Source organism: Sitophilus oryzae, unplaced genomic scaffold (genome assembly GCF_002938485.1).
Source record: "Sitophilus oryzae breed Bouriz unplaced genomic scaffold, Soryzae_2.0 scaffold_2017_pilon_pilon, whole genome shotgun sequence".
NCBI lineage: Eukaryota > Metazoa > Arthropoda > Insecta > Coleoptera > Curculionidae > Sitophilus > Sitophilus oryzae.
The window spans coordinates 1-136,636 of NW_022146744.1; the positions used below are offsets into that span (position 1 = coordinate 1).

The 136,636-nt window shown below is 33.0% G+C and overlaps 9 protein-coding genes and 1 long non-coding RNA gene across 16 annotated transcripts in view; 6 read left to right on the forward strand and 4 right to left on the reverse strand.

Annotated features, from left to right (window-relative positions):
* Positions 1–1,358: 1,358 nt before the first annotated feature.
* LOC115884131 (cytochrome P450 4g15-like) lies at positions 1,359–7,228 on the forward strand. Its single transcript, XM_030902631.1, is given in 6 exon segments — positions 1,359–1,635; positions 2,222–2,452; positions 2,901–3,398; positions 6,087–6,278; positions 7,049–7,098; positions 7,100–7,228. Coding segments are annotated over 6 exon segments (1,362 nt in total). The 5' UTR covers positions 1,359–1,373.
* Positions 7,229–12,433: 5,205 nt separating this feature from the next.
* On the reverse strand, positions 12,434–66,201 carry LOC115884137. Of its 2 annotated transcripts, XM_030902642.1 has the most exons (9): positions 65,977–66,201; positions 61,047–61,270; positions 55,968–56,156; positions 53,056–53,289; positions 48,478–48,655; positions 45,658–45,893; positions 39,143–39,248; positions 36,142–36,298; positions 12,434–12,565 (listed from the first exon to the last, which is right to left on the reverse strand). In XM_030902642.1, exons 1-9 carry the CDS (start codon positions 66,111–66,113, stop codon positions 12,467–12,469), a joined length of 1,560 nt encoding a protein of 519 aa, XP_030758502.1. In that variant the 5' UTR covers positions 66,114–66,201; the 3' UTR covers positions 12,434–12,466. The 2 variants fall into 2 exon arrangements, with proteins under 2 accessions (XP_030758502.1, XP_030758504.1); XM_030902644.1 differs by lacking the exon at positions 55,968–56,156.
* Positions 64,780–65,323, reverse strand: LOC115884138. The gene is made up of 3 exons (XR_004050502.1): positions 65,240–65,323; positions 64,944–65,131; positions 64,780–64,885 (listed from the first exon to the last, which is right to left on the reverse strand). It is a non-coding gene; the product is annotated as an uncharacterized LOC115884138 (long non-coding RNA).
* A 2,830-nt stretch (positions 66,202–69,031) lies between the features above and the next one.
* LOC115884132 (TIP41-like protein) lies at positions 69,032–70,236 on the forward strand. Its single transcript, XM_030902632.1, has 4 exons — positions 69,032–69,325; positions 69,381–69,560; positions 69,613–69,832; positions 69,889–70,236. The coding sequence occupies exons 1-4, from the start codon at positions 69,150–69,152 to the stop codon at positions 70,141–70,143; spliced, it is 831 nt and encodes a 276-aa protein (XP_030758492.1). The 5' UTR covers positions 69,032–69,149; the 3' UTR covers positions 70,144–70,236.
* Positions 70,237–71,263: 1,027 nt separating this feature from the next.
* Positions 71,264–72,336, reverse strand: LOC115884144 (60S ribosomal protein L21). Its single transcript, XM_030902652.1, has 3 exons — positions 72,185–72,336; positions 71,732–71,970; positions 71,264–71,547 (listed from the first exon to the last, which is right to left on the reverse strand). Exons 2-3 carry the CDS (start codon positions 71,965–71,967, stop codon positions 71,304–71,306), a joined length of 480 nt encoding a protein of 159 aa, XP_030758512.1. The 5' UTR covers positions 71,968–71,970; positions 72,185–72,336; the 3' UTR covers positions 71,264–71,303.
* A 521-nt stretch (positions 72,337–72,857) lies between these two features.
* On the forward strand, positions 72,858–74,447 carry LOC115884145 (RNA-binding protein 42). Of its 2 annotated transcripts, XM_030902654.1 has the most exons (6): positions 72,858–73,095; positions 73,153–73,346; positions 73,407–73,559; positions 73,739–73,880; positions 73,935–74,119; positions 74,189–74,447. In XM_030902654.1, exons 1-6 carry the CDS (start codon positions 73,058–73,060, stop codon positions 74,320–74,322), a joined length of 846 nt encoding a protein of 281 aa, XP_030758514.1. In that variant the 5' UTR covers positions 72,858–73,057; the 3' UTR covers positions 74,323–74,447. The 2 variants fall into 2 exon arrangements, with proteins under 2 accessions (XP_030758514.1, XP_030758513.1); XM_030902653.1 differs by having other exon boundaries at positions 73,153–73,559.
* Positions 74,448–74,839: 392 nt separating this feature from the next.
* LOC115884133 (protein PFC0760c-like) lies at positions 74,840–88,394 on the forward strand. Of its 3 annotated transcripts, XM_030902634.1 has the most exons (6): positions 74,840–75,102; positions 75,166–75,456; positions 75,562–75,978; positions 82,636–84,280; positions 84,341–84,417; positions 87,260–88,394. In XM_030902634.1, the coding sequence occupies exons 1-6, from the start codon at positions 74,977–74,979 to the stop codon at positions 87,338–87,340; spliced, it is 2,637 nt and encodes an 878-aa protein (XP_030758494.1). In that variant the 5' UTR covers positions 74,840–74,976; the 3' UTR covers positions 87,341–88,394. The 3 variants fall into 3 exon arrangements, with proteins under 3 accessions (XP_030758494.1, XP_030758493.1, XP_030758495.1); XM_030902633.1 differs by having other exon boundaries at positions 82,636–84,417; XM_030902635.1 differs by having other exon boundaries at positions 82,636–84,470; positions 87,260–87,295.
* Positions 88,395–106,178: 17,784 nt separating this feature from the next.
* On the reverse strand, positions 106,179–115,554 carry LOC115884139 (ubiquitin carboxyl-terminal hydrolase 46). 2 transcript variants are annotated; one of them, XM_030902646.1, is made up of 10 exons: positions 115,425–115,554; positions 114,920–115,000; positions 114,641–114,857; positions 114,484–114,564; positions 114,163–114,284; positions 113,727–113,915; positions 112,191–112,337; positions 111,857–112,000; positions 106,922–107,048; positions 106,179–106,862 (listed from the first exon to the last, which is right to left on the reverse strand). In XM_030902646.1, exons 1-9 carry the CDS (start codon positions 115,425–115,427, stop codon positions 106,941–106,943), a joined length of 1,092 nt encoding a protein of 363 aa, XP_030758506.1. In that variant the 5' UTR covers positions 115,428–115,554; the 3' UTR covers positions 106,179–106,862; positions 106,922–106,940. The 2 variants fall into 2 exon arrangements, with proteins under 2 accessions (XP_030758506.1, XP_030758505.1); XM_030902645.1 differs by having other exon boundaries at positions 106,179–107,048.
* Positions 115,555–116,170: 616 nt separating this feature from the next.
* On the forward strand, positions 116,171–116,852 carry LOC115884135 (dnaJ homolog subfamily C member 24-like). The gene has a single exon (XM_030902640.1). The coding sequence runs from the start codon at positions 116,337–116,339 to the stop codon at positions 116,733–116,735; it is 399 nt and encodes a 132-aa protein (XP_030758500.1). The 5' UTR covers positions 116,171–116,336; the 3' UTR covers positions 116,736–116,852.
* Positions 116,853–124,963: 8,111 nt separating this feature from the next.
* Positions 124,964–136,636, forward strand: part of LOC115884141 (spidroin-2-like) — a 19,350-nt gene continuing 7,677 nt past the window's right edge. The window contains exons 1-3 of one of the 2 annotated variants that reach the window (XM_030902648.1): positions 124,964–125,060; positions 126,535–126,673; positions 128,335–128,505. In XM_030902648.1, the coding sequence (XP_030758508.1) occupies positions 125,049–125,060; positions 126,535–126,673; positions 128,335–128,505 (322 nt within the window). In that variant the 5' untranslated portion in view covers positions 124,964–125,048. The remainder of the gene's footprint in view (positions 125,061–126,534; positions 126,674–128,334; positions 128,506–136,636) is intronic. The other variant, XM_030902647.1, reaches the window with a different exon arrangement.

Genomic DNA, 136,636 nt, shown 5'->3' on the forward strand with positions numbered 1-136,636 from the left:
TATTTTTTTATAGTTTTCTCTGTTATTTCCAGCATACTTTGTTCCATCAAACGTCGTAATTGTAATGTCGGTTTTAAGTGTCCAGGTTTCGCACATAAGTCATGACTAGTAGTACACATTGATCGAATGTTTTCTAGATATAAATATCAAGAACAAAGTCCTATTAAAATATATTTTAGGAGGTGGTTTTTGGTCTCTTCTACTGCGACATTTTTAGATCCATTAGGTCTCAAAAGCACTTACGACTAGGTCGCAGCGACCAGCATTGATTCAATGTTATTACTGATCGCAGCTGCGTTTCCTAATATCATTGAATCAAATGCTGGTCGCTGCGACCTGGTCGTCAGTGCGTTTGAGCCCTTATGATCCTCTGTTTGTAGATTATATTCAAGAAACTCAATTTTTCAATTTTTTAACGACTTATCGTCTAGTACAAGAGAAAGCACATTTGTCAGGCAATCAATTTCACTGATATAGAATATATACCGTTTTATCAATAACAGACAGAATCTGTTTGTTGATTTGTCTGTTATCAGGCCTATTAAACTTACAATACCCTGTTGATAGACCCACTACAATTTTGGCAATTTTCCTGTCTTTATTTATCAGTCCGTTAGTGAGTGTTGTCCTATCCTTTGGTAAGTGTTATTATATAAAATATTTTGCCTGCTTCTCTCCTTGTGAATGTTTCTATTATTCTAGAGATTTTTTGACCCTGCCTATTTGTGACTATTTTTGTTCGTGTTTATGCTGCACCGCAGAAGACTTCTGGAACTGTGAATGGCATTGTCAAGCGCTGTTTGGCCTTTACATTGTCTTTCCGTTTTCTTTATTACCAACTTACTTGCTCGGTGTCCAAGTTATTCTGCTATTTCCAAGCTATTTCTGAATATGCAACAAAACAGAATTACTTCTCCTCTCCTGTATGATAATTCAAAATATATTTAATGACTAATAACCATTGTTATGGCGAATTGCAAAGCATGTGAGTAATAACAACGCAATTTTAAAAATATTTTTCATATATTTTCAAGGTAATTCAAATATTACAGTTGAGGGTTGGAACCTTTGGTGCCAACAGCAAAATAAAACACTAATTCTCCGCAACCGAGAAAAATCAAAGGTTTTCCTTGATTTAAGTAAAAACAATCTTCGGATCCGTGCAATGATGACTATGTCATTTGCGTACCTTATGCAGTGTATTCCCGCTAGAGTTAATTCTTCCAGTAGTTCATCCACTACCAAGCTCCACAGTAGGGGGGAGGTCACTCCACCTTGTGGAGTTCCTTGCGTTGTTTTAACTACAGTTTTGGTACCTATCTCAGCCTTGTACTCAGTACATTACCCAAATCATAATGTAAGAAGGAATAAATATGTCTTTATTCTATTCCAGATCGCCAGAATACAGATACTTCAAACCATGGTTGGGAGATGGTCTCCTTATTTCCACCGGCCAGAAATGGAGGGCTCACAGGAAACTCATTGCCCCCACTTTCCACTTGAACGTGTTGAAGTCCTTCATCGATCTCTTCAACAAGAACAGCAGAGAAACCGTTAAGAAACTAGAAGGAACTCTTGGAAAGGAATTCGACTGTCATGATTACATGTCAGAAGCGACAGTAGAAATCCTGTTAGGTAAATAACTGTATAATTAATAAATAATATTTTCTTGCCTTTAGCTGTGTATTTTTTTCTAATTTCGAAAAATCGAAACTAGAGAAAAAATAAAAAAATAAAAAGTAACAAGAAAATTGTTTTGCTTGTCGTAGAGAGGGGAACCAAGCTCCACTCCCACAACCGGTTTCTGTGCCTACCCTTCATCAGGTGGGCTGTCCAGGGGCTGGTTTTCACAGATACGGCAAGCAAAACTCCTTCTATATCAACAGACGATGTCGTAAAGTTTCGGTGAGATATTAGTGCATCTCCCGTTAAAAGGTGGTAAAGAGCGCTTTTCGGCCCGCTCAAATATATATATATGAAATGAGATGTACTAATACAGATGGTACTAATAGGAGATGGCACTAATATCTCACCGACACTTTACGACATCGTCTGTTGATATAGAAGGAGTTTTGCTTGCCTACATCAAAATGGTTTACTGGAATTATATTTTACATAATTTTTACCAATTTGATATAAACCCAAGTTGCTCTAAATTGGAGTCTTGATAATACTATTAACGTAATGTATTATTTAATTGTCTTTATTTGGAACTCTTTAGAAACTGCAATGGGTGTGAGCAAGAAGACTCAAGGCCAGAGTGGATACGACTACGCCATGGCCGTGATGAAGCTGTGCGAGATCCTCCATCTCAGGCATGCCAAACTCTGGTTCAGACCAGACCTCATTTTCAACCTGACCAATACCGCCAAGTATCAGGAAAAATTGATCGGCGTTATCCACAGTCTGACTCGCAGAGTTATTCAGAAAAAGAAGGCTGACTTCGAACAAGGTAATAATATATCCTACAAAAATAGATATTCTGGTCTTAAACATTTGAATTAACGAAATTAAAGCTTCATTCAGAACCTCGCATTTAGTGGAATAAATTAGTGGTTTCTATTAGCGTAGAAGTTTGTTCCTTTAATTTCAATGTAAGCATTCAGAACGTCAAAATTAGTGATAGACATTTTCAATTAGTAGAAAAAGTTATGAAACTTTTAACTTTTCCACAAATTATACATCAAAATTTGCGAGAAATGTCATTTTGGTCTTTAATAATTATCTTCCGTCAAGAGAAATTGTGGTTAGAATTTATTATCTTTCTCTATGGTTAGAAATCATAAGTTTTTTTTTGCCGGTGAGTGTAGGTACCTATATTAGTTTTGTTCAAATATGATGCTCCCCATAGTGCGTCTTAATAAATTATTAACATTATTGGTATCGCTTGGTTTTTGCAGGCATCCGAGGTTCCACAGCTGAACTCCCCGACGAATACAAAACCAGCAAACTCGAAAAGAACGTACCACTAAAAACAACCACCCTCGAGGGCACTTCCTACGGCCAGTCTGTAGGTCTCAAGGACGATCTTGACGTAGACGATGACGTAGGCGAAAAGAAGAGAATGGCCTTCTTGGACTTGATGATCGAAGCCTCCCAAAACGGTGTCGTCATCAACGACGAAGAAATCAAAGAGCAAGTGGACACCATCATGTTCGAAGGTCACGACACCACAGCCGCTGGTTCCAGTTTCTTCCTGTGCCAGATGGCTGCCCATCCAGAGATACAAGAGAAGGTTGTGCAGGAGTTGGATGAGATCTTCCAGGGATCGGACAGGATGGCTACTTTCGCCGATACGTTGGAAATGAAGTATTTGGAGAGGTGTCTTTTGGAAACTCTGAGGTTGTTCCCTCCAGTACCTATTATTGCGCGTCAGCTTCAGCAGGATGTTAAATTGGGTAGGTGTCTTGGTTAGTGATGAGTCAATGCAAGACCAATAAGACCAAAACTCTCTTGGTCTTGAAGTCGCTGCAAGAATCTTTTAAGTCTTGCACTTTATTAATAAATTTTTATGAAAGCCTAGTGATAAGCGAAAGTGCATTTCAAGCATAAAATTTTCTTTTAAGCATAAAAGCATGACTCAAGAGCACTCATATTAAGTAAAATAGAGCCCAGTCTCACCATCTTGGTCTTCCAATAAAAATATTTTAGTTTTTATGTCTGGAGTTTCTATACAGTAATCGCAAAACAATTTCCGATGCTCGTGATCAACTTTCAGTGACAAGTGATGGCGACAGCGCTGCCAGATTGTGATAGATTTATGGGATGAATATTAATTTAAAATTGACAAACAATATATTTATTATATCATTTTTTAAATATTTTTATTTTTAATTTAATAATTAATATTTTAGTAAGTAATTGATTTATTTGTTTTATAGCTTATTTTACGTACTTATTACATATTGGTAAAAAACTAGTCCATTAAAAGGTCCTAAGCGTTATTATGGGTTATTTATTTATTGATGTATGACTTACAATACCACAAGTGGTAATAACAAGTAAGAGAATGCCATTAATGCACAAACTAAATAATGACAGAATTTACTAAAAACTAACGTAGAAATAACTTTGAAAGTGGTATAATGTGCTTACTAATCACTTACTTCTCTGAGTGCACCATGTAATAAAGCTTCCTTTATTGTCACGTTCTCGTTCAAATGGTTCAGGAAAACTACAATCTTTTTTGCTTCGACTATTTAAATGTTTCTGGCATATTTTCAACAAACAATTTCAAGAAATGCAATATAAAAAAAACTCAAGAATTTAGTTCTTGGAAGAACTGTTTGTACTAATTAAGTACAATACAGTAAGTACAAATTTAAAAAAAAAGACTATGAAAATAGGCAAAAAACCAGAATTAATCACAAAGATTCATCAACAACACGATATACAGAAAAGTCCACAGACTTCGAGACATACGAAAATCAAGCCCATTTAGCGTGTGTCCAAATTTTGACAAGTTTTCAAAAATTACAGTTTTGTTTAGACTGACGTTTAATTTCACCTGACCTCTCAGTGAATGATTTCTTTTTATGGGGGTACATAAAATCTAAAATTTACGGTCATGAAGAAATTCAAAACTTGGAGCAGTTAAGCCAGAAAATATTTAATGCCTTTGACACTGTCACCTCTGATATGTTATCCAATGTGAGGAGAGAGGGGATTTTATGATCTTTTGGGTTATTAATGCCAGAGGGAGGCATTTTTGAATAATTTTTGTAATTTTTTAAATTTTATTATCCTGTTTTTTTACCGTTTACCTATTACCTACCTTGACGAACATGTGAAAGCAAAGGTCCTTTTCAGGACCACAAATATTTTGATTGAGAGATTTGTTTCTTTTATTTTTTTTGATTAAAAAAAACAAAAGTTTTGGATTAAAAAAACAATGAATTGTTTTTAATGATACTAACAATTTTAGTTCCATTTTTAATAAAATTTATTTAATATTAATAGAAATTCAAGAGATTTGAAACCTCTTTAGCGATTTATAACATTCTCAAATGAATTATAGGTGCCCTTATTTTCTATATGAAAACCACACAGCTCTTTTCATAAGTCGCTGCAGTTACTATAGCTATAAAAAAACCAATTTTTAAGGTGTGAAAATTGCGACACACGCTAAATGGACTTGATTTTTCCTGTCTCGAAGTCTAGACCTTTCTGTATATAAATTTTGTAGCTTTAATGTAAATAAAATATATGTTACAATCATTTGCTCTATAAAGTAAAATGAAGAGCTGCTCGGTATCTTAAATTATAAAACAAATTTTAAAAAATTTTGCCAAAATTTTATTTAGTCAGGTTTATATTATCTGACAAACGAATCTAAAACAGCGGAAGGAATTCGGGCAAAAAAAGTCGATGTTGTCACGTTTAATTATAGAAAAGCAAAGTTGCTCGATATTACCTATAAATTGAATATATTTTAGTTCATTTCAGCATACATAATTATATATATGCTAATATGTTGACGTAGTATTTCCTTAAGATAAAGGCCGCTTAGGGTAAGCTGGCAACGCTGACAAAATTCATCATGGCATCCCGGATTCAACCAGTCTGATTGGTTGAGATTCTCGCACGTCTTGCCGCCATTACCCCCAAATTTATGCCCCTCTCTAGGAATAGTAGAAACAATCACTATTATTGAAAAATCCAGTGGCGGTATTATTGTATTGTGTTTTATATCTTTAACTTGATTTGTGGTTATTGTAATTAGTACACGCGTTTTAACAAATATTACTATATTTGGTTAATGACTAAACAAAATGTAGGTACATTTAAAGTAAAATAATATTATAAACTTTACTGGAAAATATTATAAAAATTCCTGATATATTTTTATGAAACACCGCACGCTCGTGGATATTTTATGAATGAAATCGGTCATGATTTTAGAAAATGGCGATCCCTTTTCCGTTGCCCCGTTGTTTCAGATCCGTTTGTCAGACTGTAGGCTTAGTGTCAATTTCGATATGATTGATGACGTCCATCGGAAAATGTTTTGCGATTACGGTAGCTTCAAATTAATACTGAATTTATACAACGTAACCTTCTAAAATTTATTATCATTATTTCTTCAGCTTCTAATCCAAATTTGACTCTTCCTTCTGGAGCCACCATTGTCATTGCTCAGTTCAAAGTCCACCGTCTGGAAGAAATTTACGGCCCCAATCCAGACAAGTTCGACCCAGATAACTTCTTGCCAGAAAGAGCAGCCAACAGGCACTACTACGCGTTCATTCCTTTCAGTGCTGGACCTAGGAGTTGTGTCGGTAAGTTCATACCAATGACTAAAGAATATAAGGACATGTAACACCCACATACAGGCTGCAGCAGAATTTGTGACATTAGACCCCATTTTTTTTGATGGCAACGAATGAGTCATGACAATTGTGTGTAGTGAATTTTGTATAAACTTTATTACAATGGCGATCGTTGTTCAGCTTTCAAATGTAAAAGCAGCAGTGACAAGAAAGAGCCAAGAGTTACGTTTCATAGGTAAATAAACAGTCCGCTCCACATTTTTAGCGTTTTCTTAAGTTTTCTTATTGAATTCGATAATTATTTTTCTGATATGTACTATGTACTTGATGTGTGCTATACGTCGATACTAGTTTTATACCTTTTGTTAACATTTTAATACGTTTTTTTCGTAATTAATTAGTATGATGCCACCGCCTACACCATAGGCGTAGTCAAAACATTTATCAAAAATATAAATATCCCTTCAACTAGCTAAGTTAAGAAAAAAATATGGCCACGCCACGGCACTGTTTGGTGCCATGGTAACAATTTGCTCTTGGGTGTTATTTGTCCTTGAATTCTTTAGTCATTGGTTTTAATACTGTATCATTGTCTACCACATTGAAACTATTCAAAGTAATGTTCACAGTAGTTGACTACATTATTTAACATTAATCGCTCTAAAATTGGTTAATAATATAATTTCAATATCATTATCACTATCATATAGAGCATTACTCTACCAATAATTAACTTTATTTATATTAAGAGCTACTCTAATCAATAATATTGTTCTCAGGTCGCAAATACGCCATGTTGAAACTGAAAATCCTTCTATCCACCATCCTACCTAAACTACAAGATCAAATCCAACTACAAGGAGGAAGACTACAAACTACAGGGTGATATTATTCTTAAGAGAGCGGACGGATTCAAGATTTCCTTGGAGCGCAGAAAGCCCTTAAGTGCCACTGCCTAAACCTTTGTTTCTTTCTTTCTCTTATGTTTAGCGCTTCTAGGCCAGATATTTAAATGTTTGAAGCTTAAAACAATGAAGAGAAATGTTAAATATTACTGTGACTTACGTCTTAATAGTGTACAAAAACTTGTAAAATACTAATAAGGGTTTATTTATTTATAAGAAATTAGATTTGTAAGAAAAATGCTTACCTATTTTATACGAGGGCACATCTCAATGAACAAATAAAGTTCCGTAAATGAAAGTAAGGTTTTTGTGTTAAGACCCTATGCGTTATAATGTGGCCTTCACATGTCCAACTCATGTCCAACTCGGTTGCGACCATAGAGAAAGTTAATAGTTTAGAGAGTGGTGAATCGCGTGGTAAAATGTTGGGAGATTGCGCTTTTGGCGCCCTCTAGTTGGCTACAGGCACGAACTATGAAAGAGCGGGAGATTTAAATTATTATTATACTTATTATTTTTTAAGGCAATTAAACGAGTGTATTGCTTATCCTAAATAGTGAAATAAATGGAGATGAGTTCTGCTGAAATTTTATATTATCATGATATTAAAGGATATAAATACAGCATTTATAATCCTTTACACCTTTTTTATTCAAAAGTCTTACACGCTAATATAAAATTTAACTATCTCCATTTATTTCACTATTTTGGTTAAGGGCACTTTTAATTTTAATTTCCTTTTTATGGGAAAACGATTAAATGGGAAGAATTGAATGGGAATGGAAAGAATGACCAATTATTGTATTTTTGTATTAATTTATAATACCCCTATTCTACTAAATATCTAGCTATATTGTGTACTTACAGTTAAATAGCTACATTGTACTAGTTGTATACATATTTACAGTTTTATGATGGCTATTATTTCTTTTCATCCATGCTTTATCAATTGGATCTCGTCCGACTTGAGTACTATACCTCGAGATGGCTCCAGGAATTATTTATCTTCTACAGGCCTAGAATATGAAGATTCACAGTAGAATTTTGAGGTTTTACTGCCTATTAGAAACAAACCTACCCCCTACATCAAGGGACATACAATTATGCCTTGTTCTCGGCCATGATATTCCTTCCATTCTATATCCAACATCCTTTAACTTAGCAGACCTTCTGGTTCGGCCAACAGGGCCTATAGACTGGCCGGATGATATTTTAACAGAATAGCCTCCTGATATCTCTTTCTACACTTTCATTTAATAATTAAATAGGAGGGCTGGATGGTATAATTTCTAGAAAGAATAGCCTGTGAAATAAAAACTTCTGCATGGACATTACCTTTCTTACCTTTGTCCGGTATTTTTAATAAAAACAACTGTTTAGTTTGCACAAAAATAAAATTAACAATCAAAAAATTTCTTAAAAATTATCAAACCGCTTGTACTACGCCGTGTGCCGGTTTTTTTTGAACAAACAACAAAACAAAAGAATGAGGTTAGCGGCGTTGCCAATGTCAATTTTCTAAACTACCCAAAAATCTAAATTAAATTCGCCAATTTGGGGAGAAAATGTCCTGATTCACCAAAATTCCCCCCATAGGATTATTTTAACGAAAAAAATAATTTGAATAAAAATACAATATTTATTATATATGTTAGAGGGATTAAACTGTAAATTACCTCCCTAGTTTTTTAATCCTTTCCTAGTAGTCATTAAATAATTTGAGGTCACTAAATTTTCTTTTCAACTGAAGCATTTGCAAAGGGAAGCACAAGTAAAAGCAGATTATAATTTTTAAGTTGGGAAAGATATATCGTCCCGCTCTGTTTTTAAAGTTAAAAATTTTACGTCATTTTCAATCAGCAATAAAATGTTGAAACTCCTTATTTTCGTGCCGCCTATTGCTAATCCCACGTGTACCTCTTACCGGCTCCGGATTCCCAAAATTTGGGGAATTCCTCAAATTGACAACGCTGGAGATTAGCGTGTTCTTTCTGAATATGCTAAGACTAACGGACTAGTGTCGAAACACAGATAGCTAGATGGACGTATTTCGGCACTTGCGTCGATACGCTACAGGAACATTTGCCTGCGCTGTCCTATGTCTTCTGGCAGATCTTTTTAATTTTCTGTTTGTCTATGGTTGCGACCCAACGCACAGTGGTTCCCCTTAATTAGCTGCGCGGTCATAACTGTTAGATATCTAGATATAGCTTGACTGCACCTTTTTTAATAGAAATTGATAACAAATGCTAAATAAATGTATATAAAAAACTTAATGTAATATGTATTAAAAAAATTAGGCCCAGTTCGTGTGATTTCCATTTTAAGTTCTAACTATTCGGAAAGGTATACAGATTATGTTTGCACATACATATGTACATGTTTCATATTGAAGAGGTCAAATTTATTTTAAATATTGAAAAAATAAAGAGACATTTGTTTCATTTTATAAATACAATTTTATTGTCAATTGATATAGTGTGTCCACAAAATAAGTTGACACGAAGAAGAAAAAATAAGTTACTTTTATTTTAAGACAAAAACTCAATCTTTAACCACCCGGTATAAGATCCGGCCGCTATCCGCGGCAGCCAGTGGCAATTAATTTATATGCAATATACTTTAAGCAACAAGTATTATAATGCCGTTTAATAGGATTTGAAAGCGAAAATAGATAAAAGTTTTAAAGAGTGACAAGCAAAAATATTACTATACTATACTATATACTATACTATTTTTGTTGCCTTCAAATAAATTACCGTAAACTAATATTACTTAGGTTTAATTAAGTGCAAAAAAGAAAAAACAGTTCTTTTTACCTTCTTTTTGAACGTCCATTACAGAAAAGGCAACAACTTTTATCAATTTTAATAAAATACGTAATTAATTAGTTATCTGAAAACTGTTTATGTCAGATTGATACCAGTAGCAAAAATGTGACATTTCTATTAAAAAGAAGCGCTACACTAGGCTTACTTGATTTTGTTATTTATTATGTATCGTTTACAGGGGAATATAAGAAAAGTATTAACAGTTTCATGCAAGCATTTTGAAATTAATATTTTTAAGTAATGACCTATCTGGGAACCACTGTGCAACGGTCAGGAACGAAATTGAATATTACCAGGTTGTTATTTAGCTATCTTTTATTTTATAACAGTTATTTAGAAATAACATAACGCAACCGTTGCTACTTCTAAAAAATAACAGATAGATAAATAGATAAAATAGATATCTAAAAAATAACAGAAAGAATAACGACACGTAGAGATCGACCGCTCGTGATACAAAGTCGGCGCTCTGCATCGCCGCAACTGCAACTCCAAACACTCCATCACAACGAACTTGCAACTCCAAAAAATAACTACCAAAAATAACTTCCGTATTATGTTAGTATGAAAAACAATGACTAAAGAATACAAATATACGGGCTGCAGCAGAATTTGTGGCATTAGACGCCATTTTTTTGATGGCAACGAATGAGTTGGTCATCAGCGACAATTTTAGCGATTTTTAATAGTTTGTGTGTAGTGAACTTTGTAAAAACTTTATTACAATGGTGATTAGTTGCTCAACTTTCAATTGTAAAAGCCGCAGCGATAAGAAAGAGCCAAGAGTTACGTTCCATAGGTAAATAAGTCTACTCCACCTTTTTGGCGCTTTCTTAGTTTTCTTATTGAATTCTATAATTATTTTTTTGATATTATATGTACTTGATATGATACGTTGATACGAGTTTTGTACCTTTTATTAACATTTTAATACGTTTTTTTCGTAATTAATATGTATGATACCACCGTATACACCATAGGCGTAATCAAAACATTTACCAAAAAATATAAATATCTCTTCAAACGGCTAAGTTAAGAAAAATATGTGCCACGGCACTGTTTGGTGACATCCCAACTAGCATTTATAGTGGCAGATACGTAACTGCTACTATCAAAGCCACTATAAAGGGAGTGGGCGGTGACCATCTAGTAACACTTCAGTGACGTTGTCACAGGATTTTCCATTGCAGTATGCAAATCATTGAACATTTTATCCTGCTTTCTGCATCCGCAGGCTTTACCATAGTTGTTGGTTTTGCATTTACAGGATAAAAATGCCAACAGGGATTTTGGAGCTGGATCTTTCAACGTTGTGACTGGAGTAATGCCTGTTTTTGTTTTCTTCCAACCCCATTCTTCGGCATCTTTGGTACAACCAGACCAATGCTGAACCTGGTGTTTCAATGCTGAACCATGGTAGTTCTCCTCTCAGATTCAGTTTCAGATGAACTAACACTACACTCTTCTACAGAAACAGCTTCAAAAATGTCTCAGTCACTACCTGATTTATGATGTAGGAATTTATGATGTATAATCCTACTAATAAGTAAGATTATAGAAAGATGTATTTTTTGTTTCTGATGTTGATGCATCGGCTCGCAGTGATTCCTTTTGTTTAATTCTTCGGTTGAAAGTACTAGAATATCTAAATTTCTTTTTATTCGCCTTAGGAATTTTACAAAATTTTAATAAAGCTTAAAAGCAAGTAAAAGAAAACACTAAAACAGAGCAGCACACGATGCAATCTGAGGCAATTACATTTATTAGAGTATATTAAGTTACGGTCACTATAAAGTAGCCGTTTTTGACCCCCGTGACTTTTTAGTGGCAATGGATGAGCGACGGCTACTTTATAGTAACCTAGGAAGGTAGAAGTAACCATTTTGCTACTTTCAATGCTACTATAAATTAGAAGTAACTAGGTGTCGTGGCCGCAACTACCCCATAACTTAAATTGTTACTATAAAGTAACAAAAACTTAATGGAGGCATTATGGTAGCACTTGTTGGTAACCCCTACTTTGCAAAGTTACTACAAAGTTTTTGGTCTTTTATGGTGTTATATTCGAAGATTCGGGTAGTTCCAGCCACTTCTTTAAATTACATGTTTGCGACTTGCAATCGGAGTGTTTATTTTCCACTTTTATGGTAGGTAGGCACTAACCGGTCACTCTCGAAATATACTTCAAAGTGACTATTCCTTATAGAGTAACATTTTAAGTGGCGGAGGGGTCCTAGGAACTATACTTTAGGGGCAGTGATATTTTAAAAAAGGGGAGGGAAACTATATTCGCTTGTTGAGATGGTAACAATTTTCTCTCGGAATTGTTATTTGTCCTTTTTGTCCATTTCATCAATATTTAGAAAAATAGGTCTTGCCCTGGTATTATCGTTAGCTACATATATAACGAAAAAAAATAACAAAGATTTTAGGTTAAAAATTTATTGTGTATAATATAAAATTACATATTATAATTTGTGTTGCCTGTTTCTAATTCTGCTGGATCAGGACATAGCATAGTCGATTGTCTAACATCTGCTTCCTCATTTGCTTTGGGTCTCTGCAAAAATATCAGGATAAGAATACAATATGTAAATATATTTGATATTATTAATTCATTGTTGCCAATCATTGCAACATATTTGTCGCCGGGCTGACTAGTAGGAGACAGCTACCACTCTGCTGTAAAAAATGTCAAGTTGCCACATTTATTTATTTCCCGACATTGTCATACGTTTTGACGCTTTAGTTTTGTATTACGAGTTTTTGATTTAAAAGGATTGTGTTGAGATATTTTAAGCTCAATTATTTTTTACTAGCAGACCTTGCAGTCGAACATTATTCCTTTTAGAACCACTTTTAGTGAGAAGTGTACAAGATAGCTTAACAGCCGTAAAACACTCATCACAACTTTATTAGAATATTTTCAACGGAAAAGCGGTAGTAATTATGTCCGTTAAGTGCTCTGAAAGAGATGAGTTGTGTTGATATAAATAATAACTGTTTATATATTTGTAATTAATTTATTTTTATTTCCTAAAATATACACAACCAAACTTATATGGAATCACTCTTTATTTCTGAATAAATTTCTTGCAAGGATAAAAATTGGTATACAACTTTAAGATAAGGCTTTTTGTTGTAAATAAACATGATAATAAAGAATAAACGACGGCTGCGATTTATTTTCTTTTCAATTTTGTGATCAGTAGTAAAAATCACGATTGTCCGGTAATTTTCATTCAATCCAAAAAAATTAAAAAATGCCTTGCGTTGGATTAACAGATGTACAGGGTGGTCGAAATTGGTCTGTTTTAACAGGGAAAACCTATTTCCTGACTAGATAGAGCAAAACCGAAGTAGATGTCATGGGCTCGATTTCTGAGACACGTTTAAAGGCATAAACCGCCTGTTGATATTTTCACTGCCAACTGAGATACGGGGTCTTTTTGATTTTTTTAATAAAATTCTGTAAAGGCGTTCTTAAGGCACTTTTTTAAGCACAATCCAGTGGCGTAGTCAGTCTTTTTCTATACTTGCTCTTTTTCTCAGAAATAATAAAAAATATAATTATTTAAATGAAAATCATAGTTGGCTATGAACTTAAAAAAATGCTGATGTTTAACAACTCTTTGCAACGATATAAAGTTATGGGTATTTATTTCTAACAATGAGAGAAATATTAGAGTTTTTTATCTTTGTATCGAAGCGGGCCTTGATTTTTTGTTGACCTAGTTGCCTAATTATTTTTTATCGCAATTTTATATTCTGTATTATTATTTATCTGCAAAATTAAAGACTTTAGAAAAGATAAATCAATATTCTATATTAGTTTTACCAATTACAATTAAAACGCCATTAAATGAAGAATTTAGAGAGAATCGGATTGGAACAAGGGACCCCATATGTTGGCCTGCTAGGTCCTGTGATTTAACTTCTTTCTAATTTTTTATAGAAAAAAATAAAAGACCTTTTAGCAAAATAAAAACACTAAATCACCACAATACACCAAAACACTTTTACTTTTACACTGGACGCGCGTTTCGCTTCGTATTGTGGTGATTTAGTGTTTTTATTTTGCTGTTTAACACCAAAGGTTCCAACCCTCAACTGTAAAAGACCTTATATATAAGGGAAGAACCATTGGGACGAGAGAAGAATTGCAGAAGACTACTAGGCAAGCTTTTGGACTTACACCAGTTCGCCTAATAAATCGCTGTAACTCTGTGTGCAAAAGATGTTTATTATGTATTCAACAAGGAGGTGCTCAGTTTGAACATCTTAGATGATTTTTTTTTAAAAACTATATTCGTCACTCAAAAAATACTTTTTTAGCTTTGTTCTTTGTTTATTGTATCGATTTCAATTGTAATTACTAAAACTAATATAGAATGTTATTTACCTTTTTAAAAGTCTCTAATTATGCAGATAAATAATAATATAGAATATTAAATTGCAATAAAAAATAATTAGACAACTAGGTCAACACAAAATCAAGGCACACATACAAAGATAAAAAACCTAATATTTCTCTCATTCTTAGAAATAGGTACCCATAACTTTATATCGTTCAAAATGGTTAAACGTCAGCATTTTTTTAAGTTCATAGCCAACTATGATTTCCATCTAAAAATTATATTTTTTATTATTTCTGACAAAAAGAGGAAGCATAGAAAAAAACTCACTACGCCATTGGATTGTGCTTAAAAAAGTGCCTTAAGAACGTCTTTACAGAATTTTATTATTCCACGAATTAAAAAAGTTATGGGCAATTTTCAAAATGGTAAAAAAAGGTGTCTCAGAAATCGAGCCCATGACATCTATGTCGGTTTTGCTCTATCTAGTCAGGAAATAGGGTTTCCCTGTTAAAACAGCCCAATTTCGACCACCCTGTATAGAGGGGAAGAATTAATGCTCTCACCGAACAAGGAATGCTCCAGAGAGACGTAGCAGAGATAGTAGGCGTTACCCAGGGTGTTGTATCGAAAACATATGCAAGATACTTGGAATTAGGAACACACAAGGATAGGCCCATACAAATTCACCAAAGAGTCACAACTGAACAACAAGACCGCCTTGTGTGCTAAATTGCTAGAATAAATCCCAATGTTTCTCATCTAGAGCTACAAAGACAACTTCTGGCAGCTACAAGTGTGATTTCAGTTGAAACCATAAGAAAAAGTCTTCGTGCAGGAGGGTTTTACAGTAGGAGAGAGTTACGGATCCTACAGTTATCTCGGCAAAATAAAACTGACTGGCTAAATTGATGCCTTCAACATCAAAACTGGACAACTGAGAATTGGCGAAATGTTCTTTTTTCGGATGAGAGCAGAATTGGCTTAAGATCAGATAACCATCGAATTCGGGTTGTTAGAGCTCCAGGAAGACGAGCGAGACTTCAGGCTGCCAAATCTGTACCAATATATAAAGGAGGAACTATAATGTTCTGGGGAGATATTATACTAGGAGCAAAAACTCCATTGTTACCACTTCAACAAATTTTAACGGGTCGGAGATATGTTGACTTGGTGCTAGAACCAATTAGTCTATGGAGAGCTGCAATTGGGGATAATTTTAACTACATGCGCGATAGTGCACCTCCCTATACCAGCAGAGTGACTAGAGAACGTTTTGAAACGGAAGGTGTCATAGTTTTGGACTGGCCTGCCTATTTACCAGATCTAAACCCTAACGAACACTTGTGGGACTAGCTCAAAAGAAGGGTTAGAGCTCGTCGTAACAATCCAGGAAATCTCGCACAGCTTATTGATGCAGCATTGGCATAATGAGAAAACATACCCCAAGACAACGTGGATAATTTAACAAGGAGCATGCCAGCGCGGATAGAAGCTTGCATAAGGGCTAGAGGTGGCAACAAAGAATATTAAAATTATCAAGTTTCTTTTTGTTTAAGCTTTTTGTCCATTAAAAATTTAAATCTTAATTTCGTTTCAGAAACCATAAAAAATACCATTTTGTTTATTTTGGGAACTGATTATTTTTTGGATTATTTTTCATGAAAAGTCATTGGTAAGGACAGAGTTTTATTCATAAACAGAAAATTTTCATACATCTCAAAAATTATGGAAAATAATAGGTGATTCCATATAAGTTTGGTTGTGTGTATTTTGATTAAAAGAAAATATGTAAGAGTGGGCAACGCTGTGCCTGTCACTTACAACTTAATCACGTGACTAAAAATTTATTTGATATGAACTATAAAAGCTAAATCAAATCAATGACCATCATTTTATGTAATTTACAACAGGTAACAACAAATTAATGAATGTGTTGCAAACTTTATAAAAAATAACTGAAACGCGCATGCGTCGGACCGTTGTAGACTATTTCGGACTGCTCTGCGAACGAAGCTATTATTGAAAAGAAATTCAATGAAAAATAGTGAGAAAATGGCATATTTAAGAGTCTAATACGCTGTACTTTCAGGTCGCTTTCAGGGGTCGGGTAAAGCGGGTGTGCGGCCGAAGGAAATATATATTATATTTCAGAAATTTGCCTAATAGTAGAGTGCTTTAAGCCCTTATGAGATACAAACCTCGGAATTCATTTACTGTGAACGAATTGTTACAAAACTTTTTGCATTATATTGTTAATAAGATATATTACAAAGTTTACCTATTTAAATTCGTTGCTTTCACTTTAGTATTTAAATAAACATACACATATACAAATGCCTACATACAAGATGGCTCCGTTTGCCGGAAAAGCTCTGTATCAGGATTCCTATTTGAGATTTGCACTCCAAACCTTTTACAAAATATATTTTTAATGGTAGTTCACATTTCATAAATATATTAATTTTTATAGATATACAGGGTGAGTCAAATATATAATTTATTTATTCGAGTTTAGTGAATTTGCTATAAAATTCTAGTTCCAAAAATACCTTAATACCATAGAGTATATTAAATGGTCTTTGAATTATGACCAAGTCCATGAGGACGTCAATATAGACGTCCAGGAACCTTCGTATGAAAACTTCTAATCGAGACGATCGACTTATTGTAAGTTTACCGCTAAGAAACTGCCGTTTGCAAGCTTTTCAAATTGATAATGAATTGCACTTAAGAACCGTACATATTAACTAACGGACTACAAGAAGAAGATTAAATGAAGCAAATCTTATGTCAAGAAGGCCTGCTTCGGGACCAGAACTTACTAGATGTGTTGACTAGGCCCAAAAGCAAAGGCATGGTCTTAATGTAAAAATTACGAAAAATGTTAGTGCCTTCTTTAAAACCGAATATTTCCAACAAAAATAAAGCTAATGAGATGAACCAAAAAACAAACCATCCAGAAAGAATGTATCTAGATGATAAAATAATTTTTAAATTTTTTGCTGTTTTCACATATTGCTGTTTCACAAACATATTTCACAGGGTGTTGCAAACTTTAATAAAAATATCAATATTTTGTTTTCCCTCGTATAATTAACAGATGGGGAGTTTCATTTTTAATTTAGAAAAAGATACTAAGAAGTCAAATAATTTGGCAACACACTGCTTAAAAAATCATCAAAATCGGTCCATTAAAATAAAATATATTAACCTTTAAAATACATCAAAGTTTTAAGGTACCCATTTTTCGTGCCGGTGAATGTATTTCAAAAACTATACATTTTAGTCATATACTTTACTAGAATCCAAAAGTCAATTAATATATAGGCTGTTCCATTACTAAAAACATAAATTTGATGTGTAACTTTTTTTGGGGACACCCTGTAGAACTCTACATAATTTTAGAAAATACCTTAAATTGACTTACATAAGCTCAGAAAATTTCACTCCAATATAAACTTTGTTCTCTGCAAAAACCAAGGTCGTATATGCGCCACCCTGTATAATTCAATTTCAATCAAAATTTCAATGATTAGAATATAAGCAGAATAGGTATAGCTTATTCAGTAGATTTATTTATTTCAATAAATTTACTTAGAAAAAGAATTAAAAAAATTAAAATATTAACAAGGAAATAATTAAGAATTTACTAACATTACTAAAATAAAAAATTAAAAGCAACGAAAAAAAATGGGTAAACATTTTAGTATTTTATCTATAAAACACAATACAGAATGTTTCACATTAATACATTGACAGTAATTGAATTCCGAGGTAAAAGTCTCTGGGCACTCCACTATAAGGCTTAGCCCGATCCTGTCGTGTTAAGCCACACCCAAAATTCCAAACACAGGTGCTTTGATTAAGGCTTGATTAAGGTTTGCAGAGCTTCAGCATTTGCCATAAAATAGCGAGCAATTTTTTACAAAACCATATAAATTATATATCACTGTAATCACAAAACTTCAATCTATTTCCGTATTAACAGAATTTCAAATTATGTCTTTATTGTCGAGAAAATTCAGTCCAAACATAAAGAATGTTTTGTTGATGTTTGACCATCAAAATCTTAAAAATAAAGAAGTTGTCTAAAAATGTGCTACAATACGGATATAGTATAAATCTTTATCTTTAATTTTCTTCTTTATTTGTACTAAAATACCTAGCCAGTTTTACATAAAACGTTAAATGCCGAACGCTTATTTCGCTACTTTTTCGGACTAGTGAAAATATTTAAAGAATACTTGAATCGGAATGTAAAATCTGTTGGTCTCAATCTTTCCAGTCAACCAGTCCATTGGACAGAAAATCGTAATTATGGTGTAAGTCAAGTTTAAGTGATGATTCCATGCTATCATTATTACAATATTAATTTACCTCCATTACAAGTAAAACAACAGATATAGTAAACGCCACGAATGTTTGGGAGTGATTCATCGCTTGATGAAGTTAGAATCGACACGCGCGCTATCATTAGGGAGTTTTCGTTGCTTACAAATTGCAATTCCGGTTAACGCTAATTGACAACTTTGACATTTCAATTTCGATTATCGTATATCGTAACCGCTAGCTGCCGATATTTTACGGACGTTAGCCAAAGCCGTTAACATAGCGGTACGCATGCGCACTAGCGCAGTAGAAACACAACATTGAAAGATACAGATCTAACCTAACATCATTCTATTTTGTTTATGTTTTGATTATTTATTTTATCTGTGTTAAACTCGTTGGGAATTCTTAGTGCTTCAACTAATCGAGGAATGTCTTTTTTTTCAAAGCAGAAGTTAGCTTTGCACTCTTGGTCAGATAATATTTTTAGGTTGAACTCCCCATAAAGTTCTGCTCGATATTCGATGTTGTTTTCAAACCCTTCCAACAGCACAGCATCCTCCAAATCCGATTCATCACTAGAGTCCAATAAAATTAAATTGTCCATCCTATATAGCGATACCCAATAAAGTCATATAAAGAACTTTCAAATCAAACAACAATACAAAAACCAAAAATCAAAATACTACGCTACGGGCTGTGCTTAGCTGTCAGTTTTCGGTTATCGTATCGTATGTCGGCTCCGAACCGATGAACCGAAAGTCCGAAAACTGTTTTTTTATCTGTCAAAATAGCGGTTATGGTTACGTATCCGTTAACCGTACCGTTGAATTTTTTTAAAGCAACGAAAACTCCCTATTTTTACATTAAAAACGTAAATTTTTACCGCAGACGTAGGTTTTTAAAGGTCCGGTCTAATCATCTGCCTGCGCTTCTCCTACTTATTCTAAAATGTTAGCGTGATTGACAAAGACGATACTATATCGCGTTTCTTTGATTGATTCGTTTTTGTGCGTCAGTCTATTGGTGTGCTTGCAGTGTGACCAATGGGGCCATTCCATTTTATATTTATCTTATATTTATAACCAAATATATGTTTTGACAAGACTTTGACAGTTAAAACAACAAATTACAACAGATTATATATTGATTATTATATGACTTTAAACACCACGGCACTGGAATTAAGTTTCATGTGACCTTGAACAGATTAGTTCACATGGTAGCGACCGATGAATCACTCCCAAACATTCGTGGCGTTTACATTAATAAATTAGCTATCAATGATCCATTTACTAAATCAACTAAACATAAAACGTTCTTTAAAACTTTCTAAATATTTATTTAACTGATGATACATAAAAAGCAACTTAGAATTCAAGTCCCTAATAGAAAACTTCTAGGAGTAAAGAAAAATGAACATACCGAAGTTGTTAGACCCAGTTTCATTAGCTTCACAAATTGTATTTTTAAAAAAATATCAGTTGGATGCGCAGGGAAAACTTCAAGCAAGACCTAAAAATGTGTGGTATTTTACCCGAATTTTATACGATCTGGTTTTTTGTGCTACCTGTATATATTTTCTGTTAAAAACGTATCTGTCCGATTCTCAGATACATCATAACAGATTTATAAAAATGATTCACTTTGCATATAATTTCTACAAAATTCCGTTAATAGTAAGTAAAACTGTATTATTAGTTGGTGGAAAGATTTGAGATTGTTGAATAAAACATATAATTTATACAAAGTTTCTAAAAACATTGACACATTTTTTCCCAAGGTAATTTTTTTATGCGTACTGTCGAATGCTCATATACAGAGTGATTGACGGCCACGTAGTACGTTAGACGTTTATGGAGAATCGGTCATAGGTTTTTTTTTGAAAATTTGGATTTATATTCTGTTGATCAATCTATTCAGCGTTACAGCGTTGCCGCTTCATATTAAAAATATTAGCATCTTTGTTATTTTAAATTGAACATTGGTATATTATTACATTTTTCGAAACTACTTTCATATCTCATAAATTGATTGTAGTTTTTAAATTAAGGAAAGTTGAAATATTCGATCTGTCAAAATTTTAACCGATTGTAATAAAATCGCTCAAATCATTGTTATTCTAAATTCAAATATACTGGGTGCGTTTCAAAAGTGGCTCACTCCGATTACTTTTTTATTTTTTCAGATCACGAGATTTGGTATGTTAGTATATGACATAAATTAGGAATGATTAAAGCATTCAATTGTTTTCAGTCACTTCCTGTTTCACCGGAAATGACTACAACTTTTGATTTTTAAATGGCACCCTCGATATTTTTTACTTCATTTAATAGAAAATGACACGCTAAATAGAATGACATATCATATGTCAACTTTTGACATTTTCGCATATGGTTTATTTGAAATTGTAACATGCGGTTTATGGTTCATAACGACAATTTGACTCAAAATACCAAGTGTGTGTAATGAAACGTAATATATAAAAATAAATCAAGTATCAAATTATTCCTAAAAAATGCTTTTTCCAAATATGCTAATGAGCCACCCTCGTTCCATTTGAAAAAATTGAGATGATTAAAAATACGATTTGGGCAACTTATCTCCATGATTAAAAATTAGTGTTTTTGACGTAGCCATGGCACTCTACATTGAAATTTAAAATACGATTTTGTTTAAGTGAGAATGTAGAAAGTTGACGTATGATATGTCATTTTATTCAGAATGTCATTTTCTATCGAACAAAGTAAAAAAAACCGAGGGTGCCATTTAAAAATAAAAAGTAGTATTCATTCCCGGGAAACAGGAAGTGACCGAAAAAAAATTGAATACGTCAATCAATCCTAATTTATGTCATATACTAACATACCCAATCTCTTTTTTTTATCTAAAAAAATAAAAAAGTTATAGAGGTGAGCCATTTTTGAGACGCATCCGGTATATGTTTATTATTTAATATATAAAAGATAAGAATATGAAGTTATATTTCGTTAGTGGTAATTAACGAAAACCCCTCTTAATGTACTTAACGTAAAGAATGCGCTGTATCTGTATCTAAAAATCATAAGGTCCTGTACATAGACTTAAAATAAAATATAGACTGAGCATCTCATTCATAAATAGCTGGAACATGCGGTCAGACAATGTCTTGTTATTGTTGTGTTACTGGTTATAACGAGTGCGAGACGAGCGATAGATAGGTTGTCTCTGTCGTAACGGTCGTTCCCTGACGACTCTGCCGAGAAACACAACACTGTCTTTCGTTTCTCGTAATTTTTTTTCTGGTTAAGTGATGTCTTATTATGTAAATTAGAGAAAACATAAATCTGTTCCATTAAAGCAAGGAAGGTGATAGGAAGTGGATAAAATGAAAACTACATTTATTTAACTCGGTACTGTCTCCCAAAAGTGGCTCATCCCCATAATTTTTTTATATTTTCAAAAACAAAAAAACAAGATTTAATATGTTAGTATATGACATAAATTAGGATTGATTGACGCGTTCAATTGTTTTTGGTCACTTCCTGTTTCACCGGAAATGACTATAACTTTTAATTTTTAAACGGCACCCTCGGTATACTTCTACTTTATTCGATAGAAAATGACACTCTGAATAGAATGACATATCATATGTCAACTTTTGACATTTTCGCATATGGTTTAATTGTAATTGTAACACGCGGTTCATAACGACAATTTGACTCGAAATACCAAGTGTGTGGTATCAATATATTCATAAAAAATGCTTTTTCCAAATATGCTAATGAGTCACCCTTGTTCCATTTGAAATAATTGACATATGTATGATTAAAAATACGATTTGTACATCTTTTAACCGGCCTAGACAAGAGACGAAACCCATTAGACGATCAAAACTATTTTTCCAAGGCTCCTTGATTAAAACTTAGTGTTTTTAACAACACCATGGCACCCTGGATTGAAATTTAAAATACGATTTGTTTTTAATCAATGTCAAAAGTTGACATATGATATGTCATTCTATTCAGTGTCATATTTTATCGAATAAAGTAGCAATATACCGAGGGTGCCTTTAAAAATCAAAAGATGTAATCATTTCGGTGAAACAGGAAGAGACCAAAAACAATTGAATACGTCAATAAATCCTAATTTATGTCATATACCTACTAACATACAAATCTGTTTTTTTTTTATCTGAAAAAATAAAAAAGTTATAGGGGTGAGCCACTTTTGAGACGACCCGGTATATTAAAAAATATTGTTTCATAACGTAATATCATTTTAAAATTCTTGTATGTTATTTTAGATTCTGAAGATAATTTTAGAATAAACCAGAATATATTTTTAATAAAAACATTATTAATTATTAACAGGGTTATAATTATGATTTTGTTACAATGTAAGTAAGTAAATAATGTAAAGTAAGAGGAAAAATTCAGATTTTACATTTTACTAAAATATTATCTAAATAAGCGCTTTTCTACAACAACGCCACTGACTCACTCCCAATGGGTAAACTGAGAGTTGCCTACCGGTCAAAAGTCGTTTCAAGACTTAAATGGATTATTTAAGTCAAATTTCTTACAAATTTGGCACTGGCGAACCATATTTTATAGTTCTTGAACAGAAAAAGTCAATAAAATAAACACTTAAGGACTACAAGCTAAGAAAATGCGTCAATACAGCCGGGGACATAGCGGCAACAAAGCTTTACCGCACACGTGCGACGCGTACTACAAGGTAATAAATGAATGAATAGGCTCCCTCGCCTCTAATCGGTGTTGTCATATTGTAAAGAACTTATCCTGTTTAAACAGTATCCGACTTATAATTTAGTAGTATAAGGACTATTTAATACATCTATGGAATATTAAAACCTACTTTATTAAAATGTAGTATTAATATATCAATATATGTGTATAACAAGAAAAAAAATATTGATAATATTAAAGACGTGACAACATAGGCTGGATGACGAAGGCTCGGTCGACTGTACCTAGAAGTAAACATGTGTACAAAAAAGATTGTTTGACCGCGTTGAGATGTAAATAGTGTAGTCTATATTTTATTTTAAGTCTATGGTCCTGTATCAATAGTACATACAGGAATATTTATTTACATCTATATTTTTCAGGTATTGCTGGTTTTTATAAACTATCTACTAAACAGATTCTTCGCTCATTATCTCAATCGGTGGATAGATTTAGACAGAATGTTTTCAAAGTATGGTTATGTAGCAGACTATAAAAAATATTCAAAAATTGTATATTGGTTATTACTAATATTAATTATAGAACTCATTGTAATAACAATAGCATACACTGTTGATCACAGTAAGTGTTAGCTAATATTTTTTTTCATAATCCTTAACATAAGTCATTATCCACCTTAAATTCTAAGCCAGAGAACAGAGAACTAGATTTTAGGTATGTGCTGCCACCATCGGAGAATATCGTAAACAATCGATATACCGTGCTGGCAACTATTACTTTTGGGTCGGAATTTACATGTGTGGAAGTAAATCGCTTAGGGATCTTATTAAGTCGAAGTGAGAGAAATGCGACCGACCGACTCGACGCGCGACGGTGTGCTGTTGCGGCGTTGCCGATACGCCTTTCCCTAGTAAAGTAAAATCATGATCGCAAACCGCTTATTTTTAAAAGACTTTTTTTTCAAGAGATAACTAGACAAAATCATTAGACATGTTTCTGAGTATCTGAAATGGAATTATAGGGATATCGCTAGGGTGTCATTTTTTTATAACGAGAAAACGTCAGTAATCGCGATAATTTAAAAACTCAACTTTTTAACACATAACAGGCCATAACTCAAGAACCACTTTAGATATTGAAACTTTTTTTTATTTTCAAGATCGGATATTTTACAATATGTTTACATAAGAAAAATTCGATAAGGTTGTTTTTCCATTCAAATATTGTAAACAATCCATCCATTTACTTTTAGAGCATAGCAATTTTCAGCAATCGTGTAGTTTTTTTATTGATAAAGATTTTCATATACTGTCTACAAAGAAAATACAGCAGAAATATTAACAAAGTTCTTGAAAAAACTACAATCTATTATTTCGAATTATCGATTTCGAATTATCGATTTTTGAATTCAGAGTTCTAATAGCGCGACCACTATCGAACACTCACTCAATTCCACTTATTTTTACCAAAAATGCAAGTGTTTCTAGCCTGCACGTAAAAAAATTCAAACTATATGGAAAATTACAACGACTCGTTAATTAATAAACAAATTAAGTATCACGAGCCGTAATTAAATCGTGAAGCTGAACGCATGACGTACACCTTTCCCTAGAGCTTTAAGTACTGACAGAGGTATTGATTGGGTCGACCGGTCAACTGCGACTAATCTGCTATATCCCCTTCCACGTCTCTACTTGGGTCTAGCCCTAGCAGGCAACTATTAAGCCCGACCAATCACGTTAGAGTTTTTGACAAACACAAACGAATTAACACCCTCCAAATAACAACGCTGACAAACCTGATTGGTCAAGCTTAATAGTTGACTGCTAGGGCTAGACACTTCTCACGTCTCTTAGCGATGTGCACAGTTTCTCGGTTTATTTCATACGTTTGGCAACGTGTTTACTGTCCTCTCTTTGTTCAGTACATTATAAACGCATTGTGCTCTTCTTACATACGGAAATCTCGACCCAAGACTAACCTTTGCCAGCCCTTAGTATACAAATACACAGGTAAATAGCGAGTATACGAAAAAATATTATTTAATTATTCTAAAAGTGTTAGGAAGTATAATTTGTGAAAATTCTAAAAATAAAAATAAAAAAGTAAATGTTTTGATACCTGCAGAAGGTCTAACTTTTATTATAATTTATTATTCCAGTTAAAGACACTTTTGAGATGAGTTCAAATACGGTAACGAGCATAGTTTTAATCACCGGTGTTGCTAGTGGGGCATAATTGGGGCTATTTTGGCTAAAACCAAACTTTTTAAAGGTACATAATTATAATTTTAGAAGATGTTCATAAAACATTTAATCTAGTTGATTAAAGAAAGTATACCATTAATAATGCAAATTATATTTTAAACTCTCATAGTATATATGCCTATTTAATTTTTTGATTATGTAACGAGCACTTTGTTTACTCACTTATTTCGTCGAACTGCTTGAATCTTGAATTTATTTTTGCTTTTGATCAAATCGGTGTGAGAAACTATGAACCTATAAAATGTTGTTTCGGAAGTGTTGAATATCCGGAAAAGTTGAGTTATTGAATGTTATTGCACTTAACAACGCCCTAATTACACTCACCTTTACGCGTTAGCATTTTTTCGGCAATTTTATTAACATTTGAAATTGTCACAACACAACACGACGCCTAGTTCGAGTTCTTTTTCACTTATTTTTTACTACCCGAAACAGCGTTACATTGTGGTTACATCACACAAACCTCATACCTGAGTGGTTTATAGTCTCAATAACTGCACTATCAAAAATCTCTTCTAGTTTCTCCTCTAGTTTCAGAGATTTTGTGATACCCTGTACGTCATGCTTAGTATTTAATTAATTTGATACCTTATTTAATCACACACAAACAACTGGGCGATTGCCCCCAGTAATTTTATATCTACTAATGATGACGTCAGGAATTAGAATTTTGGGCTTTATTTTTTAAGTTGGAATTGACTTAGTAGGTACGTTTTTTAAAGGTATTGTTTTTAAAATGTACTGATATTTTAGATTTAAATTGTGAAAAGATCGCCTGCTACGGAGGAATAATCTTGCAGATAGTTCCTAATTTCCTGATAAACATAACAATAGTCCATTGGTCCGCTTGCCAATGTATTCTAACGAAAAACTTCAGTCTATTAAACCGATATTTTTCGGAGAATGTCTTACATAAATGCCACACTGAACTATTTTTCATCCCATCATCTAAGCTAATAAGAATACAAAAAAATAATGTAGTTCCTGTGGAAGCACTCAAAAACACTTTCAGCATTTACAACAAGCTATGCTTTCAATCCAAACAAGTAAATTACTGTTTTTGCTGGCAAATACTGGTCATCCTACCGTATATATTTATTCTACTCACATACAAGTTATTCTATATTATTAAAATGTTAGTGAAACAAACGCATCATTTTAGGTAAGTGTGATTAAACCAAAAATATTTAAACATCTTTGGATTAAACTGATCTCTCTACAGCAGGGTTTCTTAAAGTGTGGTCCACGGACCCCTTAGGGGTCCATAGCATGTGTATCAGGGGTCCGCGGTCAGCGCCATCGCCAGTTAACTGTAAACATCTATGGTAAACATATTTATTAAGAAAAGAAATAGTGTAGGGCGGCGAATTCAGTAAGTTAATCACTAAAAACTACGCGATGCGCGTAAGGATAAAAAAAACAAAGTTGAAGCTGTTCCCTTATCAAACGATGTTATTCATTCTAGAATTGTTGAAATGTCGTCAAACGTTTTACAAGTTGTTGAAGACTTAATTGCTTCACCGTTTCCATTCAGCATTCAATTGGATGAAAGCACCGATGTGTCACAATGTAGCCAACTCTTGGTATTTGTCCGTTATACGTACAACAAGACACACGAAGTAAGTATTAAGGAGTTTCTTTTTTGCAATTCACTTTTGGAGACTTCAAATAAGGCTTCAGATGTTTTGAAATATCAAAAAGATTTTTCAACCAACAAAATATAGACTGGAAGACTAAACTTGGTAGTATCTGCACCGATGGAGCTCCCGCACTGCTTGGTAATATACGTCTGGTTTCGCGACGTTGGTCAAGAAAGAGATCCCTCATGTCATAATAGCTCATTGTGTCTTACATCGACATGCCTTGGCTTCACGGACATCTACATTTCTGAAGGAAGTTATGTCTACATGTGTCAAAATAATTAACTTCATCAGAGCAAGAGCCTTAATCCACTGCGGCACCGTCTGTTTAAAAGATTTTGTCAAGAAATGGGGCAGAACATGAAGTACTGCTTTACTACACAGAAGTTCGTTGCCTGTCAAGGGGACAGGTCTTAAAGCGATTGTTTGAGTTGAGGACAGAAGTGTTACTTTTTCTAAAAGATAAAGGAAATTCACTGTTTGAATATATTGAGAGCGAAGATTTTGTACGGGGGCTAGCGAATTTGGCAGATATATTTACTCAATTGAATGAGATTAACTTGTCTCTTCAGGGCTCTGCGGTGACCATCGTGGATGCATCTGAACGGTTGAAAGGTTTCATATGTAAACTGCCACTTTGGAAAAGGAGGGTGGAATCTGGTAACTTTGTGACGGCAACACGATATCAAAAATGCTACAGAAAGAGGTGTCTAAGCATTTGGCTACATTGCAAACTTCTTTTGAAGGCTACTTTAACTTAGAATCGCTTGAAAATGAAACGTGGATGTGGAGTCCATTTATAATCGACAAGGATAATATCAGCGATGAAGATCTCATTAAAGATGACTTAATTGACATGAGATAAAAAAAAGTTTTGAAAGCTGAATTTCATGCAAAAGATCTTGGCGAGTTTTGGTGTTCTTTAAGTCAAGCTTACCCTCTTCTTATCAAGCGAGCTATGTCCGTTCTGATACCAATAAAAACAAAAAGTCGCAACCGATTGAACGTCGCAGATGATATGCGCCTTGCATTGTCCTCAAGATAACCCCACAATTTAACGTTCTCAGTGAGACTAAACAGCAGCATCCTTCTCACTAATTTACTAGTGTACCTGTAATAAATCTACTAATAAACGTTCTATTTTTATGTAAATAAGGCTTTTTTTTATTTTCCTTTGTTTATTTCTGATTGGGGTCCGTGGAATTGTACAAATTGCGAAAGTGGTCCGTGACTGCAAAAGGTTTAAGAAACCCTGCTCTACAGGATGTCCTGCAGTTACGAAAATATTCCTTTTCAGATATCGGTATATTTTTGAATTCTTATTTAGTACAATGTCAATAATTGGATTTATCATACCCACTGTTATGACCACTGATCAAGTTGACGAATTCAAGCGTATGTTAAAGAAAGTGGATAAAAATATGGAAGAGGATCCGGATGTGCGAGATATGGTAAACACCTTGTATATTTTAAGTTTTTTCAAAGATTAAAAAGAAATAGAACGTTTCTAGACACAAAAATCTATTTCCAAAAAAACGTTTTTCCCCAACTTTAAACTACCCCATTTAAAAATTAATTTTTACTCAATATAAAAATAAACTTCAACCTCCGAACAACTGGCAATAAGCGCCATTAAAAAATAAAGAAGAGTACGGGCCAAGTAATGACATCTAGGACTTGACTTCGCCAAAACTATCATCGATTGTCATTCCCCAGCCGCCTATGACACCGTTTTTTTTCCTACATATAATTTAGTATACCGGGTGCGTCTCAAAAGTGGCACACATATATAACTTTTTTATTTTTTCAGATAAAAAATGTGTGTTATAAAACAGAGTGTCATTTTCTATCGAATAAAGTAAAAAAATACCGAGGGTGCCTTTTAAAAAACAAAAGTTGTACAGTACGTCTGTCCGTTCTGTAGCTACGGGGTATCCGTGAGAGGGGAAACGATATTCTCTCGATGTTTTTCGCAAAAAAATAGACGACGCGTCCCATCAATAAAAATTCAACAAATTTGCAAGTAGCCAATAAAATGAGTGGGCGGAGCGATTTGCGGTGACGCACTCGTCAAATCGACGTATAAAATATATTGCTGTTTATTTAAATGTTTTTTGTCCGCATTCCTTTCATAGACACAGATCCAGCAGATGTACTGTACTAATTTCCGGTGAAGTAGGAAGTGACCGAAAACAATTGACTACGTCAATCAATCCTAATTTATGTCATATACTAATATACCAAATCCCCATTTTTTATCTGCAACAATAAGAAGGTTATATAGAGGTGAGCCACTTTTGAGATGCACCCGGTATTTCTTTTAGATAAATCTACTTTACTACCACACTTTCCATATTCCAATAAAATTCACGGCTTGTGGAGTATTTGTCCTGGATAAGAAATTGTTATTTACTGTAAGTAGTAAACTTAATTTTACCCTTTAAATTTATTTATATTTTTCTCTTCACTAGGTATGGACTGGTTTAACGACATATTTAGTTATGTTGGTACAAATAGATATACCTGATGATGAATAGAGATTTAAACTTCACCAGCACATAAAATCATTTACCTATTTAAAATTTACAGATGTATTTGTAATAAACAAAAAACCTAAAATAAATTACTAATTAGTGATATTCAATTTATATAAATGAAAAATATACAGGGTATCCTAGAAATAAGTGCAAGTATTTAGGGGCGGTAGATCTCGCTACGTATATAGGCGGAAGAAGGAATACGGAAGTATGGAGATTTATAAAAACAACAACGGAAAAACAGGAGTCAGCCCCTATAGAAATAATAACCAACAAAGAATGGGTGAAATGTTATTATAAATTATTGTCAAGAGAACAGACCTGAGTATCAAGAACCACCACAGCCAGAAATAAACATTGAAGGAGAGGAAATCTACGTGGATACCAACAAAATAAAGACCGCTATAATGTCTTTAAAGAATGGAAGAGCATGTGGCCCAGAGGGAGTATATGCGGAACTCATAAAATCTGGAAGCAAAAAACTGTTTAGAATGTTAACAAACATAGTTAACCAGTGCTTAAATGGTCATCCAGTATCTGAACAGTGGAAAAAAGCATATATCTCCTCTATATATAAAAAGGGCTCAAGGAAGGATCCCAATAACTACAGGGGAATTTCGGTCACCAGCACTATGAGTCGCCTCTATGGAAGGATACTGAGGAACTTAATTGAAGAGGAATACTCCAGCTACGAAGAAGAAGAGCAGAATGGTTTCAGAAGCGGAAGATCATGTACAGATAATATATTTGCATTGAAACAGATCATCGAGAAGAAATCTGCAATGAACCAGGAAGTTCATATAACATTCATCGATCTACAAAAAGCATATGATACAGTGCCAATAATAAAATTATGGGAAGTATTGCACGAATCAAGAATTAACGCAGCTCTGATAAAAGCTGTACAAAATCTTTACCATGGAGGAAAATCACAAATAAAAATGGTCAACGGTCTCTCAGAGGAAATTTCTATCACTAAAGGGCTCCGACAGGGTTGCTGCATATCCCCAACACTATTTAAAATTTATATTGCCAAGGCCTTACATCTATGGAAAAGAAAATGTAACGGAATGGGTATAGAACTAAATGACATATGCCTATACACCTTGCAATTTGCAGACGACCAGGCCATAATTGCAAACGACAAAGATGACATGGAATATATGGTGCGGAAAATAATTGAAGAATATGCTAAATGGGGTCTCACAGTAAATACAGAAAAAAACAAAATACCTTCCAATTGGAGCTAATACAGAAAATCTTATTTTAGACAATAATATGGAAACTAGGGCATGTGAAGATTACAGGTACCTGGGATCGATATTTACAGGAGATGGAACGGACGATAGAGAAATAAACAACAGAGTAATACAGGCACGAAGAGTTATCAGATGCATAAATGGCATTCTATGGAGCACTGAAATTACAAAAAACAGGAAATATAATATATATGAGACACTAGTTAAAAGCATATTACTCTATGGATGTGAAACATGGCGACTCACTGAAAGGAATAAAAGGAAATTAGAGACAACAGAAATGGACGCGATTAGAAGAGCAATGAGAATTTCACGGAGGGATAAGATCAGAAATGAAGACATTAGACAACAGATGGGACTAGAGGGAACAATAGTAAATGATATAGAACAAAAACAATTAATATGGTACGGCCACGTTCAGAGAATGCACAATGAAAGAATTCCAAAACAAGTCATTCATTGGATACCACCTGGTAAACGAAAGAGGGGACGTCCCAAGAAACCATGGATGGAAAGAATAAGAAGGTCGATGAGCGAGAAAAATCTGACCGAAGATCAATGGGAAAATCGCACAGGGTGGAAGTTAGGCATCGGACAACGTCGTAGGACGTTCTGACCAGAATTTATATATAGATAATAATAAAAGAAACATATTTTCTCTTTATTGTTTTCCAAATAAGTCCAAATTAACGGAGTTAGATATTTTACTTTGAAAATTCCAGAAAACGTGATTTTTTGCTAAAATTTTGAGAACCACTGGATCTTTTCTGGATTTTCTTTCTTGTAAATTTAATCTAATACCTATGTTGCCATATTATCAAGAAATTATGTTTTTTAACTAAAAACTAAAAAAAATCCAAAAAATTTCGAAGTTTGAAAAAAAAATGTTGCGAAAAAACCTCATAGGTGTGTTTCTGGAGTTGAATTATACTACCGATTAAAATACTTGCAATTATTTCAGGGACACTCTGTAGAAGAAATATTTCAGCACTCTACAGGGTGCGTTAAATAAGTGCAACTATTTTCAGGGCTGGTAGATCTCGGTAAAATAAACATATTTCCTCTCTACCGTTTTTCAAATAAGTCCAAAATAGCCAAGAGATTTTAATTTGAAAATTAAAAAAAATAATAAAAAAAATCTTAAATTTTGAGAAACACTGGATTTTTTCTTGTAAATTTAATCTACTATCTATGTTGCTATATTATGAAGATGTTCTGTTTTTTAACTAAAAATTAAAAACAAATCCAAATTTCTAAAAAAAAATTTCGGGTAAAAAACCTCATAGACATCGAAATATACTACCCCTAAAAATATTTGCACTTATTTAAGACTCACCCTGTATAGCATTTAAACAATAATTGTTATAAAAATGAAAAAAAAGTTTGAAATTGATACTTGGCACAAACCCAGCACCTCCGCCATATAATTCAATTATAATTTCGGAATCTACGATAAAAATAAAAATTAAAAATGTTTTACCACGAACTATAGTTTTATTTTACAGCAAACAATAATAAGTAATCTATAAATAATCTATTATATTAGTAATACCTGTGGTAATACATAAATTTTATGGTGTATTTTATGGCTAGTCTTTTGGTTTACATCATTTTTCTACAATCTCTTTTTAATACCTACATTATAACTTTAAGCATTTTTTAATTATCAAACAAACCTAGTGCATTTTTGTTATTGTTATCAATGCACAACGCTTGTTGTTTATTAAAGTTTGTAGAAAATGAATAATAATCAAAACACAAAAATCAACAAATATGCGAAACTTTTTAGTACTCTATAGGCAACTCAATATACACTTAGGTTTTTATGCCAACTAGTAAAGTACATTAAAATACGCATTTTATTTATTAAAACCAAATTAAAACTATATTAAAGTTTATTGCTTTGTTTTTATAATATATTTCAGATGTTTTCATTGATTATTACAAGAATTACTTCAATATATTCCATTTTAACCTACTTTAAATATCATTTCAGACGAAAGAGACCCCGATAAGAAGAACTTCTTTCGACTGGGAGCGTGGCGTCTCCTGTAATCCAGCTGCTTGGAGGTCGGGTTCGGCGGATGGTTTGAGGTCGGGAGTCCTGGTGCAAGGCGTCTCGCGTCGACCGGGCGTCCACACTAAGCACGGCGTCGATATGGACACCTGGGGGGAGCCCTAGGTGGCCAGGTCGGCCAAGGAGGGGCGCAACGGGCCAGGGGGGTAACCCAGCAGCCAAAAGTCCCCGCGTCGTGCAGTAGTGGGATCGCGCCTGGGAGCGGGAACCTTGTGTCAGCCCGACCAATATAGCTAGACCCGGATCCTTTTTGTTACTTTTTTTCGTTTGTTTAGAATTTTTAATTGATATTTCCAACGCTTTTTAAGCGAAAATGCGTATATTTTAGATTTTAAAAATTTTTCGTAATTTCGAATTGCGATTGCTTACACGCCATGTTGTATTCGACCGTGGCAACCCAAATAACACAGGTGGAGCTTTAGAAGATTATTTTTCAGGTAGAACTATAACTATAGGGAAAGTAATAAAGTATCAGTGTATCAAAAAACCTTATACCGTTGATTGAAAGAAAGAATTGTGTTTTGATGGTGATTTTGAAGTCAATTTCGTAAAGACTTAAATAAAAACGACTTAAATAAGTAATTTAAGCTGTTTTTTATTACTTAAAAGTCTATATTTTTTATATTTTTTTTGGTTTCGTTTCTTTGACCTGTATACTATATATTTTTTTCTTTGTATTCTTGGCTTTAGGTCGTTGGGGTTGTAAAGATCTTACTGGATTTTGTTTATTATTTTATTTTTATCGACGACGTTTCCACAGTATACCGGGTGCGTCTCAACAGTGGCTCACCCCTATAACTTTTTTATTTCTTCAGATAAAATAACGAGACTTGGTACGTTAGTATATGACATAGATCAGGATTGATTGACGTATTTAATTGTTTTTGGTCACTTCCTGTTTCACCGGAAATGACTACAACTTTCGATTTTTAAATGGCACCCTCGGTATTTTTTACTTTATTCGATAGAAAATGACATTCTGAATAGAATGACATGTCATATGTCAACTTTTGACATTTTCGCTTAATAAAAAATTGTATTTTAAATTTGAATCTAGAGTGCCATGGCTATGTTAAAACCACTAATTCTTAATGAAGAAGCCTTGGAAAAATAGATTTGATCGTCTAATATTTTTAGTGTCTTGTCCTGGCCAGTTAGAACATGCTCAAATCGTATTTTTAATCATATCTCAATTTTTTCAAATGGAACGATTGTGGCTCATTAGCATATTTGAAAAAAGCATTTTTTACGAATAATTTGATACCACACACTTGGTATTTCGAGTCAAATTTTCGTTACGAACTGCAAGTTATAATTTGAAATAAACCATATGCGAAAATGTCAAAAGTTGATATATGATAATATGTCATTCTATTCAGAGTGTTATTTTTTATCGAATAAAGTAAAAAAATACCGAGGGTGCCATTTAAAAATCAAAGGTTGTAGACATTTCCAGTGAAACAGGAAGTGACCGAAAACAATTGAATACGTCAATCAATCCTAATTTATGTCGTATACTAACATACCAAATCTGTTTTTTTTTAACTAAAAAAATAAAAAAGTTATAGGGAAGATGAGCCATTTTTGAGACGCACCCGGTATATCTTTTTCAAGGCGATATATACACTTCCACGCGACTGATTAGTTGGTAAAATTAAAGTGGTCGATTTAGAGACCATCAACCTATAAAGGGTTAAGTCGTTTTTATTCAAGTCTTTACGAAATTGTGTTGACTTGACCAGAAAATGATTTTTAAGTCAAAGGTTTAAGATTTAAATTATTACTATACAGGGTGGTCCGAACTGTATTCCGGAAACTTCGGCAACAGATTTTGCAGATAAAAATAAGTAAAAAAGTTCGTATAAATGTATGTTCAAAAATGCTTAGTTTTGGAGATACAGGGTGTAGAAGTTTCATTTTTATTTCGATTTTTTCCAAATAATTTCTGAAGTAACGTCAATATTCGGATGAAAATTGGTGTGGAAGTGGAAGTTTTTTGACATGAGAAATTTGATTTTGATCATGACTCTAGTTTGTAGGGGGCGCCACTTACATGTGTTTCAACTATTCTGAAGAGTTATAACTTTTCGTCCATGCCTGTATTTGTTAGAGCCATTATCCTCTATCTACCAAAATAAAGTGTGGGGGGGGGTCAGATCTGGTTTTATTTAAATATTAATAACTCTGGACTGGATGATCAGAATCCAACAAGCGAGAGCTCGTTTAAAAGAGCGTTTCGTACTCTATATTATACCATATAAACAATAATAATAAGCTTTTGAACATAGACGCTAGGGGGCGTTGTCTTATAATTTAACAAACATTGCGCGTTTTTTCAAAAAAATTAAATGCAATAGTATATATAGTTTTAGCTGATCGGAAAGAGTAGAAAAAGCTTAAAAAGTCAGCGAAAACCGCATCTTGATATCTTTTTTCAAACCGAAAATATTAGCAAAATTATAATAAATACCAAAAAATAAGCCCTTGATACCTGAACACGGTATCAGTAGCCCTCTTGATTATGCCCATTCTAACAAAAAGATACTAAAGAAGAAAAACTAAGATAAAAACAGTTAGTTTTTACTCAGGTCAAAATTTTGTAGGTGGCGCCCTCTGCAAGTAGGAGTCATTTTCTCATGTCAAAAAAAAAACTCCACCATTTTTCATCCAAATATTGATACTTCAGGAATTATTTAGAAAAAATCGAAATAAAAATGAAACTTCTACACCCTGTATCTCCGAAACTAAGCATTTTAGGACACAATACGAACTTTATTGCTTATTTTTATCTGCAGAATATGCCGCCAAAGTCTCCGGGATACAGCAAGGACCACCTGTTTAATCTATATGGTGAAATTTAGTTAAAATTTAAATTTTTTTGATTTTACGTATGACTTAAGATTTAAGTCTTTTTGAAACTGATGATTTGTTGCAGGTCTATTTGCACCGACCAAACCAAACGAAAACCTTTTACTTACGTATAAAAAGTTGGTCTCGGAGCCGAGCTCGACTGATGTGGCTTGCGTAGCCGTGTGAGCTTTAAAATTGATGGACATCTCTTCAAATCTTAGTTCTGCTATTGACTTTCGTTGTACTTCTATATCTGAGTCCTCTTTTCTATCCCAAAATGGTTCTCTAGAATCCAAACAACACAAAATAGTTAAGCAGACTGGCAGTTACTTCCGGCTAAACCGGAAGTGTTACAGAACGTACACTGAAAATGGCATTCGCCTAGACTAGAGCATACAGGGTGATTCAAAAAACATGTGCCATCTCTCGTGGGGAGATTCCTCACGTAAAAATAAGATTTATTTTTCCTATCAACATAGGTCCGATTCTGTTTTGTTTCGTAGCTGCAGGGTGCAAAGTCTTAATATTTTTTCGATTTATTATAATTTTCTTCCAAGTATCGAGTGTCCCACTAAGAATAGCTCTCGACTGTATCTCGAAAAGTATTAGCCGTAGGGCTTACGGAAAAAAATATTTATAACTAAAGGGGCTATGAGAAATTGCTGGAAATTATTTTCAAGTTTATAAAACGGCCACTAGGTGGCGCAACTTCTATGGAAAATAAGAAAATATATTTTTACAGAATTTTGCCTAGATAATGGGTATAAATAATAATAAATAATAGCTTCATAATCTTCAGTAAATTTTGGATTTTTTTTGTTAGAACCATATTCCCCTATCTGCTAAAATAAAGTGGTGGGGGAAGGTGAGATATATCTTTATTTAAATGTTAATAACTCCGGATTGGATGATCAGAATCCAACAAACGAGGGCTCGTTAAAAAGAGCGTTTCTTACTCTATATTATACCATAAAAATAATAATAATAAGGTTTTGAACGTAGACGCTAGGGGGCGTTGTCTTACAATTTAACAAACATAGCGCGTTTTTTCAAAAAAAATTAAATACGATAGTATGTGTTATTTTAGCTGTTAGTAAAGAGTAGTAAAAGCTTAAAAAGTAAACGAAAACCGCATCTTGATATCTTCTTTCAAACCGAAGATATTAGCAAAATTATAATAAATACCAAAAAATAAGCCCTTAATTACCTTAGCCCTCTTGATTAAACCATTTTAACAAAAACATAAGACAGAAACAGTTACTTTATTTTAAAATCGACGAAATACCAAAATACCATAATACCAGATGTATTAATATCTAATAATTAAGATATTAATAATAGTGAACAAGAAACGATGATACAGTGAAGTCATGGTAGGCTTTGGAAAAAAGTTGCTTTTCGCGTAACAGTATAAACGTCAAATTGTTTACGCCCCCTAGCGTCTACGTTCAAAAGCTTATTATAATTGTTTATACGGTACAATATAGAGTAAGAAACGCTCTTTTATACGAGCCCTCGCTTGTTAGATTTCGATCATCCAGTCCAGAGTTATTAATATTCAAATAAAAACAGATCTAACCTTCTCCCACCACTTTATTTTGGTAGATAGGGGAAAATGGCTCTAACAAAAAATATTCATAATTTACTTAAGATTATGAAGCTGTTACTTATAGTACACCTTATCTAGGCAAAATTGTATAAAAACTCCATTTTCTTATTTTTTGTTGCAGTTGCGCCCCCTAGCGGTCGTTCTACAAACTTGAAAATAATTTCCAGCAATTTCCCATAGCCTCTTTAGTTATAAATATTTTTTCCGCAGCCGCTACGGCTAATACTTTCTGAGATACAGCCGAGAGCTATTCTTAGTGAGACACACCCTGTACCTTTTTTTAAGTTTACTACCTACCAAGAACCGCGATTTCCCGATTTTTTCGGTACTTTTGGATACTCACTAATTTTTGTTCAATGATGGTGCAATTCATCAATCAGAAAGCAAGGGATGGCTTTTTAAAGTAAAATGGATAAAAAATCGAGATTTTTAATAAAAATAATATCGAATTATTAAGTAATCAGTCATAAAAAAATTAACATGAACACAAACATGAACATAAGTAAGAAAAAAGTATAGATAACTTAAATTTCACATCAAGCAACATAAACCAATTTAACTGAATTTGAGACAAACGCCCTAAAATATTGAATTAAAAATGCAAATAACTATTAAAACATAACATAATAAATATTATAGGAACTTCAAAAGAGAAAAGAAGCAAGAACAATAAGAAATAGCATCATTACTTTTTTAGAAGAGTTTGATTTCGACCGCTGGAAAGTATCAAAGGACTTTCTCACGTAACAAAAAAATAATTTTTTAATTATTGTTACCGAGGCCCGGTTCTGTGATGGCCAAAAAGTTCTGAACCCTAATTGGTAGTATTAATTAGAGTTTCCAGAACCATACGAAAATATTTTCGTTCAATGATTGTGGAGTTCGTCAATTAGCAAGCAAGGGATTGTTCTCAAAAGTAAAACCGATAAAAATTGAGTTTCAAATGAAAATAATATCAAATTATTAAGTCATGAGAAAGTAAACATGAACACAAGCGAAAAAAAAGAAAACACATAGGTAGCATAAAAATTACACCAAACAACGTCAACCAACCTCGAAACCAACTTAACTAAATTTGAAAAAAAAACTTATAATTTTCAATTAAAGATGCAAATACCTATAAAAACATAACACAAAAAAATATAACTAATACATTCAGCAATATTATATTAAATAATAAAATAACATATTTAAACCTCAATAATTGCTAATAAACATTATAGAAACTTCAAAATAACTTCAGAAGTAAGAACAGTAAGAGATAGCATCACTACTGACTTATTTAGAAGAGTTTGATTTCGACCGCTAGACAGTATCAAAAGTCTTTAGCACGTAACAAAAAATATGTTTTTAATTATTATTAGCGAGTCCCGAAAATACCGAAAGAACCGGGAATTAATAATTTCGAGTCCCGGTTCTTTGATGTCTCAAAAGAATAGGAAACTCCCGGTACTATCGGTATCGGGATTTCCCGGTTCTGAACCCTAGTGCACACACTATGTTTTTAGTGTAAAATATACCTTAGATCCTTCCATTTTACGAGTTTCATCAAATTTTCAAACCAATCTTTACGATTCCTATCAGTTTTCTTTATTAACTGGATGTATTGGGGCATCAGTTCTAATCCTAAATTAAAAAAAAATTGTCTCAGATTTTTTAGGATTGAGTAAGGATAAAATAAAACCCATGTATAAAATTAGACAAGAAATAATTTATTTGATCTAAAAAGTTGCGGAAAAACGTTTCTTATTTCCGTTATTTTTAATAAATTTTAATTTAAGGTCGGCATGATGTTGAAAATGTATTATTCCTGTCAAAAAAAACATATGAATTCAAATATTCTTATTACATTATACAGGGTTGTTCACCACATACGACACGGAGTATTGTAACTAAACGATTAGATTTTTACAAATTGTACGTTTTGGGTTCGTTGAAGGACTATTAGAGCTACAATTTAAAAATATTTTTACAAGATACAGAGTGTCCCAAATGTGTAAAAAATATTATAGTTGTATTTTTTTAAATAGAACTCCCTGTATATTATTCTATTTTTAGATTCTACGATTAAAATAAAGGTAAATTTGATTAAGGTTTATCACACTTAAACCTTACCGTTTTTGAAATATTTTCAATTTTATAAAATTGCAGTAAAAATGTTAAGGCTTCATTTCTCCAAGGGTATCAAAGTTTTTAATACTAAATATTTACTGAAGATTATTTATTGATCAAATATTGTGTTGCAATAATAAATATACAGAGTGTCCAAAAATCTTATATTAAATAATTACTAGCTTTAAACGGCAACAACTTGTTTAATTAAAATGGAACACCCTATATATTTTACATGAATCAGATGCACAATGTAATTGTCTATCAAATTGTATTGTTCCATTTTTTACCCATCTCCTCAAGTTTTCATAGAAAATGCATTTTCTTATAATTTAGACTTCATTTATCACTATACCCTTGGAATATTGACATTTTAGCTTATTTTTAAAGATGTAACAAATTTTCAAAGGGTACAGATACTAATATTGTCGATATAATTCGCTTATTTAATAAAAAAAAAATAAAAAAAAACTGTTTAAATATTTTTTGTTACAGAGGACCAATTAATATGATTCCAGTATTCAAACTACATTAATTGACTGTTTACGTTGTAGTAATAATTGCTCCAAATACTAAAAAACTGAATTTTGTGTGTGTATTAGACAGTGTGGTAAAAAGTAACACCTTATAAATTTTATTTCATTTATTGACGAATGCTTATTTATAAAAACAGACACATTCATTTTCATAACTTATTATTATATTGATTTCTGAGCCAAATCCACATTTATTTAGAATAATTTATTAATTAAAACAATTTAAGTTTTGGTGTTTTTGGTAGGAAATAATGGTGGTATATTTAATTGATATACTCTTTTACAAAGATTTAAATAGTTTTTTTTATGCCAATGGGCTTGCAATATTTACCACCTGTACATTTTGTACATATTATGGTACTATAAAAAAATCTGAAATGTCAATATTCCATGGGTATAGTGATAAATGAGGTCTAAATTATAAGAAAATGCATTTTCTACGAAAACTTGAAGAGATGGGTAAATAATGGTATAATACAATTTGATAACAATTACATTGTGCATCTGATTGACGTAAAATATATAGGGTGTTCCATTTAAATTAAACAAGTTATTGCCGTTTAAAGCTAGTAAATATTTAATATAAATTTTGGACACTCTGTATAAGGTAGTAAAATTTTTATTATTGCAACACAATATCTTATCAATAAATAATCTTCAGTAAATATTTAATATTAAAAACTTTTATACTCTGGGAGAAATAAAGCCTTAAAATTTTTACTGCAATTTCATAAAATTGAAAATATTTCAAAAACGGTAATGTTTAAGTGTGATAAACCTTAATCAAATTTACCTTTATTTCAATCGTAGAATGCAAAAATAGAATAATATACAGGGTGTTCCATTTAAAAAAATACAACTATAATATTTTTTACTTATTTAGGACACTCTGTATCTTGTAAAAATATTTTTAAATTGTAGCTCTAATAGACCTTCAACGAACCCAAAACTTACAATTTGTAAAAATCTAATCGTTTAGCTACAATACTCCGTGTCGTATGTGGTGAACAACCCTGTATATAATACTAAATATACAGACCGGACCACCGTAGTAGTAACATAGGCAGAACCGGACGAATTAGCGTATACCCGTCCGCCGGATAAAAAGCAGAATTTGTATTTATTCGTGTTTTAATAGCCAAAACGAATACATAGATTCTCGCGACAGTTCTCGTGTAAATTTTTTTTTAAGTAAAATAATGGATGTTTACGAAGTTCGTGAGAAAATTCAAATTGTAAAATGGTATTTCCAAAATAGGTCTTATCGGGATATACAAACAATTTTTCCACAAACTTTTGTAAACAGGCCAATTCCATCTTTACCTACTGTATCAACAGTTATTAATAATTTTGAAACACATGGGTGCGTGTTCCCACAAAAACACAAAAAGCCTGATGTGTTCATTAATGAAGAACAGGAGTTAAAGCAAGTGTTCATTTGTGCTACCGCGGATCAAAATCCCACGTTTTCAAGTAATCAAATTGCTGAGGTGGTTGTCCTGCCCACAATGCCCGTATTGTTGTTGAACAATATTATATATTGTTCGTATTCGAATATTTGAACAATACTTTTCCCATCCGTTTAATTAGTGGATATGGAACTATTTTGTGGCCCGCTAGATCACCAGATCTTTCTCCCAATGATTTATTTTTGTGGGGTTATGTAAAATCCAAAGTGTATGGTCATAATAGGGCTAATAATCTGGATGAGCTTCAAGTAAAAATACGAGAGGCTTTCCAAACTATTAGCCCTAATATGTTAGCCAATGTCAGACGGGGATTTGGTTTGGACCACCTAGGCTTCTGTCTAGCACAAGAAGATGGTCTTTTTGAACACTTGTTATAACTTTTTTTTATTTAGAGTAATATTTTAGTTTTTTTTTGGGTTTAGAGAATTTATTTATTTTTAGTTTTGGCTTGTAAACACACTCAAATAATAAATATTTAAGTATTTTCATTTTAAATGTTACCTTAAGTGAAGGTAAACACTTAAAATGAAAATAATAAATACTCGGCACTCCTCGCGTCGTATTCCTAGTCTGTCACGACCGACCCGTCCAAGCACAACTGCAACTGCGTACTGCCTGACCAGCCGACAGTGAATCTCGAGTACGAACGCAAAACGGGTAAACGTAAATTCGTCCGGCAACTTGCTATGTTACTAGTAGCCTGGTCTTCTCTGTATAAGCGATACCAGTTGACCAAACACTATTAAAGACCACTTTAACTAAAGACAAAAAAAAAGTTTTATAAAAATTTCTCAAATCCTGGAAGATAAACCCATAGTACCAGTACTGGACAGCTCGCAGCAACATTCCGGAGAAGAGATTTAAGTGAAGAACAAGAACCCGAGACCTCCAGGAACGGAAAGGAAAATAAAATTCAAAAGATTACTGGAAAGTGAAGTTTGTCATCAATTACCTTAGTGAATTTTTCAAACTGCGACATTAAAATTAAAATGAACTCAAAAAAGTTATTAAAAAAATAAAAGTGTCATTGTTGGTGGTAATATTATTCTGTGAATTACTCCAAAAACTTTTTAATAAACATTTAAATAAGCATTTCAGTCAGCTGCAAAACTCATGCGTCGTCGTGCAACAAATACCGTATGATCGAAAAAAAATGGCGTCCAGTTGGCTGGGAAATGACGATCGATGACATTTCCCATATAAATTTACATATAAAATGACAGCGATCTTCATTTCATAGCCATCGTTGACGCCGTTTTTTCTCGATCATACGGTATGTCCACAAGTGCAGATCTTGCAGTGTGTAAAAGCCTCCATAAGAACAAGTCAAGATTGAGTGTCACATCATGGATCACTGAGTGATCCATTCCAAAAAAATACAGGAGTTAGGCAGGGATGTGTCTTAGCGCCTCTTCTATTCAACATATTTATGGCAGCGCTCTCCATTATAGTGGACAGCAAACTACAGGAAAGAGGATTGGGCATTAGATACAGATACGACGGCGCACATACGGCAAAATAGGTACTTTACAGCGACAAAACCATATTTTTTTATTCAAACTAAGCACAAAAAAACACAGCTAGTAGAATTCTATAAGTAACTCCCCATTTAAATCCGTTTATATTTTTTTCGAATGATAATTTATAAAAGCGCAGGCGGCTTTGCAAGCAGACATGTTTCTTATAAAATGGACAACAAAGAATGGCAGGCAAGAAGCCAAGAGGCAAAAGAAAGTGTTAAGAATAGAAAGAAAGCAATTACTTCTCAATTTTACTCAGAAATGGGATTGGTTGTAGACCATCCAAAACAGGGAGGAGGCAACAGTAATGATGGGAATACGGCCGCAAATTTTTTGATAATCCAGTGTTAGTGTCGGAAATAACAGGTGTCGATAAAGATTTAATTTCCAGATTTGCAAACATTCTGAGTGCGATTTCAAGTGGGCACTATATTAATGAAAACAAATTTAAGATTTATTGTCTTGAAACCGCTCAAATGTGTATACAGCTTTATGGATGGTACAAAATGAGTGCTACAGTATAAGCTGTTGCTCCATGGAAGTGATATTATTCGGTCTTTTCCTCTGCCTATTGGGCAATTATCCGAAGATGTTTTAGAGGCCAGTCATAAGAGTTACAAAAACTTAAGGTTATTTCATGCTAGAAAAACATCGAGAATTAACACCGATACGGACATCATAAACTGGCTACTTGTTTCATCCGATCCGGTAATTACTTCTTGTCGCAAAGATGTACAAAAAAAGAGGAAACCGTTTTCGGCGGTAGTCATCGGAATGTTAAAAGAACCCGAATTTTTAGGACAAATGTATGTGGAACAAGCTGACGACTCTGACTCTGACATCCAAGAGGAAGAAAACACATAATGCGAATAAATAAGGGATAAAATTTATTTTACCCTTTTTCATTGTTTTCCTTCTTTGTAACAATTCCAATACACTGGCAAAAAATAATTTTAGGATTAAGTAAGACAATACGAATAAAAAAAACTTTGAAAAATTTTACACTACTAAATTTTATTCTTAAATCTACTTTCAACCTGTCTTTTAAAATTCTTTTTGACCAATTTACCAAGGTAGATATGCAAGTAAAAATTAAAGTTTCCATTCAGAATATTTCTTTTTTATAATAATAATTATATCTAGTTTATTACCGTAGGTATTGGTGGATTTGGAAATTTTGTTACACACTGTATATAAATTATAAGCCAAATTAGGTCTATATTAGAAATATATGGTTAGTTCTGTACTAAAATATGCTTTGCATGTAAATTCTAAGTTAAATACCAAATTAAATCCATGAAAATGTTTTTGTCGCTGTAAAGTACCTATTTTGCCGTATGTGCGGCGGTCTGTTCAACATAAAAAGACTCAGGGCAAAAACACGTACAAAATTCATCACAGAACTCCAATACGCTGATAACTGCGCTCTAGTTGCAAAAACGTTACAGCAATTACAAGAAATGTTGAACACATATACCTGGGCATACGAAGCTTTGGGCCTTAAACTCAACATCGATAAAACTAAAATCATGTGCAGTCCCCCCGAAGATCACAACAATGTTTTAAAAATCGGAGAAGAAGAATTGGAATATGTAGCGGAATTCAATTACCTCGGCAGTTTGATTTCGGAAAAGGCCAATATCGACTCCGAAATTCGGCGGGATTTTAGATTTGGGATTAGCAGCGCCTCAAGAGCATTCTGGAAATTAAAAAAGACAGGGTTTTCTACAATCATGACTTTAGCACAAAAACAAAACTTGCAGTGTACCGAGCAATAATAATCCCCACCATGCTATATGGAAGCGAAACCTGGGAGCCGTACCGCCGATACATGAACGTATTAAACAAGTTGCAACAGAGACACCTTAGGCAACTCTTTAGAATCAAATGGTTCCACCATGTCTCAAACGTATCGGTCCTTGAAAAAGCTACCTGCGAGAGCGTTGAAGTCATGATTACGAAATCCCGCTTAAGATGGGTTGGTCAAGTATGCAGAATGCAAGAAAACTGCAACCAAAATCTCTGCTTTACGGTGAGCTTGTAGATGGTAAGAGAAAACCGGGTGGACAAATCAAAAGGTACAAAGATATTTTCCACGAAAACTTAAAGGGGATAATGCAGAATGAGTGGGAGGAAGCAGCGCACAATAGAACACAATGGAGAGGAATTATAAACTCGGTTAACAGCGACAAAAGTAAAGAGGCAACAAAGTAATGAGATTTTTGAATGTCCGAAGTGCGGAAGAGAGATAAAATCGCGTATAGGGCTTTTCAGTCACAGAAAAGCTCATGAAAGAAAACGCTTTGCGCAACAATCTTCTTGATGCGTGTCAAATACTCGTCAGCGAGTAATGACAGTATGTATGTAGTAGTTACACAAAATTAACTATTTTGTTTACCAGCAGATAGCGCTTCCAATTTTTTCACCTGGTCCGCTTGGACAATAGCACCGGTCTCGTAAAAAATATTGAGGGCGTCCAATAATAGCGGGGTGGCTTTACTTGGTTCACCATTATTGAGATAAAACTCGCCCAAGTACCGGTACGCTTGGGCCAGATAAAATTTCAAATTGTGTTTTTCGGCCACTTCCTTGAGATGTTGCAGATGTTGGAGTGCCAAAGTTGTATTTCCGGACCTACATATTTTGAAAAGATCGTAATTACTATTGGAGGAACGGCAACATTGTCAGTTTCATACTGTTGCGAAACCAGTCTGTGAAAAAACGTAACAATACATACAAACTAGTAAAGAAATAGCCAAAGTTTGCGCAGTTGAAGACTTGAAGTAAATAATGTTCTAAGTGCCAAAATCATTATTTCGAGATAAACAACATTTTTGTTATACAGGGTGTCCTAGAAATAAGTGCAAATATTTTAAGAAGTGTTAGATCTCGATAAAAAAAAATATTTTCTCTTTATCTTTTTTCAAATAAGTCCAAAATAACGGAGTTATTTTACTTTAAAAATTTACAAAAAAATGATTTTTTGCTAAAACTTTGAGTCACTTTTGCTAAAACTTTGATTGCCACTGAATCTTTTCTGGATTTTCTTTCTTGTAAATTTAATCTAATATATACTGTTTGACCAGCGGATCTGAAGCTACGGAAGGAATGCGAGAAAAAAAATCGATATTGCCACGTTTATCTATAAAATTCCAAAATTGCCAGACATGAACTATAAATTTAATATATTTTTATTATATATAATGTGTTTAGCATATATTCTGACGTATATTACTAAGGAATTTTAACGTAGTTCATATTGTTGGATATGTTTTATTTAATAACTTATTTTTTTCATTCTGTATAATCTGCTTATTACGAAAGGTGAAGATATTTCAACGATATCATTGGCAAACCGGCATCGCCCCGCATGGCCGCCTATTCATCGACCATGATTGGCGAGAGTACGTCACAGGATTTGTTACCACACGGTTGCCATGGCTTTTACGCCTTTCCTATTCGCTAGCCTTATCCCCAACTTCACGGTTACTTCTGAAAAGAGTAGAAATATTGAATACTATTGAAGTATCCAGTGGCGGTGTCATTCTTTTGATCATTATTACTTTCTTTCATTATTTTATACCGGTTATCCTAAACTTTATTCCTATATTTTTCGTATATTTAATAATTAAAATGTGTTTTATTGTTTTGTTATCTTGTTATAATGTTTTTTGTTCGTAGTTTTTAAGTGTTTTAAAATTAATAAATTTGTTAAGGGTAAGAGGCTACATAGCCAGGACAAGAGAAATACTAGCTAATTTATATAGGTAAGTAGAATAATAATAATGTAATTATTAGAACCGTGGATGAAATCTCATTTGGTTTATTTCCTTGTGTTCATAACAGGGTTTGCGACGAAGAGCTACAGAGAGTTCGCTTAAGTTGCCGCATAAACGTAAACTTGAGCGGATATCTCTTTATACCGGAGTTAGCGTATCGGCTATAAAAAAATTCACACAAAAGAAAAAAAAAAGACTGGAAACTTACCCCGATAAAATGATATCCAGCCCTGGAAAGAAACGGCTACGTGAGCTCGACGACTTTGATTTCCAAGTGGTCAGGAATTTGATAAATAGATTTTATCTCGAATTCAAAGTCGTCCCCACAATTAGAAAGCTTTTGCAAAAATTGCATCAGGAAGAATCGAATTTTCCTTTGGCAGGGAAACGCTTAGGGGGTTAGTAAAATTAAATGGATTTTTTTGGCGTAAATGTCAAAATAACAGATAAATATTAATGGAGCGGCCCATTATATTGCAGAGAGAGATATAAATATATACGCGAAATTCGAAAATATCGCCAAGTATTATCTATTTGGATGAAACATGGGTAGACAATGACCTAACCTTTAAAAAGTGCTGGCGGAGCGATACCATATCTGGTGTAATAGGCAATATTGGATCTACTGGTGAGTAAAATTATGTTTTGTTTGCGCTTCCAAAGTTAACTATTTTCAAGATTTTTTTTGCTGGAAATAGTTATATCTAAAATTATGTATTGTAGACAAAAATATAGTTAGTACAGATATATAAATAAATATACCTCAAGACTCAGTCTTGATCATCTGCTGATGATGTTAACATGGTTAGCGAAACGTACGCCCAGTGTAAAAGTAAAAGTGTTTTGGTGTATTGTGCTGATTTAGTGTTTTATTTTGCTGTGTAACACCAAAGGTTCCAACCCCCAGCTGTAATTATTTCTTATATTATATTAACAACACATAATAATAAAATTATTCAAAATATTTAAGGGAGCTTTAATAAAAGCTTTTAGTGTGTTTATCTGCTAACTCAACAGTAACGATTCAAACAGAATAAAGTTTTTTGAAAAAAAATTATTAATCAGAATTTATATTTATGATACACATTATTTTCATAAAACACCGTACGCCCATGCCTATTTTATGAATGAAATTGGGCGTGTCTTGTTTACAACTGCGTTCCCCTGCCGATACCCCGTAGCTACAGATCCGTTGGTCACACTATATGTTGCTATATTATCAAGAAATTATGTTTTTTAACTAAAACCTAAAAAAAATTCAAAAAATTTCGAATTTTCAAATTTTTTTTTGCGAAAAAAACCTCATAGGCGTGTTTCTGGGGCTGAACTATACTACCAGTTAAAATACTTGCACTTATTTCTGGGACACCCTGTGTATATAAAAGTATTTTGCATGAACTGGAAAATAATAGTAAATAGGTATAAAAGAATTTACATACATAAGGTAGGCCTTAGACAATTCAACTCTGGCTTCGCACATGCCTTTGTTCGATTTCAGTTTGGCTTGAATATAGTAGGCCTTGTTAAACGTGCTAATGGCGCTCTTTAAATGGGACAAGTTCAGCTCGCACTGCCCTTTCAACAATAATGCCTCCGTTTCTCCATCGTGAAAGCAAGCTAAATCAAAATAAAAAGATTTGTTACAATTTAGAAGCGGACTGTTATGTAAAATTCTGTTATTTTACAACGGTTATTTATAAATAATAAGAGTCTGTAACAGTGTAAAACAGGGTACACACTATGCCAGAAACTAGTGATGGGCAAAACTGTTATTTTTAGATAACAGTTGAAACTGTTATAGTTATTTATAAAAAACAGCTTAAAATAACAGCTTAAAAATAACAGGTTTCTTTATTTTACTGCTAAATATCTGAAAAAGTATGAGGCGGTCACCGCCAGGCGTATTAACGCAGTTGCAAGTTGCAACAATGACGTGCTCGGTGGTAGTATTTCAAGGGTGTCAAAACATTTCTAAATATCGATTGTTATCTAAAATACCTCTCTAAAAACGGTGGTTGTTTACAAATAAGCGCTGTTTACAAATTGCGATATAAAAAAGCCAAAATTCCGCCACTCGTCTATACCTATACATTCCGATCTACCTACGCCCTGCCCCTCGATCCGCGTAGATCTTGAATTGCGTAGCAGTGTACAGGGTGCATCTCACTCGACAGGCGAGAAGCTCTTAGTTATGATTTTACCATTTGCGGTCAAAAAATAGCAATATAAGAAAATGTGTAGTATATTCTTCATAAGTAAACCAACTACACACTAGAGTTCGAATTAATTTTACACTTAAACTAGCGTGTACCCGCAACTTCGTTCGCGTCGAATTAATAATTTTAATGGTGATGATAAAGCAAAACAAGAATTTCCATTAACATACAAACTGGATAAAATTTTCTCACATTTGCCAAAAATAAGCTTTCTAACGTCGGCTGTTTAAGCAGAATCGTGGTTAATCAATTACTCAACTTTTTGGAACACCCTGTATGATTTATTAAAAAATTTCAAAATATGTAAAAAAAAAACAAAATAAATTATGCGTGTCCAGACGTTTTCCCGAACGACTAACCGTTTTTTAAATAACAAATATTGTAATATTTGAGGGGCGTTTTCACCCTGTTGGAATTTGAGATTCGATTGAGTACCCCTCCTTATCGAACCTAAACCCCACAGTCAATCCGTTTGCCAAAAATCAGCTTTAAACGTCAAGCAATTTAAGCAGAATAGTGATTACTCAATGGTCATATTTTATGAAACACCCTGTATATATTTGTAAAAAATCTTAAAATATGTAAAACAACATAATAAAATATACGTGTTTTAAGAGTTTTTCCGAAAAACTCACCGGTTTTTAAATAAAAAATATTCTAATAATTGAGAGCAGTTTCACCCCCTTAGAATTCGAGTTTCGAAAAATCCCTTCTTATCGAACCTCTACACACTAAAGTCAATCCGTTTTCCAAAAATCAGCTTTTTACGTCAAGCGCTTTAAGCAGGATCGTGATTAATCACTGACCAGATTTTTCAAAACACCCTGTATACATTTTTAAAAAATCTTAAAATATTCTGAAAATTTTTCAGAATAAATAAATACCTAAATATTGAAACTTAATAAGTAAGTACTGAAACATACAGCGCCATAATATCTCGACCTCCGTCCGTTATGCTCGTAACAGGTTGAAACAGAATGTATCTAAAACAACTGATGCGTTATTCCCCAACCTGTTTCAAACCTCCATTCCCAATCGACCGATGCAGCAGCGTTCCTTTCCTACTCCGATTATCTCGACCGCCGCCCTGTTATGCTCGTAACAGGTTGAAAAACAACATATCTAAAATGACTGCTTCTCCAACCCGTTGCGAGCCTCCATCGACAATCGACCGATGCAGCAGCGTTTCTTTCCCACTCCTGTTATCTCGACCGCCAGGCGTTATGCCCGCAACTGTTTCAAAAACTGCTTCTTTTATATCCTATCTATTATTTTTAAGCTGTTGCAAACCCAATACGACCATCGACGGTTTCGACCGAAGCAGCTACGTTCGCCGTAGCGCTTTCCCCACTCCGTTGTCCGTTGTCTCGCCGCCTGTATCGATGGTTGACGAAATAACATGTTTTCCATCCATACTAGTTGTTTTTTGGAATTGCTTCGAGCAGCATAGGATTTCGTGGTGGTGCAGAGCGGCGACTTCGTTTTTCGTTTCACGAGCGGCCGATCTCTACGTGTCGTTATTTTATATCTGTTATTTTTTAGAAGTAGTAACGGTTGCGTTATGTTATTTATAAATAATTGTTATAAAATAACAGATAGTTAAATAACAACCCATCACTACCAGAAACTATTCGAAACATGTCAAGGTCGCATTTCGTCGCCCAACTTTGAACGCATTTCGATTTATTTCCAGTTGTCTTGACCCACTTCGATTTGCCTCGACCTACTTTCGATTCTTAAAAGCGTCATGAGGAGGGCGAGGGGGGATTTTTTTGGCGTTTTTTGTTGCCCCGTTCAATTTTGTTTTGTTTTGAGCTATTTCCAAAACGTGTCGGTATCTGTACCGGAGGCAAAGGATTTTTTTTTCATAAATCTCAGCGAAATAAGTAAATCTAGACGTTTCTAAAATAGCCGTTGTTACGATGATATTTCGTTAATTACATCTCGTTTTGTGTTATATTTATATTCCACAGAATTAATATTTGAACACGCGTTTATTATGTATAGTAGATATTTAGGAACATAACTTTTCACTTAAACTGCAGGAATATAATTACAATATTTTTATGATTTAATTTTATTATAATGAATTAGTATATAAAATTGTATATGATATGTTTGTTTACGGCCTTAATTGATTAATATAACAGTAGTATTGCTTGATGAGTAATACTGGTAACATTGTCAATATATCCGCTTGTGAAAATTATTAATTGACCCGATGTCAACCAAAGTATGATCACGCACATTATTTAAAAGCAATGTTCTTTTATTGTTCTTAAGAAAAATCTGCAAACGATACTTTTATTAGCACCCAGGATGGTTTAATATAAATTCATTCAACTAATATTTATTATGCAGGGGATTTCGATAATTAAAATTAGAAAAACAAAACCAAATTCGTACACTAAACTTTGCTACAGACAACAGTATAAATGTTACTTTACCATAACCAGAAATAATAAATAATTAGACGGTTTTTTAAATAATTTTGTGTGTATTTTGTTCATGAGGCGCAATACCATGGATTATAAGCCGATAAATGGTAGACCGCTAGTTAGTCACTGTTTTATGTTTTTTACTATGTTGTAATTAATAATATTAGACAATGATTAAAACTAAATATTCTTGTGTAACCTTCGAAGCATAACCAATTTAATTTGCCATCGGCAACTCTTTTTATATCAGTTTTTCCATGTTTACTTATTTTTCTGAAGCCAAAACAACGTTTGACCTTGATTGTCTCGTGATATTTCACAAAATAGCACGATAAATATACGTCTGTCCGTTCTGTAGCTACGGGGTATCCGTGGAAGGGGAAACGATATTCTCTCGATGTTATTCGTAAAAAAATAGACGACGCGTCCCATCAATAAAAATTCAACAAATTTGCAAGTAGCCAATAAAATGAGTGGGCGGAGCGATTTGCGGTGACGTACTCATCAAGTCGACGTATAACATTTATTGCTGTTTATTTAAATGTTTTTTGTCCGCATTCCTTCCATAGACACAGATCCAGCAAATGTACTGTAAGCCCGTGTTATAAAAATTAGGTCCCATGTTTCCTGAAATTGATCGAGACGCGCCGTGATTGGTTGTTTGTTTTTTATTGTTAATCTGGGTTAACAAAACTTTTTTTAACAATTTTCTAACAAAAATGTTTTACGAAATATTTCCATAAATATTTCGTAAAACATTTCGGAGATAGTGTAGCGGCTATTTAACAGTTGTTACTTCTAAAACTAAGTTATGAAAATAACAGTCGCCATAGCCGTGGTATTTTTTTTGTGTGTTATCTAAGTAGAGAATAATTGTAGTTGAAGCAATGACTAAAGAATACAAGGACATATAACACCCGAGACCAAATAGTTACATCACCATTGTAATAAAGTTTATAAAAAGTTCACTACACAAAACAAATTATTAAAAATCGCTAAAATTGTCACTGTTGACGAAATGGTGACTTATCCGTAGGCTCCAAAATGATGGCGTCTAACGTAACAAAGTCTGCTGCAGCCCGTATATGGGCGTTACATGCCCTTGAATTCTTTAGTCATTGAGTTGAAGTGATTTATCGTTTGTTTGATAATTGAGGGTGCATCCACATCATTCTAGAAAAAGCGGATCGTCGTAACGACCTTGAATCAATTTCCAGAAATTCTATTGACTGAAATTTTTCGAAAATTCATATGTCAAATTTCAGCCAATAGAATTACTGGAAATTTATTCAAGGTCGTGACGCCGATACGCCGTTCTGCTTTTTCTAAGATGACGTGGATGCGCACCCTAACAGGTACATACCTTCGTTTGCTCTTCTTTTTGCCAATATAGCGAACTCGATAGCTTTTGCTTGGTCGGTTCTAGCCCACTGGCGTGCCAATTTCATGTACACCAAGTGCAGTAAGTAATTCGCGTTCATAAACAGTGTGTTGGAATCGGTGTAATCTGGAAAGAACTGCTTGACGTTCCAACTTTTGCCGGCGCTTAGTTTTCTGGCAATTATCAAGTGTTCTTCCGCATTCTCAAACTCTTTCACTATAATACATAATAATACAGATAATAAGTTATAAGTTAAAAGACTTATCATATAAAATGCAGCTATACGTCAATATGATACGGATAGTCAGATACGGATTAACAATAACGACCAGTCAATATTGTATAATATACCGGGTGCGTCTCAAAAGTGGCTCACCCCTATAACTTTTTGATTTTTTCAGATAGAAAAAAACGCGATTTGGTATATTAGTATATGACATAAATTAGGATTGATTGACGTAATCAATTCTTTTCGGCTACTTCCTGTTTCACCGGAAATGACTACAACTTTTGATTTTTGAATGGCATGATTCGATAAAAAATGACACTCAAAATATAATGACATATCATATGTCAACTTTTGATATTTTCTCTTAAAACAAAATTGCATTTTAAATTTCAATCTAGAGTGCCATTGCTGTGTTAAAAACACTAATCTTAAATCAAGGACCCTTGGATAAATAAATTTGATTGTCTAATGTTTTTAGTGTTTTGTCCTGACCAGTTAAAAGATGTCCAAATCATATTTTTAATCATATCTCAATTTTTTCAAATGGAAATTGTGGCTCATTATCATATTTGGAAAAGATATTTTTTTACGAATAATTTGGTACCACACACTTGGTATTTCGAGTCAAATTGTCGCTATGAACCGCATGTTGCAATTTCAAATAAACCATATTCGAAAATGTCAAAAATTGACATATTATGATATGTCATTCTATTCAGAATGAGAGTGTTATTTTCTATCGAATAATCCGGTGAAACAGGAAGTGACCAAAAACAATTGAATACGTCAATCAATTCTAATTTATGTCATAAAAAACATACCAAATCTGAAAAAATAAAAAGTTATAGGGGTGAGCCACTTTTGAGACACACCCGGTATACAGGGTGGTCCGAACTGTATTCGGGAAACATTGGCAGCATATTTTGCAGATAAAAATATAGAGATAAAAAAAAGAGTATAAATGTATGTCCTAAAATGCTTATAGTTTCGGAGATACAGGGTGTAGAAGTTTCATTGTTATTTCGATTTTTTCCAAATAATAAGTAACGTCAATATTTGGATGAATGTTGGTGTCTGCGAGTTTTTTTGATATGAGAAATTTGATTTTGATATCAGTATGACTACTATTTGCGGGGGGCGCCACCTACATGTATTTTAACTATTTCGAAGAATAATAACTTTTCGTCCGTACCTGTATAAAACTAGTGAGTAAAAAATATACATTTCCCTGATTTTTTACGTAAAAAATGTAACGAAAAAATGTAAAAATCGTTACGAGCAACCGTCCTCAAGATATTTAGAATGGAAGTAGTCAATTCAGCTCATTATTAACAAAAAATAAACATGATGAGTATGTATTATGATAAATTAATCATAAATTTTTCTTCGAAAGAATGATGATAAAACAGTTTCTGTTATGCTTTTGACACAAAACATTTCAAATTTATAATTTCAGTTTTAACTCTAGTCAACATGTTTAATTTATGTCAATGATGACAGGTATTGATAATTTCGATTCTAAATATCTCGAGAATCATTACACGTAGCGATTTTTACCAAGAGACCTTTTTTTGCGTAAAAAACGTCGTAAATATATATTTTTTTACTCAGTAGTTTTATGTAGATACGGACGAAAAGTTATTCTCTTCAAACCGGTTAAAAAATATGTAGGTGACGCCCTCTACAACTAGGAGTAATATTGACATCAAAATCAAATTTCTTATGTCAAAAAATCTCCCAGACACTAATTTTCATCCAAATATTGACTTTACTTCAGAAATTATTTGGAAAAACTCGAAATAAAAGTGGAACTTCTACACCCTGTATCTCCGAAAGTAAGCATTATAGAACATACATTTATAAGAACTTTTTTATTTATTTTTATCTGCAGAATATGCTGCCGAAATTTCCGGAATACAGTTCGGACCACCCTGTATATGTATAGGCATTAACTTATTAGACTAAATTCATAGGGGGTGACAAACTGTAATTATTGCTCAGCAGCTATAGCGTCTTGTAAATTGATAAAATTATTTATTTATTATTATTTTATAAACAAAAACGAATTGCTATTAGTACTTTAGAATAGTGATGGGATAACACAAGCGAAAATTCGCTCGAGTACTCGATTATTGAAATAACCGACATCGCTCGGCGATGCAAGTGGTGAGTTACGAGCGACGAACGGAAGCAATCCTAAAATGAAATAAATTGAAATCCGATTTTAATGTTACATACTCGATAAAAAGCCCAGCGAATTTTCTACATACATTGCAGGTAGCAAATTTATACGACGTTATCCGTTGCGTATCTGAGGGACAAAATTTTACGACCTACATCGACAATGCTTTGAAATAAACTAAATCAAGCGATCAAGCGAATCGCTCGTCGCTTGCTACTTGCCATTCATCACCGAAAGAATATGTGCTCTTCGCACGCAACTTATTGCGTGGCGCTTGACGTTAACGAGTACTTACAACAAGCGACGGTCGAAAAACCGTATTTTTAAATACGAGCGATATTTCGCTCGATTATTGCAATCGCTTGAATACTCGATTATTGAATTTAATCGATTTTTCCCATCACTACTTTAGAACATCTCTAGTTTTACCTATTTCTCTAAGATTTTTTTCGTACACGCATTTTACAAAATGGGAAAATTTACCTTTCTCAATTAACAATTTTGAAAAAACAAATCTAACCAACGCTTCATGTTTTCCAGTCGTTTGATTGGTCTTGGCGTTATCGATCGCTTTCTGAAGAAGTAGTTTTCCAAGCCATAACCAATCTTGCATATAAAAAGAGAACTCGATGCCAGTACTTAGTAAAATCTCTGTTTCTTTTCTATAATTACCTAATAAAACTAATCTTATTAGTAAAATAACACTACCTATAGTTCATATCAAATAAACTCTTAGTCACGTGTTTAAGCTTGACCGGCACAGCGTTGCCCACTTTAACTATACTCTGTTTTTTTTTCTCAGGTAAGATTTCGACAGACGATGACAGAAGAAAAGCAGATGATGTCCCATACCATTCTATTTATCTAAGTCTATTTATTTTACTAAAAAAAGTCTCTAATATTTTTTAAGTTAACTATGGATGGGTTTAAATATAAATCCGTCATGCGTCGTCTCTTGTTTTTAACCAAGTTTAATTGGTTTATTTCAAAAATGACAGATCTTATTTCAATTTTATTGGTTTGACGGAAAGATAAACGACAAACGGACGCCGATGCGTATGAACTCGCCTTTAGATATTTGAGGCTTGTCAAAGTCTTGCCAAATTATTGGTTATAATTTAGTGTCAATTTTTTTGTCAAATATCTGCGTTTTGGAAGATGATGCATTTTTATTCGTGTTATTATGTGTGTTTTGTGTCTTTTGAAGTCAAGTGGAGGAAAAATCGAAGGAAAATTAGCTGTAGTCCCAGAAGCACAGTTTATAGTTAATACTTGCTGCCCAGGCAAAAAGTCTTATACACCAATAAAGTTACCATCAATAGAGTTTGTATACCATCTCGTCGTAGATAAGTGAATCTCGTATATGGTGCAAGAATCGTACTAAACATATACTAAAAACTGGATTAACTGTAAAATATCGCACACGATAGGTAAATAATGGATTTTAGTACTGCAGAAAAACAATGTCAAAACGTACTGGTTAAAAAAAAATAAGATTAAAGTTAATTAATCAACCTTTAAGGTATAAAATTTGGTAAGTGTTATTATTAATAAAATAGTTTGTTTTATTGATGTTGTTTTATTGATTCCTGTGGAATATTACAAATTTGTATTTGTACATAAGTTATATTGATAAATATACAGTACGTCTGTCCGTTCTGTAGCTACGGGGTATCCGTGAGAGGGGAAACGATATTCTCTCCATGTTTTTCGTAAAAAATTGGACGACGCGTCCCATCAATAAAAATTCGACAAATTTGCAAGTAGCCAATAAAATGAGTAGGCGGAGCGATTTGCGATGACGTACTCGTCAAGTCGACGTATAAAATATATTGTTGTTTATTTAAATATTTTTTGTCCCCATTCCTTTCATAGACACAGATCCAGCAGACGAACTGTAATAATAAATGCGGGAAGTTTCTTGAAGCTTGAAAGTAAGAGATACATAGTTCTTTTTTATATTTTTTTGGTATGTTTTGTTCTTGCTTGTTTTGTATTAACACATACCGTTTTTTTTTAATAAAATAACTCACTTACAAGTTTTTTTACAATATTTTGAAGTAATCACTTATCAGTCAAATTTTAAATATATTAATTTCCTGCTATGCGTTCCAGTTGTACCAACTTATTTCTTTGTAAAATAAAATAAACTACTTTGAAATTAAAATGACAGACACATCTATCACTGTCAAGGATCTTGTCGTTGGACAGACTATACATTCTAAGGCAGCCAGCAAAAAAATATTGAATTCTCATATTGATAAACATACAGGGTCCTTCAATAGTGCGTCGCGTCGGGCAGTTGTAGCTCCTAGAATAAAAAATTTGGAAATTTTGTTTAAGTGCAAACCTAAAGTATGTACCAGGGTGTATTTCAGGAAAATATTTTAACTTCTATAGGGTGGATTAAAAAAGTGTGAGTGGATCTGGATGTGATTTTCTTTAAATGGAACACCCTGTATATTACTGTATTTTTGGCTTCCTTTCTGATCACTGTACATAATCCTAAATATGAGTAACTATATTTCGATAGTTTCAGAAATATTAAAAAATAAATCAAAAATATATATTTTTCAACCCTTCCAAACCAAACTTTGTGAAATATAAAATATTTGTTCTTTGTTTTTTTAAATGGTATATTATGTTCTGTATATTATTTTTTTATTATATGGAGAGTTAAAAAATGAAAATTTTTTGTATTTAAAGTATTTGAAAATTTTTAATAGTTTTGCAGATACACGCAGTATTATTTCATATGCCGCATTCAATGATAAAATACGAGAGAAAAATCATTGGGCGGCCTTTGGTAAAAATTACTGTGGAACATGCCATATGAAATATAAAACCGCGAATATCTGCAAAACCGTTAAAAATTTTGAAATAGTCCAAATACATAAAATGTTCGTTTTTTAATTCTCCATCTCTTGAAAAAGTAATATACTTAAAAAAAACAAAGAAAAATTATTTTATATTTTAGAAAGTTTGGCTTAGAATTTTGAACATCATATATGATTTACGATTACCATAATTATAGCAGAGTAAGTACAGACCATCTAAAGTAAATACCTAATATACTTTTGATTTCAGGACAGTTCTTGAATTATTAATAATTTTTTTAAGAAAGGCTGAAAATTTTATAATTTTTATTTATTTATTAATATCTTTGAAACTATCAAAATATATTTACTCACGTCTTAGGATTATGTAAAGTGATCTGAAAGGAAGCCAAAAATGCAATAATATACAGGGTGTTCCATTTAAAAAAACTCATCACGATCCACTCCCACTTTTTTGAGCCACCCTATAGAAGTAAAAATATTTTCCTGAAATACATCCTCGTACATACTGTTGCGGACCCGTTTCGACTCGACCTAACCATGACCTAACCTAACTATATGTCCCGCCCTCAGATGATCTTAACTAGTTATGGGAGTACTCGAGCGAATTTTTGCTCGAGTACTCGATTATTGAAATAACCGTCATCGCTCGATTATGAACGAGCGATGCAAGTGACGAGTACCAAGCGACGAACGCAAGCGATCTTAGAATGAAATAAATTGAAATCCGATTTTAATGTGACATACTCGATAAAAAGCCGAGCGAATTTTCTACATACATTGCAGGTGGAAAATTTATACGACGCCGTATATACCGGGTGCGTGTCAAACGTGGCTCACCCCTATTACTTTTTTATTTTTTTAGATAAAAAAATGAGATTTGGTGTGTTAGTATATGACATAAATTAGGATTGATTGACGTATTCAATTGTTTTCTGTCACTTCCTGTTTCACCGGAAATGACTACAATTTTTGATTTTATATGGTATCCTCGGTATTTTTTTTTTACTTTATTCGATAAAAAATGACATTCTAAATAGAATGACGTATCATATGTCAACTTTTGACATATTCGCTTAAAAACAAATTGTATTTTAAATTTCAATCTAGAGTGCCATGGCTGTGTTAAAAACACTAATTTTTAATCAAGGAGCCTGCTTGGAAAAATAGATTTGATCGTCTAATGTTTTTAGTGTCTTGCCGTGGTCGGTTAAAAGATGCTCAAATCGTATTTTTGATCATATCTCAATTTTTTTCAAATGGAACGAGCGTGGCTCATTAGCATATTTCGAAGAAGAATTTTTTTACGAATAATTTGATACCACACACTTGGTACTTCCAGTCAAATTGTCGTTATGAACCGCATGTTACAATTTCAAATAAACCATATGCGAAAATGTCAAATGTTGACATGTGATATATCATTCTTTCTTCAGAGTGTCATTTTCTACCGAATAAAGTAAAAAAGTACCGAGGGTGCGATTTAAAAATCAAAAGTTGCAGAAATTGAAAAACAATCGAATATATCAATCAATCCCAATTTATGTCATATACTATAACATACCAAATCTCGTTGTTTTATCTGAAAAAATAAAATGGGTGCCATTTAAAAATCAAAAGTTGTAGTCATTTCCGGTGAAACAGGAAGTGACCAATAACAATTGAATACGTCAATCAATCCAAATTTATTTCATATACTGACATACCAAATCTAGTTTTTTGTCTAAAAAAAATAAAAAAGTTATAGGGGTGAGCCACTTTTGAGACGCACCCGGTATACTTATCCCTTGTGTATCTGAGGGACAAAATTTTACGACCTACATCGACAATGCTTCGAAATAAACTAAATCAGGCGATCAAGCGAATCGCTCGCCGCTTACTACTTGCCGTTCATTACCGAAAGAATATGTGCCCTGCGCGCGCAGCTTACTGCTTGGCGCTTGGCGTTAACGAGTACTTACAACATGAGACGGACAAAAAACCGTATTTTTAAATACGAGCGATATTTCGCTCGAGTGATCACTCGGTTATTGCAATCGCTTGATACTCGAGTACTCGATTATTGAAATTAATCGGTTTTTCCCATCACTAATCTTAACATCGCATTAAAGAATAGATACCGTAATTATTCATTCGAACGTTCGAGAAGAATCGAGTTCCACTGGAATGGAGTAGTACATACGAGAACATTCGAAACCTTCTCTATGCACCTAATGATCTATGGATTATTCGAGAAACTTTTTAGCTGTGGGTATAAAATCCGACGGCTGGGGCCTGAGGAGGACAGAAATAAATAGACGAGTACAGTTGACGCGCTAAAATTCAAAATAAATTCTTTCTAGATAAATAGTTATAAATCGTTTGTAAATAGTTCTTGAAGTCTTTTATCGTTATTGTTTTTGTTAATTAGTGTTAAATAAATTGTGTTTAAATAAATTGTGACTTTCTATCCACACGGAACCGACGAAAAACGTAACAATACTTTAGATTTACACTTAAACAAGTTATTTTATTCTAGGAGCTACAGATGCTCGACGCACTATTGCCGGACCCTGTATACAAGTGTTCTGCTTTTTTGGCACTCAGTATAGCTTTATTTTAAATTATGTATGGACGTCTTGCTAGTCAAGTTAACATTATCAGCAAATGTATCATCTGAATTTATGAGAAATTTGAGGACTAAACTATTATCACAGGTAACATTCTATGTGATCTGTGATCCTACCTATATTATGTTCATCTTCGCTCTTTACAAGGGCATCGCTCAGTTTGCGCAACTCTTTCTCGCTGAACTTTAAGATGGGCTGTTGCCATATGTTACTCTGATATCCAGCCTCCTCCCGTAACTTATTTTGAACGTCGAAAATACTTTGGATGTACGCCTCTGTGCCCAAGTGACCGCTTTCGTGCAACTGCAGCAAGAGAGCTTCGTAATATGGCAGTTTGTACCTTAAAAAAAATTGGAAATTAATTAATAAATACAGGGTGGCGCCTCTCATATGCCGCGGAGGCTCCAAGGAGAACGACAGTTGGTATTGAAATGAAATTTTGTGAGCATATGTAGGTTAATTCAGAGCACTTTTTAAAAATATAGAGAGTTCTACAGGGTGTCTCCAAAAAAAGTTAGGTACATATCAAAGTTGTGTTTTTTGTAACGGAACATCCTATATATTAATTGATTTTCTGATTCTGGAAGAAAAATAGAGGTCAGTTTTATGAGAGAATAATATTACTAAAATGTAAGGTTTTTGACATATTTAACATTTTCTAGAAATAAAGAACAATTTTTAAATTACAATAAAAGCTACCTAAATTGAGATTTACCCGGTATAGCCTAATATGTAGTTAAATTAACTATTGTACGTTAAATCAAATTAAAACTTGATCCAAAAAGTTATACAGGGTGAGATAAAATTAATATTGAACATTTCACCTTTAAAAGCACCTTTAAAAAACACTAATAAGGTTGCCTACCCCTCAAACGAAGATTTTCCTAGATATTTTCATTTACCTGATTTGATCTGAGTAGATCTTTATTATTTGATAAAATCTAGATGGCTGTGATATGTTTGACGTCACTTTAACATAGCTGTCTAATTAGTCCAACTTTAACAACCAGTTATCATTTAGTGTCAGTTAAAACAAAAAAAAATCTCAGAAATTTGCCCCGAAAATGCAAACATATCCTACATCAGAGAGAATTGATATGATACCGTTAGTTGGTGAATGGAAATGCTTCTGATTTTATCTAGTATGTTTTTTTATGGAGATATGTTAAAGACAGTGTTTACAAAATTCGACCAACTATTGTCGACAACATGAGAGAAATTATTGTAGCTGCTTTTAGAGGTAGAACTCCACATATGCCTTTTAAAATGAAAATATAATATATATCACACAGCCACCCTAGATTTTTTCAGATAATAAAGATCTACTGACGCAAAATCATAAAAATTAAAATATCTAGGAAAATCTTGGTCTGAGGGGTAGGCAACCTTAATAATATTTTGAAGACATATAAATTCCCCATTGAACACCGGAATAATATACTGGATGTTCCATTTAAAATAAAGGAGTAACTTGCTATTAAAAGTGACTAATTTTCCATATTAATTTTGTCTACCCTGTATAACTTTTTTCGTGTCAAATTTCAATTTGGTTTAACATACAATGGTTACTGTAACTAAATAACAGGCTATACAAGGTCAACTAAAATTTAGACAGCTGTTATCGAAATTTAAAATTTACTCTTCATTTTCACATAATGTGAAATATGTCAAAATCCTTAGATTTTAGGCATAAGCTTCTTTATTAAAACTCACCTTTATTTTTTTTTTCTAGAATCCGAAAATCAATTAATACATAGGGTGTTCCGTTAGAAAAAACACAACTTTAATGTGTAACTTTTTTTGGGCACCCTGTATAATTCTATATATTTTTATAAAATGCTTCCAGTTAACATACATACGCTGCTAAAATTGAATTTCGACATAAACTACCGTTCTCCTTGGAACTTCCTCGGCGTATGAAAGGCGCCATCGCCACCCTGTATGTTAATTAAGAATGTGCAACTCTGAGAAACACCTAACTGTAGTATGGAGCAATAAAAAGGATTGGAAGAGAGAAACGTTTCGAATGAAATTTTGAGGATGCATCCATACCATCCTAGAAAAAACGGAAGCGGCGTATCGGCGTATTGGCCTTGAATAGATTTCCAGTAATTCTATTGGCTGAAATTTTTGACAGATGAATTCAAGGTCGATACGCCGATACGCCGTTCCGCTTTTTCTAGCATGATGTTGAGCACCCTGAGGGTAAAAGTTACTATAAATGCGACATATTTTAAAGTTAAAAAAGTGTCGACATATTCACCAGGGGCGGGCATATGGGTTATAACTAGAATATTTTTTCTAAAAAAAGCATGTACACCACTGACTTTTTTTCTCTTGTTAGCGAAATAGTGTAAGCAGTTTAATGCCGATTAAAAGTTGTCTCTTGGTATTTTGTCGATTTCGGCCTCCTTGATGAGATAAACGCAGTTTCATTAATTTGCCTTGATCCAAGTCTAATAGCAACCCTTAAACAATTTTAATATCATTAACTTGCGAAAGTTTTAAATAAGCACTCATTGATTCCTCATCAAAAGATATGAAAAAAAGTTACTATAAACATGGGTATGGAATAAAATTGTTTATCCCATCAAGGAGGCCGAATTCGACAAAATATCAAGAGATAACTTTTAATTGGCATTAAACGGCCTACACAATTTTGATATCAAAAGAAAAAAGTCAGTAGCGCACATGATTTTTTTTTGAAAAATATTCCAGTGATTTGGTTTGGTTTGGTTTGCACGTCCCTGATGAATTTATCGACCGTTTTTTAGCATACCCTCAAAATTACATTCGAATCACTGAAAGTACTTGGAAAAAAATTATAATAAATCAAAAGATTATTAAGACTTTAACACCCTATATATAGCTACGAAATAAAGCAGAATCGGGCCGATGTTAATATGAAAAATAAATCTTATTTTTACGTGAGGAATCTCCCCACGAGAGATGGCATATGTTTTTTGAAACACCATGTGTAAGTATCTGGATTTAAAGGTTTTTGTAATATTTTAAATTTTATATCACAAAACATCCCCCATTATAGCTTTTTCTTTAATGGCCATAAACGGGAGTAAAAGATTAACCGCCCGAACAAACACTAGAGGCCCCACTGGTCATCGAATGGTGTACAAATTGTGAAAATTTAATCATCTAATTTTAACACAAGAGGTCGCGCTTAACTTTCTTAATTTTAATTCAATTTTCATTGTTTTCAAACTATATTATTAGGCTTTACTGTATTTATATAAATGTTTTCTTAGTATAAAGTTGCATTATATTAATTTAAATTATATTACATCTATGTATTACATACATATTTAAAATTAAAATATTATGACATATATGATATACAGGTTGTTAATTTGATTATTACTCGCGGCAAGAGCTTTATGGTTGAAATATGGCAACCTCGGCCCGCTCGTCGATAGACGACGCGACGCGACGGGACGAGTCGCCAGAAAACCCTATAAGTGCATGCGTTCTCAATAGACAGTGTTCCCAACAAGCAAAATTTATTGCTGGAACATTGCCAAAACTTCGCAAAGCAAGGTTGGACATTGCTTTTTTTATTGTAGAGAGGTTTATGCAAAGTTTCAGGGTAGCTTAATCTTCCGCCAAATAACATTGCAGTGCAATGTAGTAGTTTAGGCTTTCGCGGCCATCGTTTGAAGAAATTTGGTTTTTCGGGTTTTTAGGCCGTCGTCGGTATTGCAACGAATTTCTAAAAAAAATCTTAAAGTTGAATGTCTGAAATAATACAAAATATATAGGTACGGTATAAACATTATTTTATATTTCTTACTCAAAAATACAAAAGGAAAGTATAACATAATGTATGTATGTAGAAGGAAAAGCAAACTTATAGTTTAATTGTTTTCGCATGTTGAATTGTCTTATTCATGGTTTCAAATTCCTCTTCGGTAAAGTTTTGAAATCTATATCCAATCAATTTCTAAAGTAGTAAAAATCAAAACAATCAGTTGTAATAAATAAAGCAATGAGAAACTTACCTCTTGTGACAGTAATCTTTGAGGCCCCTTTATGTCCTTATTTTAAAAATTTCAAATGACTATAACATCATTAAAAAAATATTATTGAGAATAATTAATACTGAATATTATTTGTGATTTTATCATAAGATTGATATACTCGTATCCTGATTTTATCTACTTTAATTTTCAGTTGGCTAAAAGCTAACCTAAAACATAAAATACAGCTTAAAAACAAACTAAACTAAACAAAATTTGGTATACTTATTCATGGCTAAGTATTATTAAAACACACATAATAATAAAATTATACTTACATCTACATTCATTAAAATCTCATCCGAAAAGCATAAAATGTGATACCAAAAACGTAAAAAACAAGTGCGTTAACCTAACCTAACTTATACCGTATGATCGAAAAAAAAAGACGTCAGCGATGGCTATGAAAAGAAAATCGCTGTCATTTTATATGGGGAATGTCATCGATATTCATTTCCAAGCCAACTAGACGCCGTTTTTTTCGATCTTATGATATATTTGTTATATTATTAATTAATATTAACTTGCACGGATCTTTCATTTGAATCTTTGTTGCAATGTTGCAGATAAAACGTTTTAATCACCATTCAAAAACAATGTTTCTGTAGCAAGGTTTCATCAAGCACGACACAACGTTTAGAAATCAACATTACAAAACAAACTGTTTGGGGATTGACTGCAATGTTGCAAATGTAATGTGAGATTTTTTGCTTAGTGGGTTGCCATTCTGTTCCCCTATAAGTAACTATCCATTTAACAACCTGTATGTCAGTTACCGTCTAAAATGTCATCTTGGTAACAAAATGTTAGTTATTGTCAGAAATAGTTAAAATTATGTTAAAATATTAAAATTCACAAGTTATAATTAGATATTTTATATTATCTATTTGAAAAACAAAAAGAACACGAGAGGCGCTTTATTATTTACTTTCATTTCTTAACATGACAGGGGAAGTTCTAAAGGGAGATATTTTGTGATTTTAATCAAAAATTAAATATAAGAGGAAACACTTACTGACGAATTTCATTTAGGCTATACTTAGGCAATTCGGCCCGCATTCTTTCTATCTCTCTTTTTGTAAGCTGTTTTCGTTGCCTTTCTCTTTTTAACAGATTCTCTTCAAAAATCTCTGAAGATTTTCGTTCATTCATGGTTTCTTTCTATTATAGGACTTTTATATATTTAGAATATGTATTTCCTTTTAATTGACACCTTTGATTGACACTAATTTATTTGATATCTGACAAATAGAGTCTTTATATCAAAATACAGGGTGTTTCGTTTTACATACAGGGTGGTCCGAACTATATTCCGGAAACTTCGGCAGTATATTCCGCAGATAGCAAGTAAAAAAGTTCTTATAAATGTATGTCCTAAAATGCTTAGTTTCCGAGATACAGAGTGTAGAACTTTCATTTTTATTTCGATTTTTTTCAAATAATTTATGAAGTAACGTCAATATTTAGATGAAAATTGGTATCTGTGAGATTTTTGACATGATAAATTTGATTTTGATGTCAATACGACCATAATACGACTCCTACTTGTAGAAGGGCGTCACCTACATATTTTTTACTTGTTTGAAGAGTAATAACTTTTTATCCATACCTGTATAAAATTACTGAGTAAAAGAATATACATTTACGACAGTTTTTACGTATAAAAGATCTCTTGATAAAAATAGCTACCAATAATCATCATTGAGGTAAATTAAACGCATGATATTGACTAAATAGTTATTAGACTGAAATCATAAATTTGAAATGTTTTTGTGCCAAAAGTTCTTTATCACCATTTTTTAATAATTAATAGCAAAAATGTTTGCCTAACCAAACCAAAGAATATTATTATTGTTAATTGTTATTGATAGAAAAATATTTTAATTAAAATCCTCTATTTCCTCTATTTCTATCAATAACAATTAACAATTTGCCAAAGAATGAAAACGAAATTATATTATCATATAGAAACGCGATTTGATTTTTAGGACACTTCTTAAAAAACTTAGGAAAACTTCAACCATAAGTATATATTTTCATGTTTTTTTTTTAATTTTCTCTAGAACGGTATGAAAATTTGAATATACATATAGGTATATTGAAGTATGAACGGGATGAACCATTTTAGAACAAGAAAATTTTTTATGAAGAATGCAATTTTCTCAAAATGTTAATAATAAAAAAGTTTTTTTCTCTTGTAAAGACAATTCGGGGACATACTGTAGATAAGATGCTTAAATTGCAAAATATACCTATAACTACGCGAATATTTCCAAAAAGCGCACTACTATTTCCAAAATATTCAATAAAAAAGATTAGGAGTTAAATCCTTAAACAGGATATTTGGACTTGAATCGTTATAGCTTTTTCGGATAATCCTCTGGAATAATCCTATATAAAGAAAAATATTTAATCTGTTGGTTTCTTACTTTTTTTCTGAAAATCACCGGATTAGTAAAAATTCTTCAACATTCAAAATATCCGTTAAAAAATCATTTTTTATTTGGTATTTGGTTATTTTGTAGACAAAAAAAAAATTCAGTTAACTTCTCCTTTTTGCTGCCAGGGCTAATCTGGACGGGGCCTACTTTGTTTACGCGGAATCCGAACCGCGGTCCTCGGCCATATCATGGCCTACCGACTTGGCAAGTGTCTTCGACTCACGAGGTATCCGATCTGATTCGGCCTCGAACCGGCGTGAATGAGCAGTGTGTGTCAAATTGACACACTGCTCATAGATTTTACACTTTTGCCTTATTTTTGACAACAGCCACGGACAACAGCACGATACAGTTTTACCCAGTTTTGTAGACAAGGTTTTTTTTGTAGAAATAGAAAATTTATGCGGAAACAGAGAAATTTCTAACAAAAAGTAAAAATAGGACGGACATACCCAAGGATACTATAGAGATAAGGATAGTTCGATTTCTATCTTCCTGCACTGTCACTTTTTTTACGTCATCTACTGACCGAGTTGAAGTTGGCGCAAAAGATTTTAGACAGTGACAGTTATTTTTGCATTTGACTATCATTTGACGGACGAGCGCACAGTGCGTTGGAAGATAAATTTAGCGGGACAAAAGCGTTTGGTTAGAAATAAGCCAAAAAATGTGTACTGATAAGAATAAATAGTAGACATTCCAATTGATACAAAAATGGACGTGAAATTTGGTCGTTTTCTGCTCAGCAAGGCAAAGATCATACGAAAACAAAATATTTACAAGTGCTTATACATTTTATTAGAAAGCCAAATTATGTTGAAGATTGCCAAAGGTATGCACTTTTCTATTGTACGTATATTATTTGTTAAAATCCTTTGTGCCTTTGTTCTGCAGATATCAAACTTTCACTTTTTTTCAAATATCGATATATTGAATGATGTAGATCTTTTGAGTTACCAATAGTTACCAACACAGGTAGTCACAGTCACAGGGAGTTCAAGCTTAACAGATGAATGCCCATGAGTTTAAAAAATTGTTTTAGATACTTACTATATATGAATTTACAATTACCGAGTTTTAAAATTAAAATATCTATCTTATTTATTATTTTCAAAATAAAATATATTTTTTAAAATAAATTATAGAGGGTGTCACAAGATTACAAATTAATTAAAAAAAAAGTCAGTGTTTAGAGTTTTTTGATATCATAATTTTATGTATTTGGCAATAGTTTACAATACGGTTTTTGTGTGTCATGTACGAATAATATCATAGTTTTATTATCTTGTATTTATTTATTAATTAATTAAGTTGTTCATAAATAAATAAATTTAACCATATAGTTGCTATATATTAGACCATTTGCTACGTTCTTAGATTTTAAGTCCCAAACATTGCTCTTGAGATTTTGTCCCGCTAGAATAACCATCCGCCGCACTGTGGAGCGCTGGTCAGCGCGTGACGTAGCATTCCACGGCGACTACGACAGCGGCGATTTGACGCGATCGAACAGTCCTTTAGAATATATACAGTCCTTGGGACATACCCATCCCTTGAAATCATTTAGCATAATCTATAGAGCAAAAAAATTTCTATATGCCATGTGGAGCTTGAACAGAGAGCAAGAAGAAGAACATGGTTATGTCCTATTGACAAAACGTCAAAAGTTCAAAATAAACATCAATAACATCGTTAGTTGAATTGTGGTTGAATTTCCCTTATATATGAATAAATTAATGATAATATAATGTCCATAAATAATACGAAAGGTGAAATAGACGTGCAGAGATTACCTACCGATGCAGAACAGTTCGATTGCAATGGATGGGTTTTTAAATACACCAAATCCCACATTTTACATTCTTTATGCACTACTTCGGACCAATGCAAAAATGAGCCAGAGAAGCAATGCTTACTGTGCTTGTACGTACCAGTTGTTTTGGTATTTTAAAACGTAACAATTTCATTCAACTTTTAGATATACAAATTGTTTAGCACTTCCTCATTTACCGGAAATGGTTTTTCCAAGAAATGTTTTAACAGTTGTACACCCCAGCGGAGGAAAAATCGAATTTAATACTTTAGATGCTTTAAAAAAGGTGTGTAACGGAAAACTACCAGTTCAAGTTGCTTGCTCGGTAGAATGGCAAAGTACAAGGTATGTTCATACTTTGTGGATTAAAATTTAAAATTAAATAATCTTCATTTAGGTCTGCCGAACATCTGGAACAGAAACTAAAACCATTTGATTGGACATTTAGTACAGATTATACTGGTACCATATCAGAGGACGCCATAATAGAACCTACAGATGAAAAAATAGATATGGAAATGTTAAAGCAGAAAGAGAAAATCTTATTTTATCATGAAATGATGCTATATGAAGATGAGTTACATGATAATGGCATATCATCATGTACTATAAAAATTGTAAGTAACTTTGTGTACATAAATGTATACATACTAAATTTCTGTTAATGTTTTAGAGAGTAATGCCTAGTTCGTTTTTCATTTTACTTCGTTTCTTCTTAAGAGTAGACGGTGTTATGGTTAGAGTGAATGATACGAGGATATTTCACGATTTTACAAAAGATTTTGTAATTCGAGAGTTTACAAATAAGGAATGCGGTGTGCAGGAGGTTAAATTACCACTTACCATGTTTGGTGATCCAAATTTACTATCACCACATATGCCCTTAAGAACAAGTATTATAGAAAAAATTACTTTTCCTAAACAATAGATTTAATTTAATTGTAAAAAAAGGTTTGTGTTTATATTATATTTTAAGTCATTCTTATTAAGTTTATTTACAATAAAATACCACTTAATAAAATGTAGTTTTATTAGAAATATAATCTTGTAAACAAATGGATCCCTGCCAGTGATAGTTGTATATGGTAATTTTATTTTACAGGTATGCAGTATGCCCTTCATAAATTATATTTATTTCAACCAGTGGTGTTCATACGAGTTTTATATATTAAAAAAAATTGGAGAATAAAATGGTACGCCACTGACTCCTAGCAAAATAAAAAACAAAATTCTTCAAAATCTTCATTCATTTCTGAATAATTTTCATCTCTTCATTTTCATTCATCCGACGCATGGTTTAATTAAAAAAATAATTTCATTCGTCTTACATCCAGGTGAAATCACTAAAAATATGATGTGATGTCTTGTGTAGAAATCATAGAGTTAAAAATTAGTAGAAATCGTTTCTGCGTAAGTTGGAAGAAAATTAAGAGATGATAATTTTTTTTATGACCCATCCATTTTAAACATTAATCTTGTGTCTACCTCTTCAGTTTTCGTTGTATATCGTATGGTTTTCGAGAAAAAAAATCAACCAAAAGTTCGTTCTGATATAATATATTCATACTGAATGCCTTGTTATGCAATGTAGTTGATTTATTTATTTTTTCTTGAAAATCGTTCGACGTACGTGAAAAACAGAAAAGATCAATTTTGTTAAAAAGTACTGACAATAATGACAATCAAAAAAAAAATTGTTTTCTAAAAAGCAGTGGCTTGCCATTTTTTTAAGTAGAAAAATTCAATTTTCTTAAATTTTTAACACCCTGTAAATCAGAAAGGAAGTACTTTAGACCCCATGTTCATATAACATGACCAATAACGCCATAATTTTTTTCAGTCTAGAAATGGACACCCTGGACAAATAACTGCTATCAAGAAAATTTTACCACCCTGTATCTCAAAAATTAAGTTGTTTGGGACGTATACATAAGTTTTTTTTCCTTGGAATTTGTCCAAGAATCGCCCCCTTAAATGTTAGCATGTCATTAAGGAACACCCTGTATATTCCAACAGAATATTGATATAAGGTAAAATTTAAAGAATAATTTGATTTTTTTATCTTTTTATTAAGTCAAAAATTAAAACCTAGGCAATAAATTCGTATGGAATAGGAGCCAAATCAATTGAACCGTCCTTTCCACTTACAATGTGTGCACCTCTAGGTTGTGCAGGCTGTCTCCTCAGGTTGACTTTAACGTTCTTTTCTTTAGCTTCTTTCCTTAGCTTTTCATTGTGTTTCACTCTTTCTAAAAAGTCCTGTCTGCATTTTGAGTGATTAACATGCTCAATGCGGATGTTGATTCTTTTGGGGATAATTTTACCCCGAACCCTAGAAAAAATATTACTTCTTAATAATTATTCAGATCAAAAATCAAGCGATGATGATTCTTGCATTTAAAGAATAGTGAAAATTGAAAAACTAAAATGTGTTACACCCAATACATTCATAGTGAATGATGTGTTGTTTCATTATAGATATTTATTGTTTCTATGCACTAAGAAAAACACCTCACCTTTTGTTTACAATAACACCTAAGGCGTGAGCTGTTACATTAAATACACGACCAGTCTTGCCATGGTAAGCTTTGTAGGGCATGCCCTTTTGTACTGCACCGTTTCCTTTAATGTCTACAATATCACCAATTTTGTAGACTTTCATATATGTGGAGAGAGGGATAACTCCACGCTTCTTAAATTTGCGGGAGAATAAGTCCCTCGTACCACGACGATAACCTTTTGAGTTAGTCATTTTCTGAAAAAGAAAATTGCATTCTATTAAACCAATATTAAATCATTTTATAGGTTAGATTTTTCACATGTTGAAATAGATGCTATTTTTAGTCTATCCAAATATGTAGAATTAAAAAAATTATTAATCTAAATTGTTAAAAATAATACGTCTATTTTATACTGAATAACTCTAATAATATAAGATATTTAATTACGAAAAATCATTATTTTCCTACCGTTTTCTGCCAATTCCACGATGGTGAAAGAAAAAGAAAATGGCTTCCTCTTCTTTTTTATTTTTAAACTTGAGCTGCAGTCCCAGAAGGCCTCAGCTGCTACGGCCGCTACGGCTAAGTGTTTATGAATCTTCACCTAAGCGTCTGTCAGGGATCAGCGTCATAAAAAGAAAAAATTATTTTTTAATCTATTTTTTCAATTGCACTAGATCGTCTATAGCGCTTTTGGGCTATATAAAAGAATTACTAATATATAGACTTAATTTATTTACTGTTATTTATGATAATTATTATTACAAAAAATATAAAAATTATCTAGCTCTGATACTCTGATAGATTAACGCCATAAAACCGGAGAGAAGAGCAACCAATGGGCGCATTCAGTAAACACACCGGTATAAACCGGTAAAGACCTACCGATAACTTTTCAATTGAACGATAAGTTACCGGTACGTAAATAAACCGGAAACCCTTAATTTTGTAAACAAGGCCGGAAACAAAATACGGTAGGCTCTCAAGTGATCGGTGACCACAACCGGTGAACGGTGAGTTACCAGTTACCATTGGCATTCACTTTAATTTTCTGCACCGGTGGAGTAACCGGTGTGTTGAATGTTGGTTGAATGCGCCCAATGATCACTGATCTACTCTCGGTTCTTACTATGACGTTTCGGCTTTGACACTTGTTTGACACAATCACAATAATTGTTAATTGTTAAGTATGGCTATTGTAAAGATTGTAAATTAAATTTGTTCTCAGCTTGTTCTCAGTCAGTTGTCAGTTCTCAGCGTCCTCAGTTTTCAGTTGTTCTTTCGCTTTTAGCTGTTTGCTGTTATTTTTGTGTATATCCATTAAATAAATAAAATTAAATAATGGATAAATTTAGACAAATGGAAGATGAAATGAGCAGGTAGAATAGAAAAAAATACTAGTGCTGTACATTATAAACCTATCTAAACTATTTCAGATTCGAAGCAGAGATAGCCGGACAATCCGTTATGAGCGCGTATGGCCCCACGTATATACCAGGATTCGGTAATATTCCTCCACCGCCACAACCACCTATGTTAGTTCCCCATCAAGTGGGTAAAAAGTTGTATACCGGACAATCTGTTATAAGTCAGCCCGCTGTTGTCTCAGCAAAGCCAACTATTTATCATGGTAATATTCTATTTCAATTAAAAGTAATTTTTACATTTCATTGTATCTCTAATTTTTTAGCTACAGTTCCAAAGCCAGCTCCACAAACTCCCAGTGCTCCTACACCAACTCAACAAGCAGCAGTGGATTTTCTCGCACTTCAGTCAGAAGTTGAAAAGAAACTGAAGAAGCTTAAAAATGAAAAAGTCAGTGCCGAACTTGCTATTTCACAAGGTAATATCAGGTTTAATGCGTTTTTAGTTCAATTCAATGTTCTTTTAAAGTATTTTTGATATAGGTGTGTTTTATTGGTGCTATTTTATGGACTAAGACACTTTCTACAAAGAATATGGATATAAGTTAGATAAGAAGGTATTTTCGCTAAACTTATAATAAAAACTATTCTTTTATAGGTAAGGCAAGTAGTGCTTTACAATCATTTGGTCCAGAAGACTATAAAAGGAGAGGTACGAAAAATAGAAAATTAATTAGGACAGCAGGCGGACAAACATGGGAAGATTGTTCTTTAGCTGATTGGCCAGATGATGATTTTAGGTAAAATTTGATTGATTTATTTTGGACAATATACACAAAAAACTTATTGTTTAGGATATTTTGTGGTGATTTGGGTAACGATGTCACAGATGAACTGTTAACAAGGACATTTAATAAATTTCCATCTTTTCAAAGAGCAAAAGTTATAAGAGATAAGAGAACGAATAAGACAAAAGGTTACGGATTTGTAAGCTTTAAAGATCCAGCGGATTTCACAAAAGCCATGAAAGAAATGAATGGTAAGTTTGGAAACCAGAAGTTCTTTTAAACATAATTTTTATAACTTTCTAAGGGTATAATCTTTGTAGGGCGATATGTTGGTAGCCGACCAATCAAACTACGTAAAAGTTCTTGGAGAAACAGATGCATAGACGTAGTGAAGAAGAAAGAAAAGGAAAAGGCAGCTTTGATTAATTTATTAACTTCAAACAGTGGACGATGAACGAATCATGTGTAGTGTGTTAATTGGCAAAAAATGGCTTTTTTGAAATGTACTGTTATAAGTCTTTATTTCAAAATGTATTGTATTAATCAAATAAAAAGTAAACAGTTTATATATTAAATATATTTATGACCTTTTTTTGAGGCAATAATTGCTCGTTTGTCATTCATAAACTCAGAAAAAACAAATTGTCTTAGATCAGAAATGTTTTAATTTAAACCTATGATTTAAACCCATAGAAAAATCAAGTAGAAAAATAGGTTTTAAGCTTAGGTTTTAAGCCCGAGACATCCCTCAAATAAAAAAAATCCAGTTAAAACAATGAGTTAAAAAGGTTTTCCAATGACGTAAGAACACACGTGACTGCAGCGATAATTTAACGCATTGGAACAGTTGTTATTAGATTCATACCTGCATATTATACAACCCTCGGAGGTCATACATATGATCCAAGGATATGATCATTGAATATAATCTGCTCATTCCATTGAATTAAAAGAGAGGAAACGCACTACCTAACCCAAAAAAACAAATGTCGAGTTTACAGTTTTTTTTTGATTCGGTCGTCAATTTTACGCGGGTTTATGGAATTGTAATTGTATCCTAATATAAATATTCCGCAAAAGTATATCTTTCATGTAAATGAACTAAAACATGGAGTTATCCCGTGGAATATGTATTCTATGCGTTAGTAACACGAAGATAGTGAGTCCGCCTCAAGCCCAGGAAATCACTTCATTAATTAAAGATGTGTTATTTGGTCTGATAGACCTTGTTAAAGTATGGTTTTTCATTAGACATTTACCTGTATTTTTAATGAAAATTATTAAACACAATTTTCAGTTTGATGAACTTAATTCTGGTCTAAAAGTATGCCCCAGTTGTCTGCACGATATAGTAACTTTATCGAAATTAAAATCTAATATTACCGAAGAATTTTTTGGACACAATGAGAAGTGTTCTCTATGTTTAAGAGATGAACATTTAGTTGCTGTTTCGCACTGGGACCATTTTGATAATATTTTGGGGAATATTACACTGGTTAAAAAAATATCTAAATGTAGTGTCTGTCTCGACTGCATTAAGTATTTATATTTGACAGATAGAATTAAACTAAATTTAATAAAGAAATACGTAAGTATGTATATAGGCCCACTTCTTAGTATTAGATCAATTTTAAATTTTTAAACAGCTGAAGAACAAGCACATTTATACTAACAATTGCTTTTATTATTTTAGCCTCACCTTGATATTTCTGACCATCAAAAAATTAAAGACAAACTCAGTAGGTCTCCCTCAAAATCTAAATCTCCTCCAAGCTCTACTTCAAATGCAAAAAGCAAATCTAAGAAAATTTCAAAACGTCCAGTTAAAGTGAAAACGTCAAGAGACATTAAGAGACTGTTAAAACATTTAAAACCTTTAAATAAAACTAGGTTTGATGTGAGCAACTTTAAAGCGGACAGAAAGCTGTATAATCAAGTTGCCTTTGTCAGAATCGAAGTACCAAAGAATCTTAGTCGTAATAGTGAGCCTACTGTTGCTCATGAAAAAAATAAACTGAAGATAAAGAAATCTACTGAAAGTTATGTGATTGAGAAACCGGATGAATCGAGACATAACTTTTTTAAAATTAAGCTTAAACCAACGAAGAAGGTATGTAAACTCTAAAATATATCTGCTTAGAACATTTAGTGTATCTATACAGGGTGTTTCAGAATAGAATACTCTTTCTATTTTTTTACAAGTTATAATTTTTGTTTTTGAAATAAAGGGGATTTAACAGATTTTTTTTTATTATTATACATACTCTAAAAGCAAAAATGTCATAATATTAATGGATGAAAATTTACTACATTTAAACTAAATGATCTACAGTTTAAAATTTTTTGAACAATCTTTTACAACAAATCTTTTCAGTAAAAACTACTTTTTTATTTCACTACTGGAAATGCTTTTTAATTCGTTACTTTTTGATTATACATATTAAGTACCTATACTTAAAATAAATCGTTTTTAAGTTATTTAAGATTTAGTTTTAAAGCGTATATTTTTCTGTAGCATTTCAGTAGCCTATAACTTTAAACGTCAAGCGATGTAAAACTATATCTGGCCATGTCATATTGCCATTAGATATCACTAAAATACAATATGTATTTTTATAAATTCACTTTATATAAAGTTTTAGCGGCAGTATTTGTAATATACGAAATTTAAATAATTAGTTTTTTTGAGACAGAAGGAAATACATTGTCTGATGGTTGACACTTAATGTCAAAGGAAGCTAGATAAAATCAAGAAAAAAATACGTTTTAAAACTAAATCTTAAATAACTTAAAAACAATTTATTTTAGATATAGGAATATGCTTAATCAAAAAGTTATGGATTGAAAAACCTTTTCACTAGTGATAAAAAAAGAGTGGGTTTCCATTTGAAAAAAATGAATTATGATAATTTTTTAATCTCTCAATTCCATGACAGCTACGGCCAATATTATATGACATTCAAACAAATTAATTTTTGAAACAGATAGCCACATGTTTTTTCTTTATATCCCAGTGGTTGTCGTAATCACTAAATTTGTTGTTTAGGCTATACAAATTTTTTTGACAGGTAGTTTTTATCCTCCAAAAATTTTAAATATCTTTTTTTTTTCTTAAAAACGGTTACTGTTAAGTATAGAGTGTGTAATAACAAAATTCACACACACACACATAAAAGTTTATAGAGAATTTAAGTAGGTATGCAATAAGAAATGGCAATATCCATTTAAAATAAGGAAGTTGCTGTCAACTTACGGTATTTCCGGAAGTGCCGCCATATTGAAAATATTTTTAATCGATAGATCTAGATGTTGAAACAATGATGTGCAAAAACATCCGATCTAGATATTGTAGTTCTCTAGAAACTTGTAATGCACGCTAAGCTGAACCTGAGACACCCTGTATATCTATAATATTTTTCAATGAGTATACACCCTACTTTTAATACTTCAAAAAAAAACTATTGAGAAAGGATGTACCTAGATTATAAATTGATTTTTAAATTCCTGGCTGTCTTAACATATTCCACAGGGTGTTTCAAACTTTCACCAAAATAACAATATTTTGTTTTCCCTCGTATAATTGACAGTTGGGAACTTTCAATGGTCGCGTTCATCAGGATAAGTTGATCAGTGAGCGATGTACCATCGATTGGTTGTCCTGCTGAACGTGCTTTTTAGATCAAAATCATAAGTAATGCATATTAAATTGTTTTTACCCATTTTTGGCACAAATCGAGGGGATTAGTCAACCGCGAACAATAAACAAAACGCTTTGTTTTCGTTTTCCAAAACATTTTGTGACATTTGGCGTATGTGACGTTTAATCCATCATGCATCGGTAGCGTAGCGTATTTTAAATCTGATGGAAAAAATGGCGACTGATCCCAGAGCGCTCACAACTAATCGGCGCGTTCAGCAGAAAATTACTGATCGCTGCGGTAGCGCTACGTCCTGATGAACGCGACCATTTTTAATTTAGAAAGAGATACTAAAAATAATTTAGCTACAAATTGCTTAAAAATCCTCAGAATCCGCCAACTAGAACAAAATATATTAAACTTTCAAATATATTCATTAAAAATTTCACCGTGACATTTTAAAAGTGACCGTTTTTCATGCCACTGAGTTTATATTAAACAGTAGTCTTAAGCCCCGTTCTCAGAACTGCGACTGTCGCCAGCGACACGACAAAAGAACCGATCAGATTTGTACAAAATTCAACGAGGCTTTAAGCACCGTTCTCAGAACTGCGTCGTGTGGCTGGCTACACAGTTTGAAGCCCCGTTCTCAGAACAGCGACACGTCAAGAGGACCAATGAGATTTGTACAAAATTGAAACAGCTGTCAATTTTAAATTTAGTACAGCTCCCATTGGTTGTTTGAAATGTCAAATCGATTGGTTCTTTTGATGTGTCGCTGTTCTGAGAACGGGGCTTTAAAGGTATGATTCCGAAGACGGCGACAGCGACAGACGACAACGACAGGCAACAGTGTCGCTTATCGCTGTCGTCATATCATTGTCGATGTCGGCGACAATATGAGCGAGATCTACGATGTAGTAGTGTTTAAATGACGTTCGCGAGGTAGTTATAATAATTAATAAATATATGTCTGATTATGTGATTGATAAAAATGTGTTACTTGAATTACTGATGGAAGATGATGAAGGAGGACGAAATATTATTGTTACTTGTTGCAAAGAAAAGAAGAAAACCCATTTTACCATTTTTATTTTTATAATTCTCCACACTAGTATCATAGAGAGTAGGATATTTACATACTAAATTAATTAATTTGTCTTCTTCCTCCCCGGTAAAATCCATTTTTTGTCAAAAATCTGCGTGTGCATATGAATGACGACACGACAGTACTGGACACAGCTACTGGACAAATACCGGTAGCGTCGTCGGTCGCTTAGATGACATGTTGGATAAAAACTGTCGCGCGACACCTGTCGTCGGTCTCCGATGTTACTCCATTTGATTCTAAAAAATCGGTGGAGTCGCAACACAGTAACGACAGGTGTCGCTGTCGTCTGTCGCGGTCGCTTGTCGCTGTCGCCGTCTTCGGAATCATACCTTTAGCCCCGTTCTCAGAACGACGTCGTGTCACTGGCGACACAGTTTGACGTTTCAAACAACCAATGAGAGCTGTACTAAATTTAAAATTGACAGCTGTTTGAATTTTGTACAAATCTGATTGGTTCTTTTGATGTGTCGCTGTAACTAACATGTTCTGTGAACGGCGCTCTATAGGCTTGGTGCATTTCAGTTGATTTCAACAAATTCCGACCGCAGCGCTTCAACGGCAAAAATCAGAAATTATCAGTATACAGTTCCCGCCTCCTTGCCGTCATGTTGATCGCATTAAAATAATATTGAAATCGTGGTTTTGACATAATATTTAAGTATTTTAGTTCTTTTGCTAGTGCAGTTATTGAGACTATAAAACACTCAGGTACGCGGTGTAAATAAGTGAAGACAAATTTGAAATAGCGTCGTGTTATGTTGTGTTGTGACAATTTTAAATGTTAATAAAACTGCCGAAAAAATGGTAACGCGTAATGGAAAGCGTAATTAAGGCGTTGTTAGATGCAATAACATTCAATAACTCAACTTTGCCGGATATTCAACTCTCCCCAAACAACATTTTATAGCTTTATAGTTTCTCACACCGATTTGATCAATAGCAAAAATGGATTCCAGCAGTTCGACGAAACAAGTGAGTAAACAAAATGCTCGTTACCTAATCAAAAAATTAAATAGATATACCGGGTGCGTCTCAAAAGTGGCTCACCTCTAACTTTATTTTTTCAGATATAAAAACGAGATTTGGTATGTGATTATATGACATAAATTAGGATTGATTGACGTATTCAATTGTTGTGACAGAAAACAAGTTTAGCCGGAAATGACTACAACTTTTGATTTTTAAATGGTACCCTCGGTTATTTGCTGCTTTATTCGATAGAAAATTATACTCTGAAGAGAATGACATATCATATGTCAACTGAGTATTTTCTATCGAATAAAGCAACAAAAAACCGAGACTCCCCTCCGTTTTTAGAGAGAATTCACTGACGTCGAGTTGCCTTGGTTCGGTTCCTCGGGCGCCATCCCAATGTTTAAAGTGTTTGAGAGAACACTACGTACACGGGTAGCTTTTATACAGTGGAGATACCAGGGAGTGATGAGATGAAAAGAAAATAAAACACACAATTAACTATAACGTAACACTAGGCTTTTATTTAACTAATTAATTATGTACAACAATAATCCAGGAAGGTTCCCGTCCTTGAATCGTAACAACGGTGAAATAAAATGTATATCTAATGACCCGTAAAGTAAAGTTTACAATAATAAAAAATAAAGTAAATATTTAGTACCTCGCAGAACAAAATTTACACTAACAACCGTGTACCTCTAGAGTTTTGATCGACTATTCCCGATATGCAACTCTCTGACTGGTTCTATCCCGTGAATTAAAAACGCGTTCACGCAATGACGTTCTATAAAATAAAGCGATGCGAGTTCCTAATCGACGTCGAATCTAGTGGCGTCCTAATGAACACGGACACGTAAGTACCGGAGCAACATACTCTACTATGACGCGATTCTCTAAACGGCGGCGACGTCGTTTCGGGCGTCCCGATGGTCGCAGCTAAACATTTCTTGGAACGGCGTCCGTTTTGACAACGTAACACGAACCTCGGATCGGCGTCGACGTTAAAAGCGTCCCGTGATTTACAAACGCGAGTCCTGGATCGATCGCAAAATTAACAGCGTCCCGAGGGATATAGAAACGCGAGTCCTGGATCGATCGCAAAAATAATCGGCGTCCTGTGGGATAATCACACACGCGAGCCCCGGATAGATCGCGAAATTAACAGCGTCCTGTGGGATATACACACACGCGAGCCCCGGATAGATCGCGAAATTAACAGCGTCCCGAGGGATATACAAACGCGAGTCCTGGATCGATCGCAAAAATAATCGGCGTCCTGTGGGATAATCACACACGCGAGCCCCGGATAGATCGCGAAATTAACAGCGTCCTGTGGGATATACACACACGCGAGCCCTGAATCATGAAATTAGCGACGTCTCGGCGAGTTGTACGTCGTTTCGAGAAACGCAGGCCGCACACACACCGCTCGGTCAGGACAACCTCGGGATTTCGGCGAGATCCCGTTCAGCGTCACTGATGCAGGGTGTCGTCCGGACGACATACCTAGAAAAATACGCGGGCTACAGAACCAGCTTCGGGATTTGGGCGAAGTCCTGTGTTAGCTCCGTGAACCTTCGCGACCCGTGTGTTTACTGTACCACCTTGCCCGTTATCTCTCTCACTCTCCTTCTTTCCCCTAACAAAAGAAATCGTTCCTCGCGTCCACGTGATCCGTTCAGCTACCCTACCTGCTAGAGGACGGTTGGCCCTGAACGAATACAAGTTTTGCCAGCTTTTGCGATCGCGCGTTCTAACTATCTCTGTCTCCCTTTATTCCTACAGAAATCGTTCCTCGCGTCCACGTGATCCGTTCAGCTCCCCTACCTGCTAGAGGACGGTTGGCCCTGAACGAATACAAGTTTTTGCCAGCTTTTGCGATCGCGCGTTCTAACTATCTCTGTCTCCCTTTATTCCTACAGAAATCGTTCCTCGCGTCCACGTGATCCGTTCAGCTCCCCTACTTGCTAGAGGACGGTTGGCCCTGAACGAATACAAGTTTTTGCCAGCTTTTGCGATCGCGCGTTCTAACTATCTCTGTCTCCCTTATCCCTGTAACGCGTCAAGGCAGTAAAGTAAACGGTATTAACAATAAAAAAAAGAATACGACCTACTTTCGATCACGTTGACGGTGGGTGCTTACCTTATACAGTACGGCGGCAGGCGGCTGGCAGCGACGGCGGGAGGCGGTTGGCACTTGGCAGGGCACTCCGGACTCGAACCTCACTGGTTCACGTGCGACCACTAACTAACTCTCTAGTGCTGGTGCGGCCGAGGTACTCGACTACGCTCCCCTCCACTCAACCTGCACTGGTAGGGAGAGCGGCGCAAACGTCTCGGTTTCTCGCACCGAACCACGGCGACCAAAACCGATCAAAACTCTCTTACAAAATGGCAATTAAATATTTAACTTATTTAATTCAACATTAGAAACACTAATGAAGTTCATTACAATAATGAGTTAACAATAAAATACACTGCCTGTCATTATTAAAAGAGAATCAAGTCTCTATTATTCTAGTATAATATTAATACAATATACAGGGTGGCCCAGAAATTTTATGAACTTCATTACAGTACCATTTAAAAATCAAAAGTTGTAGTCATTTCCGTCAATCCTAATTTATGCAACATACCAAATCTCAATTTTTTATCTGAAAAAATAAAAAAGTTATAGGGGCGAGCCACTTTTGAGACGCACCCTGTATACTATGAGAGGATAAAAATATAATTTGCAATATTAATGGTATACTTTTTACTTTAATCAACTAGTAATTAAATGTTTTATGAACATCTTTTAAAATTATAATTATGTACCTTTAAAAAATTTCGTTATAGCCGAAATAGCCACAATTATGCCCCACTAGCAAAACCGGTGATTAAACGGTATTTGTATATGCTAGTTTTTTACGATATTTTCTGATGGTGGCAGGAACCGGCGGAGAATGCACCAAGCCATAATATGTTTTTAGTATTTAATTCTGAAAGACCCAATGAAATTCCTGTCTTATTTTGTGTTACATTTGATTGTTTTACTTTCCAGGCAACAAACGCAAAAGTAAGTACGCCACATTCCTCGAACGATTCGTTACAGAGCGATCAAAAAAAGCTATATGTTAAACTGTTAAAAATGGACTTATATGCAACTACAAATGTAAATGAGTGTAACAGAGATATTAGTTCAACAAATATTAGTAATGAAATAGACACTAACGATAACGAAGCTAGTTATAGTCCTAAAACTTCACTACGTTCTACACCGACGAAAGCAAGTCAAAAGATGTTTGACGATGAACCATCCTCCAGTAAATCCCGGAAAACCGTCAGTTTTTCCGACGTGTTGAGCGTCGAAGTTAAAGCAGAGAAGAAGCACAACATCAACGGAAGTCCGTTGAAATCGTTATTAAAAAAATCGTCAACCTTAAATACCAATCTATATTCAGATTCAAACTGTGAAAACGACGATATTCAATCGTCGTCTCAAGCAGCTGAAGAAAATAACGTTAGTATTAGGACATCATTTGACTCCGACGATGAAGATGAAGCTACAGAGTCTGTAAGTGCCTTGATCAATAAAATAACTCATGACAAATATAACGACGACTCGAGCACTCTTCCAAATGATATCAAGAACTTGGATAAAACTGAAAAGACTCCAAGTGTCAGGTCTGAATTATCAGACGACTCAAATCGTGATCAAGAATTAAATGAAAATACCGATTTCTTCACTTTGGAGGTTTCAGAAAATGAATCTGATAAAGATCTTGAAGAGGGTCCAGTCTCTTCAACGACAGACTCTGAAAAAAAATCTTTAAACGAAACTGAAAAAGCTCAGAGTAACCTTGAAGAAAGTGATGTAGATAAGAGCAGTAAAAATGATACAAGTGTTGATAAACAATGTGATAGTGCTGATAGTAACATAGTTGAGGAGGAAAGTACTGATGAGGTTAGTAAGAAAAAGCAAAGAAATGATAGTGAGAATGATTCTGCCCTTAAGGAAACTGATGTAGATAAAAGCAGGGAAAACCATACAAGTGTTGATAAACATTGTGACAGTACTGATAGTAACGTAGTTGAGGAGGAAAGTACTGACGAAGTTAGAAAGAAAAAGCAAAAAGATGATAGTGATAATGAGTCTACCCTTAAAGAAACTGAGGTAGATAAAATCAACGAAAACGATACAAGTGTTGATAAACATTTTGATAATACTGATAGTAATGCAGTTGAGGAGGAAAGTATTGAAGAAGTTAGTAAGAAAAGGCACAGAGATGACAGTGAAAGTGAGTCAGCTCCAGAAGAACATAAACAGAAAAAAATCAAATTAAATGAAAAAAATCATAATACTGACTGTAGTTCAGAGGAACCAAAGAATCTAGATGAAAGTAACATTATAGACCTGTTTGTCTCGGAATATGAGGTGAATAATGAAGCAACCAAGGACCAGTTAGATCCATTAGATACTTCAGAAAAACTTCCAGCGGACGGTAGTGATGAAACCAGTCACACGGATGATAATGAAGATAATTTAAATTCAACGTTGGAAAGTAATGGAGACAAATCGATTACATTAAACGAATTGAACAGAAGCAATAGCAGTAATTTGGAGTCAAACGACCCGGTGGAGGTCTTAAAGCAAACAAATATGGAAATTAGTAGTCAAAAAGACGGTGATCTCCTTCCTGAGAATAGTACAGAAATCTGTGGGGAAAGTATTAATAATATTTTGACTGATCCCGATACTGTTTCAGATGTGACAAATTCAGAGCTGAATGAAGGAATTAGTACAAACGATCTTGTTCTTAACGAATTGGAAAACATTGAAAATGTAACTGATTAATATAGAAGCCAAGCTATGTGATGGTGCATATAAAAACACTAGTAATTAATTCTATACCGGGTGCGTTTCAGAAGTGGCTCACCCCTATAACTTTTTTATTTTTTTTTTCAGATAAAAAACGAGATTTGGTATGTTATTACTATATGAAATAAATTTGGATTGATTGACGTATTCATTTGTTTTTGGTCACTTCCTGTTTCACCGGAAATGACTACAACTTTTGATTTTTAAATGGCACCCTCGATATATATATATATATCTAGTTTATTCGATAGAAAATGACACTCTGAATAGAATGACATATCATATGTCAACTTTTGATATTTTCGCGTATGGTTTATTTAAAATTGTAACATGCGGATCATAACGACAATTTGACTCGAAATACTAAGTGTATGGTGCCAAATTATTCGTAAAAAAATGCTTTTTCCAAAGATGCTAATAAGCCACCCTTGTCCCATTCGAAAAAATTGAGATATGATTAAAAATACGATTTGGGCATCTTTTAACCCGCAAGGACAAGACACGAAAAACATTAGACGATCAAATCTATTTTCCAAGGCTCCTTGATTAAAAATTAGTGTTTTTAACACGGCCATGGCACTCTAGATTGAAATTTAAAATAGGATTATTTTTTAAGCGAAAATATCAGAAGTTGACATTTTCATTTTCTGTCGAATAAAGTAGAAATATACCGAGGGTGCCATTTAAAAATCAAAAGTTGTAATCATTTCCGGTGAAATGGGAACTGACCAAAAACGATTGGATACGTCAATCAGTCCTAATTTATGTCATATACTAACATACCAAATCTCGTTTTTTTATCTAAAAAATAAAAAAGTTATAGGGGTGAGCCACTTTTGAGACGCACCCGGTATATATTTTCTCAAAGAAAAATTAAATTGGACAGAGTCATATCAAATATTCTATTAACGTTAAAGTTCTTCAATATGTATATATTTGTTTTAAATAAGAATAAAACAGATTAAAATTATGATACACTTATAACTGGTATAGTTAAACTTATCATGCAAAATTTTCCAAACACACTAAATAGCACTGTAAGATCGTAATTTTTTTAAATAAAAGTAAGGTTGATAGTAACAAATTAATTTCATCGAAAAAAAAATTTAATTTGATAACCCTTATTTCTATTCTATTCAAAAGTGCTAAAATGTATTCAATAATTCAAAGTTTGCGTCTACCTACCTACAAATCCAAATAGTTGATAATGACGTCATGTATAAGTCAGTTCTTTTTCTCGGGGATAATTGTAAAAGATGACGCTAACGAGAGATCCCAATAAGTCTGTATTAAATGTTTTTTTTTTGTTATTAAAAATAGACAAAATCATGTAACACAGGTTTGTTTTGTAATTTTGTTGGTCTAAAAAACTAAAATTAGGTTTATTTGTGCCACTTGGGTTTTAGCTGTTAAACTTAGCATTTCTTGTTATAAATGAGAAAAAGTGCTTTTTATTATTAACATTTTTAAAAATTTGTTTGGTTTTTACTTTTTATTTTTTTTTTAATTAAATGAAAAACAGAAAATCCGACGACGACAGTTTTTAGAAGAGCCGATTAGCTATCTTTTAGTAAAAAAGCAACTTTCTAGAGCAAGTCGTTACTTCAGTAGAGACGACACAAAGATAAACATTAGCATTTTATATATTATGCAGATTATTTAATCTTACTATTTTTGAAAATAATTTGATTGCAACTGCTTATGTTTTGTTAGTCCCAGTATACATTCAAATTTTGTTTATTTCTAACCGTTTTTCAAAAAACAACATTATTATATTATTTCTTCAGACGGGTAAATACATATAAGGCGTCAAGTTGCAAAACCTGTCTTATCGATTTAAAAAAAAATGGCCTAATGACATATATTAATAGTGGACCCTGAAATCTACATAAACATAATCCTAAACTACAGTAAAAGTCCGCCTATTCCTTTATAAAATGCACTATAAATTATGTTACTGCAGCAAAATCCGTCTTATCCACTGATATTTGCTTTTATTGTTACAAATCCCGCATTTTTTCATAAGCTTTTTACACAAGTATATTACTACTAACGTCTTTTCAAATCCTTACTTAATTGTAATAAAATAGTATATTTAATAAATCAAGTTAAGATACAAATACCGTATGATCGAAAAAAAACGGCGTCCACTTGGCTAGGAAATGACGATCGATGACGTCCCATATAAATTTATATATAAAATGACAGCGTTCTTCATTTTATAGCTATCGCTGACGCCGTTTTTTCTTGATCATATTGTATCAAAACCCGCAATATGCATTATACTGCAACAAAACCTGCCTTATCCGAGTTATTTTTGTTTTTTCTGTTTAAAAATTAAATATTAATTTTTATTTATAGAAAAACGAGGTACAAACAATGATTCCACTCAATGGACACGTTTTTTTTTGTAAATTAACGCTTCAAACATTTGCTAAAACAGTTTTTGCTTATTATCTCGAAACAACGTTTGTGGGATGAGACGGGTTTTGCATCTTGACGCCTCATTATCTTCTTAATCTGTCCAACAACAGGATTCCTGACAGCGACAGTTGTCTCTGTCATTTTAATTCACAGTCAAATTGCATTTTTTGGATGTCTTCTGTCGAAATATCCCCTGATTGGTAACACAGACTATAGATCTAAAAATGCCGTCTTTACTTTACTGCAAACTCTATGATTAAAATCACACACTGACTATTTTACCTGGATGGCTAAACCTGAACGACGCCTGTGGAAGGCTTTACATAATTACTTTGGGCGTTTTCGAGAAATAAATATATGTATTTGTTTTTTTTATTTTCAGAAACGTAGAGGAACTCAAAATGAAAACAAAATCGGGTTGTTAGAAATACAAAATATAAAAATGGAAAAAAAAGAATTTTGAAATTATGCCAATACATACCAAATGCATTGATATATATATATATATATATATATATATATATATATATTTGTTATGTTAGTGAGTTAAATTGTTTATTTTTTTAATGTGTTATACCCTTGATTAAGGAAAGGGTTATACTCTGTTATACTGTTCAGAAAATATTTTTTGTTTTAATGGAAATTTAAGTTGAAGTTTATTTGAAATTTTAAATTTTGTATTGTTACAATGCCTCTTTTTGGATGGCTAATTTAATTTTTTCAAAATTAAACTAATAAAGTGTAAAAAAATTATACAAAATGCATATATCTACCTACTATTTATAAAAGAACATGTATTTTTAGTTTTTGAAATAAAGCTATAAACATGAACTGAAATTTCATTAATTTTTGAAAACGTCTTCTATTAACGTTAAACGTTAAAAAGAACAACGTAGTTTTATATTTAATTGTTGAAAATGATAGGCACACAGCTTAAAGCAGTATGTTTTAATTTATATGATATGCATTATTGACAGTTGCATGAAATAAATAACGTCACATATTCTGCATTGTAGTGATGTGCTTGCTTCAATGTTATTTCCACCTCACTTATTTTAACCTTTCTCTATGTATACAGGAGTTGGCAACCCTGTACGGGATAATCGAATACGTAGGCTCCTCTTCTTTCTTTTTGTGTCTCTGTCGACCTTGTTAAGTCAGTTACTTTTATCTTTGTTTTAGTTCCAAGATGCCCAAGCCTATACAGGCATTGTAATTTTAAATTAGACTGAATCAAGATTTGATAATAATAATTATACTCATTTCTCATCATTATATAAATTATAGTACAGTAAAACTGTACAAAATGTAAAATTAGTCTGTCCAACAACTCAGGAAAGATTTCGACAGACCACATAAAAATGACAGGAAATACAATTTACCAGTGAATTAATAAAAAAAAAATTGTGAATTTCTGGATAGTGTCTGTCAAAGTCATCTCTTCTCTCGTTGGACAGACGTTACTAATTCATAATCAGTGACATACCTTTACAGGGTGTCATTGAAATGGTGTAAAAATCGGGGGATAGAACTCCTAAAAATAGTAAAAAAAGTTCCAATAAGTATAGGGCGGAAAATGTATATTAAGGGAGTTAGGGGCACTGAAAGGGTGAATTTAAAAAACGTTTGTTTTAAAATTGTAGGCTTAAAAAACGAGATAAAACGAAAAAAAATCATCTGCTATAAATTTTGACCCTAAATCAAATGTGATACTGAAAAATTATTTGGAAAAGCGGAAAGGGTAGTTTTTGCAAGGGTTGGGGGTTGTTGTGTGAATGACTTTTTTGAGGTTATTTTTTTTGTAACGCGTGGGTTCATTTTTTGAGAACTACATACTTTTTCCTACAAAAAAGATACTCTTGTTGCACATCGCCCAGAACGATAGTTTTCGAGAAAATTGAAGACAAAGAGTTTGCTCTGATGGGTTGCTAACTGGTTAATCAACATAAACTTATGAAAGTTATGGCGGTTCAAAAGTAACCAAGTAGTTATCAAATCATTAATTGAAAAATCAAAATTTCATAATTTTTAAAACATCTTATTGCTTTAAAAACGAAATAATCCAATTACCAAAATTCCTTATTAAAATAATGCATTCCTTAATTCATTCATAGTAAATGTTCAAAGTGACCACCATTCATTTCAATGTAAACATCTAATCTTCTCCACGATCTGCGTAGGCACCCTGTGGAATATTCTTGGTGTTGTCCGAATTTGATTGGAACAGTCAATAATGCGTTGCCGTAGTCGCTCTTCAGTATTAATCGGCACTGAGTAAACCAAATTTTTTTAAAACCAAAAAAAAATTATTTCGTTTTTAAAGCAATAAGATGTTTTAAAAATCATGAAATTTTGATTTTCCAATTAATTATTTAATAACTACTTGGTTACTTTTGAACTGCCATAACTTTCATAAGTTTATTTTGATTAACGAGTTAGGTTAGCAACCCATCAGAGCAATCTCTTTGCTTTCAATTTTCTCGAAAACCATCGATGTGCAACAAGAGTGCCTTTTTTGTAGAAAAAAGTATGTGGTTTTCAAAAAATGAACCCACGTTGCAAAAAAAATAACCTCAAAAAAGTTATTCACGAAACAACGCCCTACCCTTGCAAAAACTACCATTTCCGCTTTTCCAAATAATTTTTCAGTATCAGCATTTGATTTAGGGTCAAAATTTATGGCCGAGGATTTTTTTTTCGAAGTTTTATCTCGTTTTTTAAGCATGCAATTTCAAAACAACCGTTTTTTAAATTCACCCTCTCGGTGCCCCTAACTCCCTTAATATGCATTTTCCGCCCTATACTTAAGGGAACTTTTTTTTACTATTTTTAGGAGTACTATCACCCCCCGATTTTTTTACACCATTTCAATGACACCCTGTATGTATCATAATTATCATAATATAGTAATTACTATGGAACATTCTAGGCAACTTTTAATATATTTATTTATTAAATAGTTGATCTTTAGCACTAGATAAGAACTTTTTTCTTTACTAAAATTTTTAGAGCCTTAACTCGCTAAACATTTGTATACAGGGTGGTCCGAACTGTATTCCGGAAACTTATGTCCGAGGAATGTATGTCCTAAAATACTTAGTTTCGGAGATACAGGGTGTAGAAGTTTCATTTTTATTTCTATTTTTTCCAAATCATTTCTGAAGTAACGTCAATATCTGGATGAAAATTGGTGTTTGGAAGTTTTTTGTCATGAGAAGTTTGATTTTGATGTCAATATGACTCCTATTTGTAGGGGCTGCCACTCATGATACAAAGAATACAAGGTACGATATTGCGCAGGTTGGTCACTACGTCACAGGTGATAAACGGCACCATTGGTCGGCAGGCTCTGCGCGCCAATTTCAAATTGTCAAACAGATTGTGTCATCTGTGAAATTTGATTGTGTCAAAATGTGAAAATAATTTTTCAAATGTCAAGCTCGATGATTTGACATAACTTTTGGGGTTATGTCCTAATTCTTCTCTATTTTAGGCAATGATTTTAGGTCTTTTTTTATTAGTGGCAATTAAACAATATGGATATTTTTTTGTATGGCGTATGACGTCACAGGTGGTATGCGCAAACTTAACGAATTGGAGCCGCTATCGATCATACCTTGTTGGTGCCACCCATGGTACAAAGAAAACAAGGTATGATTGATAGCGGCTCCAATTTCGTTAAGTTTGCGCATACCACCTGTGACGTCATACGCCATACAAAAAAAAATATCCATATTGTTCAATTGCCACTAATAAAAAAAGACCTAAAATTGGGAAGAATTAGGACATAACCCCAAAAGTTATGTTTTGACATCGAGCTTGACATTTGAAAAATTATTTTCACATTTTGACACAATCAAATTTCACAGATGACACAATCTATTTGACAATTTGAAATTGGCGCGTAGAGCTTGCCGACCAATAGTGCCGTTTATCACCTGTGACGTAGTGACCAACCTGCGCAATATCATACCTTGTATTCTTTTTATCATGGGTGCCACCTATATGTATTTTAACTTTTTTGAATATTCTACGTAAAAAATGCCTCTTGGTAAAAATCGCTACGAGCAACCGTTCTCAAGATATTTAGAGTAGAAACAGTCAATACATGTCATTATTAACAAAAAAACATGTTGAGTAGATAGTTATTTGACTAAAAAGATTAATTTGGGAACTTTTTATTTTTTTAAAATTAATCATAAATTTTTCTTGGAAAAAATGATGATAAGACAGTTCTGTTGAACTTTTCGCACAAAAACATTTCAAATTTATGATCTCAGTCTAATAACTATTTAGTCAACATGTTTAATTTATGTCAATGTTGACAGGTATTGATAATTTCGATATCAAATATCTCGAGAACCATTACTTGCAGTAATTTTTTTCAAGAGATTTTTTCTACGTAAAAAACGTCGTAAATCTGTATTTTTTTTACTTAGTAGTTTTATACATTTACGGACGAAAAGTTATCGCTCTTTAAACCAGTTAAAAAATACGTAGGTGGCGCCCTCTACAAGTAGGAGTCATAATGACATTAAAATCAAATTTCTCATGTCAAAAAACTCCCAGGCACCAATTTTCATCCAAATATTGCAGTTACTTCAGATCTCCGTATATTATTCAACGTAGGTATCTCCGAAACTAAGCATTTTAGGACATACATTTATACGAAGTTTTTTACTTATTTTTATCTGCAGAATATTCTGCCGAAGTTCCCGGAATACAGTTCGGACCACCCTGTATTATACTCTCAAATTATTGTAAATATTTTAAAGGACCATTTCTTCAAATTGTTTAATATATTTTTCGGAGTAGGATCAATAATTAAATGTATATATTAGTATGTGAATTTAAGATGTATTCAAAAGTATTTATATTTTATACTGCAAATGAATTATTAGTAATTTAGTACTAGATTACAGTTGAGGGTTGGAACCTTTGGTGTTACACAGCAAAATAAAAACACTAAATCACCACAACACACCAAAACACTTTTACTTTTACACTGGACGCGCGTTTCGCTAATCATGTTAGCATCATCAGCAGATGATTATCAACTAAAGTACAATCTACAAGTTGAGCGTTTATATACTCGCTCAGGGACACCGAGTGGGCGTGGCAAAATATAGCCAACCGAGTCAGAGCCCACTGAGCGTAACAGTTAGATTTCCGCCACTAGAGTAGCAGGAACAAAGAACTTGAAGGAATTGGACCGTTGTCTCTGTTCATACTATCTTTACATTTATTAATTCTGATGCTTTCATATCCATCTAATTGCCTGTAATTTGAGACTTGTTTAATTAATTTTAAATTATTAAGATCTATACAATGTTCTTTATCAACAATAGACTCACTACGCCCGCGTAGCACGACAAATAATCTAAACTGCTCCGAAAAATTAACTTTTTATTTGCTGAGTGTTGTTTTTTTTATCTGCCGCTTAAAACTTTAAAAAGAAATGCTGTTTTTGTTGTTAATGCTATTTTTTTCTCAGTTGAATTTTAGTCTTTATGTATATTTATATCTGTACATTTTTCTGTGGTTCATTTTAGATATTAAATATTGTTGATGTCATAAATCCTAGAGTTTTTTTTTCAAATTGTTACTCTGTATAAATCTGTTTAAGAGAATTTTGTAAGCTATAGTTTGTCCAAGGATAGTTCAATCAATATTTATTAAATAAGATTTTTAGGGTGTGTCTGAGATCAAATCACATTATGACATAAAAATGACAGAAAATACAATTAGAGCTTTATATGCATTATTGCTAAGTAGAGGAAGCAGTTTACTAATAAAAACAATGAATTTTGTTTCATAGCACAATGTTTTTTTAGTCTTGAGATCCGTTAAAAAAAAACAAACAAATAACAATTGCCAGAAACAGTATACGGAGAAATTTACAAAATGTAGTAATAACCTCGACAATCTCTTTCATCAGGTTGTCATCTAAAAGAGCAAGTACGACAGTATATGACGTAACTTTTGAAAGATCATTGAACAAACTATACATAATATTATATAGCATGTAATTTTTTTTATCTGATAAGATGGTTTTTAACGTTAATAGCTTAGAAAATGTTTAAAGAAGAAATAATTGGGATATTTGTGAATTTGTTATTATAGCTACCCTGAAGAAAAAATAGGACTGTTGTAGTTCTTAATAGTGCTATGTATTAATAGTTTTATAAAATGATACAAATTTAATTGAAGACTGGAAGACCCACAAAATATATTGAGTTTTATTTAATATAAGTGTGGATATACTTTTAAATGGTAATTATAAATTTTGTTGTGTTATTATATTAATTGTTATATACATATATAATTTTTAATCCTAACTAAGGCATTTTGTCATAATTCATTAATTATTAATTTTTGTTATTCAGTAATATCATTTTTAACTAATTTTATATTTATGTAGAGTGTATAGCTTGGTTAATAAAACTTTGAAATTGTGTTACTTTCATTTAATTGTAAATAAACAAAAACTATATTGCTGAGGTACTTAGTATAATGCTAATAATTTTGCAGATTTATAATTCGAAATTAACCTTATAGAGTTAGTTTGTAAGATAGAAATAAGTAACTAAATTGTATATATTATTAGAGGAGTCTTGTATGATCGCAATAAAAAGTTGAAAAAGTCTAAATGCATTTAATTTAGAAACCTTTAAAATTATAAAAAGAGAAAATAAGTTTCAAAAAGTAACGAATTGAAAAACCTTTTCACTAAATAAAAAAAGTGGGTTTCCATTTGAAAAAAAATGATTTATGATAATTTTTTAATCTCTAAATTCCATGACAGCTATGGCCGTCAATATTTATATGACATTCAAACAATTTAATTTTTGAAATAGATAGCCACACAATTTAAGTCACAGTGGCTATGGTAATCACTAAAATTGACGTTTAGGCTATACAATATTTCTTATGACAGGCAGTTTTTTCCACTAAAAAATTTAGATAATTTTTTTCTCAAAAACGGTTGTTAGGTATAGACTGTTTGGTATCATAATTCATAAAATTTTATAGAGAATTTAAGTATGTAATAAAAAATGGGGGTAACCATTTAAAATAAGAAAGTTGCTGTCAACTTCCGGTATTTTCGGAAGTGCCGCTATATTGAAAATATTTTTAATTGATAGATCTCATTGTGAAACAATGATGTGTAAAAAACCTCCGATCTAGATTTTGTAGTTCTCTAGAAACTCCTAATGTACGCTCAGCCTGGGACACCCTGTATTATAGATTCAGGACAACACCGGTATCAGGTCTAAGGAGAGACCAAGTTGAAGAGGTGTAGAAAATGGAGACAGATCCTCCAGCCTCCACCTCAAGGGTACTTCAGCCGGAGACAAGCTCTTCGGCTGTGAAGGGCACGGAGGGCTAAACTCCAACCGTGGAGGAATCTGTACCCTCGTAGCAGGTAGATGTCCATTCCTCGGAGGAACAGTTGATGTCAGAGGAGGATGGGCAATACCCTGTCTCTCCTGTAGAATGTAGAATGAGTCAGAGGGGGGTTAATCACTGCGACCTTAAAGATCTATTATGCCTTGAATCATCACACAATCTATAACCCATCATACCCCTGTTGTAGAGGGGACAAGGTATTTCCCATCCTCCTCTGACAACAGTTCTTCGTCCGAGGGTATACACTCTTCCACGGTTGGAGTTTGGCCCTCAGTGCCGTTTTTCACAGTCGAGGAGCTTGCCTCCGGCTGAGGAACCCGTGAGGTGGAGGCTGGAGGATCTGTATCCATTTTCTCCACCTTTTTAACTTGGTCTCTCCTTAGACCTGATACCGGTGTTGTCCCGTATCTATAATAGAGGATATGTCCCCCTTTCTCTATTGCCTCCTTAGATTTGAGGTCAATTCCTATTGTGAGGACCTGACCATGACCCTCCTCCCTCGAGTTGATGACTCGCCAACTCGATGTCCTTACATTGAAGTTCTGACCTTGGATAAGGCTCAGCAGGTAGGTGGTGTCTTTCCCCTTGCTCCTCGGCAGAAAGACCGTTATGGCCGCCCTTTTAGGGATTTTTTCTCCCTTCACTGCAACCAGTTCCGGCCTTTGCCAATTTTTAAGCTTAGGTGCAATTTCCACGAACCAATTCGCCGATTCTTGAGATACACAATCTATGACGACAATGCCCATCCGAAAATGTATCCCCGCAAAACGCAGCTGACCCACATTTTGTAGATCGTTGTGTTGCGAGCCGATCAACACTACTTCGTCCAGTATAGCCTCTTCTAGAGATGTTTTCTGGTCGGTCGTCAGAGCATCCCTTTGGCAGCACCGCCATTTTCACTTATCCAGCAATAGCGGCAAAGCTGGTGATACGTCCCTGCTTGCCTGCTCTATCCTCTTCTTGTATCTCTCAGTTATTCTCCATGTTTCTGCGCCATATATATTCTCCACATATATTCTGCTCCAATATTATTATATAACTTAATAATATTTGAGGGGTAGTTTCATCTCGTTGAAATTTGACTTTCGAAAAATCCGTTTGCCAAAAATAAGGTTTTTACATCAAGCAGTTTAAGCAGAATCGTGGTTAATCAATTACCCAACTTTTTGGAACACCCTGTATGATTTTTTTAAAAATTTCAAAATATGTAAAAAAAGAAAACTTGACGTTTTTTAAATAAAAAATATTGTAATATTTGAGGCGTGGTTTCACCCCCTTGGAACTGGAATTTCGAAAAATCCCTTCTTATCGAACCTCTACGCCCTAGAATCAACCTGTATGCCTGAAAATTAAGTTGAGTGGTTTGAGCAGGATCGTGATTAATCAGTGAGTCAGTCACTTAAGAATTTTATATATTAGTATAGATTAATCTTCAAGCGTTGGACGGCTTTCCATCCTGGCTTTTTTCTCTCCCTGCCGGAGAAGAGGTGAGAAATTCTCGCTCCCTCTCTTGGTCTTTGTTGGAGACGAGTCAGGTTGTTTCTTGGTTTTCTTTACTCTCCCTTTTTCGGAGGACTGTTTTCGCTTTTGCTTTTTCTGGAGCAAGTCCTTCGTGGAGCAGTCGGAGGTATCTCCGAGCTTCTGCTCCGCTAAGACCTACTCTCAGAGGATCGTCTAGCCCGCCTGGTTGACCCAGACCGGGTAGACGGAACGGTAGCTTATGTCGCTTATTGGGTCTAGACTTTGAATAAGAAGACTAAGGAAGGAGCATAATGCTATCCATGTATTCATGCATGGTGGGCGGAAAAAGCGCCATAAAAGCACTCTAGGGTGGGGATCCTTGACAGTTCTGTTTGACGATTCATTTGACACATTTGAATTTGATTTGAAATTTTGTGGATTTGTCAGTCTTTACGGAGCTTATTTTATGTTATTTATTATTTATTCTACTACTGATAGTTGTATAAAGGTAGTAAATCTAGATGGAAATTGTGGCAGCACTTAAATTAACAGTGACACTATCGCGATTTATCGAAAAGACTCTAAAATAGTTGGTTCTGTAGCGTGCGGTAGATCTCGGCAAATATTGAGTGAAATAATGGAACAACTTTTCGCTAGTAAGTGACTATGTAATATACATACATGTAGTAAACCGATCATTTATGAAATTCACTTAAATTAACTAAATTATATATTTTTCTTGCATTTTAGCTTTTATTTATTACTTGTCAAAGATTAGATGTCAAAGAATTTAGATACGTTAATTTGACTTACCTGCTTCGGTAGCGTATCGGATGTTTGTGGTAATAAATACTTATATAACTTATCTATTTTTATTAGAATTATATATTTTTATAACAATTTTAATAACTACCAACATTTATTCACAACGTAAAATAAAACAACAAATTATTGAGTCTACCCCACGTCTACCCTACATCATAGTTTTACATTTTTTAAATAAAATTAGAACGACACTGATAAACCGGAATTTAAGTCGGCCATATTTGAGGCCCATCGCGGTGTACCTAAGATTTTTGATATGCTCCTTCCTTAGTCTTCTTATTCAAAGGGTCTAGAGGTAGGCTCCCGACCCTTGCTGGAGAAGGTGGTAGCACAGATTAGGTATCTTATAAGTATACAGATAAAAATCTTGTCCCTAATTCGTGGTACGAACATTATTTTTTATGACGATGAGCAAACAAGTAAAAAAAGGTGTAAACTCCTGTTTAAACAGCTTAACTGGGCCGGTCAGGCGCTGTGCATAATTTTAGAGGCCATAAGTGGGCGTGCTTGTGCGCAAACTAGTAACCTAACTAGTGCGCGACTCCGAAAATTGGAACCACGAAAAACAATGCTTTTGACGATAAGTTTATAATCTGTGGTGGTAGCTTCTGTGCCTCTTGTGGAGGATGATCCCAAGCAAGTGTCAGCCGCCCCTCCTGTAATTTCCTTTGGATTTGGGCCCTTGGAACTTTCATTTGTAATGTTCCCAGTTTCGCTAGGGTTCGCTCCCAGTGTCGCTCCCCACAGCTTCACCGGTGGTGTTTTTAATACTAGTTCTCATAGGCGTTCCCACGAGTCGCTAGAGATAGTAGGTCCACTTCTACAGACACAATGGGGTGCCCCCTGATGCCCCAAGGTTGAGGCCAGTAATGGCTAGTTCTCTATCTAGCCACGCATCCCTTTGACCTGGTCCCGCCATCGTAGGATTTAGGTTTTTGGTCAGGTTGTCTCCTCTTAGTCCAGGCGGTTAAGCCAAGGCCCCCCCACACCCTCTATCCGCGAGATATGACCACAGTCAGTAGCCTGGTATGACGGACAGGGGTGGCCCCGTCCGGTATCGTTATATGTTTTCGTGCAATTCCCTGGCCACGACACACTACAGCCAGGGACAAGACAATGAGATGCTTCTTAGACCTAGTGAAGGTGCTAGAGGAGATTCCTCCAGAACCGGACAAGGAGCTTCCCCACCAACGACAAGGTCTTGCATCTCCTAGGGGAAGCTGTCTCTCATACAATAGGAAGAGCCCCATGTATGATGAGTTATAACTCAAAAAAGAGGGATACAGCAGATCTTTAAGGTAGCGGTGATTAACTTCCCTTCCACACATTTTACATTCTCTACCAAAATGGTTCATGAAATAAAAGACACATTAAGAATTAATAATCATAATTTATTATTACTTATGTATATCAATATTTACAAAATAAAAATAGAATCTGCTTAGCAGTATTTCCTATAACGCTCTAAAAAGTGAATTTTTAAAAGTAGTTGTTTACAAAAAACAGGCCTAGTGTTATATAGACTCGTCTTTACCCCATAACATTCTTCTGCCACTTCTACCATATATTGGCGTTTTATATTAATAAGTAATTTATATAATACAGTTTTTTTGATTTAACTTCTTTATTGCTACATAATGTTCAGGTTAGAAATGCTATTAAAAGTACCACCAAAGTGTTTGGACACCGTTGAAACGTGTTCACTGTGAAACCGTTTGCGAGAAAGTATGTACAATCTTAGCAATGTTTATTTTACACTGGAATCGTCAGATAGACAACATATACAAATAACAATTCTGTGTATGTGCATATTTAGACATATAAAAAAAAGGAATAACTGCTTCATTTGGTTGAATTTATATCATTGGAAAAAAGACTAAGGAAGGAATCAAATCAGTCTATTTTTATACTGACACGGAAGTGCCGTCTTTTGTCAGTATTGACGTTTTGAATTTGGTTTTAATTTTTGCAGGTTTGTTGCTCTTTTCTTATTTTAATTTATTTCTTGCATATATTATAATTAGTTTTATATGACAAGTGTACCGGGTGTTGCATCGTCGAGCGGGACATAGGAAATCCCATGTAAATTTTAATGGGGTCAATTATTGGCTTCCCTAATTATTTTAGAGAATAATTCTATTTAGGTTTATTGAAGAACACTAAAACCCACATTCAAAAGAATAACTTTATATATTTTTGATTAGCCCGTTTACGAGTTATCGCCGATTTCTTTTTAAATATTTCTCCTTTCTTATGACCCTGTATTTACTTATGAGCACCAATCAAGGTAAAAGATAACTTTCAAATGAAGTTGTCGTTTCAGAAATGTATCTATTTAGTGCTTTATTACTATTATTAAAAACTCACACCTACATCGAAAATATTAGCCATGAATTACACTACCGAAAAAAAAATATTGATGATTAAATGGTATTATCAAGGAAATAGTTATCAAAAGATGTCGGACATGTTTGCTGCTCTGTATCCGATTAGACCGATACCTGGAAAATCTACAATCGCAAGGAATATCCAGAGATTTGAGACCAAAGGTACCCTAATAAATAACTGCAGATGTGAGGCAAGGCAGGAACAAAGAGAAGATGCAAGAAATGATACCGACTTGGAAGTTTTATTGTGCGTGGAAGAGAACGATGGAAAGATCAGCACAAGGAAACTTGAGGATGAAAAAGGAATAGATCACACTACAGCGTTTCGAATTTTGAAACGACATAAATACTATTCCTTCAAATATGAAAAGCACCAAGAGCTACGAGATGGGGACGAAATACGGCGGCAGGCGTTTTGTTTTGATATGATGGAAAGAGCAAACACGAATAGGGAATTTTTAAAAAACTTATGTTTTACTGACGAATGCACGTTTACCTTAAATAATGAACCCAATGTTCAAAATTATCGATATTGGAACAAAGAAAACCAATACAGGTTTGTCAAAACAAGGACGCAATATCCACAGAAAGTAAATGTTTGGGCAGGGATATTCGGACACAATATTATCGGGCCATTATTTCTTACGTGAAATTTAAATGCGGAATATTATTTGGAACTACTCGAAAATCATATTTTACCTGCTTTACATGATGCCGCTAGGGAAAATCAGGAAGTTTGGTACCAAATGGATGGCTGCCCGGCACATAGTACCCTGGCTGTTCGGGAATATTTAGACAATAGTTTTAACGGAAACATTATTGGACTAAATGATACAGTAAAATAGATAGCAAGGTCTCCTGATATTTCGCCAAATGATTTCTTTCTCTGGGGTCATTTAAAAAACAGGATATACAACGATAAAAAATACCCAAATCTAGACGAGTTAAAAAATGCTATTTCTGCCGAATGCCATAGAATTTCAGTTTACCAACTAGCGAATGTAAGAAGAGAATTTTATGATCGCCTGGGTTATTGTCTAGCAGTCGATGGAGGAATATTTGAACATTTTCTTAAATCCTAAAGTTCTAATAATTTAATAGTACTGAAATTAATAAGTTATTGAATATTGTAATAATACTATAATTAACCTTGTAATTGATTACTTTATTTTACTTTAATTCATATTAATTTGTATTTATAAATACATCTTTAAGATTTCCGATGTAGGAATGAGTTTTCAATAATAATAAAGTGTAATAAAGCACTAAATAGGTAAATTTCTGAAATGACAACTTTATTTGACAGTTATCTTTTACCTTGACTGGTCCTCATAAGTAAATACAGGGCCATAAGAAAGGAGAAATATTTAAAAAGAAATCGGCGATACCTCGTAAACGAGCTAATCAAAAATATCTAAAGTTATTCTTTTGAAATGTGGGTTTTAGTGCTCTTCAATAAACCTAAATAGAATTATTCTCTAAAATAATTAGGGAAGCCAATAATTGACCCCATTAAAATTTACATGGGATTTCCTATATCCCGTCCGACGATGCAACACCCAGTATAAGTCTGTAGAGACATTAGCCCCCCATACACCAGAAGATATGGCCTACGCATTTAGTCCCCGGCCTGTCACGTACCAAGATTTTATGTCGGTAATAGCAATTAAAATACGCCGTAGGCTTGCTTTGATTGCCTTGGTTAGCCTCTGGGGTAAGTTTTTTTGTTTAGATTGCACGCGAAACACCCGACCGAGTATCGTTTCTGCGCATGCGGAATTGCGAGTTGCACAGTTGCACGGTCCGGTTAGACGCAAATCGGTCTAACAAAATAAACCCAATAACAATCCAGCTTTGAAATAAACCGTTAAAATAAATGTCTTTAACTTAGCTAATAATTGAAAATTATGAAATTAAGGGACAACAAACGGCAGCATTGTTGGGTGCTTGAGTAGACAAGTGGAAGCTAGTTGGTAAACCGAAATTTAAGTCAGCCATATTCAACTACCTTCGCGGTCCCTAATTTTATCGATAAGCTCCTTCCTTAGTCTTTTACTTCTGTGAGCCATATCAACCATCTTCAACGATTACTGTATCGTTTCTTGTATAAGTGCCAAAAAAAGTTGTGTTCAATAATTCGGTTGATACCATACAATAGAAAAAAAGCGCCACAGTGAATTTTTTTACAAATTTTTAATAAATGACACATAGGGGGTCGACCCGACAACAATTATCATCAACTAGATTTCAAAGGGCTCTGCGACGCCGTTTTTTTTCAGTCGTACGGTCTTTTCTATCCAACCGAATTTATTAATATTTATATATACACATTTTTTCCTTCATTTAATTTTTGGCGTCATTTTTCATAGTAATAAATTTATACAACAAAGTTTTGATTAAAACAATAATTTACTAAAAACAAAAAAAGAATAAAGCACTAAAACTAAATAAAAATATATCTCACCTTTTTACAAAAGCTCTAAAAGAAGCAACGAATTTGCTTTTTAAAATACAATTGATAACTTTGGCTTTTTTATGAATGAAACAATGTAAGGAACTAAATACATATAAGTTTTATCTACAAAAAATACTTTTAAACATGTATTCGATGGAACTAACGCGTCTTTATAGTACGGAACGATTATTTAATAGTAATAATGGCTTTACTAGGTGAATTGTATTGTGGTCATATCGGTGATCATTCTGATTTTTTTAAAGCAAATAAAGGAGAATAACCATTAGTTGTATGTCTCTATTCTAAGACCCTTTCAATTTTCAAATAAAGCTTTTTAAATAACGATAACAAAATAATAATGTTATTAAAATTACATGGTTGGTTTACAATTCAATACAAATATTATAAGGATTCAAAAACATAATATTCATCCTAAAAAGAAACTACATACTGGCTTCGTTATTATAAATCTGTATTTATTATTAATTTCCGTTTTTTCTAAGAAACTCTCAGCAATCCTTGAAATTTTTAAAAATTTTTTGATGGCATCTTGGTGAACACCCCAATATGCAACTTTGCCCCAATTTAACCATGTTCGTATCTATTACGGTTACCGAGATACCAATGCTCGTACCTCGAATTTGCAGCACCCTGTATATTTATAATTAATTTATTTTTGTTTCCTAAAATATTTCGATTAAAAGAAAATATGTAAACGTGGGCAACGCTGTGCCGGTCAAGCTTAATCACGTGACTAAAACTTTATATGGTATCGCTTATACAAAATCCGGCACTACCGCAAAGAAGAAATGTTTATAACTAACTTTTTGACTCTTTTTACCATTTTGTATTTTTTCATTATCATATCTCCAACCTTGTCTTACACGTTAACATTCAGACCACAGATTTATGAAGACCAGACCTCTTGAAAAAAAATGCAGCCACTTGAAATTAGATTTGTATAATACTGATTTGAAGAAAAAAACGTCTAAAATCAAGTGTTTTTAAACTTTCAATGTCATAGCATACACTAACCATTTAAAATAATCAGTTTTTGCTTAATCATAAAATATATCATCATTACTTCCAGTTTATGACGATGTATTTTAAAATTTGCCTGCCTAGTAACCTTTTTTTGGTTGAATATTACCAAAAACCATTTCTAAATCAGCAGACGATACTGATTCAAAATAAATAATAAAAATTTGTTCTTTTATACAACTTCAAATAATGTTAATACCCATTTGAAGTTAAGTAAATAAGTTTTTCTCTATGTAGTTCAAGTTAACTGTTAAAAGTAATCTGTAGGAAAACATGACTAGATATTCTATTTTTTTGTGTTCTAAAGAAGAATACTAAATAGAGATCAAGAGTATCATTAGCATCATTCATTTTATCAAATATTTCAGTTGTTAACAATCTCCTGTTGTCCATAAATTTGAGTTTCAAAAATTAAACGATTCTATTATTGTATTTTAATGAGAAACCGGCAATACCGCATAGAATAAATGTATCAGTCTACTCTATATCTCTTTCTAACATGTTTGAATTTCCATTAGGGTATCTCCATCATTATCTCACAAGTTAAAATCCACAAACCACCGATTTAGGATCGCCAGATCTGTATATCATGCTCTGGAAAATTGATTTTACCTCTTGATATGATCCACATACAAGAAACCTAATAAAATGAATCGTAGAAAATGTAGAAAGCTATCTTAATAGCTTACGTTGTACAAGTTAAAATTATAAATAATATACATATATTTTTAAAACATTTCCTTGTATCCAAAATAATTATACAGCATCAACGACTACTCTCGAATAATATCACAAAAGGAAAATCCAAGTTTAAATCATTATTAAGAATGTGAAAACAAATGTTGTAGTCCTGGATTTACAACAAATAGGCTTAGCACTGTAACTTCAACTCAAATTCAACATAATATGAATGAAAAGAATTTGATGCAGTTTGTTTTTATTTGACGAATAGATGAAGGCATCACAGTCTTGTATATGTATTTGTTAGGGGATAAATGCCCAAAATCTCGAATTCCATATTTCTTTTATTAATTTGTGGAGAAAATATGCACTTTTGGACAAAAACACCTTCAAACCCTTGTAGAAAATTCAATTCTTTATAGGATATTAAAAAAAAATGCTTACTAAACATGTAAAAAACGTGGTTATAGTACGAGAGCTAGCAACGTCGGGAAAACAAGTATTTTAAGACGTCTGGCTCTTTGATATATCTTTTACTATGACCTCTAGAACAGCATGCGGCCCGTCTGGCTGCCGGTAAACGTTGCGTTCCCTACTGCACATTGAAAGAAGATCCTATATTTTCGAATTTCCATAGCTCAGCGCGTAGAGGTTCCGCCTATCAAGCGAGGAGTCAGAGTTCGAGACCGGGTCAGGGTACAAACTTTTTCATTTTATTTTCGTTCATATTCCGATAGTAAAGGAATAAATAATTCTGGTGATTCGATAAAAAAAAACAAATATTTAATACTTTACTATCAGAATATAAACGAAAATAAAATAAAAAAGTTTTTGCCTTGATCCGGTCTCGAACTCTGACTCCTCGGTTCGTAGACGGAAACTCTACGCCCTCCGTTATGGAGACTGGTTCGATTTATATTCAATACTAGAATTTAACGGACTAAATAAAAAAAATAGGATCTTCTTCCGATGCGAAGTAGTGAACGCAACGGGTATCGGCAGCCAGATGGGCCGCATGCTGTTCCAGAGAGCATAGTAAAAGATATATCAAAGAGCCAGCTTAAGAACTAGCTTTCTTAAAATTCTCTCCCGAAAACGTTGCTAGCTCTTAGACTATCAGATAACAGGACATCGAAGGGTATCTAATTACAATTCGATTTTACATCTAACTACTAATGTTTTTAAATATCCAAGGGTTTAAATATTTTTTTTGGTCATTCTGAAACTATTTTTTCCTCTAGAATTGTCCAAAATGAAGTAAATCCTACAAAAACATTCTAATACAATTTTTGTTCTTTACTGTAGGGTAAATAATAATCATAAAAAATAAAAATGTTTATAACAGACATTAGTTTATAAAATTTGTATTTTTTACAATTTATTGCGAGACAGTAAAAAAATACAGTATTAAGAGTTCATTATTACATTTGCAAAAAGAAAAAAAAATCTTACAGTGCAGTGGCGAAATAGCCATACAGTATTTTTTTGGAAAGATTGCAAAAAGAAATTCTGAAAAAAAAAGTTCCTGTATACTTTTCAAAATTGCAACATAACGTAGAATATTAAACAAATTTTCTTTTTGACATTTTTCAATATTTTGTCTTATAACCCTACTTTTCGCACCACCATGGTTACACAAATATCATTTTATATCTTTTTAAAAAAAAAAACAATATTTATAACAATGTGCTCATAGATGTAAAATAGAATTCTGAACGACTTTTCTCGTTGACACTTTTAGATATTTTATCACCTAATCTTATTTTTTACATATTTAAATGGTATTTTTGTAAATTGCTATTGCGACAGTTGACACATAGCACATAGATACGTCAGGTATTTTGTTTTTGTTATTGGTCATGTATGCTATATTGTATTCGTATATTTTTTCGGAAACTTAGGATACATTTGTCATATTTGTTGCCAACGTTTTGGTACTTGAAAAGTACCACCACTCGATTCAAATTCAGTGAAAATTATTTAGAATTGCTTGCCACATTTACATCATAGAACGAAATGTCTCTATAGCCTTGTACAGGGTCGGTCAAATTCGACGCTTTTAAATGGAAACACCCTTTTCTATAGGAGATAGACAAAAACTAATATCGGTATCTGGAGCTCAATTTTTGTCAAAAACATGATAGTGAAAACCGCATATCGATATCTGTTACCGTTTCGGAGTTACGGGGTGTTTTTCAAAAATATGCATTTTTAACAAATCGCTGTAACTTTTTTGCTATGGAAAACTTTGTATTTTTATGAAAACATTTCCAAAGCACCTTTTTACGTAGAATTTAATGGTTTAAGTATATTTTTTTTAAATTAATAATTTACGAATTATCAACAAAAAATTTGATTTATTATATGGGACATCCTGTATATTTAATTTATTGAAAATAATTTAAAATTGCCTTTCCAAAAATATAACACACTTAATATTTTGCTCGATTCCTCTTCGAGATATAGAGTATATAAAAATTCGCCCGCTTTAAATAAGTAGGCTTTGAACGGCACCGGCTGTAATGCAAAACAATTCGAGCTGTGAGCATCAATTAAAACGAAAATAATATTTGCTATGAGAGATGCAGAATTTTATAACAATTTAAAATATATTTAACCAACATCAACACATTTAAACTACATCTAATAACAATAAAAATAAATAGCAAACCAAGACATGAGATTTTGCTACAGGTGTTCGACACATCGACCGTCTTCTGTTATGGACAGACGGGGCAGTTTTTGAACATTTCTCGCGGAATTCATTAACTCAGTAGGGGTGAAAGATACCCTCTCACAACTGCTAAGTATTTGTAATTCTTGTCGAGATTATACGGAAGAATAAGGAACCTTTATTTTTCCGCAAATATATCCATAAGATTACATTAGGGCACTAAGTCAGGCGGCCTCGACGGTCAACGGCTGGGATCTTAGTTAGCTATTCAATTATTCTTGAAATTGGCTGCAAAAATTTGCTGATAACTTTCGTCTATCTGCTATAGAAAAGGGTGTTTCCATTTAAAAGCGTCGAATTTGACCCCCCCTGTACATTGTCGGTACTTATCACCTTATATATAGAGATTATCACAACTTTTAATACCGATTTTTATCCCTTTTAACAAGTTTCATGCCACCTCTGCACAAAATCAGCTGATTTATTGCAAATCAATCAAAACCTACCCCAAAAAACTTATCTTTAATAAAATTAAAAAATTTTAATAAAATTAATTAAACATTTTTTTGAAGCATTTGTCCTGTAGGAACGATTTCTATGCTTGGAAAGTAACTGCTAACAGAAGCAGTTCACCACACTGCTATTTTTATAGTGCTCCCAGTAGTGATTAAAGCGTGGTATGAGAAACTTGCTTAAACAAAAGATTTCAGGAATTCATTTATCTACAACTCTGGCATTTAAATATATCCCTCATTTTCATGACAATTAGTCGAAAAGTTGAATGAATCACGTCGTATAATACTCTTGTTAATATCCTTTTTTTTTTGTCAAAAGCAACAAAACAGCACAGGATTTGATAAAAAAAATCCTAGATAACGGTCACTTCCCACATCAAATTCATGGGCAAAACTGTAATGCCTTCATTAATGCCTGTATCAACGCATCAAATAAAATCAAACTGTCTCAAAAACTGAACGATTTTTTTTTGAGTTGAAAGAAGTCCGAAGTTACTGGACTAAACCATCATCATTAGGTGTGTCGGAAATCTATTCTAGAAAATAAACTTCTATTATTGCCCGAAACATCGACGACAAATTAGAAATCTATTACGTAAGGCAATAATGGCAACTCATAAGCTCTCTCGACTCTGATAGAATAATATGTATCCCGTCTCGGAGGATTTCTGTGTATCCGATGTCAGACCGTAGAAATCTTCTATTGCCGACGAGTCAATTTTCTGCAACAAAACAAGGGAATATTTAATTTAAGAGGCTGACTCAAATTTTTGGTCTTACTCCTAACACAAGTTAGAAAAACTCGAGCACGTTAGATCCACTGTGTATTTAAATAATCCATCGATTTAAGCTTGATTTTCATGCATCCGTTGTCCGACGATACGATGATACGATATTAATTTTATTGGTTGAATTTAAAGACTTTGACTGGTTAGAAAATTACGCAATTTTTTAATTTATTGCATTTTCATGCCTCCGTTCATCGGATATACGATTTGTTTGTGACTGGTGTCGTTTTATATTTTCATTTCCCTACCGATTTCGCTGTTTTACATATAGTCTAAGAGCTAGCAACGTTTTCGGGAGAGAATTTTAAGAAAGCTAGTTCTTTAATATCTCTTTTTTTATGCTCTACTGAACAGAGCGCGGACCGTCTGGCTGCCGGTAGACGTTGCGTTCACTACTGCGCATCATATCTGTATTCAAAATCTATTCACTCCTGCGCATCACAAATTCGCCCTGTATTTTAGAAACTCAGGAGGCTAGGACAAACATATGAGTAGCATATTTAGTTTCATAAAAAAGTAGCAAAGTAATGTGAAAATCGCATCATTGTATCTCTGCTCATAAACCAGAAATCCCATAAAACACACGAAAATGGGATACCCTGTACAAATGTGATGCGCAGTAGTGAATTGCAGTAGTCTACCGGCAGCCAGACGGCCAGGAGAGCATAGCAAAAGATATATTAAAGAACCAGCTTTCTTATAATTCTCGTTTTCCGACGTTGCTAGCTCTTGTACAAGGTGAGTCAACGATAGAGTAAAGTCCATTATCTCATTTGTTTCGAGGTTTACAAAAAAATGTTAAATACAAAAATTATAGGGAAGGTTAAGATACACATTTTAAAATTATTATAGAGTATACAGGATCCTTCAAAAATGTGTGGCGGATATAACATATGTTTTTTTAAATGCAACACCCTTTTTTATTTTATTTTTAGATTCTGCGTAAAATTCTATAACTTTTTTATATATAACCTTATATACGTAAAATTAATAGTTTTTGTAATATTTAAATTTGTTTATACAAATGTTAAATTGCAGTGTGGTAAAAAATTGTCAGTTGTACCAATGTTTCTCAAGTTGGAATACCAAACTTTGGTATGAGAGTTCTATAGAGATTAAAAAGAAGATATATGTTAAGATATTTTAGAGTATATAAAAATTCGCCCGCTTTAAATAAGTAGGCTTTGAACGGCACCGGCTGTAATGGAAAACAATTCGAGCTGTGAGCATCAATTAAAACGAAAATAATATTTGCTATGAGAGATGCAGAATTTTATAACAATTTAAAATATATTTAACCAACATCAACACATTTAAACTACATCTAATAACAATAAAAATAAATAGCAAACCAAGACATGAGATTTTGCTACAGGTGTTCGACACATCGACCGTCTTCTGTTATGGACAGACGGGGCAGTTTTTGAACATTTCTCGCGGAATTCATTAACTCAGTAGGGGTGAAAGATACCCTTTCACAACTGCTAAGTATTTGTAATTCTTGTCGAGATTATACGGAAGAATAAGGAACCTTTATTTTTCCGCAAATATATCCATAAGATTAGATTAAACTTGTCAAAAAGTAAAACATATGTTATATCCGCCACACATTTTTGAAGGATCCTGTATACTCTATAATAATTTTAAAATGTGTATCTTAACCTTCCCTATAACTATTTAACATTTTTTTGTAATAAAAGTTGAAGAGCTTTGCAAAATCTATCAGAAAAAATCAAAATATATAGGGTGTACCATTTTTTAATTTTAAGTAGTTGAAATTTAGAAATATATTTTGAACACCCTGTAGCATTTAACTAAAATATCTTAACATATATCTTCTTTTTAATCTCTATAGAACTCTCATACCAAATTTTGGTATTCCAACTTCAGAAACACTGGTACCACTGACAATTTTTTACCACACTGCAATTTAACATTTGTTTAAACAAATTTAAATATTACAAAAACTATTAATTTTAGGTATATAACGTTATATATAAAAGTTATAGAATTTTACGCAGAATCTAAAAATGAAATAAAAAATAGGGTGTTGCCTTTAAAAAAACATATGTTATATCCGCCACACTTTTTTGAAGCACCCTGTATACTCTATAATAATTTTGAAATGTGTATCTTAATCTTCCCTATAACTTTTATATTTAACATTTTTTTGTAAATCTCGAAACAAATGAGATAATGGACTTTACTCTATCGTTGACTCACCCTGTACTATTATATGTTTTTAAGGTTAGATTAAATTTGTCAAAAAAGTGACAAAACGTCCGTAATCGTACGATCTTTTTCCGTTGGAGTAGCACTTTTTTGACAAGTTTAATCTAACCTTAATAAAAATATAATAGTACAAGAGCTAGCCCCGTCGGGAAAACAAGAATTTTAAGAAAGCTGGTTCTGCCGGTAGACTACTGCGATTCACTACTGCGCATGACATCTGTACAGGGTATCCCATTTTCGTGTGTTTTATGGTATTTCTCGTTTACGAGAAGAGATAAAATGATGCGATTTTCACGTTACTTTGCTACTTTTTTATGAAACTAAATATGCTATAAATAGGTTTGTCCTAGCCTCCTTAGTTTCTGAAATACAAAGCAAATTTGTAATGAGCAATTGTGAACGCAATGTCTACCGGCAGCCAGATGATCCGCATTGTTCAGGAGAGTAAAGCAAAATATATTATATTAAAGAACCAGCTTTCTTAAAATTCTCTCTCTTAAACGTTGCTAGCTCTTAGACTATAAGTAAAACAGCGAAATCGATACGGAAATGAAAATATAAGATTACCCCAATCACAGGCAAATCGCATATCCGATGAACGGAGGCATGAAAATGCAATAAATTTAAAAACTGCGTAATTTTCTAACCAATCGAAGTCTATAAATTCAACCAATAAAATTAATATCGTATCATTGCATCGTCGTACAACGGATGCATGAAAGTCAAGCTTTAAGCGTGACATAAGAAAATGGGAGTCACACAGTTGCAAAAAAACGCCACCTGGACAGTCTAGAGCATTGTTTTTTTTATTTTGAAGGAAATCATTCAAGAATCACGGGAATAACATAATCAGCCGCTCTTGAATCAGCCGAGTAGCTAAAATCATCAATAAAATGTGCTGCTGAGAACTATGTATTTCTAAAAGCCTGCCATGAGTTTTGGTCGCGTCCAAATCATGAGTCTTTTGAATAGGAACTCTTTAGGGTTCACTTGACATCCCTTTTGAATATCTGACGCGCTCAAATATATTTTTTTCTTTTCTCATTTCTACCCCTTAATCTGGCCACCCCCACCATACAAACTGGCAGGTTAAAAACTCTCCAACACGCTGTCACCATTTTTTTTTCTCATTGGAGGGTAGAGGTAGAGTAAGGAGAATTATCTTCGTGTATTGACAAGTAATCATCAAAGAGGGGACAATTAAGAGGGCGTTGTTGTAGCAAAAGCTCTACATTTGAAAGAAGCGCCAAAATTTTTTAGAACAGGAAATAATTAAATAGAGATAGATAAATACGCTTTTTCTGAAGGCGAGTGTTGCCACTCTTTATTAGACTAACTTCACTTTGTTTATAACCACTAAGTTCAGTTCGAACCTTTGAATAAGAAGACTAAGGAAGGAGCATATCAAAAATCTTAGGTACACCGCGATGGGCCTAAAAAAAATTTTAATTCCGGTTTATCAGTGTCGTTCCAATTTTATTTAAAAAATGTAAAACTATGATGTAGGGTAGACGTGGGGTAGACTCAATAATATGTTGTTTTATTTTACGTTGTGAATAAATGTTGGTAGTTATTAAAATTGTTATAAAAATATATAATTCTAATAAAAATAGATAAGTTATAATAAGTATTTATTAACACAAACATCCGACACGCTACTGAAGCAGGTAAGTCAAATTAACGTATCTAAATTCTTTGACATCTAATCCAAATCTAATCTTTGACAAGTAATAAATAAAAGCTAAAATGCAAGAAAAATATATAATTTAGTTAATTTAAGTGAATTTCATAAATGATCGGTTTACTACATGTATGTATATTATATAGTCACTTACTAGCGAAAAGTTGTTCCATTATTTCACTCAATTTTTGCCGAGATCTACCACACGCTACACAACCAACTATTTTAGAATCTTTTTCGATAAATCGCGATAGTGTCACTGTTAATTTAAGTTCTGCCACAATTTCCATCTAGATTTACTACCTTTATACAACTATCAGTAGTAGAATAAATAATAAATAACATAAAATAAGCTACGTAAAGACTGACAAATCCACAAAATTTCAAATCAAATTCAAATGTGTCAAATGAATCGTCAAACAGAACTGTCAAGGATCCCCACCCTAGAGTGCTTTTATGGTGGTTTTTCCGCCCACCATGCATGAATACATGGATAGCATTATGCTCCTTCCTTAGTCTTCTTATTCAAAGAGTTCGAACACATATTGCTTATTAGCGCCACTGTGGTCATTTTGTGAACCCTTATTTATACTCTTTAGGTCCCATTTAGAGATGATTCTCCTTACCTCTATCTACCACCGAGATACTCGTTGGGCAGACTTATTTATTAACTACAAATACTAAAAACACTCAAGGATTGATTTTGAAACTATAAAACACACTTATTTTTGGAAAATAGAATTACCTAAATTCGAAATTGGGTACTAGATAGAAGTTTAGTGTCATAGCAATACAAAATATAAAAACAATGGATTAAAAAGATACTTACATCGACCTGGTCGTCGTCAAACAACAACCAGAATCCGTGACTCTTAACTATGCTAATGTAATGGCCCCGATTAGGCCCACTTCCACAATGTATCACAACTGCTACTAAGTCATATAACCTATCAGGGTTGACCGCGTCGTCCGACTGAAAATAACATAATAATTGAAAAAATAAAAAAGCAGAATAACTTGAGCGCTAAATCAGAAACAATCCAAAAATATGAAGGAAAAAATCCATATTCATTTATAAAAAAATATTAAACAAGAAGTGAACGCCGAATATGAAACACCATGTATAAGAAATTAAGGGTTGTGTGTGATAGGATAGTACTTACCGTATTAAATAACCTAAGTTCTAAAGGAAATACCACCCTATGTGAAACTTTAATGTGCCTATTGTACTGTTCAACATACTTAAATCTTTTTAAATGGAGTGCAAGTATCGTTGGCAATTTTTTCACTCTCATCCTTTTCTGGGCTTCCTATAGAACAATAAAAAACTGAATTAAAACACATATCCGTACCCTAGAAGCAAACTATGATAAATTACAAAACATAGTTTCGAGAAAAACGAATTTAAAGTTTTGTTTAGCTCAGGACCGGCATTGGACTTAATTTGATTTTATTCAGAGTATTTTATTTATTGCTACAGATAGAAGTAAAACGAAAAAGAGCAAAGGATAAAGCATAAAAAGTTAAGTAACTTGACGTATATACCACAAATATGGCAATTTTGGACTAGGGTACAGATATACTGGGTGCGTCTCAAAAGTGGCTCATCCCTATAACTTTTTTATTTTTTAGTTAAAAAAATGAGATTTGGTATGTTAGTATATGACATAAATTAGGATTGACTGACGTATTCAATTGTTTTGGGTCACTTCCTGTTTCACCGAAAATGACTACAAATTTTGATTTTTAAATGACACCTTCGGTATTTTTTTACTTTATTCAATAGAAAATAACACTCTGAATAGAATGACATATCATATGTCAACTTTTGACAGTTTCGCATATGGTTTATTTGAAATTATAACTTGCGGTTCGTAACAAAAATTTGACTCGAAATATACCAAGCGTGCGGTATGAAATTATTCGTAAAAAAATTTTGTGCTTTTTCCAAATATGCAAATGAGCCACCTTCGTTTGGTTTGGTTTGGTTGAAACATTTGAAAAAGTTGAGATATGATTAAAAATACGATTTGAGCATTTTCTAACTGGCCAGGACAAGACACTAAAAACATTAGACAATCAAATCTATTTTTCTAAGGCTCCTTGATTAAGAATTAGCGTTATTAACATAGCTATGGCACTCTAGATTGAATTTTAAAATACAATTTTTTATTAAGGTAGAATGTCAAAAGTTGATGTGTGATATATCATTCTATTCAGAATGCCATTTTCTATCAAATAATGTAAAAAAATACCAAGGGTGCCATTTAAAAGTCAAAAGTTATAGTCATTTCCGGTGAAACAGGAAGTGACCGGAAACAATTGAATATGTCAATCAATCCTATTTTATGTCATATACTAACATACCAAATCTCGTTTTTTTATGTGAAAAAATAAAAAAGTTATAGGGGTGAGCCACTTTTGAGACGCGCCCGGTATACCATCATATGTATACTATTAATTATTGTTAATTTTTTTGCTGATATATTGTGTTCATAATTAATGATATTGAGAGTAATTAATATATTTATAATAATAATAATTAATATTTATGTAAATTACTGTATTATTACATAGTTTTGCATATTATGTCAACATTTAACTAGGAACAAAAGTACTTAATAAACTAAGAATAAAAAACCAAATGATACTAATTTAACTAAATGATTATACAGGGTCAAAAATAAACTTTTACTCACTTGATAGCTACAACAATTATCACACTTAAATTTGTTATCGCTACACAGTGTTTCTGTATCGCTAAAACACCTCAAACAGTGAGTGATTGACGTGTTCTGTTCTATGTCTACTTGTAAATCAAAGAAATCTTCATCCTTGCTGCTCACATTCTCACAATTCAGGCACTTAGTTTCACTTGTAAGTATACCCTAAAAAAACAAGAAGACAAAACTAACTAAAAATCAATGGAAAAATCACATGTAAAGGGGAATCAATAAAAGTTAGTGTACACATCATCAAACACATCGAAATTATTACCAAATGAAATTTATCGACATCTAGTAGTCCTATTTGTCAATTCTCATCTCAAAGAAGTCACTGTGACAACTATTTCTTTACGATACAGTATGTTTAACCTAAATTAACTTTTTATAAAACCTAAAATGCTAAAATTACCTGAAATATTTCCTGTACCCATGTCGGTTCTGGCTGGTTATGAGATGTGCCATTTTCACCAGATCCTTTTGATTTATTAACATTATTAGTTGTATTATTTGTAGTATTTTGCTGTCTTTCAGCTACAAATACACAGAAACATTTCATGGCTAATACATTACACAATTTTACAGAAATTATCTTTTATACTGACACAACTGACTCATATTAATTTAGTGAGAAGCTAATACTTCTCAGAATTACATATATTAAATAATCTGTTTCAGTTATAATCAATAAAAAAGAAAATTACTTATTATTACTCCATTGCTCGCATATTACCTAATATAATTTCACTAATATGGTTGATTAAAAAGTTTAGAAATTCATGTGCATCTTGTTGCGCGTAATTGTCAAATTCCTCTAAAAATTTATTATTGGTCAGATTACAAGCAAAACACCAAAAGAAACTAATGATGTAACACACTTATACACATACCCTTTTCTTTTCTAAGCCTTGCAATGAATTTTTTCGGTGCTATTGAGCCCACTTTTTTCTTTTGTGTTGCTATATTGTGGAATAGATCCGCTAAACACGTAAGTAATGTCTCTTTTGTTCTCTTGTTCTTTGCCTTATATTCCAGTACCTTATCTCTAAACGGTTTGCAAAAATACAGAGCTTGAAGTACCGAGTTGCTGTAACAAGTATTTCCAAACTGGAAAATAAACGGTTATTTATAAAAACTTACTGATGCAAGTGAATTTTTGAAGTACTTACATTAACTAGTCCAAAGTAATGCTCATTACAAGGAAACTGTTCGGACCCTATATCTCTTTCTAGTTGGGATATATTGGCGCCCTAGAAAATATATGATTAGTAGTTAATTTACACAATTATTTTAATACAATTATAGAATATATAAATAAATAAATCTTGTTTCTGTTAATGGCCTTTAGTACAACCATGCTTTTATAGATACCTACTTACTAGTTACTAGAACTTGTGATGCAATAAATTTACTTGTAAGTGGCTGCCTCATACATAAAAACTGACGTACAACGTAAAGTAATATATTAATTTATGTTATGATCTAGCGAAAGTATCGAAATATCGGTTTGTTCATTAATTAATTTGCGAAAAAGTAACGTAATGTGGCATCTAATGTAAATAAAAGGCTTTACGGCGACTACACCATTCCAGGCCACAGTAGAAAGGTAAATTTACATATTTACCGGCTTTAACAAAAACCAATATTATACCAACAAATTTACGACATACTTACCATATTTTATTAGCTAATCCATTAGGTTTAAGTTAAAAATTTGTGGTTTAACACAAATAATAAACAATTCTGTCCCATTATCGTACTATTTGACAGCTGTTAACATGTCGTCGGTCAACGAGTTCGTAACGGAAGTCGAGGATTACGAATTTATTTACTCTAGGAGACTCGTTGGAAATTAGTTTTAATCAATTCTTTTTATTATTTCAAATATTTTTACGTTTATCATTATTGTGTATTTTTACATAATATTTTATACCCTGTTATGCTTTTTTATGTACTAATTTTAATATTTAAGGAATGTTTGCAGCAAAAATTAAATTTTATACATTTTTAATATATTAAAGAAAGGTAGAAAAGGTACTTATAAACATGTTTTTTAATTAGTCTGCTCAAAAGAAAAGGTACATTAAGTCTGCGATTTGAATATTTTTAAAAATAAATATATTATATAATATATTATATCTAAAAAAACTGTTTTAGTTTTAATAAATTTATTTTTTAAGTAACTTCGGAAATTTAAAGTTCTATTTTTGAGTTAAATAATACAAATTATGGATAAGATCCTATTCTCTGGGTTAGCCTGAGCAAAAAAATAGTTTTCTACATTAGATTTTTTACTTTGTATGTCCAACCCTAGTTTCCAAGAGCTGGAGTTGATCAAAATCAGAGGTCAAAATGTATCAAGGTCACGGATCAAGGTAGATGATTAGAAAATTGAAAAGAAGAAAAACTGTTAACGCTGAGTTAACCCTACTTTCCTTCCATGTTTTGATTTTTTGTTTTTTTTCTTTTTACAATTTTGCATTAGATATTAGTTCAACCAGGATGAACTAGATCTTGGTATTCAATATAATATGTAAGTGTTTATTTATAATTTTTATTAAAATTGTGAGTAGCAAAATTTCCACCATGCATAATATAGAGAATTATTACGAAGTTCTTGAGTGCCCTGAAACAGCTACCTTGGAAGAACTTAAGAAGAAATATCAAACTTTAGTAAAACAGCATCACCCAGATAAAGGATCCAAATCTTATGAAAGATTTGTATTATTAGATAAAGCATACAAGACTTTAAAAGACGAAAAGTCACGGAAGGATTATGATGCAGAATTACTAGCCCAAACATGTAATGAAGAATCAGTGATTTATGCAAGTTTAAATAAAAAGGATATTAATTTGAATTCTGATGGTATTTTTGGTTTTACATGCAGATGTGGAGGAGAAATCCCAATTACCGAAGAACATTTATGTGAGGATGAGTGTATTGTTGAGTGTTCAGAATGTTCAAACGCTATTTTAATAAAGTGATATTTGAATATGTTTATATTTTCCTATCTATTAAGAAAGGTTTGTTACATTTTTTCTTTAAATATATTTTATAATTTGTTTAAAAAACATGTACATATATAAATACTTAAATCTTTATTGTACATTTTTTTATCCCTCTTATTCAATTTCTTTCTGTAAAAAAGTATTAATCTATAAAAATGTTTCTTAATATTTTCATTGATCGAGTAGGTACCTATTGTGGCTTTTTTGTTTACAAAACTTTGGAAATATATACTCAGATTGCATGACAAGGTCTAAAAATCTAGTTCTAGGAGTAAAAACAAATCTTATAATAAGCTTGTACTATATTATTTTTGTTCATTTTTATGTCTGTAAAATACTTAGAATATGAAAATTAAATACATAAATTCAGATGAAACTGTATTCCTAAATAATAATCTATTTATATCTTTATATGGGTAAAGAGTAAAAATAAAAAGAGGCTTCCATGACTGGATCAATTTTTACCACATGTTAATGTGATAAAAAATGTTAAAAATCTTTAAATGATGATTAGTAGGACAATTCTATTCAAATATATAGGGAAATTCCTTATTTCTGTATTTTATAATATATACAGTAAGGTAAATTCAAAGTTATTAAAAAATAATTTGCCCAAAATTATTATAGCGTTACATGACAAAATGGCGAAGGAATTATAAATGACAAAATAACGAAATACATGACAAAATGGCGAAACAATAAACTGATATGAAATGAAATATTCCGGAGAACTTATTTTTGACTAAATTTTGTGATTACTGTGTGTAGTATAATTTTTGTTTGTATTAAGATAAAAAGACAATCTTGATTGATTTCATAAAAATATTTTTGCAGTATAGTTGATTTTAAAATGAATTTCCGTAGGATTGTTTTGCTTGATTTACCACCACGAAATTCTTATTTTAGAAACACCACATCACAATGGAGTTGTTTTTGAAATATTACAATTTTTAGATTAAATTTTCTACATAATATGAAGGTCTCTCAAAATTGAAAGATCTTAAATTATTGATCCCTTTTAACCGGGTTTATTATATGACTGTACCCACTTAAAAACTATTCATACTGAAATACTAAAGTAGCCTATTTTGTCAATCGCTCCGTATAGAGATTTTTTTCAGAGTATCATTTTCTATCGAATAAAGTAAAAAAATATCGGGAGTGCCATTTAAAAATCAACAGCTGTAGCAATTTCCGGTGAAACAGAAAGTGATCGAAAACAATTGATGAATACGTCAATCAGTCCTAATTTATGTCATGTAGTAACATACTAAATCTCGAATCGTTTTTTATCTGAAAAAAATAAAAAGTTATAGGGGTGAAACACTTTTGAGACGTACCCGGTATTTAAATAATTTTCCGATACAACCCACTCCTTATTCAAATATTGTTAGGTTTGTTTACGACTTTCACTAAAAAAACAATATTTAAAAATCTTTATCTTGGTATCCATACAAATACCGTACGATCGAAAAAAACGGCGTCAAGGACGGCTGGGGAATGACAATTGATAATAATTTTGGCGAGGTCAATCTCTGGACCTCATAACTTGGCCCGTACTGTTCTTTATTCTTTAATAGCACTTATGGCGGGTTGGCCTTAAGGTTATAATTTATTTTTATATTAAGTAAAAATTATTTTTAAATGGTGTTTAAAATTCTAGAAACAATTAATAATTTATTGGAAATATATATTTTTGTGTCTGGAAACATTCTATTCTTTTTTAATTCTTCTCTAATTATTAGTGTTAACTTTTGACAAGTTTTACGCCAATTTTTGGTTAAGACGTCTAGAGATTGATCTCGCCAAAATTTATCATCGATTGTCATTCCCCAGCCGTCTTTGACGCCGTTTTTTTTCGATCATACAGTATAAAAAATAAACTATTTTTTCAGAAAGTATCAACAATCACTTTCTCACATATTAATGTGGAATGACTAATGACGCTTGTTTTCCCGTTATAACAGAACGGGCAAAAAATAATGTCTTGTCTTAAGAACATATTAAAATACCTACGATTTACCTACTTGCTAATTTTTTTAATTAAAAATTCTAAGTGAATAATAGTTTTAATTCTTTATTACGCTTACATATAAAAAATACATATTTTTTATACAGGGTGAGTTTCCTACGATGCCCTCTATGGGTATCTCGGAAACTACTGGAGATAGAGTGTCGGTTAAATGGGGAAAGAATTGCAGTTTTGTGGGGTCATAAACATATGCGCCTTTCAGATTTCTGAAAAAGTTCATGGCTTACTAGATATTAGAAAAAATAAATTTTGGCTATTTCAAAAATTGTCCCTAATTCCATTATAATCTATTTGAGACAAAAAGTTTTCAAATAAAAGTTGTAGATAATCACATCCTTAATGAGATTGTGTCCTCCGTTTTTTTCTAAACCCTGTAATTTTTGACATATGACACAAACATATGTTTTTTTTAAATGGAAACCATAGTTGGCCATGACTTCATAAAAAGCGCCGTTTTTTAAGCTTTTCAGTGATATAAGCTATAATATGCTTCTTTCGAAAAATTACTGAGTTATAGCCAATTCTTATCATTTTTAATCAATTTCACTTAGTTAGCCATGGGAACAAGTTCAATCGTCGTTGCTCTCAGTAATGTGAAACTGTCACATCCAAACTTTGTAAATTAAAATAAACAAAAATTGTAAATATGAATTTTTTAAATGAAGAAAAGGGTGTAAGATTATTGGTTCAACTTTTCTTGGTCATATATTTTCGAGGATACGTTGACCGGTAAACGTTACTCACGTTTTTTAGAAAAGTTAAATTTAGATACCCGCGCATCAATAGAGTGGTTCCAACATTGCTTTCATTATGACACTCACCCTCATAATGAAAGAAATGTTAAACATTATTTATATCATAATTATGCAAACTCAGGGATAGGAAGAGGTGGACTAATTGCATAGGCCTCCTCGATCACCTGACCAATCCATTTTAGATTTTTTTATGCTGTATGGTTAACAACAAGGTTTACAAAAGAACTTACCAATTAAGAGAGGCATCATGCAAGCATGAATTAGGAGAGGAGAAGTTTATTAAAGTCGACCGGCCGTTCTGTGGGCAAAGCTTGCAATTCAGTTTTAAAAAGATGCATTTTATGCACTCAAAACGATGGCGGTTTTTGAACATTTGCTAAAATAACTTAACTTAAAGTGTATGTAGTGATATTAGTTTTTTTAAGTTTTATTTTGTGTAAGGTAAATTGTGAAGAACCGTTTAATAAAATATTCTGTCTTTTTATAAGTTATAAATCATAACAGAATAAAATACCATGCCAACTAAGTGAAATTAGCCAAGAAAGATAAGAATTGGCTATAACTAAGTAATTTTTCGAAAATAAACATATTATAGCTTATATCGCTGAAAAGCTTAAAAAATGGCGCTTTTTATGAAGTCATGGCCAACTATGGTTTCCATTTAAAAAAACATATATTTGTGTCATATGTCAAAAATGACAGGCTTTAGGAAAAAACGGAGGACACAATCTCATTAAGAATGTGATTATCTACAACTTTGATCTGAAAACTTTTTCTCTAAAATAGATTATAACGGAATTAGAGACGATTTTTAAAATAGCCAAAATTTGTTTTTTTTTTAAATATCTAGTAAACCATGATTTTTTCAAAAATCTGAAAGGCGCATATTTATGTTCCCACAAAACTGCAATTCTTTCCCCATTTAACCGACTCTCTATCTCCAGTAGTTTCCGAGATACCCATAAAGAACATCGTAGGAAACTCACCCTGTATATTTTTTTTTCCGATAAAAAAACAACATTTAGTATGTTAGTATCTTATGATCTAAAAAAAGGGGCGTCAGCGATGGCTATGAAATAAAAATCGCTATGGCTATGAAATAAAAATCGCTATGAAATATGGCTATGAAATAAAAATGGCTATGAAATAAAAATCGCTGTCATTTTATCTGTAAATTTATATGGAAAATGTCATCGATCATGATTTCCTAGCCAACTGGATGCCTTTTTTTTTGATCATACGGTATATGACATAAATTAGGATCGATTAAGATATATTCAATTGTTTTCGGTCACTTCCTGTTTTACCGGAAATTACTATAACTTTTGATTTTTAAATGGCACCCTCGATTTTTTTTGCTTTATTCTCTATAAAATGACGCTCTGAATAGAATGACACATCATACGCATCGACTTTTGATATATTCGCTTCAAAAAACATCGTATTTTAAATTTCAATTTTTCACATTTCCAGTGATACACGTCTTTTTTATCTAAAAAAAATAAAAAAGTTGCAAAGGGTATATAGTCACTTTTGAGTCAACTTTTTTCAAGTCATTTTTGAGACGCACCCGGTACATTTATACAGGTATTTATGATATGATACATATTGCGCTAATTAGGTAGGTTCAAAAAGTTCTAATAATAAAAGTGACTTAAAGTTAAGTTTATTCTTATAGGACCTAATTCATTTTTGACTTAGTAAAACTGTTTATATGCTTACTTAAGTTAACCTTGTTGCCCGATAACAATCGATACGTAGACAATTAGAAATGTAAATATAAAATTTCATAAATAAAAAATGAGATTTTTTTTTGATCTGAAATTTTATGAAATTTAAATTAATAAATAACTAGAGAAAATTATTAGACGCATTTTGCTTGCTCACATGTACTGCATTGTGTTGCATTTCTTTTGTAATTATCAATACGGATATTTATCAATAAATAATTAGTTGAAGGTTGATACACACCCATGCGGTAACGTACGTATTAATATCTATTGAACTTATTTGATACCACGTTTCTCATATATTTTAGTAAAGTAATACCTACGTCTTACTTATATTACTTTACTCCCATGTAATTATTTGTATTGTTATAATATTATATTAGTTTACATTATATGTTAATAAATACTAATTAAAGAAACTTTAAAAAATATTTATTTAGTTTTGAACTTAATTATAGCGCCTTTGTTAAATTTTAAATATTGAATAATTTTATTGTTAGATAAATTGTGAATATCTGGAAAGAAATATGGCAAAGAAAGGCTAGAAATATGGCTATGAAAGATGAAAAAGTAGGCGTCAAATAACCGATAATCTTTTCAATATGTATAAACATACGGTGTAGGTCAGCATTTTTAAGATAACTTGACACCGTTTTTTCTTGGATCATGCGGTAAAAGTTATTAAAAATAGTTGTAATATTTAGTTTACGTAAATTTATAATATGGGGCTGTAATTTTTCGGGAGAACACCGGTATCAGGTCTAAGGAGGGGCCAAGTTAAAGAGGTGGAGAAAATGGAGACAGATCCTCCAGCCTCCACCTCACGGGTACCTCAGTCGGAGACAAGCTCCTTGACCGTGAAGGGCAGGAAGGGTGTATACCTTGTGTATACCCTCGTAGGAGATAGAGGTCCACTTCTCCGAGGGAGAACACCTGTTGTCAGCGGAGGATGGGTACCCAAGTAGCATTTTCACGACTTGCGACCACATGTTTACTAAACACAACGTTGGATTAGTTACAAAAAATAGTTAGCTCCCTACCTTGGGTATTAAAATAAAAACCAAACCAAACCAAACCAAACGTTTTTATAACGTTGAGCCGACGTTGGACTAGTACTACAGCAAAGTAGAAATTTCTGCGACGTCGAATAAACGTTGTCTTGTAACCTTTTTTGCTTAAGTGATCTTTAGGTGATTCGGACAACGTAGTTACAACGTTGGACAATATAGAGTTTTCCGACGTCAGTTTCAGGACCTACTAATTCTTGTACTACTTTTTTTTAATCGCAATGGTACATGTCCAGTCCTCGGACGAAGAACAACTGTTGCCAGAGGAGGGTAGGAAATACCCTGTCCCCCCTAGAACAGGAAAATCGCCTTGTATAATGAGTTATAGACTGTATGATAAGTTCTAACTCAAGAAAGGGGGACACAATAGATCTTTAAGGTCGTGATGATTAGCCCCCCCACCCCCTCTCACTCATTCTACATTATACATGTTTTATTTAAAAATTACGTTTTTATTAAGTTTTTTAGATTCTAAAATAGTGATGTTATAAATGATAATAAGTTTCTATAAAAAAATATCTTGTTGCTTTATATAAACTGTAGGAATAACATACCGGGTGTTGCATCGTCGGACGGGACATAGGAAATCCCATGTAAATTTTAATGGGGTTAATTATTGGCTTCACTAATTATTTTAGAGAATAATTCTATTTAGGTTTATTGAAGAGCACTAAAACCCACATTCAAAAGAATAACTTTAGATATTTTTGATTAGTTCGTTTACGAGTTATCGCCGATTTCTTTTTAAATATTTCTCCTTTCTTATGGCCCCGTATTTACTTATGCAGCACCAGTCAAGGTAAAAGATAACTGTCAAATGAAGTTGTCATTTCAGAAATTTACCTATTTAGTGCTTTATTATTATTGAAAACTCATTCCTACATCGGAAATCTTAAAGATGTATTTATAAATACAAATTAATATGAATTAAAGTAAAATAAAGTAATCAATTACAAGGTTAATTATAGTATTATCACAGTATTTTTCGACAATATTCAATAACTTCAATGGAAATAATAATAATTCAATGTTCAAATATTCAAATGTTCAATAATTCAATGTTCAAATCTTCCTTCATCGACTGCTAGACAATAACAAGACAATAACCCAGGCGATCATAAAATTCTCTTCTTACATTCGCTAGTTGGTAAACTGAAATTCTATTGCATTCGGCAGATATAGCATTTTTTAACTCGTCTAGATTTGGGTATTTTTTATCCTTGTATATCCTGTTTTTTTAAATGGCCCCAGAGAAAGAAATCATTTGGCGAAATATCAGGAGACCTTGCTGGCCAATTTACTGTATGATTTCGGCCAATAACGTTTCCGTTAAAACTATTGTCTAAATATTCCCGAACAGCCAGGGTACTACGTGCCGGGCTCCATTAGATACCAAACTTCCTGATTTTCTCTAGCGGCATCATGTAAAGCAGGTAAAATATGATTTTCGAGTAGTTCCAAATAATTAATATTCTGCATTTAAATTTCACGTAAGAAATAATGGCCCGATAATATTGTGTCCGAATATCCCTGCCCAAACATTTACTTTCTGTGGATATTGAGTCTTTCTTTCGACAAACCTGTGATGGTTTTCTTTGTTCCAATATCGATAATTTTGAGCATTGGGTTCATTATTTAAGGTAAACGTGCATTCGTCAGTGAAACATATGTTTTTTAAAAACTCCCTATCCGTATTCGCTCTTTCCATCATATCAAAACAAAACGCCTGCCGCCATATTTCGTCCCCATCTCGTAGCTCTTGGTGCTTTTCATATTTCAAGGAATAGTATTTATGTCGTTTGAAAATTCGAAACGCTGTAGTGTGATCTATTCCTATTTCATCCTCAAGTTTCCTTGTGCTGATCTTTCCATCGTTTTCTTCCACGCACAATAAAACTTCCAAGTCGGTATCATTTCTTGCATCTTCTCTTTGTTCCTACCTTGCTTCACATCTGCAGTTATTTATTAGGGTACCTTTGGTCTCAAATCTCTGGATGTTACTTGCGATCCAGGTATCGGTCTATTCGGATACAGAGCAGCAAACATGTCCGACACCTTTTGATAACTATTTCCTTGGTAATACCATTTAATCATCAATACTTTTTCTTTGGTAGTGTAATTCATGGCTAATATTTTCGATGTAGGTATGAGTTTTTAATAATAATAATAATAAAGTACTAAATAGATAAATTTCTGAAATTACAACTTCATTTGACAGTTATCTTTTACGACTGGTGCAGCATAAGTAAATACAGGGCCATAAGAAAGGAGAAATATTTAAAAAGAAATCGGCGATAACTCGTAAACGGGGTAATCAAAAATATCTAAAGTTATTCTTTTGAATGTGGGTTTTAGTGCTCTTCAATAAACCTAAATAGAATTATTCTCTAAAATAATTAGGGAAACCAATAATTGACCCCATTAAAATTTACATGGGATTTCCTATGTCCCGCTCGACGATGCAACACCCGGTATACCCAAAAATACTTTGAATTAGAAAATTAGAAAAGTATTTTTGGTAAAAAAGGTTTAAGAAAGTTAAGTTCGTAGATCTATTAAGTTCACATTTTTTGTTCTTATATTTAATGTCATTTGTTTCTTAAACGTACCTGAAGGTCACTATAAATAAAGTATATAAATCAGGGTTAGTAATAAAACAGTTAGTTTTCTAGTGCACTTGTAGGTGATACAGGAACTGCATTACCATGAAAATTGTGGTAAGTTCAAATATGCGTTATATAAATAAAACTATTTCATTTACATTTTCTGCATTTATGAATGCATCATTCTAATATCATTTATAAAAATATATACTGAAATTAAATAAATATTGATTTATTTTATTTTAAATCCCATCTTAGAGTTTTGATCCTTAAAACTATACCGGGTGTGTCTCAAAAGTGACATTTTTTTATTTTTTTTTCCAGATAAAAAAACGAGATTTGGTATGTTAGTATATAACATAATTTTGGATTGATTGACGTATTCAATTGTTTTTGTTCACTTCCTGTTTCACCGGAAAGAACTACAAATTTTGAGATTTTAAATGACACCCTCGGTATATTTTTACTTTACTCGATAGGAAATGACACTCTGAATAGAATTACACAGCATATGTCAACTTTTGACATTTTCGCTTAAAAAAAAATGGTATTCTAAATTTCAATCTAGAGTGAAAAAAAAATTCTTTCCCTATATTCCCAACTTATCTAACAAAATTATTCGATATTTGAAAGATGTCATATCCGCGACAAAGCTTCATAATGAGGGAACTTTCTTGTTCAGCACACACCATCGTAGACTGCACACATTTTGTCGCGAGATATGCATCATTTGGTGCACCAGAACGTCTGTTCCGCTTGGTGGGGTTGGAAGAATTGTAGAGATTGATGAGGCGAAATTGCTGTGTTAAAGATACTAATAATTATAAATCAAGGAGTCTTGTAAAAATAGATTTGATCGTTTAATGTTTTTCGTGTCTTGTCCTGGCCGGATAAAAGATCCCCTAGCATTTCTCAATTTTTTCAAATGGAACAAAGGTGGCTCATTAGCATATTTGGAAAAAGCAAATTGTCGTTATGAACTGTATGTTACAATTTCAAATAATCCATATGCGAAAATGTTAAAATTTTGATTTGTTATTCTATTGAGAGTGTCATATATTTTCTATTGAATAAAGTAAAAAATACCGAGGGTGTTACTTAAAAATCAAAAGTTGTAGTCAATTCCGGTGAAACAGGAAGTGACCGAAAACAAATGAATACATCAATCATATCTTGTTTTTTTATCTGAAAAAATAAAAAAAGTTATTGGGGTTAGGTTGCCACTTTTAAGACGCACATGGTATAGTATATAGTATAACATTTTCTCAAAAATAAAATCAACATAAGAGCGAATAATTTTTAAGACCTCGAAAAAATGTAACTATATTTTCATATTTTTTTTAATTTTTGCTCTACGTACCTACATAGTGAAGCATGTTTGTACCCTAAGAAGATATGGAAATTTACCGGAATTAATTAATAATTTTAGAACAAGCAAAAACTTTTATGAAGAATACCATATCTTAAACAGTAAAATTTTTCTTCTTGTAAAAACAATCTGGGGACATCAGTATACCTAATTAATAAACATGAAGTTAATTTTTATAAATATTATTTTAATTTTAATACATATTATTTTATTTGTCAGGTATTTATCAGTCTTTGCACACTGGCAATAGCCTTTGCTAAACCTGGTGGCTATAAATATGGTGGTGGTATTGCTACCGGTGCCATAGCAACTCCAGGCATTTCAACAGGAGCCGTACTAGCTCCAGCAATTGAAACAGGTGATTACGTTTATTTAAGACTAACAATTGAAAATAGTTAGTAAAAAATCAATGAATAAAACATAACACCTTAAAACGCTTATATAAATTCTGAATGTTTGTCAAAAACAATAATATACAATGCCAGTAAAAGAATATTTTTATTTCTTAAAAAAAGTCATTAGCGTAGAATCCAAACAGAAACCAGATTGTCAATGACCGTGGATTATATTCTGTAAATATTGAATAGCCGATATGTATCTAATAATAAAATATGATATACTGTACTGCTATAATAGTTAGCCTAATTGTAAATTAACCTACAATGCTAATAATAAAAAATAATTGGAAATATACCGGGTGCGTCTGAAAAGTGGTAACCCCCCCCTATAACTTTTTATTCTTTCAGATAAAAATCGAAATTTTGAATGTTAGTATATGACATAATTTAAAACGGATTGACTTATTCAATTGTTTTCGGTGATTTCATATTTCACCTGGAATGACTACAACTTTTGATTTTTAAATGACACCCTGTATTTTGTTACTTTATTCCATAGAAAATGACACTCTGAATAGAATGACATATTTTATGTCAGCTTTTGACATTTTCGAATATGGTTTATTTGAAATTGCAACTACATGCAATTCATAACGACAATTTGACTCGAAATACCAAGTGTGTGGTATCAAATTATTCGTAAAAAATGCTTTTTCCAAATATGTTGATGAGCCACTCTCGTTCCATTTGAAAAAAATTGAGATATGATTAAAAATACGATGTGGACATCTTTTAACCGGCCAATACAAGACACTAAAACATTAAACGATCAAATCTATTTTTCCAAGGTTCCTTGACTAAAAATTAGTGTTTTTAACGCATCTATGGCACTCTAGATTCAAATTTAAAATACAATTTTGTTTTAAGCGAAAATGTCAAAAGTTGACATATATTATGTTAATGTATTCAGAGTATCATTTTCTATTGAATAAAGTAAAATAATACCGAGGGTGCCATTTAAAAAATGAAAAGTTGTAGTCATTTCTGGAAAAACAAGAAGTGTCCAAAAAGAATTGAATACGTCAATCAATCCTAATTTATGTCATGTATTAACATACCAAATCTCATTTTTTTATCCGAAAAAATAGAAAAGTTTTAGGAGTGAGCCACTATAGAGACGCATCTGGTATTTCCTCTCGTCATCAAGTGGTTTTATGACCACGGAGAGATATACCCCAAAAACGTTAAGCATTTATTATTGCAAAATTAAATACTAAATCACCACAATACACCAAAACACTTTTACTTTTACACTGGACGCGCGTTTCGCTAACCATGTTTGCATCATCAGCAGATGATTAAAAACTAAACTGCAGTTGTGTTTTATTTTGCTGTGTAACACCAAAGGTTCTAACCTCCAACTGTAATCATTTATTATTGGTTACGCAAGTTTGTTTGTTAGTACAAAGCCACTGACAAGCTGATTTTCGTTTGAATTCTACGTAGTGGAATTTTACAAAAAAACTTTTTTATTTTTGTATTTTATCCATGTTACGTGTGCCTAAAAATTATTTACTTTTCTCTTTTTATATGATTGATTTGTGGAATTTTCTCTTCTAACGCCAAAGATTGCATCATACACTGTACTTTTAATAAGTTACTAGTGAAAATCATTTTTTAGGAGCTATATATGCTGCTCCTCAAGATACTGGAACTATCGCAGCCGCTCCTGTAGCCGCCGGAACAATCGCTACTGCTCCTGCCGCTGCTGGAACCATCGCTACCGCACCTGTAGCTGCCGGAAGCATTGCTACAGCTCCTGTAGTTGCGGGAAGCATTGCTACAGCTCCTGTAGCTGCCGGACTGAAAATAAAATGGGGAAAAGCTGCTGGCCTAGGGCATATACCGCCTGAAGTATTAAAACGCGTGGTGCTTAACAAACTGACTATACACTGAAATTGTATAACTCTCTTGGGGTAGCTGCTATTTTTCCAGTAGAATGGAAGCTAGTAGATCTTGTTCTTTCCAAAAAATAATAAATTGCCTTTAGATAATTCTTCCTATAGACCTATCAGCTTACTGGATGTGGAAGGTAAGCTGTACGAACACCTAATACTTAACAGATTACAAATTGAATTGGACAGAACTGGTGGACTTTCACGAAGACAATATGGATTTAGAAAAGGTCTACAGACAGATGCAATTAAAAAAGTTATAGAAATTGCCAAGTGCGCTGCAGGTTTTGCACATGCAAACAGAAAACTATGTGCTATGATTACACTTGATGTGAAAAACGCTTTTAATAGTGCACCGTGGAATAAAATCTTAAATGAGTTGAGAACTAGATATATCGATGGTATCTTATACAATTGTATCATCATATCTAACGACGAAAATAAAAACTAGTCTTATTGAGACCTACGATTGTGTCAATTTATGGTTGTGTTCCTCAAGGATCGGTCCTTGGTCCAACCTTGTGCCAGATGGAATTACACTCGTTGGTTTTGCAGACGACATCGCCATGGTTGTAACAGCTAGTAGTGAGGAATCCTTGATGAATTTGACCGACACCGGACTAATACGAGTAACAAAGTGGATGAGGAGGCAAAACCTTCAACTTGCACCTCATAAAACTGAAGCAGTTCTACTAACGACCAAGAGAAAAATAGCTAGACTATATTTTAATGTAGAGCAAACAATAGTTAATCCAAGTACTCGTAGTGCCATTAAGTATCTTGGTGTATGGCTGGACTCAAAACTGACATTCGGGGTACATATTGACAAAACTGTTGTTAAAGCGCAGAAGACGATATCGGCATTGACTAGCCTCATAAGGAATATAAGGGGTCCCAAACCCTCCAATAGACGTATTCTGGCAAGTGTGGTACATTCGTAATTACTGTATGCAGCACCGGCATGGCATACTATAACGCAGAATAAAAACAACTGCAGAAACTTAATAAGAGTGCAGAGAACAATATGCATCAGAGTTTGCTGTGCATACAGAACAATATCTGGTGAAGGTGCTTGCGTTGTAGCTGGAATTCCTCCAATAGAGCTTCTAATAAAAGAAAGACATGCAACTTACTGTGGGTTGCCAAGGCAAGAACCCCGAAGTAAAATGATTATTGAGTGGCAAAATAAATGGGAAAATGGAAAACATGGCAGATGAACACATAAACTTATCCCGAACATTGAAAAGTGGATTACTAGAGGCTACGGAGAAGTAGACTGCTACATAACGCAAGCGTTGTCGGGTCATGGGTGCTTTGGTAAATACCTGTTTGTTCAAAAAAAAAGACCACACCTTAGTGTATATATTGTCATGCCGAAGATGACGCAGAACATACTCTATTTGAATGCCTTAGATGGGATCAAATTAGAGGTCAATATTTTCCAGATACAAAAAAAGTGTTCAACATAGGAAATGTAGCAAATAGCTTAGTTGACGGGGAAAATGCTTGGGACAAAGTTACAATGATTATAAGACATATTATGGAAAATAAAGAGAAGGAGTCCGAGATGATGCAGACTGATAGAAGAAGATTAAGGACAACGAACGTCCGGATTGAAGAAATGCGAAAGCGGATTCCAATGCGGTTCTGTGGCAGGGCAGAGGAGGGTTTTTTTAGCCGGTAGGAATCCGGCACTACCCTTTTGAGGTGTCTTATGTAAGATTTGTTCCCTCCTCAACAAAAAAACAAAAAAAAAGATAATGTATTATTTTAGTAATATTGATAACATCTAATTTGCCACTTATTGATGTGTTAGAAAAGGTCTTCGGCAGAACTTAGACAATTAATAGTATTTCTTCAATTCTTATAAAGAAATTCCGACAAAATGGCTATAGAAATGTGAAAATTTCCCCGTAAATTCCACTCCAGAATGTAAATCTAGCTTACTGGCTTGATAAACCTTTACGATACGCGAGGGTGTCCTGTAAAATTTCAGCCGAAACGAGGGAGGAATAAAGTCAGGAGGATCTCAGGGTCGCATCGGGATACTGGGAAAGAGGCGGTGCTGAATGTCAATCGGATCCTTATTGTTGCGGTTAGAGAAAATCGAACCGTTCCTGCCGGTTTAATCAGACGATTTAGACGTTGAATGGCATGGTCGGTGTTAAAACGACAGTTTTGCTGTAGTTTCTATAAGAAAGGAAGACTTAAAGTATGGGCAGTGAAAATGTTAATCGGTTATTAAATGGTTCTCATTAAATTTCTATGATTAATCGTTGTTCATCGACTCTTACATTTGTCATTTGTGATAATCATCTCATATAAAGATTAATATACTTATTATACCCTTCATGTACAGAATATCGGACCTGCGGACAGTAATGGCCAAAAACGCGAAAAGTGGCAAAAAATAATTTCTTAACTTAATACTAGATTTTTAAAATTTATTTCTGTGAAATGAGGTTACCCAAGAATATACCGGGTGCGTCTCAGAAGTGGCTCACCCCTATAACTTTTTATTTTTTCAGATAAAAAAAACAGATTTGGTATGTTAGTATATGGCATAAAATAGGATTAATTGACGTATTCAATTGTTTTTGGTCACTTCCTGTTTCACCGGAAATCACTACAACTTTTGATTTTTAAAAGGCACACTCGATAGATTTCTACTTTATTGGATAGAAAATCACACTCTGAATAGAATGACATATCAAAGGTCAATTTTTGACATTCTCGAATATGGTTTATTTGAAATTGTAACATGCGGTTCATAACGGCAATTTGGCTCGAAGTGTGTGGTATCAAATTATTCGTAAAAAAATGCTTTTTCCAAAACTGTAACCGGGACGGTGTGAAAAACATTGTGAAAATTTCTGATTTCTGCCGTATAGAGCGCTGCGGTCGGAATTTTTTGAAATCAACTGAAATGGACCAAGCCTATAGATCTATAGAGTAGTTTAACCTATTTTATACAAAATCATAAATCTCTTTAATCTTACGGTACTTTTTGATGCACTCGAAACACTCTATTTAAACAGAAAACGTACAAACAAACCAAAGGCGAAGAAGTAGTTTTATGTAAATACCGAAATCACCTTTAAAATTGTAATCAGATTACTTCGTAAAACTGCCTTCGAACGATCGCTTATCGCAGCCTTTCTTTCTTTTTTGTTTCTTTTAGGAATGTCCTTTTTTCGGTTAAATTATCGATATATTTACAGTAAAAAAGTTAGGACAGCACTTCAGGGATATAAAGAGCCATTACTACCCCTTTCCGGCCTTTCCTGTTCAAGACATTCTAATAAGGTTGCGATGAGTTTTTTACAACGGCTATTAAGCTATTTTGTACACTTCGGATTAAAAGAGGTTCTAAAAAGCACAATGTTTGACTGCAAGGTCTGCTAGTAAAAAATTTTAAGCTTAAAGTAGCACAACACAATTCATTTAAACCAAAAACTCGTAATACAAAACGACTGACTATGTTAGGAGATAAATAAATAAATTTGGAAACTTGACATTTTTTACAGCAAAGCTGAATCACCAGCGGGAAATTTAAATTCCAGTTAGTCAGTTCGGCTCCGAATATATCCATGGTTGGCAACAATGAATTTAAAAATCGCGCTCTCGATTACGTAACTAAAAGTTTAATTGCTATCGCTTATACCGGGTGTTGCATCGTCGGACGGGAGAGGAAATCCCATGTAAATTTTAATGGGGTCAATTATTGGCTTCCCTAATTATTTTAGAGAATAATTCTATTTAAGTTTATTGAAGAACACTAAAACCCATATTCAAAAGAATAACTTCAGATATTTTTGATTAGCTCGTTTACGAGTTATCGCCGATTTCTTTTTAAATATTTCTCCTTTCTTATGGCCCTGTATTTACTTATGAGCACCAGTCAAAGTAAAAGATAACTGTCAAATGAAGTTGTCATTTCAGAAATTTACCTATTTAGTGCTTTATTATTATTGAAAACTCATTCCTACATCGGAAATCTTAAAGATGTATTTATAAATACAAATTAATATGAATTAAAGTAAAATAAAGTAATCAATTACAAGGTTAATTATAGTATTATTACAATATTCAATAACTTATTAATTTAGGTACTATTAAATTGTTAGAACTTTAGGATTTAAGAAGATGTTCAAATATTCCTCCATCGACTGCTAGACAATAACCCAGGCGATCATAAAATTCCCTTCTTACATTCGGCTAGTTGGTAACTGAAATTTATTGCATTCGGTAGAAATAGCATTTTTTAACTCGTCTAGATTTGGGTATTTTTTATCCTTGTATATCCTGTATTTTAAATGGCCTCAGAGAAAGAAATCATTTGGCGAAATATCAGGAGACCTTGCTGGCCAATTTACTGTATGATTTAGGCCAATAACGTTTCCGTTAAAACTATTGTCTAAATATTCCCGAACAGCCAGGGTACTATGTGCCGGGCAGCCATCCATTGGTACCAAACTTCCTGATTTTCCCTAGCGGAATCATGTAAAGTAGGTAAAATATGATTTCAGTAGTTCCAAATAATATTCTGCATTTAAATTTCGCGTAAGAAATAATGGTGGCCCGATAATATTGTGTCCGAATATTCCTGCCCAAACATATACTTTCTGTGGATATTGCGTCCTTGTTTCGACAAACCTGTGTTGGTTTTCTTTGTTCCAATATCGATAATTTTGAACATTGGGTTCATTATTTAAGGCAAGCGTGCATTCGTCAGTGAAACATATGTTTTTAAAACTCCCTATCCGTGTTTGCTCTTTCTATCATATCAAACCAAAACGCCTGCCGCCGTATTTCGTCCCTATCTCGTAGCTCTTGGTGCTTTCATATTTGAAAGAATATTATTTATGTCGTTTCAAAATTCGAAACGCTGTAGTGTGATCTAGTCCTGAGTTTCATTCAAGTTTTCTTGTGCTGATTCTTTCCATCGTTCTCTTCCACGCACAATAAAACTTCCAAGTCGGTATCATTTCTTTGCATCTTCTCTTTGGTGTTCCTACCTTGCTTCACATCTGCAGTTATTTATTAGGGTACCTTTGGTCTCAAATCTCTGGATATTCTTTGCGATTGTAGATTTTCCAGGTATCGGTTTATTCGGATACAGAGCAGCAAACATGTCCGACACCTTTTGATAACTATTTCCTTGATAATACCATTTCATCATCAATACTTTTTCTTCGGTAGTGTAACTCATGGCTAATATTTTCGATGAGTATGAGTTTTTAATAATAATAATAAAGCACTAAATAGATAAATTTCTGAAATGACAACTTCATTTGACAGTTATCTTTTTACTTTGACTGGTGCTCATAAAAATAAATACAGGGCCATAAGATAGAGAAATTATTTAAAAGAAATTGGCGATAACTCGTAAACGGGCTAATCAAAAATATCTAAAGCTATTCTTTTTTGAATGTGGGTTTTAGTGCTCTTCAATAAACCTAAATAATAGAATTATTCTCTAAAATAATTAGGGAAGTCAATAATTGACCCCCATTAAAATTTACATGATTTCCTATGTCCCGCCTGATTGATGCAACACCCGGTATATGTTACGGCTAAAGTGGCTACTTAGCTATTTTGCAAAAAGCGCTGTTTTTTTTGTTGATTAGGTGTCAGTTTGTGGTGTTGGTTTTGCTATTTGTTTGTAAAATAGCTGGCTAGTTTTGAAAACTAGCCAAAGTATCCATTTTAGCCGTGACATATATACTTATATCGATTTGGTAATTTTAGAGTGTGGTTTGAATTTTGGTCGTAAAGCTTGATTTTCATGCATCCGCAGCGACGATACGTTGATACGATATTAATTTTATTGGTTGAATTTAAAGACTTTGATTGGTTAGAAACGGTTAACCAATCGAAGCCTTTAAATTCAACCAATAAAATTAATATCGCATCATCGTATCGTCGGACAACGGACCATGAAAATCGCTTAAGAATAATATAAAATGACCAGTTGACTGACAGGGGAGACAAAACCATAAGCGGCATACAGTGTTGCCGGTTTTTACGTTTGTAGAAGAATTTGTGAAGAAAATAATAAACTATTTTAAAATCTTTCACGCATACCACTGAAATAAAGATAATATATCTAAACTAAATATAATCTTTGACATCTCTAGTAAAATGAGTAACTAATTGTGAAAAATAAGTTCCCAACCCTAGATGCAACATTTTCCATAAACGCCTATTTATGCGGTTTGAAGTTTTCATGGAAAATCCGGCAATACCGCATAGAAGAAATGTATCAACCCAACTTTTATCTCTTTTTAATACATTTGATTTTCCATCAAGCTGCCTACATCACTGTTTTACGCGTTAAAATCCAGACCACACTTATATGGGTCTACTATACTTTGAAGATATCGAAAATTTTAGAACATTCCTAAACTCACTTTTTTTGGTCTTGCTGTTGTTAAATAAAAACACGGAACATCTTAACTCGGCCTTTTCGAGATTTTATCTAAATAAGTTCGGGCAAACTACGGTCTTAGTAATGTTTCGGATTCTTGGCGTGGGGTGTCAAATTTATAGCCGTCATTTAACTGTCAAAGATATTCACGACTTTATTCGCCTCGTTCGTTTGGATATTTTAGAGGAATAAAAATTTTATTGTATTATATTATTTATTATACTTAGTTTTTTGTAAGTGATTTATCTGAATAGATTCAAGAATGAAACACATACATATAGTCCAAATATTCGTTAATTTCATTTATACAGGGTGTTTCAAGAAACATATGCCATCTCTCGTAGCCACAGGGTGTTAAAGTCTTAATATTTTTTCGATTTATTATAATTTTCTTTCCAATACTGTTAGCGTTTCGAATGAAATTTTGAAGGTAAAAGTTACTATAAGCGCTATATATTTTAATGCTAAAAAAGTGTCGATAGTGATTCATCAGGGACGTGCATATGGGGTATCACTGGAATATCTTTAAAAAAAAAAACATGTGCGCCACTGACTTTTTTCTTTTGATATCAAAATTTTGTAGGCCGTTTAATGCCAATTAAAAGTGACCTCTTGATATTTTGTCGAATTCGGCCTCCTTGATGACATAATCGCAATTTTATTACTTACAATTAATGAAATTAAAATGAAAATAAAATTAATAAATTATATATTTTACCTAATTCTCTTATTAAATATTATTACTATTGGTCCAGCCTACAGAAATTTCAAATAAAAAAAAATAATGGTATTTAAGACATCTTGTACCTCTAAAACTATGCATTTCCATACCCATGTTTATACGATTTTTTTTTCATATGTTTTGATAGGAATGAATGAGTACTTATTTAAAACTTTCGCAAGTTAATGATATTAAATGTTTTTACAGGTTGCTATTAGACTTGGAACAAGGCAAATTAATAAAATTGCGTTTATCTCATCCAGGAGGCCGAAATCGACAAAATATCACGAGACAATTTTTAATCGGGATTAAACTGCTTACACTATTTCGCTAACAAGACAAAAAAGTCAGTTTTTTCAAGTTCAAAAAGAAAGACATGCTTTTTTCAGAAAAATATTCCAGTGATAACCCATACGCACGTCCCTGGTAAATATGGCGACAACTTTTTAGCTTTAAAATATGTCGCATTTACAGTAACTTTTACCTTCAAAATTTCATTCGAAACGATAAAAGTACTTGGAAGAAAATTATAATAAATCGAAAAAATATTAAAACTTTAACACCCTGTGGCTACGAAACAAAGCAGAATCGGACCTATGTTTTTTAAATACGAGTATATTAATAGGACTCTGTCTACAAAAGTATCCAGTTTCACTCTTAAAAACCCCAACAATGGATTACCTATCATGGACGACTGTGACATTGCTGAGGAATTTGCACACCAGTTTGCATCAGTCTTTACGACAACCAATGACTCTTACATTCCAACGCTTTCACAGAGTTCTAGGCTTCTGCAAGAGATTACTAACATAGAATTTACAGAGCTCAACGTTAGCGAAGCCATAAAATCATTAAAAACTGACAGCAGCCCGGGTCC

What these genes read in the sequence shown, in the direction of transcription:
- LOC115884137 (XM_030902642.1), bottom strand. Translation starts at nt 66,113, where the DNA reads ATGAATGAACGAAAATCTTCAGAGATTTTTGAAGAGAATCTGTTAAAA. An exon ending in TTGTCTAAGGCCTACCTTAT is followed by an intron (nt 45,894 to 48,477) that starts GTATGTAAATTC and finishes CAAAATATGTAG; the next exon opens with GTCCGGAAATACAACTTTGG. An exon ending in CCGAGACCAACTTTTTATAC is followed by an intron (nt 12,566 to 36,141) that starts GTAAGTAAAAGG and finishes ATATTTTTGCAG; the next exon opens with AGACCCAAAGCAAATGAGGA.
- LOC115884132 (XM_030902632.1), top strand. Translation starts at nt 69,150, where the DNA reads ATGTCCATAAATAATACGAAAGGTGAAATAGACGTGCAGAGATTACCT. An exon ending in AAGCAATGCTTACTGTGCTT is followed by an intron (nt 69,326 to 69,380) that starts GTACGTACCAGT and finishes TTCAACTTTTAG; the next exon opens with ATATACAAATTGTTTAGCAC. An exon ending in CATCATGTACTATAAAAATT is followed by an intron (nt 69,833 to 69,888) that starts GTAAGTAACTTT and finishes TTAATGTTTTAG; the next exon opens with AGAGTAATGCCTAGTTCGTT.
- LOC115884144 (XM_030902652.1), bottom strand. Translation starts at nt 71,967, where the DNA reads ATGACTAACTCAAAAGGTTATCGTCGTGGTACGAGGGACTTATTCTCC. An exon ending in GGTGTTATTGTAAACAAAAG is followed by an intron (nt 71,548 to 71,731) that starts GTGAGGTGTTTT and finishes TATTTTTTCTAG; the next exon opens with GGTTCGGGGTAAAATTATCC.
- LOC115884145 (XM_030902653.1), top strand. Translation starts at nt 73,058, where the DNA reads ATGGATAAATTTAGACAAATGGAAGATGAAATGAGCAG. An exon ending in ATGGAAGATGAAATGAGCAG is followed by an intron (nt 73,096 to 73,152) that starts GTAGAATAGAAA and finishes AAACTATTTCAG; the next exon opens with ATTCGAAGCAGAGATAGCCG. An exon ending in TGGCCAGATGATGATTTTAG is followed by an intron (nt 73,881 to 73,934) that starts GTAAAATTTGAT and finishes CTTATTGTTTAG; the next exon opens with GATATTTTGTGGTGATTTGG.
- LOC115884133 (XM_030902633.1), top strand. Translation starts at nt 74,977, where the DNA reads ATGGAGTTATCCCGTGGAATATGTATTCTATGCGTTAGTAACACGAAG. An exon ending in TAAATTTAATAAAGAAATAC is followed by an intron (nt 75,457 to 75,561) that starts GTAAGTATGTAT and finishes TTATTATTTTAG; the next exon opens with CCTCACCTTGATATTTCTGA. An exon ending in AATTGGAAAACATTGAAAAT is followed by an intron (nt 84,418 to 87,259) that starts GTAACTGATTAA and finishes TTTTATTTTCAG; the next exon opens with AAACGTAGAGGAACTCAAAA.
- LOC115884139 (XM_030902646.1), bottom strand. An exon ending in TATTAGTGAAATTATATTAG is followed by an intron (nt 114,285 to 114,483) that starts GTAATATGCGAG and finishes GTGTATTTGTAG; the next exon opens with CTGAAAGACAGCAAAATACT. An exon ending in TTGACGACGACCAGGTCGAT is followed by an intron (nt 107,049 to 111,856) that starts GTAAGTATCTTT and finishes GTTTTGTTGCAG; the next exon opens with AAAATTGACTCGTCGGCAAT.
- LOC115884135 (XM_030902640.1), top strand. Translation starts at nt 116,337, where the DNA reads ATGCATAATATAGAGAATTATTACGAAGTTCTTGAGTGCCCTGAAACA.